Source organism: Myxocyprinus asiaticus, chromosome 46, assembly GCF_019703515.2.
Source record: "Myxocyprinus asiaticus isolate MX2 ecotype Aquarium Trade chromosome 46, UBuf_Myxa_2, whole genome shotgun sequence".
Taxonomy (NCBI): Eukaryota; Metazoa; Chordata; class Actinopteri; order Cypriniformes; family Catostomidae; genus Myxocyprinus; species Myxocyprinus asiaticus.
The window spans coordinates 29,946,367-30,090,545 of NC_059389.1; the positions used below are offsets into that span (position 1 = coordinate 29,946,367).

A 144,179-nucleotide genomic window follows, 5' to 3' on the forward strand; every position below is an offset into this window, starting at 1 on the left:
ATGGCTACTAGTAATAAAGAAGCAGTGTTTCAGATGATTCCAGTGTTTGGTAAAGAGATTAAACTAAGCCAGTTAGCTGATGATACCACACTTTTTGTTAAAAGCAATGAAGAAGAGAAGAAAGTTATTAGATGTATAAAAAAAATTCTTAGGTCTCTGGATTAAAGATGAATAAGAACCATAAGTCCATACTATTCCCTTTTAAAAACTGTGTTTTGAAAGAAATAAGTGGTATACCAATTAATGACACCGTTACATATCTCGATATAGTGGTGTGTAAAGATCTTAATCAAAGAAAAACATAAAAAAAATTGCCTATTGTAGAGAGAATTAACAACAGATTTAATACTGTATTTGGTTAATGAGATTTATCCTTATTTGGCTATGTTTTACTTTCAAAAACAGAAGGAATTTCAAGATCTGTTGATGCATCAATGTCAATGAATTTTCTGTAAAATGTTAACAAGGATTTGGATATAACTCTTTATGATTTCATTTGAAGAGAGAGCAAACAAAAAAAAAACACACTATTTGAGAAAATATATTGTATGCAACAGTTAAGAACATGGAGGCCTTGAGGTTTTAAACTTTACAGACCTAAAAAAACAAAAAACATTTTAAGATAAAATGGATAAATGAATATATGAAAAACAAAGATGGTGTATGGAACATTTTCCCCGATTTTCTGTTTAGTTCTCTGGGTGGCTCTCATGTTGTAATACAATATTTGTTGATGTTACTAATGTTGCAAAAGACAAATGCAGTAATAAATATACTGGAAATGTATTGAGGAGGAATTATGTGCCATGTTCAACAGTGTTTTGGTCATCTAAATTTGAAAAAAAAAGAAATGGAAAAAAGTCTGGACGATAACAATAAATTCTTATAAATAATAAAAGTTAGAGAAGTATCCTTTAAAATACTTCACAGAATTTATCCTGTTAAGCAATTATTTGAGCGTTTTAATTTGGATATTGAAAACTCATTATGCTTTGTACAGGATACCATTGATTAAAAGTAAACTTTTTATTTTACTTGAAAAATGTCACATCCATGTGAAGAAATTGGCTAAAGAAAAGCCCAATTTTGAACAGTTTATAAATGAGGTTAAACAATATGGCACTACTTTGGACAACATTAAAGACATCATGAGGCACTTGTTTCCTTTAATTTATTGTAATTTCAATTGTTAATTTTACCCCTGGCATAAACTGTTACTTCTTTCTTTATTTATTTAATTCACATTTGTTGTGAGTTGTATATGTTTGTATGAATCTTGTATATGTATAAGCTATTGAGAAAAAAATGAAGAAAAAATAATAATATTTTCAATAGGCTCAATCTTTCCCCTAGTGACCTCTAGTGGTGAGATGAGGGTCAATAATTGTCATCTTGTCAGAACACTGAACCCACTGCATGAACCAGAAGCTGTCGCTGCGTTAAATGTGTGACCATCAGTAAAACTGTTGAAACAGATTATATACGGAAATGTATTGAAATTGAGACGATATTAATTCCAGAGGGACTTACAGAGAGATTCATGTCGTTGCGTGATGTGGAATGGGCTCTGCACCGAGGAAACGGGTGCCACCATGTAAAATTATTTTAAAGAAGATTAACCTCATGAGAAGAACATCTTAGCATTCAAGTTAATTGTGGTGAGAAAAAAAAAAAAAATCTCCTGTAAAAACCTCAAATGTTTAATGTACTTGTCTCTTGAGCTGTCAAATTAATTAGGTTAATCTGTTTTGATTATTTTTTTCAAGTAAAGCTCACTGCAATCCAATTGAAAGGAGTGTGCACTAAATAGCACTAAAACAGTTCACAGATAAAAGTGAAAGCCATATCAGTTCTTACTGCTACACATTTGTCATTGTAATGTTTTAACGTACATTCTGGGGAAATATTCCTCTGCATTATACAGAAAAGTACAATAAAATTAATTCTGCATAATAATAAACCTGATGAATTAATGTGTATTTTTTATTTTATTTTTAATAACGAAGATTCCGAAAAATAAGTTTGGGTGGTAACTCTCAAGAAAATTGTATGTGCTGATGTGTACCTGTGTTTAATTTCTGAAGAGAGAACAATTATGCATTTTATTTCATTCTGACAGTGCAGGAGCAGTCTCTCAGCAGTGATTTCTCAACATCATTCAATAAGTATCCTGTCCCACCACTCATCATAATCACAGCGCCATCTCAAGAAAACCTCTTAGAAAAACCGACGGGTCTGAAAATAGAGGAGGCGAATAAAGAGCAGCGGCCCAGGGCAACTCCTGTGTTTGTTGGTCGAGGTGGTTTCATCACGGGTAAAGCCTGATTAACCCAAGTATGACATTAAAATGTACGTCCAAGAACACAACACAAGGTTTTTTTGGTTTGTTTTTTTACAGAAAAGAAGGTTGGTTTTAGGTTGTCTATAATGGTTTCCCTAACGTTCCCCTAACATTACCCTTCACTAAATGCAGGGAACCTTGCTGCAACCACACCACAACATCAATAATTAGTCTACAAGCAAGTAGATTCCTTTGAGACAAAGCACTATGCTTTGAGGCTCAGAAAGAGGCTATGTTATATCATGCATTTGGATATGTTATGTTCATGAAAGTACAGTCTTTTAAATCTGTTAATATCAAGGATTGCTTCCTCACATTTTATGTTTCATGCAAATGACCCTTCTGCAGCCCCAACATTATTTTATTTTTTTAAAGTAGGGTGATGTCAGCAAAAATGGGCCATCAGGTCAAATGGGCCAGATAAGGTTGGAGTGTAGAAATGTTTTAAGACCCCGTTTACACCTGGTATTAATATGTGTCTCAGGTGATCCAATCACATGTGGTCAGGCGAGACATCACTGTTTACACCTGGTCGCTAAATATGTCTCCTGTGACCTGTTGTGTTCAGATTTGGAGGGTAGGGTCTCTGATTTCATGATGACATACATAATATGCATGATATTAAAGTGCAACAAAGTCAGAAAAGATGAAGAAAGTGCAAAATAATAATAACAATAATAATCATATTAAAAATAAGATTCAATAGCTAATCACTGCAAAATATTTTAAACAGTTCCCATAATAGTATTTGACAAGTTTCAACTGATTTGGTCTGAGTTTGTTAAGGGTGGCAGGGCAAATCATGAGAGGCTACATGGAAAAACATAAAATAAGAGCACTAACGTGCTAACTGTACCTTTAAGCTTGAAAGGTTTATATATTCATAAGAAACTATTGAAAATCTAAATGTAAAGTATCATGAATTATGTCATGATGGTCTCAATAAGAAAAAAATAAGTAATTTTCAAAACAACCTAATTCCTTGATGAAAAAGTCTTTATTTGCAGGCCTATTTTAGCAAACGGCCATCAGATAACACTGGCCACTTTATAAACAGGCTAAAAAGAGATATTATGGTGGGTTCTTTCATGGAACTGCTGAAGGAATATTGAAAGAATCCAAATGAAACAAACCACCTCAAACACATTCTTACAAACACTCATGCCCATTTTATTATAACTGTTGTGAGTAAAAAAAATACAATTATACATGATTAAATTACAACCTCCATTGGTTCCCTCTGGATTTTCCTATGGGTTTTTATAATGGGGTTTTTGAACTTGTGACAAAAATACGGTCTGTGGTAAACATTATTTGATGATATGTAGATGTTTTGGTCTACCACATAAATTAAACAGTCATACTTCAAATGTGATTTTTTAAAGCCGTATTGGATTACATACTTTAAAAAAAATAAAAATGCTTGGCAGCTTCAAAATTCACATTTGAGGTATGATGGTGTGTCATTTATGTTGTAGAACAAAACATCCACATATCATCAATAATGTTTACCACAGACCTTATTTTACACACATCCAAAAACCCCATTATAAAAACCCATGGGAAAATCCAGAGGGTGAGTAGAGTTAATGGTGACATTTCCCCGATGTGCTCTTTTTGTTTGGAAGGAGGAAACTCTTCCCCCAATTTTTTGCCCTTACTCTTAATATTTTTGGTGTCACATCTCATCTTCTTTATATCTTACATTTTACCAGATGATATTTTTTTCTATCCCAAATATTCTTTTTCGTGATTATGAAACTGATAAAGAATTAGATAATGTGGTAGATTTTATTTGAATGATTGGGCAATACCAGATCCATAAAGCTATGTACCTTAAATTCAAACCCAATCCAAATTTTTTTTGCAATGGACTTAGATACATCTAAGATCTAAGATACATGAAATAGAACATCCCCTACAGTCTTTTCTTTTTTTATGTATCTCCCCCCCCACTTTATGTTTATGTTCGTAACATGCAAAAAGTTGAATAAAACAGCTTTTATAAGGTTAATAAATAAATAAACCTAAATTAAAAAAAATTTAAAATCCTGGGGGAACCAATGGAGAATTAGACTTCCGGGTTCGCCTACAAATTTTATTACATAAAAGATCCTTACAGAACAAAACAGTATTCTCTCACAAGTCCACATACACATGGCTACTACATGTTGCCACGGACGAGAACTTTTCACATCAGCTCTTAGGCATAACATTTTTTTTTTCCTTACATATTTTCAACATAAAATGAGTCTAGAAACTGTGTGTAGACGTTCTAATGCTGTTCTAATGCTGTGTAGACTTTTTAATGCTGTTCTAGATGATTTACCAAAAAGTGGCCCATTTTACCTGACATCACCCTATTTTATTATGTAAATTGTTTAATTATTTATTTTTAAATTATTATATAGATTTAAATTTGAAAATAAATAAATAAATATTACACAATTCTATTTGCTACAAGTGTGAAGCTCCTTATTTGTGGAAATAACCGTTCCACCTTAAAAAATGCTGGGTGGCATATTGGACCGCCCACTTATTTTCACTGGCTGTATTTTTAAAGGTACAGCTGCACTGAAAATCTGAGGCTGCTGTCGGCAGGTATTTGAATAGACTGCTGACATACATTTATAAAATTATTTTCACAGCGTCATTTTTAATTGAACGTTTTTATAAAAGATGCCTGTGACCATTTTTAAGCTAAGGAAGCCAGTGCCTTATATAAGACCCATCCATCCCATAATCCATGTTCATGTGAAAGTCTGTGTAAAGATGACATTAGACAAAGTTTTCCATTGAGATTTGATTTTCTTTATCACTTTTCTTATGAATCATAACAATAGTCACAAATAGTAACTAACACCAGCTTTTCCACGCTATTTTTAAAGACTTTATTAAATATGGCACCATGCTGTGATGTAGAAAAGTTGATAAAAGGTGATAATATTGACATTACACTTGCTTGTAGATGTCTTTAGTTATGAACCCAAGAGCATCATTGACATACTGGCGCAGTATATGTATACAGCTCCTATATTGTAGGCTTCCTTTTATCATATCAACTACAGAGCAATGCAATTTAATTACAGTATACGGCTTGCGGCAAAATACATATGCTCTAAAGTAAAAAATAATAATGTTCTTGGCAATCTGAGAGTGTAGTGGGAGAGAGAAAATAATAAACTTACGAAATTAAACATTACATAATCATCATATTTCCATATATAGCCTACTTACATTTTCTATTCACTTTTTATTTTTATTATATTTTATTTTTTTGTGTTTTTTCTTTTTATTTTTTATCTCTGTCTTGTTTTTGTATTGTTTGTGCACTGGAAGCTTCTGTCACACAGAAAAATTCCTTATGTGTAAGCGTACTTGGCAATAAAGCTCATTCTGATTCTGATTATGATAATTTTCTAGATTTATGAATATGAAAGAACATAATATAAAACAGGTAAAGTATATTGCCTATCCAGTATAGTATATCCAAAGCCCATAACTGTAAAACACAATTAATAATATTATCAAAATTAGGGATGCACCGATCCGATACCTGGATCGGTATCGGCTCCGATACTGTCATTTTAGATGGATCGAGTATCGGTCCTACGAGCCCGATCCAAATCTGATACTGTGTGTTAGTCATGTTTGTTACTGTCATGCTCCAAAAATGACATAAAAGAATCATAAAAACACCATTAAAGCAGTTCATATGACTCGTGCATTTTATTCAAAGCCACTTGAAGACGTGCAGTAGCTCTGTGAATCACAAAAGGCTGTGTTTAATAAGTAAATATATAAAATGCACGCGCAGCTCCAGCGCGTTATTGAATGCTGCTGCTCCGTTTACACACACACTCGCGGCTATTTTCACGCGGTGCGCAATATTTGAGCGCTACTCTAGAACAGCATCTCAGATGTAGATGCTCAATAGTTCGTTTCTCTTATAATATGCATTTAGAACGGCACCGGAGGTGCATTTTACCAGAATATGAATAAGAAGTGAAATAAACTACTGTGAACTTGCCTACAAACAGACACATACAGGACTTCCTGGAGAGTTTAGAATGTCAAAATAAAAGCGTGAGGGTTTAAAAGTTAAAGGTGCACAATTGAGATATATTACTATATATTAATATTATAATATATTATTATTATCATCATCATCATCATTTTTTTTACAAATTAAAATTGAGCTGATATCTTACAACTAAACTGAACAAAAAAAGAAATCTGATTCCTTTAAAGTCCAGTTACAAGTTGAAAAAAATGTGCAAAAAAAAAAATATATATATTTTCTACTGATGACTTCTACTGGAATTTCTGTTAATTTTGCTGCTACATTATCCAGTATACTAGTTAATAATAAAGTGTTTCTTAATAAGCTATATATTTATATTGAAATAATGTGTAGTTAGAGGTTTGTGTTTCTTTACATATTAAAGAGTACTCCCAATTAGTTCCACACAATAATGTAAAGATATTCTAAACTGATTATGCAAAAAACAACACTGATATTGGATACCATTGCCTATTTGCATGGCTATTTTATTTCAAATAATCTAAAAAAGTACACTGTGCCATGAAGGGACTCGCACACTAATGAAATGAGCAAAACCAACACATTCAGATGTGTTATATTTGAAATATGATCCTCGGAACACCGTCATCCACAGGTACAGTATATGCTGATTGTGCCAACCTGCAGAGCTCATACACTAATGAACTTATCAATTTCATCACATTCTGATGTGTCATTGTCTCAATATGATTCTCTGAACAGAGCGATACACAGGTAGCGTGTCTGCTGATTGCACCAGTCTGCAGATCTGCAATCCGCAGAGCCCATAACTAATTTTTTGGAAATATTCTCAAAAAACGAGACCGTAGTGGGCTAGATAAATACATTCACTAATAAAATCATGCATTACGTCATATTCTGATGTAACATTATTCAAAAATGACCACCAGAACACAGCCATCTGTGCCAATCTACATAGCCCACAGTGGCGGGCCATGCATTTACAGTCTAGGCCTTCAGTGTGATTCATGCCATTAAGAAAACACAGTTTCACAATGAATAAGACACCCTATGCCTTTGGGCATCATACAACCCCAATTCCGAAAAAGTTGGGACAGTATGAAAAATGCTAATAAAAACAAATTAAAAAAAAATATAAAAAAGTGTGATTTGTAAATTATATTGACCCTTTGCTATATTGACAGCACAACAACTACACATTATATGATGTTTTACCTATGATGAAGTTCATTGTTATTTTTAAATGTACAGTAATTTCAAATCAAATGATTGCAACACGCTCCAAAAAAGTTGGGACAGTTGAGTGTTTACGACTGTGAAACATCACCATTTCTTCTAATAACACTTATTATGTTTAATAATATATACAGCATTTGGGCACTGAAGACACAAGTTTGTTAAGTTTAGAAAGTGAAATTGTCCCCCAGTCATCCATTATGTAGGTCTTTAGCTACACAATAGTACGGGGTCTTCGTTGTTATATGGGGTGCTTCATAATGCACCACACATTCTCAACTGGAGACAGGTCAGGACTGCAGGGAGGCCAGTCTAGCACCCACACTCTCTGCTCACACAACCATGCACATGAAATCTGGGCAGTATGTGGTTTGAAGTTGTCCTGCTGGAAAATGCAGGGATGTCCCTGGAAAAGATGGTGCTGGATGGCAGTATATGCTGCTTCAAAATTTTTACAATTCTGTCTGTATTCAAGGTGTTGTCACTGATGTGTGAGTTACCCATGCCATGGGCACTGACACACCCCTGGCCCATACAAACATTGGCTTTTGGACCTGACGCTGATAACAGCTTGGATTATCCTTTTCCTCTTTGGCCTGGATAACACGATAGTTTTGTTTTTCAAAAACTTTTTGAAATGTTGACCCTTCGGACCAAAAAACACAGTTCCACTGTTCTACTTTCCATCTAAGATGAGACTGAGCCCAGAGAAATCGGCAGCGCTTCTGGACAGTGTTGATGTAGGGCTTCTGCTTTGCATAGTAAAGTCATAACTTTCATCTGTGGATGCAGCGGGGAGTGGTGTTGACTAACAAAGGTTTACTAAAGTTATCCCAAGCCCATGTTCATGATATCCATTACAGATGAATGACGTTTTTTAAGACAGTGACGTCTGAGGGATCAGAGATCATGCTCATTCAGAAGTGGTTTTCGTCTTGCCCTTTACGCATTGAGATTTGACCAGATTCCCTGAATCTTTTAACTATATTGTGCACTATAGAGGGTGAAATGCCCAAAATCCTTCCAATTTGTCTTTGGGGAACATTGTTCTCAAAGTGCTGGATTATTTGCTGAAGCATCTGTTGGCAAATTGACAAGTCTTGAATAATCTTTGCTCTTGAAGGACTAGACTGTTTTTGGAGGCTCCTTATACAGTATACAGTACTATGACACGATTGCCTCACCTGTTTAATATCTCCTGTTTCACATCGGCTTGTTATTTCTACTCGTCAGTTGTTACTAGTCTTAAATTCCCTTGTCTCAACTTTTTTGGAGGAGCGTGTTGCAATCAACTGATTTGAAATTACTGTACATTTTCAAAAAACAATGAAATTCACAAGGTAAAACATCATATATTGTGTAGTTGTAGTGCTTTCAATATAGCAAAGGCTGAATATAATTTACAAATCACTCCTTTTTGTTTTTATTAGCATTTGTCCCAACTTTTTCGGAATTGGGGTTGTACATTATGTGGCAGCTAACTAATAATACCAACTGACATTTTAAAAACACGTCCACGCACGAAAGCCAGAACTTGAAACGACACTTAATGCTCAAGCAAGCCTAATTTTAACTGCAGCATGACTGTTTTGTGAAATGAACAGACTGTCTCACGAACAGACATTCAAAAATCATAATTTTTCATATGAATCTACCAAGGGGGTCTATAATACCTGGACAAATCTATCTAATAATATTTGCGATTTAAATGTTGCTTGCGTTACATTTTGTTTCGTCAGGGTACACGGTTATGCTGCGTTCCATTCAAGTTGGATGTGGGATATTCCTACTTGATATCTCTGACCATAAATGCATTCCATTCCCCGATGTTCGATATTACTAATATTTTAATAATAATATTAATAGTAAACAGTGCTATTTAGACTCTCCATACACACCACTAGCGACCTAACCGCCAGCCATTGCAGCTTTACTTTGTATATCTCCCTGAGTGTCCACATGTTTGTGTGACATCATGCCCCTGCATCTCGGTGAAATCAGAGTTGAGAATTTCTGCACGAGCCTAAAAGTTGTAATTCTGACTTCAAGATGCACTTTTCCTAGTAGGAAGTTGTAAAATTCGACTTTCCGAGTTGAATGGAACGCAGCACTACTTTTCAAAATTTTATCCGACACTGAATTCTCAAACAGCCTAATTTACACTTAGAAAACTCCTGATGTTTCTATAACAATGCAAAAAGCACTTACCAATTTACTTGAAGTGAAAATCAGTCCTCCTTTCCTGTTTAATAAATTAAGCAATCACATGATCATGCAGAATATCTTGTGTTTTTAAATCCATAAGGATCTTTTTCTCAACGGCAATACCAGCAGTGATGACAGTCGACTCTCAGCAAGATCTCGCGCTCTTCGCTTTCAAATTACGTCACTTAAAGCGTGATTGTGTCACTCAAAGCCAGCTAGAAGGCCTCGACCAGGACATATCCTAAAGACCACACCCACCAAAAACAAATAAGTCAATCTTATTGGCTGATGAATCTGACAATCTGACTTTAGTTGCTCATTCATTTACACTGTTGTTGGATTCTGTGGAAATTCTGAAGGCCTGAGGGGGTGGAGCTCAGACTCACGCACTGCTTCTGCTAAGGAGCTCGGCTTTGGGCATGTGATTTGTGAAACAGTTGTCACACTTTGCTTGTAAGCATCAAGGAATAAATTCTGACTAGATAAAGTTTTCGTTCTTCTCTATTTTTTTGTAGATCAATTAAGAGTGGAAAGTGATTAAAAATACATAGACATAAAGGTGACTGAGAGTGAAAGAATGAAAAATATTTATTTATTTGGCATATTAGGCCAGCAGAGAAGGCTTTGCTGTCCCTGAGAATTAACTATTTTTTAAATATTCTCAAAAAAATTAGACCGTAGTGGCATAGAGTGACTCAACACAAACGAAATGAGCAGTTCCATCATATTCTGATGTGTCATTGTTTCAATATATATATATATATACCAAAATGGCATTAAACTGATCACAATGTATAGTCAGGACATTAATAATGTGAAAAATTACTATTACAATTTGAAAAAAATGTTCAGAACTTCTTAAACTACTTCAAAGAGTTCTCATCAAAAAATCCTCCATGTGCAGCAATGACAGCTTTGCAGATCCTTGGCATTCTAGCTGTCAGTTTGTCCAGATACTCAGGTGACATTTCACCCCACACTTCCTGTAGCACTTGCCATAGATGTGGCTGTCTTGTCGGGCACTTCTCACGCACTTTACAGTCTTGCTGATCCCACAAAAGCTCAATGGGGTTAAGATTCATAACACTCTTTTCCAATTATCTGTTGTCCAATGTCTGTGTTTCTTTCCCCACTCTAACCTTTTCTTTTTGTATTTTTGTTCCAAAAGTGGCTTTTTCTTCGCAATTCTTCCCATAAGGCCTGCACCCCTGAGTCTTCTCTTTACTGTTGTACATGAAACTGGTGTTGAGCGGGTAGAATTCAATGAAGCTGTCAGCTGAGGACATATGAGGCGTCTATTTCTCAAACTAGAGACTCTGATGTACTTATCCTCTTGTTTAGTTGCACATCTGGCCTTCCACATCTCTTTCTGTCCTTGTTAGAACCAGTTGTCCTTTGTCTTTGAAGACTGCAGTGTACACCTTTATATGAAATCTTCAGTTTTTTGGCAATTTCAAGCATTGTATAGCCTTCATTACTCAAAACAATGATTGACTGACAAGTTTCTAGAGAAAGCTGTTTCTTTTTTGCCATTTTTGACCTAATATTGATCTTAAGACATGCCAGTCTATTGCATACTGTGGCAACTCAAAAACAAACACGTGTGATTACTCAAAGATAAGGTGTTGGAGTGCTGGCTGCTGGAAATGAGGCCTGTCTAGATTTGATTAAAAATGACTTTTTTTCAAATAGCGATGGTGCATCTCACCTAGGGCACCAAGTAAGCCAGAACTGCCACTGGTCAAGAACATTCTTTATTTATTTTTTTACTTTAGAGCATATGTATTTTGGCGCAAGCCTTATACTGTAATTAAATTGCATTGCTCTGTAGTTGATATGATAAAAGGAAGCCTACAATATAGGAGCTGTATACATATACTGCGCCAGTATGTCAATGATGCTCTTGGGTTCATAACTAAAGACATCTACAAGCAAGTGTAATGTCAATATTATCACCTTTTATCAACTTTTCTACATCACAGCATGGTGCCATATTTAATAAAGCCTTTAAAAATAGCGTGGAAAAGCTGGAGTTAGTTACTGTATGTGAGTATTGTTACACATGACATGTTAGATGATTCATAAGAAAAGTGATCAAATCAAATCTCAATAGCAAACTTTGACTAATGTCATCTTTACACAGACTTTCACATGAACATGGAATATGGGATGGATGGGTCTTATATATGGCACTGGCTTCCTCAGCTTAAAAATGGTCACAGGCATATTTTATAGAAACATTAAATTAAAAATAATTTTATAAATGTATGCCAACAGTCTATTCAAATACCTTTGAATAGCCTCAGATTTTCAGTGCAGCTGTACCTTTAAAAAATACAGCCAGTGAAAATAAGTGGGAGGTCCTATAAGCCACCCACCGTTTTTAAGGTGGAATGGTTATTTCGGCGAATAGACCTTATTCACGCTAGCGCCATCTTTGATTTTTAATGGAAATGACAACCAGGCTGTGAGGGACAGTACAGTCTCTACTGCAGTTTAAAGTGTCTTTGGATCATTCCGCAGACAAAACATTGATAAAACATCTTGTCAAGAGCATTCAGTAAACATGAGTTGTGGTAAATCAAATGTGATTAAGGAGCTTTATAGCGTTCGTCCCATTGAAAAGATTGTATGTCTGTCCCTCACAGCCCCGTTGTCATTCTTATTAAAAATCAAAGATGGCGCTAGCGTGAATAAGGTCAATAAGTAGCAGGCTTCAGCCTCGTCGACTACGTTAAAGCTGACAGTCGTCCTTATGAACGACTGTAAACTTTCACGGAGTGAAAACCTCTTTCTATTTACATGATGAACATACAATAATGCAACATTAAAATGTTATGTATGTTTAATTAAACATATTTGTTGTCATTAATCGTTGCTCTAGACGGATCTGGGGTGATTGAAGATGGAGTACACAGCAGAAACAGATCTAGAGCCTTTAAAGCTGAAATCTCTAAAAACCGACAAGACGTTTATAGTTCCTCACACTGAACGGGTAAGAAACACCATAGTCTCTGGAAACACACGATCTCTCTATAGAAACTATATTCACGTATTACTATCAAACACTTACATCCGTTCAAAACATCTTTCCCTTAATTATGAACTACAGATAACAAATTGTGTAAAACGAGATCGAGCCTATGTCGTATCTGTGTTGCAGTATTTGTGTTTTGTGTCTGTGTAGTTGGGGAAATGCAGGAGTGTGAAGGAGTTTGAGAAGATGAATCGAATTGGAGAAGGAACATATGGAATAGTGTGTGAGTCTCACCAGCATAACCTACTATAGCATATATAATGATCATATACAGTGAAGACCAAAGGTCTGAGACCACCTTTAAAATCTGGGATACAAACTTTAATTTAAACATGGAAATAACCCAATTTTAGGAAGAAACTTTATGAAATAAAATGATTAGGATGTATTTCAGATTCTGTACTATTTCTGGGACATAAATTAAATATGCAAATTAGTGACATGTTAACTGTTGCACAAAAGGTCATTTATTTGCTTCCATTGAAGCACACGATCATACTGGATAACATGATCATCAGGTTTTGTTCATGTCAGCTCCAGTGCATGCTGTCATTAAAGCAAAAGAGAGACAAATCGATTTCTTTAAACATTTTAATAGTGGTTTCATACTTTTAGACTGCTGTAAAATTATCATGTCAGATATTATCTATAAATCTGTGTGCCGCTGTCTGTCAGGATTTCAATTTCTTATTTGATTCATTGATTTGTGCTTTTACAGATCGAGCACGGGACACAAGGACAAATGAAATTGTTGCGCTGAAGAAAGTGCGAATGGACAAAGAGAAGGATGGTCAGTTTAATAATTCAGCCAAAAAAACACATGTTCTGTCCAGAAAAGAATTTCTTTCTTCCACGGAACACAAAAGGAGACATGTGTGTGTTGTATCTTATTGTCATGTTGTGGCTTAATTTCATTGTGTTGTAACTTGTTTCCATTGTTGTCAGCTTTTATTTGCTTTGAGCTTAAAACAGAAACATTGTATGGTAGTTCTAGTGTTTTTCTTTGCTTATGTTTAGGGATTCCCATCAGTAGTTTGAGGGAAATTAACCTTCTGCTGCGACTGAGACACCCAAACATTGTAGAGCTGAAGGAGGTGGTGGTGGGAAGCCATTTGGAGAGGTGACTAAAGAAAATATTGATATTTATAAATAAGAACCAATCCACGCAGTCTTGTTTGGACCATATCTTACTTCATAAGACCTTTATTATTTTCCCATCAGCCTCTTTCTGGTGATGAGTTACTGTGAGCAGGATCTGGCTAGTCTGCTGGAGAACATGCAGTCGCCATTCTCTGAAGCTCAGGTGCGTTTCATGAATGAACCAGCCTGCGTCTAAAAAAGCGCACCTCTCTGCTGTACAGTACTTCAAATGAATAGAATGTCCTAAAAATATAAAGGATACACATTTTCATTTTATGAAGTGGCATTGTTTCACTAAAAGATATAGTGCCTTTACATTTTGTCTAATCCATCTGCACCTGTGACCACTACAGTGTAATTTTCTTTTTTATTTCCTCAGGTGAAGTGTATAGTTCTGCAGCTGCTTAAAGGACTGGCGTATTTACATCACAACTTCATTCTTCACAGGTCAGTGTGTGTTCATAATGTGTGACACCTCAGAATGTTTCATCGCATTTCCATTTCTTCAACTAAATATTGATTGTTGTAAAGTTACCTACATAAGGATCTGACTGAGTATAATATTGATGGTTCAGTAAGAATATTTGTGAATTTTTAGTGATGTTTTTTTTCCTTATTGCTCATATTGAAACTGGTAGTTTTCTTAAAGGGATTTGAAGGTTTCCAATCTACTGATGACAGACAAGGGCTGTGTTAAGATAGGTGAGTGATTAGAAATAAACTACAACCCAGTTCATAAAATCTAATATGGGTGAATCTCACAAGAACATGTCCAGGTCACATTTCACTCCAAAATCAAAATTGTATTAAGTATTTAGAAAATTACGTTTTTTTTTTTTTTTTTGCATTGTAATATTATTGTCATGACAATAAAGCACATTTCCCACAAATTCTAATTACTGTAATACAGTTTAAATCAGTTAAAATGTCATGTAAAGTCTATAGTCCGATTTAAAACGTACCAGTCCGATTTTTTTGCTAAGTCAGACTTATAGACCTAAATAATGTGACTGTAGCTCAGCTGCATCCAGCATTGTGTGTATGCTTTAAAAGGTTACACGTGACATGTATTTAACTTCTTTCCTTCAACCATTCTATTATGCATGTGTCATGCATACTTGGACAGACAGATGAAGACTGTAGCTCGACTATGCAAAAACCTGCTGTAGCTCAATTATAACTGCACATGTAAACATACTGAATGTTGTGTGGAGCTGTTTGGGATACTTAGTTATAGAATGCATATGAAGATGTGATAAAGTTTTTTTTTTTTTTCAATTACACCTTTCACCTTTAAAAAAATAAATACATTTAAATATATATATATTTTTTATATATTGAATTAAGAAAATTAAATTTGAGATGTCGTTATTAATACAACATGGAAAAAAAATAAAATAATGGTCCTTAAATATGACCTTTAAGAAAAAGTTTGTGTGATGGTTTCTCCTCAGCTGACTTTGGTCTGGCGCGCGTTTATGGTGTCCCAAAACAGCCCATGACTCCTCGAGTAGTGACACTGTGGTAAGCAGATGGACTTCATGCTGATTAGTCTTTTTGATCCAGTTTAATCCATCAAATCCCTCTTTCCATCACTCACACTGTTTTTATCACAGGTATCGAGCTCCAGAGCTCCTCTTAGGGACCAAGACACAGACCGCTGCCCTGGACATGTGGTGAGAACTGGACGTATAACGCTAGATTAACTAATAATACTAGTATTAGGTATGTCGTCCAACAACCGATCTCTTCAGCATGGTAAAATGAATCTCTTTTAAAACACTGCTGCCAATAATTGAAAATACCACTTGTTTTTCAAATTCACTAATAGATTTCAGAAATAGATTTCGAGACCGTTACTGTCAGACTTCAAATCATCAGCTGTGAGCAATGTTCCCGTTATTATACATAATCCAAAGGTCTCCGTTTTTTGTGAAGACTTTAAAAGTTTTGTGCAATTAAGGTAATACAGTAGGTATCCAACCAGAATGAGCCTTATTATCGTGGGGATTAATGCGGTGATAAAAATGGGGTTTTTGAACTTATGAGATAAATAAGGTCTGTGGTAAACATTACTTGACGAAACATGGATGTTTTGTTCTACAGCATAAAGTACACACAGTCATACCTCAAACGTGAATTTTAAAGCCGTATTGAATTACATAAAAAAATTATTTTTCAAACACGGCGGCTTCAAAATTCACGTTTGAGGTATGACTGTGTGTAATTTATGTTGTAGAACAAAGCGTCCTCGTATCGTCAAGTAATGTTTACCACAGACCTTATTAAAACCCATAGGAAAATCCAGAGGGAACCCATGGTGGATTAGACTTTCGGGTTCGCCTACAAATTAATATCACAGCTGAACAGCTGTACTGACAAAGACAGTGTTTTTGCATTTGTTTCGGTGGTTTGTTCGGTGGTTTGTAACAGCTCGCCTGGGCGAAGTTTTAGAAAACTTCTAACCAGCTGCTAAACACCTTCTTACTGCCATTGGTCCACGTCATTGTAGGTGTGACCCGAAGCTCAACCTACTACTTTGTTTACATTTTTCAGTCAGTATTCAACATGAACACACCGGCGTGCAGATTTATTAGCATGCAAATGTACCTCCATCAATACGATCGTTCGCATAGAGATATTTTACAAGAACATGTCATGCGATTTTTGCCCATAGTAAAGAGATGCCTCTATCATCATTCTTTTGTCTGTATTCTGAATATAAACACTCTTTTTTTAAATCCATCTTTGCAGTAGTGTCAGTGTCATCATAAATTACAATAACAGTGTGTAATCGGTGCATGTTATGGCGGCGTATAGCATGCAAGCGCATTAGTGTCATGAATTCACAATGTAAACTAGACAAATTAAACATTATCTACTACATGTATTACTTTAAATTATCGAGTGGTTAAAACAGCTTCTTTTACTGACCGTGACTTCTACTCAAAGAATGAGGCAAAAAGTCATTGATAACACATTTTCAAGGTTTTACATGTAGCGTCCTCATATTTAAATGTACTTCTAAACGCCTCCCACAGCGGTGTGGCTGGTGTCAGAATGTTCGTAAAAAGTATACCGTTTCTCAGCTGTTCAGAACTTATTTTTACCTCTGAGCAAAGAAGAACTTCTCCGGAAGTATATCGAGGCCTTTAGAGTCTTCTGATTGGCTACATAAAGAATCCTACTGTGGCCACATTTTACTTTGTGTTAGTTGTGCATAGCATTCCATACAAAATAACACTTAAAGCACCTTGAAGACTGACTTGTTGACTAAGTGTTTAGACAACCCAAAGACTACCCAATCAGGCATGACCCTCTGTAAAGCTGCTTTGAAACAATGTGTATTGTAAAAAGTGCTATATAAATAAACATGACTAGTCCATTTTTGAAAAGATAGTAGTGTTGCACATCCCTAGTTGATAAGACAGGACCCAGATCAAGATATCAAAGCTCGAAAAGATGTCTAGTTGAAATGTTATGCAGTAATATTCTCTGTTTTTCCTCTTGTAGGGCTGTTGGCTGCATCTTTGCTGAACTTCTGGCTCATAAACCTCTTCTGGCCGGAGCCTCAGAGATCCAGCAGCTGGACCTGATCATACAGCTCCTGGGAACACCGAATGAAAACATCTGGCCGGTACTGACCCTCACAATCACAGCAATATCACACATGGACAAAGACCTTTGAGAATGTACAGAAGAAAAAAGGGGGTGAGAGACACTTTGAAATGTTTTTGCTTTGTAGGGCTTCTCGCGTCTGCCGTTGGTCGGGCAATACAGTCTGAGGAAGCAGCCCTACAACAACTTAAAGAACAAGTTCACCTGGTTATCAGAAGCCGGTCTGAGACTGCTCAACCTTCTGTTCATGTACAACCCACAGCGCAGGTAAAAATAATTCACACATTTCACTTTGCATGCTGGGTTAAAGAGTTTCATTTGTCTATTTATGGTTTTCACTCCTGTTATTTATTCATTCATCCAAGAAGGTTTATCATATTTGGAGAGAGCATGATACAGTAGTTTATAGGTTTTCATTGTTTCTTACAGAGCCACAGCTACAGAATGTTTAGAAAGTTCTTACTTTAAGGAAAAACCCTTGCGTAAGTAACAGGCTCATTTAATCATATAGTGTGACACATTTTGATAGTTTTAAGCATGTTTATTCTGATGTGTTATTTTGCAGCCTGTGAACCAGAACTCATGCCCACATTTCCTCACCACCGAAACAAACGCGCTGGTCCTGCCGCTCAAAGCCAGTCCAAACGAAGCAAAATATGAGACTGTTCTGCTGCCGCAGTCACCAAAGTCATCACATGTGTGTTCTTGTACTGTAAGATATTGTACAAATTACTCATTAAACTTGAAGCCTGTAGACATTAGATAATATTGTAAATAAATAGACCAAAAATTTGTGTGAATGTTGCTTATGCTAGCTGTAGTTGAAGTGTGTACACATTTTTATACAAAGATGAAGATAAAACCTTTCTGTTGACATTTTTTTGTTGGGAATTTCCTGAAAACATTCAGAGGTAATTTCTGCACCACTAGCTCCACTGAACAGCATCCATCCTTGAAGGGCATTTCGGGAAGGTGATGCCACTAAAAGGGTTGTTCCAAGCAAAAATAATAAAATTATCTTTTCACAAAGCGCCCTTCAGTTACCATTTCAAGGGCTCTGTCCTTTGAAGTGAGTAGGGCATAGGGATGATCACTATTGTAATTCACCAACTGTTTAAAAACAGGTTTCTCAAACACTCCACCATCTGCCATTGGTTGTAAAACAGACAGTCCCATCCCAAAAATATTTTTCAATTAGTTGAGCCAATGTAATGGTTTGTGGTGGTCGGGAGGTTCAAACAAACTCTGTGTTAACACTTTTCAGGGAAATCAACTTACTGATTTCTTAAAGGTGCTGTAAGCCATTTTTTTATTTGATGGAAAGGTATGCAAACAAAATTCATGAAAAAATGTGTTGTGAGATATCTCACCTGTCTCTGTGACAGCACTAGACTCTGTAAACAGCAAACAAAAATGTGTACGTGGGCCGCGGTCTCTGATGCTTTCTGCCTGTCAATCATTTTGTGCCTTCTCATAGTGTTGTAGTTGTATTATAGAGGCTAATGCTGTGTTCCATTTAACTCAGAAAGTCTCTAAATATGCTGTGTATATGTTTGCAAAGAAATACCAGGCAGAAATATTTAAAAGATCATTTTCAATTTGAATTAAGTAGACAAAATCAAGATGAGAACTTTAGGTTATAAGTTTGCTGTTCAAATTTGTATCTACACTCACTGAGAACTTAATTAGCAACACTATGGTCCTAATAAAGTGACGAAGTGGTTTTCTGCTGTTGCCCATCCGCCTCAAGGTTCGATGTGTTGTACATTCTGAGATGCTATTCTGCTCACTACAATTGTACAGAGTGGTTATCTGAGTTACCGTAGCCTTTCTGTGAGCTCGAACCAGTCTGGCTATTCTTCGTTGACCTCTCTCATCTAAAAGGCATTTCCATTCACAGAACTGCCACTCACTGGATGTTTTTGGCACCATTCTGATTAAACTCTGTTGTTAAAGACTGTTATGCGTGAAAATCCCAGGAGATCAGCAGTTACAGAAATACTCAAACCAGCCCGACTGGCACTAACAATCATGCCACAGTCCATATCACTGAGATTAATTTTTTCCTCATTCTGATGGTTGATGTGAACATTAACTGAAGCTTCTGACCTGCATCTGCATGATTTTATGCACTGCACTGCTGCCACACGATTGGCTGATTAGATAATTGCATGAATAAGTAGGTGTACAGGTACCTAATAAAGTGTTCAGTGAGTGTATATTATACACGGTACCATTCATGAATGGACTGTCTTGTACACTAATGCATGCACATACCTGTATGTAGTGTGCCAAGATATTCTTTTAAATTGTTTTAAAAAAAAAAAACATTTGTCCATTTTAAGGAGATTGGACTGGTTGAAGTAAATACAATTGTAAAAACACACACTCATTAAAAGTCATTTTGTTTTATCAGTTCAGGTCAATGTGGTATTCTCCAGAATGTCTGTAGGAGTGGACACAACTGTCACGCTGTAGTTTCATTTCTAAAATGACAGAACTCAAATTAACAATAGAGACAAACCATGCTACATCCTTGTCATTTCAACATCCACTTTATCAGGAATTTTAGTCTTCATTTGAAATGTAGGCGGGTGAGTATCACAATAGCTGTAAAGAAATACTCAGAAATGTTATTTGAGAAATGTTGATGTAAATTTCATATTCAACCCCAAAATGAAAAGGAAAAAATACAATTTTGCATAATGAAAATGAAATCTGCTTTTAGTACCATTATTAAATTATTATTTTTATTTGTTTTGGTGCATTGTGAAATAAAATAAAAAAATTAATGCAAACAAATTTCACTCAAGCATGAAAAATATTATTTCTCTAATGCTGTAATGTAGAGTTCAAAGGGAATAAGGGAATTAAAAAATAATTTTCATTACCATAACACAAAATATTGTATAATTTTCATTCCGGTAATGCAAATATAAAGATAACAATAATACAAAACTAAATCTAATTTACATTACTGTAATCCATGAAACAAATCTCATAACTGAAATGCAAAAAAAAAAGGGGGTATAATTTCAATTGTAAATTATTTATACATCATTTTATGTTGTACTACCTTTAATTTAGGCTGATTTCAATTAAAACCAGATATTTTCATCATTATTGCGGTAATTATAATGACGTTTGTTGCATTACAGTAATGCAAAAAAAAAAATATATATATATATATATATATATATATATATATATATATATATATTACTACTGTAATGCAGAAAAATAAATAAATACATATTTAAATTGTAAACAATTTATACATGGTTTATATCTGTTGTACTGCCTTTAAAAGTTCTGGCTTTAATTGAAATCAGCCTAAATTAATTATTACATTAATGAGAACAAGAAATGTGCTTAGCTGTTATATAAATATTGTCACAATGCAAAAAAAAATACCGATGATCCCAAAAATACAATTTAGTTGTTTTTATTTTGATTTTGGGGTTAAATGTGACCTGGAAATGTTTTTGTGCCATTCACACAGACCATTAAATAAAGTGCTGCAATACTGAGCTGGACACAACAGATACAATAAAGTCACTAGAGTAACACATCTTAACAAAACCTTAACCATTCAAACGCTTTTAAGAATAAATTAAAATAAATACTGATTCTGTACTATTGATCATCAGTCAGTGTGGATACTGAGACAAACAGACAAAATTGTTTATAAAATAAAGAAATCTGATCATGTAATGTAAACAAAACAATTCACAGCAAGCTTTAGCTGTTTAGGCTCTCCAAAGCGTTCTTGTATTTCCAAACAATTAACATGAAACTGAAATGTGATGTTCTGTAGTATGGGGCGATGAGAGACATTAGATGAGATAACATGCTTGTCGAGTTCACACCTGCGGGTTAGTTTTCAGTAGATATTTCTTCTTGAGTGGGGCAGCTACATATGGATGGATGTTTGGAGTGAAAGTGTGTATGCTGGATCAGCCCTCCTGTCCAAAATCCTCTGTGAATTTCTTCACCTTCAGCAGGTCTTCTGTGTTTACGGTGGGTCGTGTGGTCGCCAGAGAGCTCAGCATATCAGACTGCACACACACACACACACACACACACACACACAATTACACAACAGCACATTGGGACAGATACACATCTGCTATGCAAAGGTAAAAAAAATAAATTAAAAAAAAATCAGTAACTACACATGGTCAAAACTGAGTTCTGACTAAAATCTGGTCTATTGTCCCTTCGCTAATTCCCGCCTTTAAAATTTATCTGACCAATCCTATCTTAGGAACTTTATCCGTCCGCCATATGTCTGAAAAGCATTTGCCGTTCATGGCAATCTCCCATTCATTCCTATGGGAAGTTCTGCAAAGCTTGTCAGAGTGAGCAACGGTAACGAAGGGGGCAGGGTTTAGCAAAGGGTCCATTAGACTCAACACTGCTCATATTCACAGAAACTAAAGTGAAAATTACAATAACTACAAAATCCACCATAAAACCATGTAACTTGTATTTAAAAAAAAATAATAATTTAAGTTTTGCCATAGTTACTGCGTTTCACCTTTGTAGAGCAGAAACTATGTCAGTGATAGCCTCATACAGCACACCAACAATCCACTCAATAACCAGGTTTTTTTAGTACTTCTGGAAACAAAGTTGTTTTAAAAGGGCACTGGGGTGCTACAATAGAGTCAATGAGGAGGAACTAGTCACTGAGTTTGCCTAGTTTGGTAAGTTTGCAAGAGTTTTGTTTGAGGGATGTAGAAGCAAGTAAACTGGATATCCAGCACTGTATATTCTGCTTGGTTTTATTTTATTTTTTTATTACATGGCTCTCTGGAACACTCGATACTGATTGGTCGACTGCAGCATTCTGCTGTCAAATATTTTTGTGTAATGACCATTAAACTGTATATATAACATTGTTCCAGACAACCAATTTTCTACACAGCTGTGCTAGTTTCATATCTCATCACTCCATGCTCTCTTTCTTAACACATAGTAAAATATTTAAAATCAAATCAATATTTTATGTTCATTATTAGAATCAAAGTCAGAATGAGCTTTATTGACAAGTATGCTTACACACACAAGGAATTTGTCATGGTGACAGAAGCTTCCAGTGCAAAGAGAATGCAACCATATATACATACATACAAACACATACATTTAAACATATATACATATAGTGACATAAAAATAAAAAATCAGATCTAACAGATAAATAGAGAAATATACAATAGAGCAATAATGTTTTTCGAACATTTTATATACAGATATTCAGTTAAGTGTAGGTGATGTGATGTATTGAAGAAGAGGTAGGATATATTAAAAAATATAAATGAAATATAGATATAAGTAGGAATGGATGGACTGAATATTGCACATGGTTGTTTTGACAAAAAGGGTAGTATTTGGGGGCAGTTTTAACTGTTCATGAGGTGGATGGCCTGAGGGAAAAAAAACTGTTCCTGTTCCTGTGATTTTACCAGCCCTTTTCGTCACTCTGGATGTGTAAAGTTATAGCAGGGTGGGTAGGGGAGCGCCAATAATCCTTTCAGCAGTCTGAACTATCCTTTGAAGTCTTTTGATGTCTGACTTAGTAGCTGAACCAAACCAGACAGTTATAGAAGTGCAGAGGACAGACTTGATGACTGCTGAGTAGAACTGTATCAGCAGCGCCTGTGGAAGGTTGAACTTCCTCAGCTGGTGAAGGAAATACAACCTCTGCTGGGCCTTTTTCAAAATTGAGTCTATGTGGATCTCCCACTTCAGGTCCTGTAAGATAGTAGTGCCCAGGAACCTGAATGACTCCACTTCAGCCACAGTGCTGTTTAGAATGGTGAGCGGGGTTAATGCTGGGGTGTTCCTCCTAAAGTCCATTATCATCTCCACTATTTTGAGCATGTTAAGCTCCAAGTTGTTTTGACTGCACCAGATGGCCAGCTGTACAACCTCTCTTCTGTATGCAGACTCATCGTCATCTTGGATGAGGCCGATGACAGTAGTGACGTCTGCGAACTTCAGGAGCTTAAAAGATGGGTCCTTGGCAGTGCAGTCATTTGTGTAGAGGGAGAAAAGTAGTGGGGAGAGTACACATCCCTAGGGGGTGCCAGTGCTGATTGTACATGTGCTGGAGGTGAATTTCCCCATTCTCACTAGCTGCTGCCTGTCTGTCAGAAAGCTGGTGATCCACTGACATACAGAGGTGGGAACAGAGAGCTGGGTTGACGGTGTAAAAGCTGAACTGCAGTCCACATATTGACTGCATCATCCACAGACCTGTTAGCTTGATAAGCAAACTGCAGGGGATCCAGAAAGGGTCCAGTGATGTCCTTCAGGTGGGCTAACACCAGTCTCTCAAATTACTTCATGACCACACATGTCAGAGCAATGGGTCTGTAGTCATTAAGCCCTGTGATTTTGGGTTTCTCTGGGACAGCGATGATGGTAGGGCGCTTGAAAAAGCAGGGAACTTCACACTGCTCCAGTGATGTGTTGAACATCTGTGTGAAGATGGGATTTTAGAGCACAGGATTTTAGACAAGTGGGTGAAAACATCTGGGCCCTGTTCTTTCCTTGTCTTCATTTTCTGGAAGACCCAGCACACATCTTCTTCACAGATCCTAAGTTTAGGTGGAGTAGCAGGTGAGGGCAGAAGGGGGGTTGCAGGAGGTGTAAATGTTTGTATGATGTGAAGGTTGGAGCAGGTGTGGGGCGTGAGACTGTTCTTTTCAAATCTACAGTAAAACACATTCAGATCGTCAGCCAGTTGTTGATTCCTTACAGAGATGGGGGATGGTGTCTTGTAGTTGGTAATGTCATTCAAGCCTCTCCACACTGATGCAGGGTCATTAGCTTAGAACTTGTTTGTCAGCTTTTCAGAATAGGTTCTTTTAGCCACTCTAATCTCCTTTGTCAGTCTGTGTTGGCCTGATTGTACAAGTTTTTATCCCCACTTCTGTAAGCATCCTCTTTGGCCTGATGAAGCTGCATGAGTCCTGCTGTAAACCATGGTTTGTCATTGTTGTTTGTTAAATAAGTCCTTGTAGGAATACACATATCCTCACAGAAACTGATGTATGATGTCACAGTATCTGTGAGCTCATCCAGGCCGGTGGCTGCAGCCTCAAAAACTCTCCAATCAGTGCAGTCAAAACAGGATTGTAGTTCCAGCTCTGCTTCATTGGTCCATCTTTTTACAGTCTTTACTACAGGTTTAGCTGATTTTAGTTTCTGCCTGTAGGTTGGAAGAAGATGAACCAGACAGCGATCAGAGAGTCCCACAACTGCTCGAGGGATAGAGCAATATGCATCCTTTAGTGTTGTATAGCAGTGATCCAGTGTATTGCTGTCTCTGGTGGGGCATGTAATGTGCTGTCTGTATTTGGGCAGTTCATGTGTGAGATTTGCCTTGTTAAAATCTCCAAGAATGAGTTCGGGTGTTGTTGCTCCGTGTCTGTGATCTGATCAGCCAGCTGTTGCAGAGCTGCGCTCACATACGCTTGTGGAGGGATAAAAACACTCACAATACATGAGAAAATTTCCCACGGCGAGTAGAAAGGTTTGCAGTTTATGAAGAGTGCCTCTAAATTAGGACAGCACATCTTCAGCATTGTTACATTAATGTAAAAACATGCTCCACCACCTCTCGTTTTCCCTGTTAACTCCGCGATGCGATCCATTCTGAACAGCTGGAAGCCCGGTAGATATAATGCGCTGTCCGGAATGGCTTCACTCATCCAGGTTTCCATGAAGCACAATGCAGCCGAATTTGCAACATACTTATTTTGTGGGTGAGGAGAAGTAATTTGATCGTTTTGTTAGGAAGAGAGCGATGATTCGCTAGATGGATGCTTGGCAGCACGGTTCGAAACCGTGCTGACAGAGCTTGACCAGCATGCCCTTGTACAGCACCACTGCTCCTCAGACTAAAATGTCCAACAGAACGTTCGAGTAATCAAAAACCGGTAAAGGATTGTCTGGCGTGTGCTGCCGAACATTTAGCAGCTCGTCTCTGGTAAAACTGATCAGAAATAAATTACTAAACACAGGACAAACCAACAAAAACAGCAAAAGAACTGGGGAGCTCCATACCGAGGCAGCCATCCGTGGCACCATCTTCTAATCTATTATTGATAAATATTCAATTTTGGTAACACTTTATTTTAAGGGTCCATAATAATACACTAGTTAAGCATGAATAAGACTAATTAATAATTAACTGAATGTAAAGTAAGGCTGTCTTAGCCATAATTTACAACTAAAATTTTGTATAGAATGTCATGTAATTAATGCTCAATTTCAGAGATCCTTCATCTATTAAGTTTACTAAACAATAACAAGCCAGTAATTAAGGCCAATTAGTATTGGCTTTATAAAGCTTTTACTAATAAATTACTCAAATCTTCTTTTAAAGACAACTTGACCCCTGTTCTAAAGTGAAGATTTAGCTTACTCAAGTTATTGGTTTGTTTTGCACTTATTAGGTGGCATTTTCAGTAATTATGACTAATTATTACTGGTTTACTAAATTGTTACTAAAGAACTGTTAAAATCTTAAAATAAAGACAGTTTTACTCCCTGTTCTAAAATGAAAAAAGTTCAGAGAGTTGTGCATAACAAACCAATAATTTGAATAGATAAAATTTTCACTTTAGAACCGGGGGTTAAGTTGTTTTAATAGACGATTAATAGAAGGTTTATTAATTACTTAATGACTGGCTGACTGTACATTATCCCTTACATGTCAAACTATCTGAAAAAACAAGACAAACTGCAAACGTACGTAAAAACAAGACAAACTGTGGTAAATACGCTAGCATATGCGTAGAGGGCAAGTGATGTAAATGTAATTACTAGCAGAGTATGCAAGCACTGTACACCTGCAGCCTGATTTTTCTAACTGCACATCTCTGTACACATAGATGTCTATAATGCAAGACAACGTATACACTGGTGAACAACATGATACGAAGATGGAAACGACAAAAGTGGAAACAACAACAGTGGATGTGCAGGTGAAGAGTGCATGTGAGGAGGCCAAGATACCTGCATTTGTAGAACTTGAGTCTGAAAGACTATAAAAGACATTGTTATGAGTCTAAACAAATCCTGAAGAGAAATAGTCCAATATCTCATAGCAGTCGTAGCACTCATGTATTGACTGCCTGTGTTCGCACACGGTCAAATGGAGTATACTTTCAAACGCTAGAGTGTTTGACAGTGATATTCCAGACTCAGCCATCGAACCCATGGGGTTCTCCGTGCACCGAGTGGACAGAGTGAAAGACCTCTCAGGTAAAAGCAGAGGTGGTGGTGTATGTTTTATGATCAACAAATCCTGGTGTGATCAGAGGAACGTACATTCTATCAAGTCTTTCTGCTCTCCTGATCTGGAATTTCTCATGCTTCTGTGTCGACCATTCTGGCTACCGAGGTAATTCACAATGGTCATGTACACAGCTGTGTACATCCCCGCACAAGCCGACACAGACCGGGCACTCAAGGAACTGTATGTGAGTATAAGCAAGCAGGAAACCACGCACCCTGAGGCCGTGTTCATTGTGACCGGGGACTTTAACAAAGCTAACTTCAAGTCAATAGCACCGAAAAACTACCAACACATCAGTTTCAACACACGAGGGGACCGGGTTTTGGACCATTGCTACTCTCCCTTCCGGGATGGCTACAAATCCCTCCCCCGCCCACCATTTGGCAAATCAGAACACTCTTCCGTTCTGCTTCTGCCGCTTACAGGCAGAAACTGAAATAGGAAGCACCCGCCCTCAGAACTATCCAATGCTAATCGGACCAATCAGATTCTACGCTACAAGACTGTTTTGAACATGTGGACTGGGAGATGTTCTGGTCCGCCTCTGATTACGACATCGAGGTCTACGCTGATACCATAATGTGTTTCATCAGGAAGTGCATAGATGATGTAGTGCCAACCAAAACAATATGGATCTACCCTAACTAGAAACCGTGGATTAATAGCGATGTTCGTGCGGCACCTAATGCGCAGATCTCCGCTTTTAATTCCGGGAATGCGGAGGAGTATAAACAATCCAGTTATGGCTTGAAACTATCAGAGCAGCCAAACGCCAGTACAGGGACAAGATTGAAGGACAGTTCAACACCACCGACTCTGGAAGCATGTGGCAGGGAATTAATATCATCACAGACTTCAAAAGGGAACAAAAACTCTGCCGTGAACACCGCTGCCTCTCTCCCGGATGAGCTTAATAATTTTTATGCTCGTTTCGAGGGAAATAACACCACCCTCGCAGACAGAGCTCTCGTGGCTGAATCTACAGAGGTTAGTTCACTCTCCGTCTCTGTAGTGGATGTAACCTGATCCTTCCGATGGGTGATTATCCATAAAGCTGCGGGTCCAGACGGCATTCCGGGTCGCGTCATCAGAGCGTGCGTGAACCAACTGGCTGGTGTTTTTATGGACATTTTCAACCTTTCCCTCTCCTTGTCTGTGGTCCCCACATGCTTTAAAACATCCACCATTGTGCCTGTACCAAAGCAATCCAAAATCACTTGCTTAAATGACTGGCATCCTGTTGCTCTGACCCCCATCATCAGCAAATGCTTTGAGAGACTAATCAGAGATTACATCTGCTCTGTGCTGCCTGCCTCACTGGACTCACTGCAGTTTGCTTACCGCAACAACCGCTCCACTGATGACATATTTATTTTTGCATATTCCAGACTTCTAACTATCAGCATAAAGTGTGGCACACTTTGCAGCTTACACTGCAAGCGCCACACTGCGTCAAAAGCAAATGGATCCCATTATAATCAATAAAGCTGTTTCTCACGTATGTGAGAATGCTGTTTGTAGACTACAGCTCAGTATTCAACACCATAGTGCCCTCCAAGTTTGATGTGAAACTCCGGGATCTGGGCTTAAACAGCTCACTGTGCGGCTGGATCCTGGACTTCCTGTCAAACAGACACCAGGTGGTTAGAATGGGCAGCAACATCTCCTCATCACTGACCCTCAACACTGGAGCCCCACAGGGCTGTGTTCTCAGCCCACTCCTGTATACCCTGTACACACATGACTGTGTGGCAACACACAGCTCCAATGCCATCATTAAGTTTGCTGATGATACGACGGTGATAGGTCTGATCACTGACAATGCATGAAACAGCCTACATAGAGGAGGTGCATACTCTGACACACTGGTGTCAGGAGCACAACCTCTCCCTCAATGACAGTAAGACCAAGGAGCTTGTGGTGGACTTCAGGAGGAAAGACAGAGAACACAGTCCCATCACCATCAATGGAGCACCAGTGGAGAGAGTCAGCAGCTTCAAGTTCCTCGGTGTCCACATCACTGAGGAGCTCACATGGTCCGTCCACACTGAGGCTGTTGTGAAGAAGGCTCACCAGTGCCTCTTCTTCCTGAGACGGCTGAATAAGTTTGGAATGAACCACCAGATCCTCACACGGTTCTACACCAGCACTGTAGAGAGCATCCTGACTGGCTGCATCACCGTCTGGTATGGCAACAGCACTGCCCTCAACCACAAAGCCCTGCAATGGTGCGAACTGCCAGACACATCATTGGAGGTGAGCTTCCCTCCCTCCAGGACATATATACCAGGCGGTGTGTGAAAAAAGCTAAGAGGATCATCAGAGACTCCAGCCACCCGAGCCATGGGCTGCTCTCACTGCTACCATCAGGCAGGCGGTATCGCAGCATCAGGACCCGCACCAGCCGACTTCATGACAGCTTCTTCCCCCAAGCAATCAGACTTTTGAACTCGATCGATCACGATACATATATCAGCACCGCACTTTATTAGCCTCAGATTGGACCCACATTTTATACTTCACTTAATAACACACTGGCAACTGACTATCAACCGACAGCTGAATGTCAACACAACACTTCATATTTCCACTGATTACATGGGGGGGGGGGGGGGGGACAGTGTATTTTTATTGTATACAGTCTGCTTATTTTGTGTATACTGTATACTGTATATTATTATTTCTTTGTATACATGTTGCTATCATGTGCTGCCACTATTCACAGTGCATCATCTCCGCTAGTGCATTCTGTGTCTTCACCAGCTTCATCCACTGGCAGAGTTCAACAGGAGTTTGAAATACTCCTTATTTCCAAGGAAGAAGCACACCGCAGAAAGAATGATGCATTTATTAAAGGATTGACATCAGGTTAGATACTTTACTCGTACTTGTTCTTGTTAAAATTTCCTGATACCTCACATCATACAACTCAGTAGAGCTGCTGTTGTGCGAGCAGTTGAACAGAGTTTATTGAGCGCACAGAGAGATGTGTGAACTGAGCATACTATTCCAGAACGTCCTCTGTAGCACTGGGAAGTATAATTAATTGGTTTGTTCTGATATTCCGTTGAAACAAGAAAAATGATTCACGGGCTTCCCAGCGCCATTTGAGTGAGGACATACTATAGGATAGAGCACTTAAAACACTTGGATATCTGTGCCTGATGCGCTCGCTCAGCTTGCACATGCACGTCTACAAATTGAAATGAAGTGTGATCATTTTGATCAAATTAAAATCGTATTTGTAATGCAAGTAACAATAGAACAGAAGATATAATTGTATAGCTATAAAGAGTAATTCCTTGCATCACTTCATAAAGTGATAAAATGTAATCTGATTCTGATTATTGTGATGGGTCACACCCAACACTCAGTAGCAGATCTATGTTCATTGCAGTGCCACTGAATTGATGTCAAAAAGATACAAATGTGAATAAATGAGTATAATATTTTGTATAAGACACATCACTGTTTCATTATATGAATTCTTTGTGAGTGAAATACCCTATCAATTATTTACATGAAGGGCCTTCACAAGCACATAGAGCACAAATTATGATTAAAACTTCCATAATATTAAGTGTATAATATAAAGATTATGCATAGTGGCAAGCTTCTAGACATTTTTTAGATTATTACAGAGATGCGGCCCGCGGCACCGTCTTTTTTTCTGCATTTGGCCCCTGACCGAAAAAGTTTGGACATCCCTGGAGTGAATTAAGTGAATATTCTAAATGACTTGCAGAAAGCATGGAACAATCACCTGTGAGCTCGAGTACACTTCAGCAACGGTTGAGTGAGTAAATAACCTTGTGATGAGGAGGAGGGCGTGGCCGGGCCGTAAGGCTGGATGCCCAGCGCTGAATGATCCCATTCAGCTGTTCCTTGGCCGCCACCTTCTGGCGTTTGACAGCGGGCTCCTCCGCCTCATGGCGGTTGGCAACGGGCTCCTCCGCCTCCTAGTGGTCAGCAGCGGGCTCCTCCGCCCCCTGGCGGACCACATCGGTAGCCCGCTGACAAACTGCTCCAGTACCACCAGATCGTGTATCCTCGGCGTCACGTTCCTGATCCAGCAGCATGGTCCTCCTCCAGTCCCAGTTTTCGGCACCAGTGTAACAGAAAGATCTCTTGCTCAAGGGAAAGGAGGAGGCGGGAACTGGATTAACAATCACAAAGACTTTAATTAAACACAACATAAAACTGACGCACACACACACACAGCTTTGTGCATCTCTCTATCTCTCGAACTGGCATTTCCGCTCCTCTTTATCCATCTCCTGGCTGATTGGGATCATTCTGCACCGGGCGTCCATCCTTACGGCCCGGCCACGCCCTCCTCCTTGTCACAAACCTGTATCCTAATTTGTTTTCAATGGAAATCCACTGGTATAAACATTTACTTTTTATGTTATTGTTGCTAAAACTGCGTATGCATGTGGTTAGAATCAAAAGATTATTTGAATTAGCAGACCAGAGACCTGAGATCTGAAACATCATGAGCTGGCTTTGATGAGCTGGTTATTTAAATATGTAAAGAATAAAATTCATGGCAGAAATGTATTTCACACATATGATATTTGGTAAGTAAAATCATTCTATTTCAGACGCATGGGATGATAAAGTGACTGGTGTAGCTCTGCAGCGCTACAGCAATGGAGTGGGGCATCAGTTTACTGTTGGTGCAATGCAACACAATGGACCTTTCCAGTGTAAACAGCTTTATTGATTATAATGGGATCCATTTGCTTTTGATGCAGTGTGGCGCACACAGTATAAGCTGCAAAGTGTGCCACACTTTATGCTGATAGTTAAAAGTCTGGAATATGCAAAAACCTGTTAAAGTGCGAGGAGGAATAATTGTTGTCAGAATCTCACCATGCACACTATAGGCTCCAGTAGTTTGTCTCCAGGAACATCCATCCAGGTCATCTCTATGGCATCAGGGTCACCAGGAGAGCACGGGGTCAGGAGGTCATCCACCACCGATGAACTATTACTGCGAGATGGTCCTCGCACCTGATGGGCAAAGAAAGTAAGATAACTTTAAACCAAACTGAATGGTTATGACAATAAATGATTTCTTGGCTGCTACAAACATAGTGATGTCCCATTCCCAAATGAATCATTTGTTTGAATCGGTTCCTCTCAATTAATTGGTTGAACTAATTTGGCAGTTCAGACTTCAGTTTGAATCAGTGTGAATTAAACTCACGAAGAGTCTGCTGAAATCTAACTGAATCAGATGGACTGCACGTTGAATTGAATCACTCTGATTAATCACTAACTGAATTGCAAGTCATTACTTCCAGGCTTTGTTTAAAAACCTACAGTCTATATAGGCAGCTACCTAACTAAAATGGGATCTCAACTCACAATTGATTTAAACAATTTATTGTTAGCATGTTGCAAAACTAACTCAATACTCTAATTAGCATAAAACAGAGTTCCCATTCTTTTTGACCAATTAAATTTCATAACTTTTCCTCGACTACAATGGACTACTTGCACAACTACTTCCACTTTTTACATAATGTGGCTCAGGCATTTCCGGTTACAGCGTTCAGTGCACCTACATGCAGAGGTTTATTCATGGCAAGGCAGATTACTTCTACTTTTTATTTTATTTTTTATTTTTATTGTCAGTTAATTAAAACAAGAAATCATGTTTTTGGTGTCAACATGACTGATCTCAAATTCATTTCATTTCCTGAAATTTGCCTCAATTTATTTTTTCCTTTACAAATGTAGTTACACTCCACTCCTGAAAAATCAAAAATGTATAACCTGCAGCAGTCTGGCCTTCTCATTAACTCATGTTTGATTCATCGATAATATTTCATACCTGTTAAGCTTTAACTATAAATTCTACCATACAACGATTGCAAATTACTTTACTTTGGTTGAATGTCCCAGATAGATTGATTTATAAATTCATTAAACATTCTCTTACTCTGACCAGGCTTTAAAAATCAATCAGAACAGAATGAAGCAGTTTTAATGTAAAATTGAATAAATACATTAACTGCGCTAAAATCAAGTATATTTACGACGCTACACATATTTAATCAATTTATAACATTATAACACATGCATTTACATTTCAACATATATTGATACACTTATCAATGTAACAATGACATAAAATAGAGATTAAAACATACATTTAATAAAAATGGGATGTTCACCAGGTCTCTTCCCTCACACATGGAGCATTGCAGTGTTTGAAGCATGTAGTTGTTTAATCTATGACTGACTTTTCTATGGTTTGCAAGCCGGTAGGGCGGTTCACATTTTTCTAGCTCAAGAATGCGTTCAGTCTGCGATATTTTTTGGAGAAAAACTAGAAAAATGTACATTCACTATAGACATTTTCATGAGTTTTCCAGGAATTTTAAGATTTGATCAATTTCCATGACTTTTCCAGGCATGGAAAACAATTTTAAAATTCTCTGTTACAGCCAGGTTTTCCATGATGGTGTGAACCCTGATAAAAATACACAGCACCCACAGAAATATTGGGTAAAATAAACATAATTTCTGGATTAAATACAAGTGAAGCTCAATTAACAGCATTTGATGCATAGGGCTCTATTTTCACGAGTGCACAAAGCGCAGCGCTACACGCTATGTCCGTGCACAATGTCTTATTACATTTTTGTGAGAGCGCTAATTCTAAGGTCATTATCAATAGCGCCACTACCAGATCAAAAATTAACTTTTCTTTTGCATGTACCTTTTGAACCATTTGTCCTAGAAACATAATTCTTTTTTTGTCTGATTACTCTCCTCCTGATGATTCAAATGGACATCCGGTTATTCCACCCTTACATTAAAACTCTGCCCATTACAGTGGCTGCCATCTTGGATTATGACGATTACAGTTTAAACTTTTCACATCCTTAAAACTGTGTCCGATTTGTCCAAATGATGGCTCAAAATTATTTCCAGACCAAGCCGCACAGAACTGACCAGAAAATATTTTAATTTGTGCTACCGTTCAGAAATTATGCCAACGCGAATTTAACGAGGTTGACGTGAAAATTGATTTGAGGCAGTATCTTGGCATTTCTTTGTCCTACAGAAACTAAATTTGGTATGCTTCATTAAGACCATGATCAAAGGTAACATGCAAAGTTTGGTGACAGCGCCACGTATGGGTCAAGAAAAGTAAAAATTGGCTATTTTTGACTGTAAATTTTGAACCGTTTGTCTTATAATTATGAGTTTGGTGTCTTTGGATTCCTTGGGTAATGAGGATTTCAACGATATACATTTTTCCAACATCAGCCATACAACCTCTCTGCCATTTTGAATTTTATGAAAAGGTAATGTATATTTAAAATGCTTTGTCTGATTTGAATGAAAATTGGAAGAGGTCTTCAACATCATGTCCTGAGGGTACCTAAGCAGTTTGGAGACTGTGCCACATAGTGGTAAAAATGCTTAGTCAATTAAAACAAAACTTTTCATGTATCATTGCTTCCTTATTCGTAGTCTTTTGAAATTGGCAGATATACATTTCTAAATGTATTTATTATATTATATTTTTAATTTAAAACCTATTGCTCTCAGCTTGGAATGTCTCTTTGGCACTTTTGAGCTGTTTCAACTGAATGGCCCTGTGGTTAATGCATTGAAATATAGGCCAAAAGGTTGTGAGTTCGAGTCCAGGGAAGAGCGGTTTAAAAATGTGCACTTCTGTTGATCTCTAAGTCTTCATATTGTGCTTACTACAACGCAGACTGTACTTTATTGCGTAATTTCTGATTCAATTAATTATTCTGTTAATTTTTCCAACATCAACCATTTAACCTCTCAGCCATTTTGAATTTGAATTTGAAGAGGTCTTCGACATCATGTCCTGAGGGTACATAAGCAGTTTAAAGACAGCGCCAGATAGTGATCAAAATGCTTAGTCAATTTAAACCAAACTTTTAATGTATCATTGCTTCCTTATTCTAAGTCTAAATAGTTGTTTACTCTCAACCAAGAAAGTTTCTTTGACGTCAGTCAGATTTGTCAATTGTGTGGTGCAGTGATTAGAGCTCTGGGCTTCAGTTCAAAGGTTTGGGTCAACCCCGGTTCGACACTGCTTCAGCTGGTATAAAAGTTGTGACTCTGTTGTGCCAGAGCTCTTTGCATTTGTAAGGAAGTTCTTGGAAAAGGAGGATGCTGGGGCCAGCTTGACAAACATGTAGACATTTATTGTTGCACTTTTCAGTCGCACACAATAAGGCCGCTTTTCAGCAGTACACAAAAGGTTTGCGTTTCAGCTTCACTACACAAAGTCCTTTGGTTTTTCAGCGCAACGCTAGACATAAACTATTTGCTTTTCAGCTTCACTACACATAAACTCAGTTGGCTTTTCAGCTAAACACTACACATAAACATCTTTAAGTCTCTCTTTCTCCATGTCTCTCCCCGACTGCAGCTCTTGCCGCGGCTTTATCTCTCGCCCGTTAATGCTGTAATCAGCCACAGCTGGGCGAGATAATCCGCTGCAGGTGTCCAACCCGGCCTGCTCCGTCACAGTCGCCGCTCGGCCCAGCCCGCTCTCCACAGCATTGTGCTTAGGGGATGGCTTTTGGGCTTGGCCCTGATCATTGCTGCTTGCAGCTATATTTTCATTTCATTTGAAGTGTCCTTTGAATTTAGAAATATTTTTGGATGAATTTTTTCATGTTTCAATAAATGAATGTATTTTTCCGGTAGAAGTGAAGTGCGTTCCGATACAATCACTGTTAATACTAGCCATGATTTGTGTGTCAGTAGATGAAAATGATTAATAATACTTACATTCTCTATAATTTAATGGAGCATACATCCTTTTCTTTAAAAAAGCAAAAATCAAGGTTACAGTGAGGCACTTACAATGGATGTGAATGGGGTCAATGAAAGTGAATGTGGCCAATTTTTGGAGGGTTTAAACAGAAATGTAAAGCTTAAAATTTTATAAAAGCACTTGCATTAATTCTTCTTTTACATCTTGTGTATTATTTGAGCTGTAAAGTTGTTTAAATCGAAATATTTAGTCATTTTAGGGTTTGCTGACATTACATCATTATGGTAACGAAGTTATAAAACTGGCTATAACTTTACACAGAAAAGGTTAGTATGAGATTTTATCACACTAAAATCATGTTTACATGTACACTCACTGGCAACTTTATTAGGTATACATGTACATCTACTTATTCATGTGAATAAGTAGTGAAATGTATAAAATCATGCAGATATGGGTCAGGAGTTAATGTTCACATCAACCATCAGAATGGGGAAAAAAATGTGATCTCAGTGATTTAGACCGCCAGATGGGCTGGTTAAAGTATTTCTGTAACTGCTGTTCTCCTGGAATTTTCACACAAAACAGTTTCTAGAGTGTATAGAGAATGGTACGAAAAACAAAACATCCAGCGAGCGGCAGTTCTGTGGGCAAAAACGGCTTGTTAATAACAGAGGTCAGAGGAGAATGGCCAGACTGGTCCAAGCTGACAGGAAAATGACAGTAGCCCAAATAAACACGCATTACAACAGTGCTATGCAGAAAAGCATTTCTGAACATCCAACACATCAGCAGAAGACCACGTTGGGTTCCACTTCTGTCAGCCAAGAACAGAAAACTGAGGCTGCAGTCAGCACAGGCTCACCAAAACTGGACAGTAGACGATTGGAAAAACATTGCCTGGTCTGACAAATCTGGATTTCTGCTGAGGTACACAAATGGTAGGCCCACTGCAGCCTCAGTTTTCTGTTTTTGGCTGACAGAAGTGGAACCCAACGTGGTCTTCTGCTGTTGTAGCCCATATGCCTCAAGGTTCGGCGTGTTGTGCATTCTGAGATGCTAATCTGCTCACTACAATTGTACAGAGCGTTTATCTGAGTTACTGTAGACTTTCTGTCAGCTCAAACCAGTCTTGCCATTCTCCGTTGACATCTCTCATCAACAAGGCCTTTCCATCCACAGAAGTTCCACTCACTGGATGTTTTTTGTTTATGGTACCATTCTAAATAAATTCTAGAGACTGTTGCACAAGAAAATCCCAGGAGATCAGCAGTTACAGAAATATACAAATCAGCCTGTCTGGCACCAACAATCATGCCACGGTCTAAATCACTGAGATCACATTTTTTTCCCCATTCTGATGGTTGATTTGAATATTAACTGAAGCTCCTGACCCATATCTGCGTTATTTTATACACTTCACTGCTGCCACACAATTGGCTGATTAGATAATCGCATGAATAAGTAGATATACAGGTGTACCTAATAAAGTAGCCGGTGAGTGTACACTACCTGTCAAAAGTTTAGGGTCACTTATTCTTTATTATTATTATTTTTCACTTTTCAGTAAAATAGTAAAGTCATCAAAACTATGGAAGAACAGAAATGGAACTATAGGAATTGTGTTGTGACAAAAAAAATCCAAAACAAATCAAAACTATGTTATATTTTAACACCTTCAAAGTAGTCACCCTTTGCATAGAATTTGCAGAAATGTACTCTTGGCATTTTCTCAACCAACTTCTCGAGGTATCACCCTGGGATGCTTTTTAAACAGTATTGGAGTTCCCATCAATACTGGGCACTTATTATCTGCTTTTCTTAATTATTCGGTCCAAGTCATCCATTTCAAAAACTTTTTTCTTTTAAATAACATTTTTGTTTTATAATGAAATAAATTAATATGGTGGCACAATTATATTTTTGTCTACAAAACTAATTTCAAACATTTAAGCATACACCTTCAAATCAAAAGGTTTTTAAGATCATGAGAACATTTCAGTCAAGTGACGCCAAACTTTTGAAAGGCAGTGTATATCCTTTATATCTTGTGGCTATACTTTTGAAACAGTGAGTATTTTAATGTTTACGGATTGCCCACTATCACTTCCATAGCAAGTGCCTAACTGTAACCCAGATTTTTGCTTTTTTTAAAGAAAAGGAGGTGTTACGTCCCGAGGGACGTATATTATATCATTGTGATGGTGATATTTAAATGTTGTTTGATGTGTGTGTTGTATCTCCCTGTGCTTTCCTTGTTGTCACTTTCGCTGTCCATTAAGCAGGATAATGAGACCCACCTGCTGATCATTAGCCATGATTGGCTCAGCCTAGGAATGGAGAGTACAAGAGGCCCACAGCTCTCTTCACCTGGGTGAGAGACACACAGAGAATATTTTCTCCTGCAAGAATTAAGAGTATTGGTCCCAGCTTTACGTTTGTTATGCTAAAGTGAGTAGTGTAACAATCTAGTCATTTGCAATGGTGTACTAATTATACTCATGCTGAAACACTTAGCAGTTGAATGTGTTATTTCTACCCTAGTTTTTATTACACCAGCTTTATTTTGTGTAACCCATTTTAAGTTGTTTATGTTGTGGGTTTCTTTAGTAGGGAAGTGGATGCCATTCACTTTGAAAGATTCAGTTTTCTCCTGTTTATTTATAGAGAGGGAGTTAGGGAAGTGATTGGTTTTTTTTTTCTTTTATTTTCAATAGGCAAGTATTTTCTAATCCCTCTAGGAAGAATGTCTTGTTTTTTTTGGCCGGTTCCACTCCTGATGTCTATGTCTGTTTATCCCACTGTCTTCTTTAATAAATTATTATTTTTGCCATATCATGTGTTTATGTAATTTGTGGTTGCTCTGGGACCTGGTGACAGGATCACTCTTGCACTCTCTCCAAAGACATTTGTTACCCACCTTCCCATACCCCTAGACCAAAGGAAGGTGTGCCATAACAGGAGGGATAGTCTAAATTAATTTTTGTGGTAATCAACATTACAAATGCTGTTGATTGCGCTCAACTTGTATTGAACCTGGAACATTCCTTTAATGCACAAAATATCGCAAGTCCTATTCTTTTAATTTATTGCATACAGTTTATTTACGCTATCAACTTCTTATGAATGTTCAGTCTTTGTTTATATCGCTTGTGCTTGAGGGAACGGGACGCAGATGGTGGAATAACCGGAGAAGAACCTCAGAATTAAATTGCACTTACCCCAGCCTATTTGCGCGTGCCTTTTCGCCAAACCCACTTGTGCCTTTTACTTGGTGCATACTTGCACGAAAATACCAAAACTTCATGGCCATGCCCACTTACTTTGCGCTTATGACTAAAAGCAAGGGTCTTCAACAGGGGGTTGGCTTTGCAATGTAAACATCATGAAGTATGTACATACAGTAATATGGTAGCCTACCAGTTTTATAGGCATAAAACGCAACACTAATTTCTATACAATATATATAACGGGGGTCCCGGCACCGAATCTCTGCCCACCAAGGGGTCCTTGACCTAAAAATGGTTTAAGACCACTGACTTAATGCATTGCGCTTTGCTTGGTGCTAATGCTCTTAAAATAGGGCTCAGTATGTTCATTACCACAAAAAATCATTTTGACTCATCCCTCTTTTTCCTTTGAAAAATGCAAAAGTCGAGGATACAGTGAGGCACTTACAATGTAAGTGAATATGGCCAATTTTTGGAGTGTTTTAAAGCACTAACATTAATTCTTCTGTTAAAATTTTTTTAGTTGTAAAGTTGTTGAAATTGTTGTTTTCTATGGCTGTTTTAGGGTTTACAGCATTACGTTGTCATGGCAGCAAATGGATATAACTTTACGCAGAAAAGGATTGTAAGTGATTTTATCACACTAAAATCATGTTAACATGCGTACTGTTTGTTTCTTGTATTTAACTTTTATGGATTGGCCCTATTCCCTTTCATTGTAATTCCCTTAATGTAACCTCGAATTTTTGCTTCAGATGGAAAAGGAGGGACGAGTCAAAATACATGTTTGTGGTAATCAATATTATGCCACAAATGCTATCAATTGAGCTTAACTTGACCCCAGAAAATTCCTTTATTTTACTAGATACTAGATAAGTGTAGTTACCTTCTTGAAGTGTGTAGCAGACTGAACTTTCCTGACAGGCTGCATGAGTGCATCTCGTACTATGATGTTGATGTCAGCACCTGAATATCCGTCAGTCTTGCGGGCGAGTTGACGCAGGTCTGTCTCCGTCAGGTTGTGAGGCGTGTTACCCAGATGCAAGCGGAATATGGCTGTTCGCGCCGGCTCCTCTGGCAGCGGGATGTAAATGCGCTTCTCAAACCTGCAGCAGATGCAGGGAGAGTTCAATCACATGTGCACTTCATTCACATTAAACAAACAGTTATTTGATTTAAATTCTACCATCATTTACTCACTCTCATGTCATTCCAAACCCTTATGGCTTTCATATTTCTGTAGAACACAAAAGAAGAAATTCTGAAGAATGTCCTGGTCATTTTTGCCATGCCTTTACACTGCATAGGGACAACAGTTTTCAAGCTTTAAAAATGATGCAAAAGCACCATAAAAGTGTGATAAAAATAGTACATATGACTCGAGGGTTACATTCATGTCTTAAGTCATACAATAGCTTTGTTTGAGAAAAAGACTCAAATTAAAGTTGTTATTAATTGATAATCTTCCTTTCCAGTGAGCTGTTAATCGCTGCAACAGGATGATTAAATCAGTGATCATGAATCATTTAGTCTGAATTTGTGAGCCGGAACAACTGATTCATTGAAGAGATCTGACTCAAAATAATTATTCGTTCATGAATTGGACATTACTACTTCTCCATGAAATCACCAAGGGGAGCTAGAGCGGATGTCAGGATCGTCAGTGAAAAGAGAAGTACATTTCGGTCTTTTCCTCAAACAAAGTTATCGTATGCCTTCAGAAGCCTTCCAAGATCACTCAACCCAGTCCTATTATTGCACTGTCTTTAAAAAACAAACAAACAAAAAACATTTCTCACTCCTTTCACCAATGTCTCTAACCTTCCTCCTAACTTGTCATATAAATAATGTCATATAAGTCATATAAACTACATTTTTAATATTTGTTTGGACGTTTTCCTCCATTTTGATGCTTGGAAGCTTCAGTCATCATTCATAGATAAAAACAAGTACATTCTTCAAAATTTCTCCTTTTGTGTTCCACGGAACTAAGTCATGGATTTGAAACAACACGAGAGTAAATTATGACAGAATTTTCATTTTTGGGTGAACTATTGCTTTAAAAACAAGATCATATTTCACACTGACCTTCTGCGAATAGCAGCATCGAGTACCCAGGGAATGTTAGTAGCACCCAGAACTAATACTCCATCATTATTATTACCAACACCTGCCAATGACAGATCAGAATAAACCATTAGAAACACACAATCACATTGCACATACACACACAAGCTAATGGCTATTAATGAAGCTAGTCTGCATGGGGGTCAGTGACAAATAAGTGTGTAATGATGCTTGTAATGATAACGACATGAAACTTATAAATCTTACAAGCTTATATACAAATCTAGTTTAGTTTAAAAATGCATGTGGACCTCATTCCACCCCCTGTACCTCATCCATTTTTTGGAGTTGTGCCCACACCTTTACTATTCCTCAATCTCTCTCTTATGAATAGTTTTTGCACTTCCATAAATTATATTTTTATTATTATTTCATTTCTAGAAAAGTATGTAAACCCTTTGGAATTGGCTGCATTTATGTATACATTTGTCTTAAAATCTTCATCTAAGTTAAAATAATGCTTAAATCCAATCTGTTTTAACACAAAATTATTGTATTGTTTTTGTATATACTGAATACATCATTCAAACATTCACAGTGTAGGTTGTAAAAAGTATGTGAACCCCAAGGCTAATGACATCAACAAAAGCTAATAAGAGTCAGGAGTTGGCAGACCTGGCATCCACTTAATGAAACGAGACTGGAGGTGTGGGTTAGAGCTACTTTGACTTATAAAAAGCACTTAAATATTTTGAGTTTGCTATTCAAAAGAAGCATCTGCTGATGTGGACCATGCCTTGTAAAAGAGATCTCATCATTTGTGATCATTGTTTGAAAGCTTAGAAGCTCTGCTTTATAATGCATGTAGGCATTATGACCAAAACTGAACAAGTGCTTTGAAATTTTCTGACAAATCAGAAGTGTTTCGTTTTGATAATTTATTAAAAACAAAAACATAAAAATAAATAAAAATAAATTGCACTGTACATATTATTGCAATCAGTAAAAACATCAAACTCATCAAATAGCCATGTGCAGGGGTGGAAAGAATACTGAAAAATCATACTCAAGTAAAAGTACTGTTACTTCCCAAAAATTGTAGTGTGAGTAGAGCAAAAGTACCAGTCCTAAAAACTAAAGTAAGAGTAAAAAAGTAGCTCATTTAAAAGTATTCATGAGTAGTGAGTATTGAGTACCTGTTATAATAAACATTGTATGTTGCAATTTCAAAATGTAGCAACATACCATAATTTACAAACCCTTCTAATACCCCATATAGGTATTTTATAGGTATTTTTGACTGCCAACTTTTAAAATACATCACTTATCTAAGAAAAACACTACATGAATCTGATTCCAAAAAAATAAAAGGGCAACATGATTACAGGATTTAAAAGATGAAAAAGTTATATTCAATACACTGATCACCACTTTAAATCGTAATATATGAAAAAATTACATTTAAATCAATTTATGTGTAGGGTCTAAAATGCCCTTAATGGCGAAAAAGCAAGTTATTGTTGTGCATAAAACATGTTCAAACAATGCAAGGAATGCAAAAAAATGCTAAATAAGCAGGATCACTTGGCACGTCATGTTCCGCACAATAGAGATAGAGCAGGGGTGGGAAAAGTTGTTTGGTACAGGGGCCACATCGTGCTTTAAAGGAATAGTTCACCCAAAAATGAAAATTCTCTCATCATTTACTCACCCTTATGCCATCCCTGATGTGTATGACTTTCTTTCTTCAGCAGAACATAAATTAAGATTTTAGAAGAATATCTCAGCTCAGATCAATATTTAAGTCCATTTTTACTATAAATTCTCCTCCCTGGGGCCTGGGTAGCTCAGTGGTAAAAGACGCTGGCTACCACCCCTGGAGTTCGCTAGTTCGAATCCCAGGGTGTGCTGAGTGACTCCAGCCAGGTCTCCAAAGCATCCAAATTGACCCGGTTGCTAGGGAGGGGGTACAGTCACATGGGGTAACCTGCTCGTGGTCGCTATAATGTGGTTTGTTCTCGGTGGGGCGCGTGGTGAGTTGAGCGTGGATGCCGCGGTGGATGGCGTGAAGCCTCCACACACGCTATGTCTCCGTGGCAACGCGCTCAACAAGCCACATAAGATGTGCGGGTTGATGGTCTCAGACACGGAGGCAACTGGGATTCGTTCTCCGCCACCCGGATTGAGGCAAATCACTACGCGACCACGAGGACTTAAAAAAGCGCACTGGGAATTGGGCATTCCAAATTGGGTGAAAATGGGAAAAAAATCCCCCCCCAAAAAATTTCTCCTCCCTGCTCAGTCAGTCTCCACTTTAACTTTCACATTCTTCTTCTTGTGTTTTTGGTGATTCATATTCTTCATGCATATCACCCCCTACTGGGCAGGGAGAAGAATTTCTAACAAAAATGGACTTAAAAATGTATCTGTTTCACACCCACACCTATCATATCTCTTCTGAAGATATGGATTTAACCATTGGAGTTGTGTGGATTACTTTTACACAACCTATATGTGCTTTTTGGAGCGTCAACATTTTGTCACCCATTCACTTGTATTATATGGACCTACAGAGCTGAAATATTCTTCTAAAAATCTTAATTTGTGTTCAGCGGATGAAAGAAAGTTATACACATCTGGGATGGCATGAGGGTGAGTAAATAAGGTAATTTTCATTTTTGGTGAACTATTCCTTTAAGTAGTACATGGGGGGCCACATTGTCCTCCTTTTGAGATACAATGTTCCACATTGATTTAATTATTGTATCTTTAAGCCCAGAAATAGTTGTGTTCTCATTCAAATGCATGATGCATAATTTTCTGAAGTATATTTGTGACTGATGGACTATTCTGCCTGAAGTATTGCTCTATAAAGGTTTTTATCAGGCATTAGAAAAAAACTTGATAAAGGCTAAGCATAATTATAAATTATTTTATCATCTCTACTTTCCTGGTAATTATACAAATTTACAAACTCTCTACATCAGGGGTCAGCATTAAAATAGCTATTATTATTATTATTAAAAGATATTATTAATATTAAAAATTAATTAATTATTATATTAAATTAATACTTTTAAAACTACTGAAGTTATTCAGCCAAACGTAGTGAGGGTGCTGATTGCCGATAAACAACAAGATCATTTTTAACACCCAGCCCTGTTGATAACATTGCATTAATCTCTCACAGCAACCCAATAATCTCAATGATAGATAGCTAAATTACAGACTATGTTATAGACACAGAATTTAGTAAGCAGAAATATGAAATTTACCTCGATATGTTTCTTCAAATTAGAGTCAGAATTAATGCTTATATCCGGCTTGAGCAAGCTAAACTCACAACACAATCAAGCAATTGGCCTTTTTCACTGCGAAAAGCCCTTTCAGCAGTGTTGCCAATTCTCGCAAGACAAATAAGCAACCGCAGCTTCAAACAAAACCAAAAAACAAGCCCAATATAATTATAGCCTGTAACGCAGTGGTGGGAAAAAGTACTGATTTTTTTTTACTTAAGTAAAAGTACTGCTACTGAAGAAATAATTCACTTTAGTACAAGTAGAAGTACTCAGAAATTTTATGACTCAAGTAAGAGTAAATAAGTAGTTTGCCGAAAAACTACTCAAGTAATTACAAGTTACTTTATTAAAATTATATTTAGTTCAATTCAAATTTATTTATAAAGCACACATTAAAACAACAGATGTTGACCAAAGTGCTGTACAATACAAAAGGGTAAAAATAGCAATATAATTCACATAGAACACACAAATAATACAATTATTATATTATATACAGTATATACGCTTCCATTTTTAGAACACAGACATTTTTGTTCTTGAAAGAAATTGATCCTTACTTTCACAAAGGATGCATTAAACTGATCAAAAATACTGCCAAAATCATTAATTGCAAATTATTACGGTTTGAAATAAAATTTTAAGTGGTATTTATTCCATTTTTTCTTTACCCGTGATGGCACACTGTGTCACCTATTCCCTACAAAAGCATTCTAAAGTGATAATTTGGTATTCAAGAAAATTTTCTTATTATTAGAACAGTTGGAAATGGTTGCCATTTACCATACGGAAATCACAATACAGTGGGTTTTCCCCCATTTGCTGAGGTATTGAGTTCTTACAAGTTGCTTTACACTTGCAAGTAAAATTTTGGTTTTAAAAATAGGCAAAAAGAAACACATTTCTCCTGAAATTCTATATTCTCTTATAGTCTATTGTTTTAGAGAGATAAAGGCTATTCCATGCATTACTGTTTTGAGGATCTCTAACCAGGATAGAGAAGGAAGTGGACGGCCAGATGCACAACAAACAGACAAGTAAATCACAGTCACTACAGGGCTCCAGACTAAAAAAAAATGACGTAGGAGCCATTGGCTCCTAAACTGAAACATTAAGGAGCCAAATGGCTGTTTTTAGTCGCCAAATCACAGAATTGCTCGATTTAAGATTGCTGTTCAGAAACAAGATAGAAAGCAGAAGAAAAGGAAGACAGTTGATAACCCATTAATCGGAGGTTTAATAAACAGTATATATAGTTGAGAAGATAAGTTTGCATTCCCTTTTGTCTCAAATGTTCACACCCCTAAAAATACAAGAGAATTTTTTCACCTTGTGAAGGTGAAACTCCGCATCGCGGAGTTAACGGGGAAAACGAGAGGCGGTGGAACATGCTTTTACCTCAGTGAAAGTTGGTGTACAGATGTAACAACATTAAAGAAGATGTGCTGTCTTAATTTGGAAGCGCTCTTTATTAACTGTAAGCCTCTCTACTCACCGCAGTAATTTTCCTCGTTTATTCTGGTGTGTATATCGCGCCAAACGCGTGTTTGAATGCCGAGCTGCAACAGCTGGCTGATCAAATCACAGACATGGAACAACAATACCCGGGCTCAGTTATTATTATTCTTGGGGATTTTAACAAGCAAACCTCACACGTGAACTGCCCAAATACAAACAGCACATTACTTGCCCAACCAGAGACAGAAATATACTGGATCATTGCTATACAACAATAAAGGATGCATATCGCTCTGTTCCTAGAGCAGCTTTGGGACTATCTGATCACTGTCTGGTTCACCTTCTTCCAACCTACAGATAGAAATTAAAATCTGCTAAACCTGTAGTAAGGACTGTAAAGAGATGGACCAATGAAGCAGAGCTGGAACTACAAGTGCTTTGACTGCACTGATTGGAGTGTTTTTGAAGCTGCAGACACCAATCTGGATGAGCTCACAGATACTGTAACATCATATATCAGTTTCTGTGAGGATATGTGCATTCCTACTAGAACTTATTTAACATTTAACAACGACAAACCATGGTTTACAGCAGAACTCAGGCAGCTTCGTCAGGCCAAAGAGGATGCTTACAGAGTTGGGGATGAAGTCTTGTACAATCAGGCCAGGAACACACTGAATAAGGGAATCAGAGTGGCTAAAAGAAGATACTCTGAGAAGCTGAAAAACAAGTTTACAGCTAACAACCCTGCATCAGTGTGGAGTGGCATGAAACAACTTACGAATTACAGGACTCCTACCCCCAACCCTGTTGTGGACCAACAACTGGCTGACGACCTGAATGTGTTCTACTGTAGATTTGAAAGGCCCAATCTCACACCACACACCCACTCTGACCTTCACTTCACACAAACACCAACACCTCCTGCAACCCCCCTCCTCCCCCCTCCTGCTACTCAACCTGCACTTAAGATTTGTGAAGATGATGTGTGCCGTGACTTTCGAAAACAAAGGATAAGGAAAGCACAGGGCCCAGATAGCGTTTCACCTGCATGTCTTAGATTCTGTGCTAACCAGCTGGCCTCCATCTTCACACAGATCTTCAATAGATCACTGGAGCAGTGTGAAGTCCCATGCTGCTTCAAACGTTCCACTATCATCCCCATCCCAAAGAAACCAAAAATCACAGGACTTAATGACTACAGACCTGTCGCCCTGACGTCTGTGGTCATGAAGTCATTTGAGAGACTGGTGTTGGCCCACCTGAAGGACATCACTGGACCCTTTCTTGATCCCCTCTTGAATCACTCTGGACCCCACTCACCCTGCCCACTACCTTTTTGAACTGTTGCCTTCTGGCCAATGCTTCAGAGCTCTGAGCACCAGAACCGTCAGGCACAGGAACAGTTTTTTCCCCCAGGCTATCCATCTCATGAACAGTTAAAACTGCCCCTTTGAGCAATAATTAATGTGCAATACACAGCTTAGTGTTTTTATATTATCCAACACATCCTACCTCTTCTGCCATTACATTCTCTTGCACTGTATATAACCGATTTGTATTTAGATTTGCACTACGCATGTGTATGTGTGTAAGTATGTATGTATGTATGTATATGTATGTATATATGTGTGTATGTATGTATGTATACAGTTGTGCTCAAAAGTTTGCATACCCTGGCAGAAATGGTTAAATTTTGGCATTGATTTTGAAAAAATGTGTGTGTATGTGTGTATATATATATATATATATATATACACACTATATTGCCAAAAGTATTCGCTCACCCATCCAAATAATTGAATTCAGGTGTTCCAATCACTTCCATGGCCACAGGTGTATAAAATGAAGCACCTAGGCATGCAGACTGCTTCTACAAACATTTGTGAAAGAATGGGCCACTCTCAGGAGCTCAGTGAATTCCAGCGTGGTACTGTGATAGGATGCCACCTGTGCAACAAGTCCAGTCGTGAAATTTCCTCTCTACTAAATATTCCACAGTCAACTGTCAGTGGTATTATAACAAAGTGGAAGCAATTGGGAATGACAGCAACTCAGCCACGAAGTGGTAGGCCACGTAAAATGACAGAGCGGGGTCAGCGGATACTGAGGCGCATAGTGCACAGAGGTCGCCAACTTTCTGCAGAGTCAATCGCTACAGACCTCCAAAGTTCACGTGGCCTTCAGATTAGCTCAAGAACAGTGTGTAGAGAGCTTCATGGAATGGGTTTCCATGGCCGAGCAGCTGCATCCAAGCCATACATCACCAAGTGCAATGCAAAGCGTTGGATGCTAGTGGTGTAAAGCACGCCGCCACTGGACTCTAGAGCAGTGGAGACGCGTTCTCTGGAGTGACGAATCACGCTTCTCCATCTGGCAATCTGATGGACGAGTCTGGGTTTGGCGGTTGCCAGGAGAACGGTACTTGTCTGACTGCATTTTGCCAACTGTGAAGTTTGGTGGAGAGGGGATTATGGTGTGGGGTTGTTTTTCAGGAGCTGGGCTTGGCCCCTTAGTTCTAGTGAAAGGAACTCTGAATGCTTCAGCATACCAAGAGATTTTGGACAATTCCATGCTCCCAACTTTGTGGGAACAGTTTGGGGATGGCCCCTTCCTGTTCCAACATGACTGCGCACCAGTGCACAAAGCAAGGTCCATAAAGACATGGATGAGCGAGTTTGGTGTGGGAGAACTTGATTGGCCTGCACAGAGTCCTGACCTCAACCCAATAGAGCACCTTTGGGATGAATTAGAGCGAAGACTGTGAGCCAGGCCTTCTCGTCCAACATCAGTGTCTGACCTCACAAATGCGCTTCTGGAAGAATGGTCAAAAATTCCCATAAACACACTCCTAAACCTTGTGGAAAGCCTTCCCAGAAGAGTTGAAGCTGTTATAGCTGCAAAGGGTGGGCCGACGTCATATTAAACCCTATGGATTAAGAATGGGATGTCACTTAAGTTCATATGCGTCTAAAGGCAGATGAGTGAATACTTTTGGCAATATAGTATATATATATATATATATATATATATATATATATATATATATATATATATATATATAGTCTATTGTGTATTCTATATATACTTTTTTCTTTTCAATATTTATCTATTTTTTATTCAATTTTAATTATTTTTTAAAAGTCTTGTTGCTGTTTTTGTATTGTTGTGTACTGGAAGCTCCTGTCACCAAGACAAATTCCTTGTGTGTGTAAGCATACTTTGCAATAAAGCTCATTCTGATTCTGATTCTGATTGTGTAATAGTTGTGTACAAGTTCCTCAATTGTCCTAAGTGTCAAAAGCTTGATCTCATATTAATATATACGGTACTGTGCAGAAGTCTTAGGCACATTATATTTTTCACAAAAACATATGTCTTAAAACGGTTATTTGATATATTCTGCCTTTAGTTTATCAGTAGGAAATATCAATTTCAGATTTCAACATTGCCTTTGCAAACAGAACTGAATTGAAGAAGAACAAGAAGTCCTACAACAGATGTTATGGCCTCCACAGAGCCCGGATCTCAACATCATTGAGTCAGTCTGGGATTACATGAAGAGACAGCCAAATAGATAGAAGAACTGTGGCAATTCTCCAAGAAGCTTGGAACATCCTATCTGCCAACAACCAAGAAAAAGGTGTCCAGGTGTACCTAGGAGAACCGGTGCTTTATTAAAGGCAAAGGTTGTCACACCAAATATTGATTTAGCTCTTTTTTATGTTGACTGGACTCTTTATGATGTTAATTGATAAGTGAAAATTGTTTATGGCATTATTTTTGAAGACATCCTCATTATGCAACATTTTTTTTTTTTTTACAAGTGCCTAAAACTTTTTTGCACAGTAAAATATATACACAGTATATAATATATATATATATATATATATACTGTGTATATATTTTACTGTGCAATTAATTATATATATTTATATTATAGAATTTTTTTTATTATATATATATATATATATAATAAAAAAAATTCTATAATATAAATATATATAATTAATTTTTATTTAAATATTGCCTTAGTCTTTCTTTACAGATACCTGATGGCCCAGACACAAAGACTACAAGAGTGCAAATTGAAAGAAATTCCAGATGCAGTTTATTGTGCTACTCCAATCCCAATCAATAATTAACAGAAGGAGAAAAAATGTGGTACACAATACGGGACTTTTAATTATAAACAAGTCCGATATACACATGGGACTCTTATTTTGAAATGTCTGCACACCCAGTTGTGAGTTCACTGACGGCTGATTCGCTGAGAAAGTGAATCTGATTCAAACTGCTAACTTGAGCTCCTGATTTCAAACCATCAGTTCTTTTCGGGTGGTTCATGAAAAAGACCCGGTTCAAAAGAGTCATTTGGTCATGACTCTAGTGCTGGGGTTGTCGTTGCGTGCGGTTCAGCGAGCTCTTCAGGAACAGAACTGGTGAAAAGCAGCGTGAGACACACTGGTGGTGCGCGCTCTGAAGATGTATTCAATAACTCACAAGATGATATCTGATGAAACCGCATATGAACGCACACAACCCGACTGTCGCCAATGGCGACTAGATGTTAAATAATTGTCGCAATCAATTATTTTTGGTCGCATTTGCGACCGTTTTAGTCTGGAGCCCTGCAGACTCCTCACAGGTCCTAAACTAGCAGCTTCTAAATGCCAAAGACCTGCATTGCTGCAAGAGAATTCTTGGACAACAGAAAATTTTAAGAATGCAACATTTATTTAAATAGAGACATTTAGAATGTTACACATGGCTATTTCTAAATAATCTCTAAGCTACAGAATGTTCATTGTAACTGAAACACATTCCTCTTTCAGGATTATTCTCATTCACGTATGTCCAAGTATTTTGGCTTTTAAGTTAACATACTGTATAAAACTAATATAATGCAATATCATAGAGGAGGAAATTTATCCTCTATGATATTGCAGCAATTATCCAGATATGGAATGAGATTATTAAGCAAACTGTTATCAACTCCTACATGCCAACTGAATAAAATAAGGCAAAAATAAAAATAAACATTTCACACAGTGTTTAGTGAGAGATACGATTGATTCAAACACTAAAAGTGGTTGTTCTGTATATGTATTATTGTATTACAGTTGTAATAATAAAGTCTTAATTAACATTATGATTATTTAACATATTGAGATATTATTATTAAGTAAACTGCAGAATTTGTTTACATTATGTTTTGTGATTTCTCATACCTTCTTTATATAACATCCATCCCTTGCACACTTTTGGCCTCTAGTGGGTGAGACAGTGCAGGGAAGTACAGTACAGCACCATGAGTGAGAGTTACCCAATAGGTCAGTTTATTTTGAACAAGAGGGGCGAACGGTTATGGAATTTAACAGAAACATAAATCAAAACTGTGTTATATTTTAGCATCTTCAAAGTGGCCACACTTTGCCTAGAATTTGCAGGCATGTACTCTTGACATTTTCTCAACCAACTTCTTGAGGTATCACCCTGGGATGTTTTTTAAACAGTATTGAAGGAGTTCCCATCTATGTTGGGCACTTATTGGCTGCTTTTCTTTATTATTTGGTCTGAGTCATCAATTTCAAACACTTTTATTTTTTTTATTAAATTTTAGTTTTATAATGAAATAAATTAATATGGTGTCACAATTATATTTTTGTCTACAAAACTAATTTCAAACATTTAAGCATGCACCTTCAGATCAAAAGATTTTTAAGATCATGAGAAACATTTCAGGCAAGTGACCCCAAACTTTTGAACAGTAGTGTATGTAATTGTAACTTTATCAGATATTATTAATAAAACATGGGAACTCGTTGCATGGGCATTTTTTGTCCCCATATTTTGAATTTCGGGGATATTTTTGTCAATTTCTGTGGCATTTTTGCCCCGAGTCCCCATTAATTTCCGACACTATTAGCATTGTATCTTTCTAAAGTATATAAAAAGTTTGTTTTAGATATATAGTAGCAAGTAAACAAGATATCCCCACATTTGTCAAGCTACATTGTGTTAATGTTTGACACAGTTAAAACACTGCCTACCTTAAAAACAAGTGAAGTTTGATTAGTGGTTAAACGTGTTCAGATGGTTCCCTCGTACCTGAATGAATGGCTCCTTTCCAGAATTAAATAAAATATGCAGAAAATCACAGTATTACAGTTCTTGTATAGACCCGTTTGTATATGGCCCGTTTCTTTCATGACTTGAAACAGAGTAGCAACGACAACAGCAGCGCCATGTACATCAATGCTTGTTTACATCTGTCATGTGTCTCCTAGAATGGGGGCGTGTGTTTCCAAGTAAGTTTGTGATCAGACTGACTTGACAGCCGGAGTGATCCTCCGTCATTTGGTGTGTGTTGCCAAGTTTTTGTCTGTAGCCATTTACACAGTTGGTAAATGTGTGATAGCGAGTATTTTTGTAGATTCTGGTCAGATTTTAGAAGTTGTGTAGTGTAATCCAGCTTTAAAGCATTTCTCACATTTTAGAGTTTAATGGCATTTTGGTACTGATGTGTGAAAGGCAGCAAAACTGAAAAACAGACAAAGTAGGGATGCACAGAAATTTCGGCCACTGACAGTTTTTGGCAGAAAATGGCATAAATAGCTGTTTTTGCCAAAAGAGAAAAAAGGCCAAAAATCTGAACAGAAACTGTTCATTAAAATTCGATAACAGAACGATAAGGTTACGACTGTAACCCTGTAACTGTAACCCTGGTTCGCTGAAAAGAGGGAATGAGACTGCGTCATAGCTGACGCTATTGGGATTATCTCCGCAGGTATAACCTATCTCTGAAACTCTTTAAAATCACAGCAATTTGAATTGCCAGATAACGCTATCTAGTCAGAATATTCGACTGAAAGGTATAGAGCGATACTCAGCACTTATAGCAAAGATTCAGTAGCACGGCCAGCGTATGCAGCGTCTCATTCCCTCCTTTCAGGGAACCAGGGTTACAGTCGTAACCTTAACATTCCCTTTCAAGTCGGTCATTACGACGCTGCGTCATAGTTGACGCTATGGGGAATGCATACCATCATGCCATGCTACCGATTCGCACACGTTACATTGCCTTCTAGCCGATAGGGTAGTAAAAAACACAGACAGAGTTTCCTCTTTGTATCATAAGGGAGGAGCAAAATGATGAATGGATATACATGTTGATGACGCTAACAGTTTTGGTTAGCGCAACATCGCAGGATGCTTTAAATCACATGTGTGAATATGGATTTAAGGCCACTAGCCAGATAGGCAGTGAAAACTTGATATAAAGTGACCGCTGACTGTGGCTTATGGGATGACTATTTATAAAAAAAAACTGGCAGTAAGCAGCGGAACACACAGATTACCTCTACTTCAAATTAAGCACTTGGGAAGAGAGAGAGGTGACATCCAGGTTATATAACCTAGCAAAAGTGCTAGGGAAAGCTAGGCAGATGTCTTCTAGGAAAATACCATTAGACCAAGCCCATGAAGAGGCCATGCTGCTAGTGGAGTGAGCTTTAAGGCCAACAGGGCACTGTATGCGTTGAGAGTCAAATGCGAGCACAATGCCATCTATGATCCAATTTGGAAAAGGCTAAACCTTAAAGCGACCTGTGATGCACACAAAGAGCCAAACTGACAGCGTTATTTGTCTTGTATGATCAACATATGCACATAACGCCCTTATGAGACAAAGTGTGCGCAGCCTCTCCGCCTCGTCGAATAGGGCTTTAGCCACACTTGACTGATGTTGAAATCATCAAACTCGTGCTTACCACGGCAGCAGTAAAAAGTCGCTTTTGTCTTTTTTGCCTAATTAATTGCAATCACATGCAATTTTGCCTATTTTGAAAATATAAAATAGCACAAGGCCCGAAGTTCACAACCTAAGGGTGAACCGTGGTGCTCATAAGTGAAAGCAATCAGGTTTCTTGTATGAAAGTGGCTAATAAATTAAACCCAGACAGGATATTTAACAAAAGTAAAGTCATTTGCATTTTTTATATTGTGAAACATAATCATCATTGAAGGTCAACATGTGAAATATCACTCTCAAGTCATTCATAGAAGTGTTAGGGCAAACACCAGCAGAAGACTAATCCTGAAGTTAGCAGCAAAAACAACTTTACACATGTGAGACTAAGCCCATTAAGTGTGTGGGAAGTTGCTTTGTCATTTGATACAGTTTGAGAAATACAGAATCTGCGAGTGTGACGTGTAAAGACCTCTGCTGCATAGATTTATGCATAAATCTGAGCATCATCCGCAAAAATTGCAGAAACAAATAATTACACAAAGGCATATAATTTAGTTTTTTTTTTTTTTTTTTGCTTAAAAAGGAACTGAACGCATTAACATGTTAACTACAAAATAATATGAGTCTACTTATGATTAAATACTTTAATCTATTAACGGTACTACTTTAATCACATATGTAGATGCATTAACTTTGACAGCCCTAATTTTATCATTGTTTGAAACCCATGTGTGAAATACTGACTTCTAAGCAACAAATGTCAAATATTTTATATAGGCGCTTTGCCATGATCAGGCCGAACTTTCACCACTGCCAAACCGTGCCGTTCCGTACCGATCAGTACTTGTTGACATGGTTATGATTTATTTTACTATTGTGGTGCTGTGAAATCAGGATTGGAATGGACTGATGGAGCAAGTGACCAATCGTGATTCGCCACGTCACTACAGGCGTTCCACCAGCATGGTTCTCTGTCCTGAGTACAGTTAGCTAACCATGCAGAGGGCCAGAAATGGTTTGTAATTGTACCGATCTGAACCGTGCTTAAGTTAATCTGCTATTGGAACCGTTACTCAGTCTGATGGTGGAAACATGCCTGAAATTGCTGTTTGACTGAATCACCTAAATTAAACTACGCATAATTTCCTGTTTTCCACAGCAGATCTGTTCTTACCCTGCATCTGCACCAGGAACTCAGTCTTGATCCTCCGAGCAGCTTCACTTTCATTCTCATTTCTGGAACTGCAGAGTGAATCCACCTCATCTATGAAGATGATGGATGGCTTGTGCTGACGGGCCAGATCAAACAGATTCTTCACCAGTCTACAAGAAAACAAATCGTTCAAAGAGTGTTGCACCTCATGCAGACCATTTAAACAGAGAGCAAAGTCTGAAATGCTCACTTCTCACTCTCGCCAAGCCACTTGGACATGAGGTCAGATGAGGACACAGAGAAGAAGGTGGAGTTACTGGCTTCGGTGGCCACAGCTTTGGCCAGGTAAGATTTTCCTGTGCCGGGAGGGCCAAACAGAAGAATGCCCCTCCATGGAGTACGCTTGCCTACATAAAAAAATATACAGTGCATTCAGAAAGTATTCAGACCCCTTCATTTTTTCACATTTTGTTATGTTGCAGCCTTATGCTAAAATGCTTTCAAATATTGTTTTTTTTTTCACATCAATCTACACTCCATACCCCATAATGACAAGGCAAAACCAGATTTTTGATAATTTTACAAATTTATTAAAAAGAAAAAACTGAAATATCACATTGACAAGTTTTTAAACCCTTAACTCAGTGCTTAGTTGAAGCACCTTTGGCAGCGATTACAGCCTAAAGTGTTTTGGGTATGATGCAACAATCTTTGCACACCTGGATTAGAGGATTTTCTGCCATTCTTCTCTACAAATCCTCTCAAGCTCTGTCAGGTTGGATGGGGACCGTCAGTGGACAGCCATTTTCAGGTCTCTCCAGAGATGTTCAATTGGGTTCAAGTCCGGGCTCTGGCTGGGCCACTCAAGGACATTCACAGAGTTGTCCCTAAGCCACTCTTGCATTGTCTTGGCTGTGTGCTTTGGGTCATTGCCCTGTTGGAAGGTGAACCTTCTGCCCTGTCTGAGGTCCTGAGCGCTCTGGACCAGGTTTTCATTATGGATATCTCTGTATTTTGCTGCGTTCAGCTTTCCTTCAACCCCGACCAGTCCCCCAGTCCCTGCCGCTGAAAAACACCCTCACAGCATGATGCTACCACCACCATGCTTCACTGTTGGGATGGTATTGCGCAGGTGATGTGCGGTGCCTGGTTTCCTCCAGACATGATGCTTGGAATTGAGACCAAACAGTTCAATCTTTGTTTCATCAGACCAGAGAATCTTATTTCTCACAGTCCTTTAGGTGATTTTTTGCATGTCTTGCACAGAGGAGAGGCTTCTGTCTGGCTACTCTGCCATAAAGCCCAGATCGTCCTTCTGCAAGTTTCTCCTATCTCCACTCATGATCTCTGGAGCTCAACCAGAGTGACCATTGGGTTCTTGGTCACCTCTCTTACCAAGGCCCTTCTCCCCCAATTGCTCAGTTTGGCCAGACGGCCAGCTCTAGGAACAGTCCTGGTTGTTCCAAACTTCTTCCATTTAAGAATTATGGAGGCCATTGTCCTCTTGGGAACCTTCAATGCAGCCACATTTTTTGTAGCCTTTCCCAGATCTGTGCCTCGACACAATCCAATCTCTGAGCTCTGCAGGCAGTTCCTTTGACCTCATGGCTTGGTTTTTGCTCTGATTTGCATTTTCAGCTGTGAGTCCTTATATAGACAGGTGTGTGCCTTTCCAAATCATGTCCAATCAACTGAATTTGCCATAGGTGGACTCCAATCAAAGTGTAGAAACATCTCAAGGATGATCCAGAGAAATAGGATGCACCTGATCTAAATTTTATGTGCCATAGCAAAGGGTCTGCATACTTATGTCAGTGTGATATTTCAGTTTTTTCTTTTTAATAAATTTTCTAAATTATCAAAAATATGTTTTTTGCTTTGTCATTATGGGGTATGGAGTGTAGATTGATATGAAATTATATATATATTAAGCATTCTAGCATAAGGCTGCAACATAACAAAATATGAAAAAACAATGAAGGGGTCTGAATACTTTCTGAATGCACTGTATTGTCCGAAAACAAATTATGCAAAAAACAAAAACAACACAAGACTTATTGGAAACACTTTCTATGAAGCCCATATTTAAAATGCTTTATATAGATTATAAAGTTTTTCTTAAAGTACCATTCCTTTACTGAACGTTTATATACAGTGTAAACTACTTCAAAGAGTTCTCATCAAAAAATCCTCCACGGGCAGCAATGACAGCTTTGCAGATCCTTGACATTCTAGCTGTCAGTTTGTCCAGATACTCAGGTGACATTTCACCCCACACTTCCTGTAGCACTTGCCATAGATGTGGCTGTCTTGTCGGGCACTTCTCATGCACCTTACAGTCTAGCTGATCCCACAAAAGCTCAATGGGGTTAAGATCCATAACACTCTTTTCCAATTATCTGTTGTCCAATGTCTGTGTTTCTTTGCCCACTCTAACCTTTTCTTTTTGTTTTTCTGTTTCAAAAGTGGCTTTTCTTTGCAATTCTTCCCATAAGGCCTGCACCCCTGAGTCTTCTTTTTACTGTTGTACATGAAACTGGTGTTGAGCGGGTAGAATTCAATGAAGCTGTCAGCTGAGGACATGTGAGGTGTCTATTTCTCAAACTAGAGACTCTGATGTACTTATCCTCTTGTTTAGTTGTACATCTGGCTTTCCACATCTCTTTCTGTCCTTGTTAGAGCCAGTTGTCCTTTGTATTTGAAGACCGTAGTGTACACCTCTGTATGAAATCTTCATTTATTTATTTATTTATTTTTTTTGGCAATTTCAAGCATTGTATAGCCTTCATTCCTCAAAACAATGATTGACTGATGAGTTTCTAGAGAAAGCTGTTTCTTTTTTGCCATTTTTGACCTAATATTGACCTTAAGACATGCCAGTCTATTGCATACTGTGGCAACTCAAAAACAAACACAATGTTAAGCTTCATTTAATAAACCAAATAGCTTTCAACTGTGTTTGATATAATGGAAAGTGATTTTCTACTACCATTTTAGCAATTTAGCATGATTACTCAAGGATTAGGTGTTGGAGTGATGGGTACTGGAAATGAGACCTGTTTAGATTTGATCAAAAATGACTTTTTTCAAATAGTGATGGTGCTGTTTTTTACATCAGTAATGTCCTGACTATACTTTGTGATCAGTTGAATGCCACTTTGGTGAATTAAGTTCAAATTTCCTCCCGAAACAGCAAAATCTGTACATTATCCCAAACTTTTGGCCAGTGTGTGTGTGTATATATATATATATATATATATATATATATATATATATAGAGAGAGAGAGAGAGAGAGAGAGAGAGAGAGAGAGAGAGAGAGAGAGAGAGAAAGAGAAATACACCGATCAGCCACAACATTAAATGCACCTGCCTAATATTGTGTAGGTCCCCCTCATGCCGCCAAAACAGCGCCAACCTGCAGAATGCTATTCTGAGATTATATTCTTCTCACCACAATTGTACAGAGCGGTTATCTGAGTTACTGTAGACTTTGTCAGTTCGAACCAGTCTGGCCATTCTCTGTTGAAATCTCTCATCAACAAGGTGTTTCCATCCACAGAACTGCCGCTCACTGGATGTTTTTTGTTTTTGGCACCATTCTGAGTAAACTCTAGAGCAGGGATGGGCAGCTTCGAAGGGGGCGAGGGCCAACATTTTTTCTCTTTTCTATCAAGGGGCCGGATAACAAATCCGCACTCTAACAATGTTCACCCCCTTACTCAATTTCCTCAGTGTAGGTTATCTATGCACAACTAATGCAATGTTCTTTTAAAGATTTTGTTACTTATATTAACATTTTAATTTAACATTTATAAATAAAATCATATAATTATTTTGTAACTTGTATTTTTACTAAAACATGTACAAATTCATGTTCAACCGACAAGCAATATACTTCAGACTTACATTTACAAGAACATTTTCTCATTTGCATTGTCTACATTTGCAACAGACAAACACACAAATGAACAGACAACATTTTCAACCCCCAACAGTTAAAATCGAAATATTATCATCAATAACAATACTGGATACAAGAACATAACATTTCAGTGCATTAATACAAAACATTTCAGCACCACAACATCCACGCACGGACCGAACAGTCCCATGCGTCAGAGAACATTCTCTCTATTTGCAAGACTTTTCAACAATCAGTCAGGCAACTATTCGAAGTTTCTCCCTCTTATAACAACTTTTTCGTTTTTCGCAAGCACAGGCGAAACAGCATTAGATGTCTTTGGTGATTCCCGCACTGTCACGGATTTCGTAAAAACTTTTGATGCCTTTTACCCTTGTATTTTATTTACCCTTTACATCTGTGAGGAGAGCAGCTCTGATGTATGTATCTCTCATACTGTACGCCTCTTTGACCACTCGATCAATGGTGTATTTGCGAATCAAATTGAAATCTTTAATGACAGATTTCGTATCCAGGCAAACAAAAGACATGGGTTTCACCTGCGTACATTAACAATAGCGCGCACTATGTGGCTGACAAGCTGAGGTAAAATGTAACTCAATTGACCTTATAAATGATGAGCAACTGTAAGATGTTGCATCTGGTCAATAGTTGTAATAACATCATAAACTGAATGCAATCTTTACATAATCCCTTTTTCAAAGAAATAAAATCAATCCTCAGTCTCGTCTGACGGGCCGTATTCAACGATACAGAGGGCTGTATATGGCCCGTGGGCCACCAGTTGCCCATCCCTGCTCTAGAGACTGTTGTGTGTGAAAATCCCAGGAGATCAGCAGTTACAGAAATACTCAAACCAGCCCATCTGGCACCAACAATCATCCATGCGATTATCTAATCAGCCAATCGTGTGGCAGCAGTGCAGTGCATAAAATCATGCAGATACGGGTCCAGAGTTTCAATTAATGTTCACATCAACCATCAGAATGTGGAAAAAAAAGTCATTTTTATTTGTATAGCTCTTTTCACAACACACATCGTTTCAAAGCAGCTTTACAGAAAATCATGCATTAACAGAAAATTAAACTGTAATATATATATAAAGTCTTATAGTCATCATTGTGTAGTTTGATTAAATATGATTGTAAATTGTCTATAAAAATAAATAATTAAATACTTTAATAATTGTAATTAAATGATGGCATGATGGTGAGTAAATGAGAATTTTTGGGTGAACTATCCCTTTTATGGAAACAAACTTCCTGAAAATCATTCAGTTTTGGTATTTAAAAAAAAAAAAAAAAAAAAAAAAATAAAAATATATATATATATATATATATATATATATATATATATATATATATATACATACATACATACATACTCTCACTGAGCATTATGTTAGGAACACCTGTACACCTACTTATCAAGGTGATTATCTAATCAGCCAATCATGTGGCAACAGTGCAATGTATAAAATCAATCAGACTACTGTATACTCAACTAGACTCAATAGTCTATAGAATTTACTCAGAATGGTGCCAAAAAAAAAAAACATCCAGTGAGCGGAAATGCCTTGTTGCTGAGATCAGACAGGTCAACAGTATGTTGGGGTGTAACGGTTTATCGTGGCATGATGCATCGCGGTTCAAAACTGTGACTATGCACATCATGGAAATGGGACCGTTTTTTACATTTAAAAAAAAATATTTTAGTGTCTATTCTATCCAATACACGCGACGTCCTATGCCTATGTAACGTGCTCTAAAATACGACTGCACACTAGAAGCCACAGGTCCGTTTGAAGAGGTCTTTTCAGCGTGAGGGATTGAATGTCCGTTTGAAGCACGAGACTAATCTGCTCTGACAGCACGAGTGAAAACGAAAGTTCGCAGAGGTATTAATCTACTATTTATAATGCTGAATATTATGTATAAAAATGCTATGTGGGAATATAATCCTAATGTCAAATGTCATGTCTGATTTGATTTCATCAGTAAATTATTATTATTTAACTGGATAAGCATGCACTTCCTTTAAATATGTATTTTTGAAAAGAATATAAAAGGCCTATTTACACTTGACCACTTCATGCATTTTTACTGATCGGATTGCTATACGTTTGAAAAAGCTCATTCCATTTACACTTGGCCACATCAATGTGTCTCCACCAAACATATATAAATCCGATCTTCAGTTCCCGTGCAAGATGCAAATAAAACAGAGTTCACTATGGAGGTAAATTCATGACAAAAGTCTTTGAAGCATAAAAGCATGTTGAATCGCTCTAATCGAAAGATAAATGCATTGTATTATCAGTGCTTGCATTTAAGTGCGTTGAATTTACAGTGCTTCCATTTTGGGAGGCTGAAATTTAACATGGTGGTATTTTTAAGCATTGAATATTTCATTTGGAAAACTTCACAACTAATTTCATTATTAAAAAATCAACAATAAATAGTCACCTTCCAAAGTTAATTTCCAAAATATTCAGTTCATTTGAAAATACTATCTAAATTTTTCGACAGGTAAACTTCAGCCCGTTCTATTTCGCTTAACCAAATTTGCTTCCTCAAATTCAGTGGTCCAAATTCGGTTAGAAATTCAACCTTCCACATCTGGGAACTGCAGGAAAAACAGCAGATCACGATGCACAATCTCTATCTGGTGCTATTCGTTCTCACCAGTAGGTGGTGCAATGCAATCGGGTGTTGACTACTGAAAACCAAAGCTACAGGTAGAGAGAACAGCTGTGTATGTTTTGATAGTTTGTTTTTCTATTTGAAAAGAAATGAGCAGAAAGAATAAAATGAGAAAATGAAATATAATAATATTACAATACAAATATTAAATGAACAAAAAATTAATTAGGCCTAAATCAATAAACAATATGCCTAACTTTGTGCATGAGTTGGTACAAAGTGGCCGCATGATATAGTATTAAATTCAGAAGGAATGATGTCGATGTTATACTGTATCTACGGGGAAACTGTCCATCTTGGCACATCTTCCCACATTCCTTCTCTTTACAAACTCTCATCTTCCTCTCCGACAATGAAGGACGCCGTCACGCGCACATTGTTAAGCACTGATGATCAGTTTGGGCGCAAAGTGCAGATCTCCACTTAATCAGTTAATGTTTGTACATTTACCCTATGTTAGTGCTTCCACCGTTCAACTTTATAACGAGCGATCTATGTGCTGGTTTGGGAAACAGGAATTACTCTATCGTAAATAACGAGCTACATCAGTTAAGATGATCATTAAAACTTAAGCTGCAACGTTATCGGGAAACCCAGCCCTTGTCTATTAAGATGCTCTTAGCTCTGTAGGATTACTCCAGAGCACTCGTAAATCTACGAGCATTTTCAAGTACTACTTAAGTTATGGCTTTGGGAAACAGGAGACAAAACTAAGATGAATCATAAGATGTATTCTACGATCTGGCTTACGATGCTTTTGGGAAACGAGGCCCAGAGCTGTGCAGTGTGCTCACATCTGCAGTTAAAAACTTGTGATTAGAAATTTGAACCTATTCACATGTGAGCGATAAGCTTTGTTTCTATTTTGTAAAATCCACAAATGTAGCATATTTACTTGTAAAATGCATCTGACGTCTACTTTGCTATCGCAAAATCTCAGACACGTCTTCTGGGTGGAGGTAATGTTCCCTCTGCGCTGTATCATGCAGCCGCGCTCAAGATACGTAATGTATAATTAATATAATAACATTATAATGACTATAATGTATAATGAATGTTGATAAAAATATTTATTAAAATGGTTGTATTTATTCTTGTAGTGTTTACTACAAAGCAGGGAACAGGAAAATGCATATTCTTTGGTGTGTTGGAGTTTAAGAAATGGCTAGATTTATCTGAACATGAATATTAATATAAGTATGTCATTATTATTTCAAAATGTGGTATTTATATGTGATTGTTTTTTTTGTTTTGTTTTTTGCACTCTATATTTTAGTTTCTGTACTTGTAAAACACTAAACAGTTAAGTCAAGAATGTTTGAAGGTGAATTTAATTTGGTCAATGCTAAGGGTTAGTCTCAGACAGCAGGAAATGGCCACATACCATTCACAGAAAGCATGATGTAAATTGCAGCATAAATTGCAAGAGCTGTCAGAAAATCCATTCTGATTGGCTGGCAGCTCTTATGAGGTGCACAGGTTTTTATCACTTTATCAGCTAACAAAGTGTTGTTTAGAAGTTACCAGGGTACATCAATGAGCACCTCTGTAGAAGAACTATAGTGGAAAACTACTTGACTTTTCACACTAAGTTTGGCTGGGTTAAAAATAACCCAACTGGCAACCCAGCACTGGGTAAATATTGGACAGAACACACGTTGGGTTAAACTAGCCCAGCAAATTGGGTTACACATTTTAGCCCAGCAAACTGGGTTGTACATTTAACCCAACATGTCAGCTCATATTGATAATATACTGGGTTAATTTTACCTCATAAATCTGTATATAGAGATTTTGCTAGAAGATAAAATGAATTTTTTATTTTATATATATATATATATATATATATATATATATATATATATATATATATATATTACACACAGTTGAAGTCAGAAGTTTACATACACTTAGGTTGAAGGCATTAAAACTCATTTTTTTTAACCACTGCAAAGATTTAATATTAGCAAACTATAGTTTTGGCAAGTTGTTTAGGACATCTACTTTGTGCATGACACAAGTCATTTTTCCAACAATTGTTTACAGACAGATTCACTTTTAATTGACTATATCACAATTCCAGTGGGTCAGAAGTTTACACACACTTTACTTTTCGTTTGGTGCAAAAAGTGCAAATCAATCCCAGAACAGCAAAGGACCTTGTGAAGATGCTGGAGGAAACAGGTAGACAAGTATCTATATCCACAGTAAAACGAGTCCTATATCGACATAACCTGAAAGGCTGCTCAGCAAGGAAGAAGCCACTTCTCTAAAACCGCCATAAAAAAGCCAGACTACAGATTGCAAGTGCACATTGGACAAAGGAGAAATGTCCTTTAAGTGTTTGGCCATAATGATCATCGTTATGTTTGTAGGAAAAAGGGTGAGGCTTGCAAGCCGAAGAACACCATCCCAACCATGAAGCATGGGGGTGGCAACATCATGTTGTGGGGGTGCTTTGCTGCAGGAGGGACTGGTGCACTTCACAAAATAGATGGCATCATGAGGAAGGAAAATTATGTGGATATATTGAAGCAAAATCTGAAGACATCAGCAAGGAAGCTAAAGCTCGGTCGCAAATGGGTCTTCCAAATGGACAATGACCCCAAGCATACCTCCAAAGTTTCTACAATTAAATGTCAGGAATTGTGAAAAACTGAGTTAAAACGTATTTGTCTAAGGTGAATGTAAACAAATGTATATAGGATGCAACTTAAACTTTAATGATCTTAATTAACGCCACTCATTATTTTACATAGAGAACACCTATTTCCCAAAACAGCACTTAGATTGCTCGTTATAAAGTAGAACTTAAATGCTTTGTTACAAAAAATCTTGGCCAATATGTCCAGGAGATTATCTTCTCAACATGACAATAATGCGGAAATACCGAAAAGTGTGGAAATTATATGTAACCTTGTCGAGATGCTGAAAGTTAATGACCATCACAGCATTTAATTAAAGAAATAATGATGACTTTGGTAAGATGGGGTTTCAGATTGATGCTCAGATTTGTAGAGATTAATGATCGAAATGCATGTATGTGAATGCACACAATGTGAATCGTAATAAGGGTCTCTAATGTTGCCAAAAGATTGTTTCTTTTGCTGGAAACTGAATGCACACGGTATTATCATTTTTCTATTTCATAAAATGCATCACACATTTATTTATTTTTCTAAGTTAAGTTTTTGAATCAGTGAATGTAAAACCTGGTGTAGTACTTTTTGTAAGTTAGTGCAAATTTTTCCTTCATTTACCTGTGCATTTGTCTTCTGGATTTTGGGAAATGATTATGTAACATTCTAAAATAATGTAATCATATAACAGAATTTTAAGCCTATTTGGATATATTAACAGTCATTAATTTGTTTAGGCTAATAAATTCATTATAATGTAACATGGGGCTATATAGAAAACAAATTTAGGGCTAAAAACAGTTACATTTGTGAATGGCAATTGTTGTTAACGTTACAAAAAATGTCACCTTTTTTGGGCTTCAGTTCTTGAACACAATTTTCCCTTGGCACACCCAAAGCCTTGTTTCTGGCTATGGCTTTCCAATGATCCAAATATATCAATACAAGTTATTAAACATTCCTTATTCTCTGATAAACTGTGAAAATGCGAGAAAGATATATTTAAGTTGCACTTATGACTTTAGAGCGGTTCAAAGCCATCGTTAATTTATGAAGTTTTTACTTTACTACTTTGATGCTTTTTGGGAAACACGCTGTAGAGATTAAGTACTACTTTAGTGATACTAACTTTCTACTTAGTGCCACGGGTAATCCAGCCATGGACAAATAAATTAAATGAGACAAAAAAAAGTTTCCAATTCAGGACTGGTCACCCTACTACATTATATGTAATGCTTACCTACACAGCAATCAGCGCTTCAAACACCTGAGTTATGTAATAACCTGGACAATGTATCAGCAATCTTTTAATAGACATTTTTTAAAGCCAATGCATTCCACATACTGGTCTGTGCTTCACTACAACGTAAATGCTCTGCGTGGTCCAATGGGTTGCGCTGTGCGCAGCTTCGCCACGCCTTTTGATAGAGATTTTGATAGCTGACAGCTAAATAAAACAGGCTGTGTGTCAAAGTAGGCTAAGTAATTTTGAGTGCAGATGCGAGGGACATCAATAGGCTATTTCTAAAACAGACAACTAGTATTTCTCTGGCACCCGTAGGTTGCAGAACCCATGCATATGCAGAAGAAACTAATATAGACAGGGCTTTGTGTCTATAAACCCTTCCCCGACTAGTACGGTTTGTGTCACAGGCATTCCTTAGTTCGGTTGCTTAATGAGAGAGAGATAATATGCAGTTGCAATAAAAGTTTTTGCAGCGGTGGATAATTATTTTGTTGCACGGCACTGAGGAACTGATGATGAAGCAGGCTGACCAATCAGTGGAAAGGTGCGTTTCATGCCCACCCACGTGTGCAAATAAAATATTTAGCTATTTTCTACCCAAGAACAATTTTGAAAAACAAACTATCAAAATGTACATGGCTGTTCTCTCTACCTGTAGCTTTGGTCTTCAGCAGTCAACACCCGACTGCTTTGCACCACCTACTGGTGAGAACTAATAGCACCACGTTGAGATTGTGCATTGGCTTTTCCTGCAGTTCCCGGATGTAGAAGGTTGAATTTCCAACCGAATTTGAACCACTGAATTTGAGGAAGCAAATTTTGTTAAGCAACATATAATGGGCTGAAATTTACCTGTAAAAAAATCTAGATATTATTTTCAATTGAGCTAAATATTTTGGAAATAACTTTTGAATTTTAATAATGAAATTAATTGTGAAATGTTTCCAAATTAAATATTCAATGCTTAAAAATATAACCATGTTAAATTTCAGTCTCCCAAAATGCAAGCACTGTAAATGCAACGCATTTAAATGCAAGCACTGATAATACAATGCATTTATTTTTTTGATTAGAACAATTAAACATGCTTTTATGCTTCAAAGACTTTAGTCATGAATTTACTTCCATAGATATCTCCCTAATCAAACACACCTGATTCAACTTTCAGCTGGTTAGTGGCCACTACAAGACCTGAATTGGGTGTGTCAGAATAGGGAGACATATAAAATGTGCAGTGTTTGGGGGGCCTCCAGGAACAGGGTTGGGAACCACTGTAATACTGTATCTATATTATACATCAGTGACAGTAACCATAGTTTAACTATGGTATTTGTAGTAAAACCACAGTAACTACAAAATTAACCATTGTTTCTACAGTCATGGTTACTACAATATTACTATAGTTAAACCATATTTACTATATGGACATTACAGTATTACTGTAGTAAATGCATTGTTAATTGTATCGCAACCATGGTTTCTGCCAAAAAAAACATGTTTACTACAGTCGTGGTTACTAAAAAGAAACATGGTTTACAGTCATGGATAGTACTGTCATGGTAACTACAATATTACTATAGTAAAACCATAGTTTCCAACATAAAACTGTGGTAAATACAGTCCTGGTTACTACAATATAACTAGAGTAAGCATGGTTAATTTTCATCAGGGTTTCATTTATTAACAACAATTACAGAACATTAGAAATTTTTTACCAACTTTAAAATAAGAAATTTAAACAAACCCTTCATAATAAATTTAACATTTAGATTTGTCCTTTAGTGTAAATTAACTTCAGATCCTTGTTTTTCTGCTATCACCTCAGCCTCTGTCTGAATGAGCACTGAGCGGCACGAGCGCTTTCTGTGACTGCTTGTGTCTTTCAGTTCTCGCGTTAAGATGAGCAGAACAAATAGTTCCTATCCTATGCAATCATTTGCTGATATATACTTCTTTATTTTTTCCACTTTGAAAATTATGATATGCATTCATTGTAACAAAATTATAATATCACTAGTTTAAAAAAACTTTAAAATTGATATTTTTATGTGAGGATCGATATTCTCGATACAACATCAGTACCAGACGTATCGATATTTTAGGATCGATCCACCCATCTCTAGAATTTGCCAAGCGTGCGTGTGTCTGTGTATGGACACGCTGTATGTTTTTCCCCTCTTGGCTGGTCGTAGATTAGACGCGTCATGCACACCAGCTTTGCTCTTTGTCAGTATTTAGTTTCAGTTTCATGAGCGCTCTGCATCAAATAAATGAGGAAAAAGGTTCTCTCTCCTACAACACGCATTTATCCATTTCTTTGTTATTATTTCCTGCATGACGCAAGACCTGCAAATATTCAGTGACAGATGTTACATTTAGCATTTTTCCTGTGCTGACGTCGCGCTGTTTGGGCAGGGTAAAGTTATATGTGTAACTTGAACAGCCAGATGCATTTAGACTTGACCAGTTTCGTCCGAAATTCATCTCAAATGCGTTTCGGAGGGCATTTACACCTGGTCTTTTCATGATCGGATAGCTATCCAATCACTGAAAACGAATGAAGTGGCCAAGTGTAAACAGGCTCTTAATGTAACAGAGATAATACTATTTTCGAAAAATAAATTTTTTATTTAAAATATTTTAAATGTTTTTAATCAGTGACTGTGTGTAAGCAGCATATGTATCTAACATAATTCTGTATTTTCAGTAAGAAGAATTATTAGCTAATATTTCCATTTGGTGTTACCATTGCCCTGTTCTGGGCTGATTTTTAGTCCCAGTACATCTCTGATGGATAATTTAGCACTTTTAAGAACAGTACTTTAGCTAAATGTTTAATGAAACAAACTGTTTTTCATATGTCTGTAAAGTAATAATAATAATAAAAAAATAAAAAACTTTCAATCTTAACTCTCTTGATTTAGGCTTAGTTTAAAGAATCATGAAACGAACCACACTGTGAGTTCAGTATCGTGAACCGAACTGAATCGTGTGATGTGTGAACCGTTACACCCCTAGTTAACGGAGAATGGCCAGACTGGTTCGAGCTGACAGAAAGGCTATGGTAACTCAGATAACCCTTCTGTACAATTGTAGTGAGCAGAATAGCATCTCAGAATGCACAGCATGTCGAACCTTGAGGCGGATGTGCAGAAGACCACGTCGGGTTCAACTTATGTCTTCCAAGAACAGAAAGCTGAGGCTGCAGTGGGCACAGGCACAACTGGACAGTTGAAGACTGGAAAAACGTTGCCTGGTCTGATGAATCTCGATTTCTGCTGAGGCTCACAGATGGTAGTGTCAGAATTTGGCACCAACAGCATGAATCCATGGACCCAACCTGCCTTGTGTCAATAGTCCAGGCTGGTGGTGGTGGTTTAATGATGTGGGGAAAGTTTTATTGGCACACTTTGGGCCTGTTAATCCAAATCAATCATCGCTTGAATGCCACAGCCTATTTGAGTATTGTTGATGATCATGTGCATCCCTTCATGGCCACAATTTACCCATCTTATAATGGCTACTCCCAGCATGCTAATGCATCATGTCACAAAGCAAAAGTCGTCTCAAACTGGTTTCATGAAAACGACAATGAGTTCACTGTTTTTCAGACCCCTTCCTAGTCACCAGATCTGAATGCAATAGAACCTTTGGGATGTGGTAGAACAGGAGATTCGCAGCATGAATGTGCAGCTGACAAAAGTACCAGAAGTAATGTTTCCAACATCTTGTGGAATCCATGCCATGAAGAATTGAGAGCAAAGGGAGACCCTACCCAGTTTTAGGATAGTGTTCCTAATAAAGTACTCAGTGAGTGTATGAAGCGATCACTTTTTCGTTTTTTTAGGGATCCAATCAATTCTCAATGAATAAAATTAAGTCCCGCCATACCTTTTATCCTCATTGAATATCCCGTTTCACATTACAATACGGAAGTAAAACAGGTTGCCAATGAAATATCATGTTGATTTTAAGACCATGCTAAGAAGAAAAGAGCATTATAGTCTTCAATTACTTAATGCATTAAAAAAATACTTTGTCATCACCTCTGGCCAAACATACAGTAAATGTTTATTTAACGATTATTAATAATGACTAGGAGGGCTGTGCCAGTACAATCATATCATCAATATATTGCAATACTTTTTTTTAATGATATTGTATAGATCCCTCTATTGATATTTTTATTCATCTTTTTGTGTATTCACACCATGTCTAAGAGTTCAATAATAACACAGCAGATCGTCTAAATGAGCGCAAACTCTGAGACAGCGTTTCGCAGTTCGGTCAGAATCGCTTCTATGATGCAAAGATTCAGTCTTGCTCTCACACACTGGGTCTCTCTTAAGCATTTGGGGTAGTTGCAATCACTTTCCAATTATGATATTGATATTTTGCAACATATTGAATCGTGACGCAATATGAATCATATCTTAAGGTAACTGCCGATAACCAGTCCTAATAATGACAAACTAATGAAGGCTACATCATTGATTTGTATGAGATGAGATGAACCTGTGAACAAGTGTGGGAATTTGATAGGCAGAATAACAGCCTCTTTCAGGGCTTCTTTAGCTCCCTCCAGCCCGGCAACATCATTCCAGCTGACGTTGGGTTTCTCCATCACAATCGCACCTGAAAACATAAACCAGGATCATAAGCAACTGCAGTTGAGTATGTTTCCTTTACATGAACACAAATGAATGACACAGTACTGTACAGGCGATATGACCAAAAATCATACATCTCTGTTTGAGTATTTTTATATCATAGTAAAGATATATATATAATGATATAGTTATTTTTGATGAACAATAATAAAAAATAATTTACAAATGAAATCGTATTATTATTTTCTCTTTGTTATTTGGAACTTGATGGACTCTGGGAATGATTCAGGCCACGTCCATACTAATATGATTTAGTTTGAAAACAGATCTTTTTCTCTGTGTTTTGGCCTTCTGTCCACACTGAGGCGGTGTTTTCGACAGCAAAAACAGAGCTTTACAAAAATCCTCTCCCAAGTGGATAAATTTGAAAATGTTGTCTTCGTGTTGCAGTGTGGACAGGGAATGCTAAAGTTAAATTAAAGATAAATGTTACTTTGTACAACCTTCACAAAGCATTCCTTCAAAGGCGATGCGAAATTAACTCGGAATTGCTATCCGGCAATGAAACACGAGAACAATTGCATTTCCCACAGTTAACAGTGCATGTCAGAGCACAAACCAAGCCATGAAGTCCAAGGAATTGTCTGTAGACCTCTGAGACAGGATTGTATCGAAGTTCAGATCTGGGGAAGGGTACAGAAAACTTTCTGCAGCATTGAAGGTCCCAATGAGCACAGTGGCCTCCATCATCCGTAAATGGAAGAAGTTTGGAACCACCAGGACTCTTCCTAGAGCTGGCCGCCTGGCCAAACTGAGCGATCGGGGGAGAAGGGCCTTAGTCAGGGAGGTGACCAAGAACCCGATGGTCACTCTGACAGAGCTCCAGCGTTTCTCTTTGGTGAGAGGAGAACCTTCCAGAAGAACAACCATCTCTGCAGCACTCCACCAATCAGGCCTGTATGGTAGAGTGGCCAGACGGAAGCCACTCCTCAGTAAAAGGCACATGACAGCCCGCCTGGAGTTTGCCAAAAGGCACCTGAAGCGCTCAGGACCTCAGACTGGGGCGAAGGTTCATCTTCCAACAGGACAACGACCCTAAGCACACAGCCAAGATAACAAAGGAGTGGCTCCGGGACAACTCTGTGAATGTCTTTGAGTGGCCCAGCCAGAGCCCAGACTTGAACCCGATTGAACATCTCTGGAGAGATCTGAAAATGGCTGTGCACCGACGCTCCCCATCCAACCTGATGGAGCTGGAGAGGTCCTGCAAAGAAGAATGGGAGAAACTGCCCAAAAATAGGTGTGCCAAGCTTGTAGCATCATACTCAAAAAGACTTGAGGCTGTAATTGGTGCCAAAGGTGCTTCAACAAAGTATTGAGCAAAGGCTGTGAATACTTATGGACATGTGATTTTTTTTCCCGTTTTTTATTTTTAATAAATTTGCAAAGATTTCAAACAAACTTCTTTCACGTTGTCATTATGGGGTATTGTTTGTAGAATTTTGAGGAAAATAATGAATTTAATCCATTTTGGAATAAGGCTGTAACATAACAAAATGTGGAAAAAGTGAAGCGCTGTGAATACTTTCCGGATGCACTGTATATATATATTTAAATATATATATATATATATATATATATATATATACACACTATATTGCCAAAAGTATTCGCTCACCCATCCAAATAATTGAATTCAGGTGTTCCAATCACTTCCATGGCCATATGTGTATAAAATGAAGCACCAAGGCATGCAGACTGCTTCTACAAACATTTGTGAAAGAATGGGCCACTCTCAGGAGCTCAGTGAATTCCAGCGTGGTACTGTGATAGGATGCCACCTGTGCAACAAGTCCAGTCATGAAATTTCCTCGCTACTAAATATTCCACAGTCAACTGTCAGTGGTATTATAACAAAGTGGAAGCAATTGGGAATGACAGCAACTCAGCCACGAAGTGGTAGGCCACGTAAAATGACAGAGCGGGGTCAGCGGATGCTGAGGCGCATAGTGCACAGAGGTCGCCAACTTTCTGCAGAGTCAATCGCTACAGACCTCCAAAGTTCATGTGGCCTTCAGATTAGCTCAAGAACAGTGCGTAGAGAGCTTCATGGAATGGGTTTCCATGGCCGAGCAGCTGCATCCAAGCCATACATCACCAAGTGCAATGCAAAGCGTCGGATGCAGTGGTGTAAAGCACGCCGCCACTGGACTCTAGAGCAGTGGAGACGCGTTCTCTGGAGTGACGAATCACGCTTCTCCATCTGGCAATCTGATGGACGAGTCTGGGTTTGGCGGTTGCCAGGAGAACGGTACTTGTCTGACTGCATTGTGCCAACTGTGAAGTTTAGTGGAGGGGGGATTATGGTGTGGGGTTGTTTTTCAGGAGCTGGGCTTGGCCCCTTAGTTCCAGCGAAAGGAACTCTGAATGCTTCAGCATACCAAGAGATTTTGGACAATTCCATGCTTCCAACTTTGTGGGAACAGTTTGGGGATGGCCCCTTCCTGTTCCAACATGACTGCGCACCAGTGCACAAAGCAAGGTCCATAAAGACATGGATGAGCGAGTTTGGTGTGGAAGAACTTGACTGGCCTGCACAGAGTCCTGACCTCATGAATTAGAGCGAAGACTGCGAGCCAGGCCTTCTCGTCCAACATCAGTGTCTGACCTCACAAATGCGCTTCTGGAAGAATGGTCAAAAATTCCCATAAACACACTCCTAAACCTTGTGGAAAGCCTTCCCAGAAGAGTTGAAGCTCTTATAGCTGCAAAGGGTGGGCCAACGTCATATTAAACCCTATGGATTAAGAATGGGATGTCACTTAAGTTCATATGCGTCTAAAGGCAGATGAGCAAATACTTTTGGCAATATAGTGTATATATATATATATATTGTCTACTCACTTTCCTGCAACAATAAAACATGCAGCTTTAAAATATGTTTTCTTTGTATTGAGCCAAGAGGTCAGTGTGTAAAGTTTCAATTTTCTATTGGTCATGTGTCCTCTCGTCATACGAATTCACGGTTCAGATTTCACCAAGCTTGAACTTTGGTACGCAGCGTAGTATGAAATTTCTTTGCCTGAGCTTATGTTTCCGGTCTGCTGCATTCGGATGCATTTGAATGGGAGTGAATGGAGCGCGAAGTGTAGTGTGACCACCCCTTAAGGGGATTTAAGCATTTTTGTACGTTTTAGTGTGGACGAGCAACTCGTGGAAATTGCTTGAAAATGGCAGTGTGGACGGAGAGCGTTTCGAAAATGAAAACGCCGCTTTCAGATGTATCTGGATTAATGTGGTCATAGACTCACTCACCCATCAGATGCTCCTGCAGTTTCTTCTTCTCTGGATTTTCACCTTCACTGTCACTGTCACTTCTACACAACAGAAATAATTTAATAGTAATAAAATGGAACAATAATGGATTATACTCAACCTATCAAACATCCAGCAGAACTGATCAAAGCATACTTGTCATTGCTCTGTTTTTCCTTCACGGGTTTCTTGCCCTGTTTGCCCTTATTCTTCAGGTAGTCCTTCAGTTTCTCAGCTCTGTCCAGATACTGCATACATTTCCCACGTATGCTTTCCTTCGCCTTGTCACTGTGTGCTTCATCTGAGATACAAAAGATAAAAATATATGCTTTTAAAATCTTGTATACAACATGTATTAGCATTTAAGCATGTGGAATATTGTGCAAATTTTGATTTTGAAAAAATCACCCCTTCATAAATGACTGAAAGAGATGCATTTTATTAGTTATTTCCTTTTATTACAATTTTTTCTTTGGAAAAACATGCCCTGATAAATCACTCACAATAAGTGTATTGTGGAAAGTACATAATGAAAACATGCTTAGATTTGATTGGCATGTTGACTTTAATAACATCCAGTAGATAGATCACTCACACTTGATAGTGTGCAGGAAATACTCCACAGCATGCTGATAGAGTCTCAGTGCCTCCTCATAGTTCTTAGCTTTGTCCTCCTCTGTTGCTTTAGTGACCAGCTCAATCGCTTTCTGCACATCACAGAATAAAGAGTGTGCTGTTAGCTCTGATCTGTGTTTTAAAGTAGTGATAGATCCATGAGGGTAAGTAAATGAATAATAAACATTGAGCAAATATTGTTTAACTGCTCATTTAATTTCAGCATGTGTAATGTACATTTTTTCTACCAGTCTTTCAACTATATGCATTCTGCAGCAGCGCCGCTATTAAATTTCACAAGTTACATTTAATATTCTTGACGCAACATAACACTTGCCAGCCCCAGTCTGCTGTGCGCTTTCTACACTGTGAAAGAGACCCCAACACTACACATACAAATACATGCATGTACTCAGTTACGTCACTGCATAACACACGTGTCAAACTCACTTCATTTCATGTGGCCTGCGAGCTAATTTCTGAAACGTAGTATGGCAGGGGACTGCAATGTTTCACTACCAGTTAGCGCTTTCCTTGTGAATATGAATGAGCCTTCCCCTGTTATCTTAGCCGTATGTTTTGGAGCCCATTTTGCTCGCATCAAAAGTGGAACGACAGCACTACACGGACAATTTATCAACACAGCTCAATGGACAGAGCACCACAAGCGCAGAGCAGGTGCGTTAAAGGAATAGTTATGCCATCCCTGATGTGTATGACTTTCTTTCTTCAGTAGAACACAAATGAAGATTTTAAGAAGAATTTCTCAGCACTGTAGGTCCATACAATGCAAGTGAATGGGTGCCAAACTTTTGAAGCACCAAAAATCACATAAGTCAGCATAAAAGTAATTCATAAGACTCCAGTGCTTAAATCAATATCTTCAGAAGCTATATGATAGGTGTGGGTGAGAAACAGATCAATATTTTAGTCAATTTTTACTATAAATTCTTCTCCCTGCTCAGTCAATCTCCATTTTAACTTTCACATTCTTCTTCTTGTATTTTTGGTGATTCATATTCTTCATGCATACGCCCTCTAATGGCAGGAAGAAGAATTTTCTAAGAAAAAGTTTCTAAATGCATTTAGACTACTGTTTTTCATTACAAAAATGCCATAGTTCTTTATATAGAAACCATAGTAACTAACCATGGTACTGAGGAGAACTTAGTCACACTGCCAGAACATTTCAATTTATAAAAATTAGGTGTTCATTTTTTTTCACAGATGTTACTGTTGTTAATATCATTATTTTCATCTGCATCCCAACCTCAAAATCAACGCTTTACTGTCAAATGTGCATCTCAATGCACAAAATAAGCAATATTATTGATAACTGCATGAGTGCTACCAAAGCAGGTGCTGGTGCCACATTTTCAACCGGCCTGATGTGACCCCGGCGTTGCGGGCTTGTGGACGCGCGCATAACAGCACCGCTGCTGAAATAAATTCCTTAGGGAAACACTGCTACCACTATACTGTCTGTAGGCAGGTGGGTGGATGGATAGATGTCGCTTTTGCGTTTGCCAAATGCATACATGTAGTGTCTGTCAATGAAAACAACAGAAACGTACGTATATTGTAGTATGAATCCATAAAAGCATTATAAACCTAAACTTTTCGCGTGGTAGTCATTCAAATTGGAGTTCAGTTTCACATTCAATAATTTATATTAAAAATGAATATGAAGCGCAAAGAAGTTTGTTTACATGTTTAAGTTACTGTCAGTGACTCATAACCAATTTACCCAGCAGCGGAATATATAACATACAGTAAAGCTGTTCAGAGCTCCCGTTATGTGTGTGATTATTGAGTGTTCAATGATTAAATGTAATTATTATTGTAATGAAATGATCGAGCTCCAGCTAACATCTGTCACCTGTAGTGTTGACGTTGTCATTTCATCTCACGCGCCTGCGGGTTCACTCGTGTCCTGATGTCAGTATTTATAATATTCAAACAGCTCGTTGATGAACGAGCATAATAATCAGTTTATTAAATGACATTTCATTGTATGTGATATCTCTGAACAAACGGACTGTTACGAATATCACAGGATGCGGAAGCTGCTGCCCTCTAGTGTTCCCTTCTGTACTGTCCTCCAGAAACAAAGCACTAACATATCAGTTCCATGTTATGCTGTTTATTTTGTAAACTAAGGTTAATAGTTGGTCTCTATGGATGTTGTGAAGTGATCAGTAGCGGCACGTGACCACAGATATATATTTATTTACTGAATGGTCAATTTGTTTTGAATCTGCAGTAGAAACGACATACTGTTACACACATGTTCATCGATAGCGCTCGCCATGTTCGCAATCTGTCACACTAATACTTATGTTAATTTTGGTTTGGCGCTACGTATGGGCAGATTAATTTCTGCCCCAATGGGTCTCAATGAGGGCACGTTGTAGTACCATATTTGACCACAGATTTACATTGGGAAAACTCAGGGGCGCTGTGGAGTTCGGGAGGGCAGCACACTTGAGGTCTGACGCAGCGCAAACAATGAAACAGAGCGCAGGTGTCTCAACATGTATTTTTGACAATTTGAAGTTCTTTTTAACTTGACATGGTGTTAAAAATGTGCCGGTCCCTCACGAGACGCTGCAGAAAAAGCAAGGCGTGGTGTAAATGTCAAAGACATTAATCCAACATGTGTTTACACTGGAACACAATGGGAAAACAGAACAGATGCACGCAAAAATACGTTCGGTGTGAAAGGCCCCTAACTTGTCCGTTCGCGTGTGTCTGTGAGTGAGAGTGTGTGCGTTTTTCATTCATACAAACCCCAACCCGACATCCTACTTGAAAAACTGGCCCGAACTCCACCCGAAACCCATTGGGTTCTCGGTCCCGTTGGGCACGGGTGGGGTTGCAGACCTCTAGCACACTTTCTAGCCCACATGCTTGAATCTTTATCAAACACTGTGTAACGGAGCTTTCAGCAACTTTACAACTTAAAAATAGTATAAAAACGTATACTTGGCCTGCTTTTGAACACATTTAAGGGCAAACAAATTACATTACTGGCAGTTTATATTTAGGCACAGCTCTGCCCTACCTGCCCATATAGACCAGCCACACCTGGCAGTGATATACAGAACACAGTAACTAGATGGCCAAGTGTTTCACGTCATGCTGTTCCTATATTTGTGTATATTAGCTCAACTAGAATTCTTTATAATATTTAAGCAATAAAGTACGGAAGGCTTTCTGTATTGTGAATAGTCATGGCTGAAGGGAGATGTTAGGCACAACCAAGGAGCTCTAAAATAACTGGAGAGAGCTATCAGTTAGCTTTCCCAATCATCTGGTCCCCCGACTCCACTGTGTAATGTTTCTTGGCTCAGTGAAGAAACAGTTTCAATTCACTTGTGTTTTATTCCAACTTAGGTCTGTGCATGACAACTGACAACAACTCCTCTTTAGCTGTCTAGTATGCTGTGACTGACACAGAGTTGTCAGACTAAAATATACTCTATCATGATATCCCCTTTTCTTTAGATATTAACAAACAAGTTATTCCACTAATTGTACAAATTGTTTCTACTGGCACTGTCTCTTGTATTTGCAGGGGACTCCTCCGATTCCTCCTCAGGATTTGACCATCCTCAGTTCTGACGGTGTAAGATCTTGGGTTTACTTCCTCCAAGGCTGTGGCCTTCCTGCTCCAGGTGTTGTAATCCTCAAGTCTCACTGTGTCATTACTAGAAAGAGATTTAAATCTTTTGGATGTCCTGCCATAGTTTGCTTTTTGTCTCCTGTTTAGATGCTGTTGTTTCAGGGATTTGTTGAATACTGCAGGGTGGTGTGTAATTTGCATCCCGTCAAGATCTCAGCAGGAGACAAACCATGCTCGAGTGGAGAAGCTTGGTAGTTCAACATAGATAAATAGGGATTTTTCATTTGACTGGGGATATAGCAGGCTGGAAGTTACATGTTGAAAATCATACTCCTCTGCAAAGTTTTGGAATTCTTTGCAACTGCAGCATGGTCCATTGTCACTGCAGACAACCTGTCTTGCAAAAAATATATTTTATATGTTTGATAACACAGGCAGCAGATGCGTTGGGGAGCAGTGCCATCTCTGGATAACTGGATAGATAATCTATCACAAGCAGATAATTCTCTCCATCCTTTGGCTGCTTATCCTGATGCTTTACACGTCTCACAGACTGACACCATCCTGTCAATTTCTGCATTGATTCCTGGCAAATAAATAGCAGTTCTGGTCCTTCTTTTACACTTTTCTACTCCCAGGTCCACATCATGTAGTCTTTTCAGCATGTCTCATCACAGTGTTTGAGGAATAATAATCCTGTTCTGCCTCAGTAAAAGTCCATTAACAACACAACTCTGTTCTTAAGTTGTAATACTGTGGATATACCCCTCTAGGCCAGCCCCCATTCAAATGTGTGATGATCATTTGTAGACTTTTGTCTTTTGTCATGTCTGAGACTGGAAGAGCTGCAGCAACCGTTCACATGAAGATTCACATCAGCCTCGATGGAACTATCATTGCATGCTTCACTATGTGTTGTAGCCCTGGCCAGCACAATCTGCTTTCCTGGTGTTTAAATCAGTTCAAAATAGTATCACTGAAGCTTCATCATCAGCCGTTGAATTCTTGGAGACAATTCAATCAAGTTCTTTTTTTTATTAACAATATAATTATTGATTCCAATCATAAAACATACAAACGCAACATAAAATATGGAACCAGTTATTCACATTAAACCCCTCCCCCTGAACATTCCCCCCCCCACCTGACACAAACACGCACTACTGTGGTCACCAACAACTAGATCATAAAAAATAAAAAACTTAAAAAATAGATACACTTCCAAATAACATCAATACACATAACCCCCACCCCCCCACCAACAAACACACCCCATTTCCCCAGCCGTCTAAAAATCACCTCTTCAAAAAATCACCTCTTCAAACACCGCCACCCCGCCCATCTCCCCGCACCACTCCCTAAACAAAGGTGCCCCAGCCGACTTCCATCCCCTGAAGATGACTTTCCTGCCAATCATGACTCCCTCTAGGACCCAATTTTTTAAAAATCTATCCCCAATGTTGACCACCGTCCCATCACCCAGGATACAGAGTCTAGGGCAAAATGAAAATTGAGTGTCCAATACCTCACACATAAAGCTCTGAACCCTCAACCAAAATTCTTAAACACATCCCCAAAAAACATGTGTTGTGTCCCCGTCTTCTGATTGGTACTGCCAGCAGGTGGGTGTGTCTTTAAGACCCAACCTATACAATCTAGTGGGTGTCCAATAGAATCGATGCAAAATCTTAGATTGCATCAGACGGACCCTTGCATCTCTAGATGTAGACTTGATGCTTTTTAGAATCCTAGCCCACACTCCCTCCTCCAATACCAAATTTATGTCTTTCCCCCTGTGGCAGCGGGGGCGTGGTAAGGGCGCTTGCACATGAGCTAGATTATGTTTAACACCTGTCTCAAATTCCAGTGAGCATGGGGAGAGCGGCATATAAACAGCCACACCACCAGCAGCAGAGTGAGAGAGTCTGGCACAAGGAAGGCCACGGTGCTACAGAAGCTGTTGTGCTTAATCTATTGTGTTTGTGAAGCTGATGTGTTTAAGTAACTACGTGCCTGTGAAACTGATGAGTTTGTGAAACTGTAAAGCACTGAGGTGGCCGATTAAAACTCTTACCTGAACCTGGAAACCCCGCTTCCCTGTGTTCTCCTTCCCTTCTGCCTGTGAAGCAGTGTCACACCCCCATAATCTCTTGAGAGAAGACGAAGCTCTGTCCCTCAAACTCTGAATTAATAGGGAGTAATACACCGATGCCTCATAACCTTTTCCAAAAGCAGTAATCACCACTTCCAGAGCATCTACTGCTTTAGGGGGGTGTATACTACTCCCAAAAATAGTACAGAACAGGTGGCGCAGCTGTAAATACCTAAAGAACTGAGATCTAGGAATCTTAAAATGTTGAACCAAATTTTCTAACGATCTCAACACTCCACTCTCATATACACTACTGGTCAAAAGTTTTGAAACACTTGACTGAAATGTTTCACATGATCTTAAAAACCTTTTGATCTGAAGGCGTATGCTTAATGTTTAAAATTAGTTTTGAAGACAAAAATATAATTGTGCCACCATATTAATCTATTTCATTATAAAACTAAAATGTTATACAAAAAAAAAAAAAAACAAAGTTTTTGAAATTGATGAATTGGACCAAATAATAAAGAAAAGCAGCCAATAAGTGCCCAACATAGATGGGAACTCCTTCAATACTGTTTAAAAAGCATCCCAGGGTGATACCTCGAGAAAATGTCAAGAGTACATGTCTGCAAATTCTGGGCAAAGGGTGACTACTTTGAAGATGCTAAAATATAACACAGTTTTGATTTATTTTGGATTTTGTTTAGTCACAACATAATTCCCATAGTTCCATTTATGTTATTCCATAGTTTTGATGACTTTACTATTATTCTAAAATGTGAAGAAAAATTATAATAAAGAATGAGTGTTTCAAAACTTTTGACCGGTAGTGTAGGTCACCGAGTGTAGTAACCCCCCTCACAATCCACTTTGACCAACAGAAAGGGGACTTATTAATGCATAATTTTGGGTTCATCCATATGCTCGAGGCTACATTTAAATAAATGTCCGAATTAAACACTCTGGACACTTTTGTCCAAACCACGTGCAAATGCGAGATTACGGGGTGCGATTTAACTTCTCAGGTTAATAGAAAGGCTTTGCAATGTCGAAATAGGGGCAAGGACTTCCTGTTCAATACAAAACCAGGGAGGGGCTCTCTCAGGTGGAAGCGACCAGTGAGCCAAATATCTGAGATGGAATATATAATAGTAAAACAAAATCTTGGATAGGCCTAGCCCACCTTTGTCAATCGGCCTATGTAACTTGTTGAAATCAATCAAGTTCTTTTTAATGATGGCTATCAATGGCTTGTGGTCAGTCTCTGCCACAAATGTTGGTAGGCCATACACATAGCTGTGGAAATTTTTCCACTCCATTGTAAGAAAAATAAAACACACACATGACCAGGCATCAATCTTGAGTTGAAAATGTTGAAGTCTGTATTCCAGTGTAGTAGTGACAAAGTACATGTAGCACCTTGGATTCAGCAGAGTCAGACTGAACCACAAACATTCTAAAACCTAATCTTTTAACTAGCTAATCTTTTAACTAGCTTGTAAAATAACATGCTGCTCATCATGTAAATGAGGCTGTGCTCTTCATGTAATTAAAGAATAACAACCTCACGGTCTGGTTGCCCAATGTTGTTCTAGGTGTGAGCACCCAAATGGTGTGGTGATATCAATTGTTTAGACAAATACCCGACCAAATGATAACTAAGGTCACGTCTCGCTTTATCAGAGACGGTTCTGGGTGTCCCACTGCTGTTCCCATGCTACAATCATTTAAAGTCACTCAGGGTGTTTTTACCCAGATGTTACAGTGTCAAAGTTGAATCTGTTACTATGATTATTAAGTCCTTTTGGGCAAAATCAGGTCAAGTGGGACTCACATTTTATGGCAGAATACTGTCATTCTTACACCATACACCAGACTCTGGCAATCTTTTTCGATCATAGAATGTCAGTACAGGCTCTGTACACTGTTAAAGATTTTCTTGTCAAAAAACAGTAAAGAACTGGCAGCAGGGTTGCCAGCTTGTTACCTTGAAATTAACAGTGTCTTTCTGTTGCTGAAATGAACAGCTAGATACTGTTTTTTACAGCTACAGTATACAACTGTAATTTAGCAGCATATATCTGTCAAATTACATACCATCTACTGTTGTTGAAATTAACAGCTATGTTCCCAGCATGCACTGTGGCATGAAGAAATTACTTTGATTTTTTTTTACTATTTACTACTATTTACTATTTTCTCAGTTACTTGTATTTTAATGTTCAGCTTTTACTTTTTTACGTAAAAGCATGTTTGTTAATTGTCACCATTGTTGCGTTTCGTATGCTGAAAGTTTATATCTGTATGTCTTGATAATAACTCGAGTTATGCTGTAAGTTCATCAGACACTCAATTTGCTGATATAATTTTGCTGAAATATCCTTTACTGTTTTTGCTTCTATGTTTTTGTGTAATGCATCACTATTGCCACATATAATGCCATTTGCAAGGTAGGATCAGATATTCAGTCTTTAGGTTTTGTCTTCCAAGTAGCACAGTGCAACAACTTGTGTTTTACTTAAACATAAATTGACTGGCAGGAAGAACATAATATAATAATAAAGATGGTCCAAGGTGCCAGCTCAAGAGAACACTAATCACCATAATGGTGACTCCAAACAAAACATTAATCTCAATCAAAAATCTCATTAGACAGATGAGTGAAGGCTGATGTGAGATGATAAAGAACAGAGGAGTTGGTCAGAAACATCATGAACATTAACCATGTGCCACAAATATATGTAAAATCTAAGTTTCAAAATGTCACTATAGCTTTCACCAAGATGATATAACAATTTTAAATGATCATATTCCCTTAATGCCTTGCATAGAACAGCTATTTACCGTAAAACTAGTCACTTCACAGTGAGTCTGCTCTCGATCTCCCAGAATGCAACATTTTTAACAGCAAACTACTGTATTTAAGAATCACAGTAGATTGCTGTAGGAATTTGGGCATAAATTTACAGCAATTTTTTACAGTGTAGTCAGGAGAGTTTTCAGTCTTCCCCATTCTTGTTGATGGTTGTCAGTCCACTTGAACTCACACTGGTCACTCAACAGCTCTCTCAGGAAGACAAGTTTGGTATGAACTTTCCGATGGAATTTATCATCCCCATCACTCTTAATACAGCCTTTTTGTCTGTTGGTTTGGGCATTTTGAGAATTGTTTGAATCTCACTCTTTTCTGATTCCATATATCCTGCTGACAGCTTATATCCAAGGTATGTGATTTCCTTCACCCCAAAATAGACATTTATCCTTATTTAATTTCAGTCATATTCTTGCACTCTCTGTAGCACTTCATGGTGCCTTTTATTGTGCTGTTCCATTGAGGATCCCCATAGCACAATATTGTCCACATAAACACTCACTCCTATGCCTTCAATAATGTGCTCCATATCTCTGTGGAACACTTCAGGAGCTGAAGAAATTCCGAAGGGCATCCTTAAGGAGTATCGTCCATAAGGTGTGTTGAATGTACAGAACGGTGTGCTATCCTCATGACGTTTCAGCTGCCAAAAGCCCTGGGAATGGGTCACAATTTGTAAAGAATTGATAATGTTTCCTCTTAATATTTGCATTTAAGTCCTATGGGTCCATACAAACACGTAGATCACTATTTGCTTTTTTTCACACCCAACATGCCTTGTCACCCAACACTGAGTCATGGCTACCTGGAACTACTACAAACAGAAGGTAATGTTCTCTGTTTTTTTTTACTTTAAGTCAACATGTCCCTTTTGTTTCAATGTGTTGTCCATTGTAGGCTTTGAGCTGAACAGTTCTCTGTTTAATGTGTGGCTTTATTTTCATTGCTCTGATATCATACTCACAGATCAAATTGGCTTTTGCTCCTGTGTCCAGCTTGAGTGAGACTATTGCTCCAGAGCTGTCATCCACTTGTCCTGTGCAACACTATTTACATTAGACAGTTCTGTCTTACCTTGATTGGACTCGACCTGCTCCACCATGCCTACAAGAATGCGTCACTGAGATCAGTTTCTTCCACTGTATGGACGTTCACTTTGGGTTTGCCTGCCCTTGGAAATGCATTGTTTGGCAAAATTATTCTGTCAGCATTTCGCACAGACTTTGCCATGGGCTGGGCAATGTTTTGGCAAGTGCCTTTCGCCACATCTCTTGCATTTGAATATTTCACTCTCCTTTAGCTTACTTGCCCTGTGTTTCTCAGTCACTGCAGCTACAGATGTACTGTCACACCCAACTGTCCTTGTGCTCTCACTGAACATCTTGGCATGCTAAAGAGCCAACTCACTAGCATGGCATATCCTCACTGCTTCAGTTAAGGTAAGCTCTGTCTCCCGCAGCAACCTCTCCTCACTTTTTTGTCATATATTTCAAACACAATTTGGTCACGGACCATTGAATCCTGTAGCAATCCAAAGTTTATCCAATGTTCTAGCTTTCAACTTTAAGTCCGTTAATAAACTATCAAAAATCTCTTACTGTTGCTGCAGATGAGAACAAAAAAACATACCTCTCGAAGGTCTTGTTCTTTTTTGTCAAACAGTGCGCATCGAACTTTTCCACGCAATCTTGGCACCAGAGGCCTATGCCAGAGATCTTCAATACAACAGTATTGTTACGACAGTAAGTCACCACTTGCAGATACCATACAAAGGAATGTGGTCTCTCTGACACCTACCTGTCACAAAATTGTACGTGTCCTCTTATAAAACAGCAATTTTATCGTAGTAAACTCCACATGTACTTCATAATCTGATGTGTTGTTTATTGACTAACATTAGTATACACACATTAAATATATACTATATATTCACATTATAGTGCTTTTTTATTTATTAAAATGTGTTACAATTATCACATACCTTTATACAGTCTGGGTGTTATGAATAACATCATCCTATGTACATTCCCAGTTTAATTGGATCCGAATCGATTATGTTATAAATATAATTAACACATATACAGATAACTGTCATGTCTGAATAAATGAGCAAAGACCCACAAGTGTTTTATTCGTGGTCTCCCCCTTCATCGCTGCTTGTCTTGGCAAAATTAAGCCATGTCACTTTTTCACAAAATTACATTTTGGCTCTGGTAATTAAACAGCAGTATCACCTTTTCAAGCTTTATAAATAGAAACAAAATTTTGCCAACTGTAACAATAACTCCAAGTTCAGGTATGGGAAAGAGGTGACGGGGAGCAGTGACACACTTTAGGTAAGTTTTATTCCTCTGAATGTGCAGCAGATGCACTCTTTTCAGGTTCTTTTACTCAGTTCAATAATTCACTCTCAGAAAAAAAAAAAAAAAAAAACTTTTTACAAACACAACAGTTTCAGTACACATGTCAACAGTTTGGCAATGCTGCCGTACTCATTCTTTCTCTCCCTTCTCTGGCATGCTCTGCTGTTTTAAGGCATCTCTCCATTATCACTGTAATGAGAAACAGCTGTTAGAAAACATGTCAACCAGTTTGAGGAACCACACCACTCCCTCTCTCCCGCAGACGGACACACGACCATGCCCCCATCACCACGCCGACTTTTGCCACGTCTTACTGTGCAACACAATGAAGGTAAATGGAATTTTGGTCACAAACATGGCGGCGCGGTCATACTATGACGTCACATGAAACAGGTCCCCAGTTCATGTGTCTTGCAGAAAAATGATGGTCCTCACACTGCTCATAATAACTCTACTGTAATGTGTGTGTCCTGGGCTAACAAATTAGTCAAACAATTAATTAACTATAAATAAATTACCTATTGAATTTTACACCAGAGCCTGAAGAGTGGTGATTAGAACAATTAAAAGTCTTTAAAATGGCATCATTCCAGATTAATGTGTCATGAATTATACATTACAAATTAACTCAATATGTTTAACACATTGCTATAATCAATATTGTTTAAATAACCATAAAACAAGACTGCAAAATCAAAAGTTTGATTAAGACATTTAAAATACATCATGAAAATACCAAAATAAAACATGGCCAAATTACAACGTTTGTGGGACGTTTTAGTTAGATGTTAAAATAACATACTTTGTACATTTGAATAAGACGTTTAAAATACAGGAGCGTACACGAGACATATCCATTTGCAGTGCCATACATCAGCTTCAGGACAGTTTTTGAGTTGTGCCTGTCCTGTGAAATTCTTGAATTAATTTAGTGTTACAGGTATGTGAATCCCAATTTTGTCTTTCCTTACAGAAACGTCAATTTTGTTTTTCCTGTATATGGAAAAAAAAGGAATGCCTTTTTAATATAAAATTAGTTTTTTTGAAAGGGAAATACCACAGGCCTATTTTTACATTAAATTTCTCATAAGCAAACCACTCCTTTTAATCTTTAAACATGAAACTAAATGTACTTTTGAGTCTATCGTACAATAAAAAAAATAAAAAAATTGAAACTGTGGGAACTTAGGCCTTATATTAGGCCTCATGATGATGGGACAGACTTAAGTGCATTGAAAATGTAATATATACAGGTGCTGGTCATATAATTAGAATATCATCAAAAAGTTGATTTATTTCACTAATTCCATTCAAAAAGTGAAACTTGTATATTATATTCATTCATTACACACAGACTGATATATTTCAAATGTTTATTTCTTTTAATTTTGATGATTATAACTGACAACTAAGGAAAATCCCAAATTCAGTATCTCAGAAAATTAGAATATTGTGAAAAGGTTCAATATTGAAGACACCTGGTGCCACACTCTAATCAGCTAATTAACTCAAAACACCTGCAAAGGCCTTTAAATGGTCTCTCAGTCTAGTTCTGTACGCTACACAATCATGGGGAAGACTGCTGACTGGACAGTTGTCCAAAAGACGACCATTGACACGTTGCACAAGGAGGGCAAGACACAAAAGGTCATTGCAAAAGAGGCTGGCTGTTCACAGAGCTCTGTGTCCAAGCACAAAGATGTGGTAGAAAAAAGTGTACAAGCAATAGGGATAACCGCACCCTGGAGAGGATTGTGAAACAAAACCCATTCAAAAATGTGGGGGAGAACCACTACGCACAGACGTATGCAAGACATGGGTTTCAGCTGTCGCATTCCTTGTGTCAAGCCACTCTTGAACAACAGACAGCGTCTGAAGCGTCTCGCCTGGGCTAAACAAAAAGGACTGGACTGCTGCTGAGTGGTCCAAAGTTATGTTCTCTGATGAAAGTAAATTTTGCATTTCCTTTGGAAATCAGGGTCCCAGAGTCTGGAGGAAGAGAGGAGAGGTACACAATCCACGTTGCTTGAGGTCCAGTGTAAAGTTTCCACAGTCAGTGATGGTTTGGGGTGCCATGTCATCTGCTGGTGTTGGTCCACTGTGTTTTCTGAGGTCCAAGGTCAACGCAGCCGTATACCAGGAAGTTTTAGAGCACTTCATGCTTCCTGCTGCTGACCAACTTTATGGAGATGCAGATTTCATTTTCCAACAGGACTTGGCACCTGCACACAGTGCCAAAGCAACCAGTATCTGGTTTAAGGACCATGGTATCCCTGTTCTTAATTGGCCAGCAAACTCGCCTGACCTTAACCCCATAGAAAATCTATGGGGTATTGTGAAGAGGAAGATGCGATATGCCAGACCCAACAATGCAGAAGAGCTGAAGGCCACTATCAGAGCAACCTGGCCTCTCATAACACCTGAGCAGTGCCACAGACTGATCGACTCCATGCCACGCCGCATTGCTGCAGTAATTCAGGCAAAAGGAGCCCCAACTAAGTATTGAGTGCTGTACATGCTCATACTTTTCATGTTCATACTTTTCAGTTGGCCAAAATTTCTAAAAATCCTTTCTTTGTATTGGTCTTAAGTAATATTCTAATTTTCTGAGATACTGAATTTGGGATTTTCCTTAGTTGTCAGTTATAATCATCAAAATTAAAAGAAATAAACATTTGAAAAATATCAGTCTGTGTGTAATGAATGAATATAATATACAAGTTTCACTTTTTGAATGGAATTAGTGAAATAAATCAACTTTTTGATGATATTCTAATTATATGACCAGCACCTGTATGTATATATATATATATATAAGCCTGTATGTATCAATCTATGGCAGAAATAAGAGTAGCATGGTAGTTTGCAATTACCAAGGTGTTTATTCTGACACCTATTGTTCCGCTAAACTCCAACAAATCCGTGTTCTTATAACAGATCATGTTTATGATCAACAGATTATGTTGATCAAAGTAATATGTTTATTCATTAAAAAAAACATACAAAATTACTAAAAAATACCAACTCCTTTTTTGTTATTAAAATAATATAGGATTTTACTGGACTATCTTCTGGTATACACAGCAGGAACTGTATTAAGCAGCACATAACCCTTTCAAATGAACAATAGTTGTTAGTATAACCTGGCAAATGACAAAAATAGATTGATGGATGAGAAAAGATTAATTGATTGATTGATAAGTGTGTTTGGTTGATAAAGTTTGATCGTTAGTGGTTGGCAGATGTTTTGGCTAAAAGTTTGACGATTGACAGATGTTTTGACTGATAAATGTTTGACCATTAGCCATTAGGATGTGTTTTTGATTAATAGTTGGTGTAACAAGTTCAAAGGAATTAGGAAGCAGAAGACGGCAAATCCAACTCAAAGGTAAATTTACACACACAAACTCATTCGCTCTTCTGCGTATCGGTGAAGCTTCATATATACACACTCAAACGGAATGGCAGCGCCAACACACACAAAGCTTGTCAGCTGGGGCTCTCTCTCCCTCACTCTGAGGTCTGGCCCCTTTTATTTCCCTCATCTCTCACTGTGAACAAAGAAACAGCAATTAATCTCAGTTTAAAACCCTTACCGCTTCCTCTCTCCCCAGACAAACGCTCGACCTGCCCACTCCCCACCCCCACCCTTTATGGAAAGGAAATCTGTGACAGCCATCTGCGCCCCCGGCCTGTGGACCACCTCGAACTTAAACAGCTGGAGTGCCAGTTCCCAATGGGTGATCCAGGCGTTGGCATCCTTCAAGCGGTGGAGCCATTGGAGCGGGGCATGATTCGAACAGAGGGTGAATGCTCGTTCCAACAAATAATAGCGGAGAGTGAGGACCGCCCACTTGATGGCCAAGCACTCCTCCTCTATGGTGCTGTACTTAGTCTCTCTCATAGAGAGCTTCCGACTAAGGTACAGCATTGGGCGCTACTCCCCCTCAACCACTTGGGACATTACCGCACCCAGCCCCCTGTCCTATGCATCCATCTGTAAAACAAAAGGGAGAGAGGGGTCAGGGGAATGCAGAAGCAGCCCACCACAAAGTGCAGCTTTTACCTGTGTGAATGCTTGTTGGCACAGCTCCATCCACTGGACTGGGTCTGGAGCTCCCTTTTTATTGAAATCAATCAGTGGGCTGGTGACTTCTGAATAATTAGGCACAAACCTTTGATAATAGCTAGCCATCTCACCACCTTTTTGGTCTTGGGTCTCGGGCAGGTCACGATCGTTGCGGTTTTATCAATTTGGGGCAGCACCTAACCATGACCCTAGTGGAATCCCAGATACCATACCTCCACCCGTCCAACTGCGCACTTCTTCAGGTTTGCTGTGAGACCCGCTCATCGCAGCGATCTCAGAACGGCCCCCAGATGCTGCATGTGCCACTGCCAATCATTACTATAAATAATGATATCATTCAAATAGGCAGCGGAATACGCAGCGTGCAGTCTGAGGACCCTGTCCATAAGATGCTGAAACGTAGCTGGGCCCCAAACAAACCGAACGGTCACAAATTGGTGTAAACCAAACGGTGTGGAGAAGGCCATTTTTTTCACGGGACATCTGCCAATATCCCTTTGTTAAATCCAATGTTGAATAAAAGCGAGCTGTGCCCAACCGATCGAGCAGTTCGTCAACATGAGGCATTGGATAAGCATCAAATTTCAATACAGCGTTAACTTTCCTATAATCCACACAGAATCGGACCGAGCCATCACTCTTAGGAACCAGAACCACCGGGCTGGCCCAATCACTGTGGGATTCTTCTATTACCCCCATATCGAGCATGGAATTTAATTCTTCCCGTACTACCTGTTTCTTGTGTTCGGGTAGGGATGACTTCGTACCACTACTCCTGGTGATGTCTCAATGTGGTGTTTTAGAACTCGTCAGAGATATTTTTTTGCAACCTGGCAACCTCCGTACGTTGTGACAGCGAGAGGTGGTCTCCACAAGGGACTGGGGTGAACTGATTGGCTTTTAGATTCACCTCCGGTCCGAGCTCCTCCCTCTCTGGAACAACCGTCGCTAAGGATACGGGTACAACCTCTCTCCATGGTTTTAGTAGGTTGAGGTGGTAAATCTGACTGCCCCACCCCTATTCGTACACACTACCTCCCCAACTCGTCGTGTGACCTCAAAGGGCCCTTGTCACTTTGCGAGTAATTTCAAGCTCGATGTGGGCAGCAATACAAGTTATCTCCCTGTGTAAACTCACGTAGCTGAGCTCCACTGTTATCCAAGCGGGACTGACCTTCTTGCGCCTGTAGCAAATTCTCCTGTGATAGTCACCCCAGTATATGGAATTTTGCTCTCAGGTCAAGAACGTATTGAATTTAATTTTTGCTCTGTGAAGTTCCCTCCTCCCAATTTTCCTTCATGACGTCTAACACACCACCGGGCTTATGCCCATAACAGTTCAAATAAGGAAAACCCTGTGGAGGCTTGCGGGACCTCTCGCACTGCAAATAACTTGGGTTCGAGCCACTTATCCCATTTCCGAGCATCTTCTTGCACAAACGTACGAATCATATTCTTTAAGGTCTTATTAAATCGTTCGACCAAGCCGTCCATTTGTGGATGGTACACGCTTGTCCGACTTGATTTAATACCCAATAATTCGTAAGCTCACGTAGTGTATGTGACATAAAAGCTGTGCCCTGATCAGTGAGGATTTCTTTTGGAATCCCCACTCTGGAGGTCATTTTGAAGAGTGCCTCCGCAACACAATGTGAAATGTTGTGCAGCGGCACTGCTTCTGGATATCCCATTGCGTAATTCACCAGGACTAATGCAAAGCGATGTCTGCGTGCCGTCCATTCTAATGGCCCGACAAGGTCCATGCCAATTTGTTCAAAAGGAACCTCGATTAACGGAAGAGGGCGCAATGGCACTTTTGGAGCGGCCAGCGAATTCACCAGCTGACATTCACTGCATGAATTGGACGTGCGTTACACGTCCTTAGGCTTGAGAATGGCTTTTGACCATACCAGTTGAAGCAAGAATAATTTACCGATAAGGCCTGAAGGTCCCCAATACGCTTGAATAAAGCCAAAGCGAGTAACAGCGTGGTCTTCAGAAAGAGTACGCGCAAGTTTACCGGCGAACATCGCCGTGAATGCCCGGCCAATAGATACGGGCCATGAGATGGCTTAGTGTTTTCCCGTCCCAAGTGACCTGCCATCGGATTATGATGAGACGCCTGGAATAACATTTCCCGACGGCTCTTTGGTATCAACAACTGGGTTGTATTTTCATTTGTCTGAGTGTCCTGTGTCACTCTATACAACCAATCTTTTATAATTGAAAAATATGGATATGTGAGTGCGATGCCTGGCTGGAGACATTGGCCATCAATCACTTTCACTTGGTCAAACACGTGGTTCAGGGTTTTGTCTCGCGACTGCTCTATTGGGAATTCCTCTACCGGGAATTTCCTAAGGGCGGGGGAGGATAACACCTCCCCTTCCCCAGCGTCATCCTGATGTGGAGCAGCCACAGACAGCCCAGGCCACAGCTCCCCAGCCAGCGCTTCGCACATCCCACACCAGTTTACTTTCTCACAAGACCCATCCACACACAACCCTTTCAATAATGAGTTAATTCCCAAAATTAGTAGAAAGGTGAGACGAGGATTAACCACCGCCTCAATATTATGCCTTTGTCCCCAGAATATTACCGTGATGGTCATTACAGGATAATCATGAATATCCCCATGCACACACCTCACCTTCACCTGATTATTTGCCTCCAATGCACCTTTATGAACCAAGCATTGATGAATGGAGGTTTGATTACAAGCTGAATCCACCAAGGCTTGGTATGTACCCCCCTTAATACTCATGGGTATTTGGTATGTCCCTGCTCGCTTGGGGGCGGTCTCTGGGGTGTCGGGGATCCTGATCAAGGCCCCCACCTCCATTACCAGGCACTGCTCTCAAATATGACCCGGCTCCCCACAACTCCAGCAGACAGGCCCAAGCCTTTCGCCAACACTTGTGGCAGCGAACTCCTTCACCTGGGACACACCGGCCCCAAGATACGCTGCCAGATGGTCTTCCACCAGCTGGATTGCTTCATCCAGCTACGCCGGCCGGTGGCACTGGACCCACTCGGCCATCCCCTTCGGCAACCGGGAGGTGAACTGCTCCAGCACCACCAGGTTGATGACATCCTCGTCCTCCTTGGCCAGCACCAGCAGGCATCACAGAGCTGCTGGACGAATGCAAACGGGCAGCCGACCTTGCTCAGCGTTATGGAGCGTAAACGCTGCTGGTGTTCTTCTGGGCTGCACTTCCACAGTTGGTTGACCGTTGACAGATGTGTCGAGTGATATTTTTAAAAGGTGTGTGTTTTCCTGAATGTGGATAAGTTTTCACATTTAGAAAATATCCAGAACACTGGTGACCATGGCTGTTTCTCCGGTGCGGGCTCACGTTGAGATTTCAGAAAAGGTGACTTTTGCCCCAAAGCGAAAGAATGGACAGAGTCTGCCAAAGTTTACATTGAAGATTGTGAAGCGTGAGTTTCCCATATCTGGTAACTATATTTTCAGATTTGAGTTTGATAAAATGGCATGCAGTGTCAAAATCTACACTAGGGAAGTTGATGATGACTTGTTCTGGTGTATGTTCAGCACACGACGGAAGTGCAAAGTGTCCGGCTTGATGGCTTTCTTTTCAACCCCTCCCCCACCTGCAACAGGCAAATCTCGCTGAACGGTAAATTGAGGTACAGTTCAAGATGAACACATCTGTTTACTTGCTAACTGCAGCTTAGATATGATTTATGTTAAGGTTGTTGAAGTTTATGTTGGCTGCTGTGCTTTATTGAACTGAATATTTCTCAGGGGATATTGTGTTTATAACAAAAATATGAGAAATACTTTGGAACGTAGAATTAACAAAAATATTTAGATTCAGGAGGATTTGGAACAGGGTGTTTGAAACTAACATTCTGGAGAAAACACATTTGTGCATTTGGACAAATCATATAATTACTTATAGTATTGAGATACAGCCACAGTGACAACTTCCCCATGGTACAACTAGCCCTGATCTCTCCTACATAGAGTTATCAGTGCACAAGTGTTTAGGCAAATTTCCCTTTCTATATGTTGTGAAAAATACAATGAGTAAATAAATGTTTCACCTAAACACATAAAAACATTTTTGATGACTGAATGTGTAATATCAGGTTGGACGTGGTAAGTACATTCCTGTAACACGTTGCAAGGAGATGTGCTGATGTGATAAAACGTCTTGACGACGTTTCTGAAAAAAAAAAAAAAGCATTTATAATGTAAAAAAACCCGACATCTGTTTAAGTATGTCGGGGGAAAAAACTTTATTGCAACGTGGGGTAAAAAACATTTTTACAACGTAGTTTTCTGGGATGTTATTGGTAAACCATTTGCTTTGGAAGACAACATTGTAGAAAAAAAAACATTTTGAAAACAGCATGTGAAGTACTACTAGGTTGAACATGGTAAAAAGGTTCCTAAACCTCACAAGAGATTTGCCGATGTTAAAAATTGTCATAATATTTCTGAAACATTGGGAGAAAAAAAATGTATAACGTGAAAAAACCTGACATTTGTCGTATTAAGTACGTCTGATAAAAACTTTATCACGACCTGTTCACAACATGAAAAAAAATTAAAAAAAAGTTTCTGGGATGTGAGAGTTAAATTTGTTTCCAACCTCACACGAGTGCTCGCTCAAGCCCCTTGCTGTCGCTTGGCCGCACCGCTTACGTGCGTTACACGTCCTTAGGCTTGAGAATGGCTTTTGACCATACCAGTTGAAGCAAGAATAATTTACCAATAAGGCCTGAAGGTCCCCGATACACTTGAATAAAGCCAAAGCGAGTAACAGCGCGGTCTTCAGAAAGAGTACGCGCAAGTTTACTCGTGTGGCTCGAATGTGGAATCCATAAGCACATTTAGTGTAGTTCAAGTGCTAAGTCCCACACTGGGACAGTAGCGGGGCTAGAAGGCCTTAGCCATCATCCAACAGCTCTGCCAGCACCGGGAACCAGGGGTGGTTGGGTCACTCTAGCGCAACCAACAGTCTTCCCATTCGTAATAAACGTCAGTGGGGTGACTGCAGCCATGGTGGACATCAAACCCAAGGCCTGCTTAAAAATGTTCTGCTGTACAGCTCTTCCTAGCTTGTAGCTCATCAAGCATCAGATAAAAAAACAGCATTCATAGGTCAGACACACTGACATGGTAACTGAGTCGAGTTTTATTCCAAGAGGGAAACGACTGGACACCAAACACTCTTTGCCCACTTTACATTACGTTTACATTTAGTCATTAAGCAGACGCTTTTAACCAAAGTGACTAACAAATGAGGAACATTGCAAACAATTTGTCATACAATATCAACAATATTTGCAGTATCACACTGCAACTCTCCAATTGTTACCCTGAGAACTTGGCAAAGTCAATTTGACTGAGACCCACTGCTCAAAATGTGCGAGCAACAGTCCCCTGCGCTTGCACGCTTTTACCTCTGACTGTGCTAAAGCAACCAGTTGTCAAGGTAAATAAGATCACAGGCGCAGCTTAGACTCGGCGGAGGGAGTGCCGCATAGACACATTTCGTGAATGTGTGAGGAGCTAGGGACAAGCTGAAGGGCAGGACATTGAACTGATATGCAGTGCCCTCAAAGGTGATATCTCAAGAATGGCCTGTGATGAGGGACTATCTGCACATGAAAGTATGCATCTTTCAGGCTGATCAACACAAATCAGTCCAGAAGACAGATGAGACAAAATCTGTCTCGAGTAACCATCTTGAAAGGAGACTTTGCAAGTGTCTGGGCCAAGCATCTCAAGTCCAGAATGGGCCTCAGCCCACCGTCATTTTTTGCAACCAGAAAACAGTGTCTGAAGAAGTCTTTCTGTGTGTCACACACCGGCACTGTCTCCATCACATCATTGGCAAGGAGACTACATTCCTCCGAGTGCAAGACCGGTGCATCCCGCACCTTCACGGTGGAGGACAAAACACTGTTGATGCGAAGCGGCTGTTGACACGAGGCGGCTGTTGATGGGAGGCGAACTGAAGCACGTAGCAAAGTTTGATTGTTCGCAGTACCCAATTTCTGCCTTGGCCCTCTCAAGGGTCAGGAAAAAAACAATGCGTATGTCCTAAGTCATGTTGTGACCTGGCAGTCTTGGGGCACGTCAGCAAGCAACAGCAAGACAGGCAATGAAGTGACCAGTGTTACACCGCAAACACTCCTCCGGCTCGCGGCAGTGGGGAAAGAAAGAGGGCTGCTAGGCGACACGGAGGCGCCATAAATCTCCCATGTTGCGACATGACAGTTTCCCGGCTCTGTGCTGAGCACATGTGAGGCGGTTCTGTGCCGCTCCACGAATGTCGTCACGTGCACAGAATAACAGATGTGTTGCATTGGTTTCGGTTTGGTAACGTGAGCTGATATTTACAATGCTCCAAATTCACTTTCATTGTTCACTACAAGTTCATATACAAACCTTCAACAACCCTATGACACCATGTTTTGTAGACATAAGGAGGTGAGATCATCTCGATGGTTTAACCAGATCCCATAGCAATGCCACGTTTATTAAATTATTAGAGAACTATTAATTGGGTATAATAATAATAATAATATAGTTATTATAATAAAATTTTAGGCCTAATATATTTCTGTAATTTCTTAATGTAGTTATAACCGTTATTATTTTTATTATTATTATTATCAGAGCCTGAAATTTGGTGCGGGATATTTATCCCGCATCTTCCACGTTCATAATGCGGGTCATTTCCACACTATTTTATTCATTTTAACATGTAGCTGAGAACTGGTAAACCAATCCATAAACATGAACAAATCAAATCAATAATCTTGTATTTGTATCAAACTGTAATTCCACAATCTGGACGAATTCAGCTCTTCTGCATCTCTCTCTCCCTCTCTCACATGTGCAGCTTTCGGCAGCACATTAAAGGCATGTTGAGTTTAGTGTGAGCGTGCACCGTGATGAAGTGCATATTTACTTGTTACAGATCTATAAACCTGTTCATACGACATGAGAATGCCATTGTATCACCTTTCTCTGTAGGCGAGCGACATGTTAAAACTATCGCTCCTGTTTTTTTAATCAAAAAAGCTGTCAACACTGCAAGCACATGTCGTTGGGGTGATCTAGTTTTGCCGGCTTTAATATCGTGGTGCTCCATCATAGAAATACAGCACAAAGAAAGGCAGAAATAGTGCAACAAATAAATAAATAAATGTCTTGTATGCAACTGGAACTGCTTAGCTGCAGGGTGAAGAGAAACTGTTAAACAGCTATTAGGCTACATCTCTCATCTCTCTAGAGCAGTTTTAATAAACATGAAATGTACATAAACAATAATAATATAGTAATATTAATACTATAATATTAATAATATAGGCTACATAATAAGAACATATTATCAATCTGTCTTTAACATACATATTATATAAGCAAGGTTCTCAATTTTACTGGATACAATTTTAATTCATTTTGTCAACATTAATATTTCACTCAAAAATGAAAATTCTGTTCACACTTACGACTTTGTATGACTTTCTTCCACTGAACTTAAAAGGAGATGTTAGGGAAAATTTTAGTTTCAGTTCAGACTGAGACATACTGCCCAAATTCAAGCAGACTTGAGGGTGAATAATGTCAGAAATCAAATTTTGGGGTGAACTGCTCTGCTAAAGTATTTGTTAAAGGTATCTGCCAAGAACAAGAACATAATTCAGCACACGATTTGCATCACGTCTTGCTGGGAAACAAGTGACTGAAGAGAAAGGCCATCATGTAGACTGTATACTTATAAATAAATAAAATGTATATATATTCTATCTGAATAAAATAGAGGTAAGCAGTGAGAAAAGTAGCCTCTGTGTGATACTTAGGTGAGATTGTAAAATTTCAGATGTTTTAGTATTACAAATTGTATTTCACCCAAAGCACCCAAAGATTTGTCTGTCCATCTGAGCACAAGAGGGAGGTAGAAAATCCACTCGCTGTGAAGGTGTGCAGTATCAATGATGAACAGAAGATTCGGGCGATCAGAGCATGAGAGATGAAATCGCGACCCTGAAGAAGAAAATTAAATGGTGCCATGCATCTTCCAATAAATTGGTGTGATTTTGAAGGGGTTCAGAGATAGTCACTCCTGGGATGAGTTTCCCATAGCATCTACAATTGACGCAGTGTCGAAGTGACAGAATTGAAAGGGAACTGAACCAGTCAAAGCAGACTCACTAAGGCATTTAATGAACATATGTGTTTATTTATATGAGACATTTACATATAGACATATTGCATAGCTTTAGGTTATAGGCTGTGAGCGTATCATACATGTATAGATTTGCATTTGATTGTTTACTGCAAGCTGCCACAAGTGAACTTTGGACTTTAAAAGAAAGCTTTATATCAAGTACATTCATAGTCTGAAGCATTGGTCATGTTAAATATCCGACTGACAGGTTCAAACATCTGACTTATGCAAGTGCAATTTATTATCCTGGGCAATCGTTCATTTGTTAACAATTTCATAAATAAGAGAACGCACAGTACAATCTTCAGTAAGAGGCTTGACCTAATCACGTACATGGAAAACATGCAACATCACTTCATATGTCCAAAAATTTTCCAGATCAGTAATAGAATAACCATAGAATGCCAGTCTAAAGCATAACATCTTCTATTTTAATGGAGACTTAAGAGCCACTAAAGCCCACCATGTGGGTAAAAAAAAAAACTGTTTGTCTCTCTGATTGTGAAATATTTCTGGGGTTAATATGTACAATAGACTATAAATGGTTAAGGTCACTTAAAAGTCATCACAGATTTTGCATGTGTGGTCCTTATACACTGTAACGCATTCAATGGAAAGGAGGCAAGAACCGGCTTGACAATATAAAGAATATTTGAATAATAAACTGAACCAAACACACACAAGTGTCGGACAGTTGTCCGTAACTCTCTCTCTGTCGCACTGCCGTCTCCGGTCGGCCTTATGCCTCTCAGGCTTAATCAGCCTAGATAGGGGCCGGGTGTTCAGAATCACGACCCGGCCCCACCCTCCGCCCTGCCACATTCACACATAGTGCATTTTAACTTTTTCATTTTTAATGGACCCAACCAACTCACTTGTTATAGTCCCAATAAACATAGAAATACTGTGCAAGTTGCCTAATGCAATTAAACTAGCAAAATTGCATAGGATTGTATCTGCATTGCATGCATTAAATAAAATGCTAAAATCTTAAAGGATATACTGTATAATGATGCTATAATTGCTGTATATAATCCTCAGGCCAAGTGAATTTACTTCAACATACTTCAAACACTACAGATTACATGCTGTTAAATGTAATTTGTAACATATTCCGTTAGATTACTCAAGGTCAGTAATGTATTCTAAATACTTTGGATTACTTCTTCAGCACTGGTAGATTTTTTGACTATTAAAACTCTGCCAGTACAGTATGACAAAATACACATTAAAAATACATTCTCTGCAAAACCTAAATATCTTATGCAGTGTTGTTTCTAAAACAAGATAAATCAAATTGATCTTGTTTTAAGGATTTTTAGATATTTTTACAGGAAAACAAAAAAATTATCATCAAGAATATGATTTTCCTCTAATATCAACTAGAAAAAAAATTAATTATGATCTAACGGGAATTTTCTTGATAAAAAATATGATCGTGCCTGGTAACGTGCATATAAAATGGCTAGAAATAGCATTTTAGCTTAGCATAAAGCTGACAATTTACACAAGGTTTATTTCTATTTCTTCTGCTCCAGACTTACTTCAAACTTACTTCTCTGTCTGCTCATATGAATGTAACACATCATAAGAAAGTGTTTCACCACTGTTCAAATTTACTTTGGATCACATCATTTATATGTATAAATGTTTTTCATCTGAAAGGACTAAATATTAAATGAAACAAATGACAATAAAATGCAAAGTAATCTCTTCAGTAATCAAAATACTTTTTGAATGTAACTGTATTCTGATTACCAATGATTTAAATTGTAACTGTAGTGGAATACAGTTACTAATATTTTGCATTTTAAATATGTAATCCTGTTACATGTATTCAGTTACTCCCCAACCCTGCACATATCAGTGCTAATACAGGCTAAATGCTCATCTAAAGCACAAGCCGTACATTGAAGGTGCACTCATCAGTTGAGTTTGCAAATAGCTAAACTTTTAAACAAAAATAAATCAAAATCATAGAATAGTGTTTTTGAAAAATATGTTTAAAAGGAGTTGGAAACTCGTCATATCAGTCTTAGAGAAAAGCTGCTTTATTCTACATGTGGTGCTGGGTGCAAATTCATGAGAACTGATAGGCAGTGCCCTCAAAGGTGATATCTCAAGAATGGCCTGTGATGAGGGACTATCTACACATGAAAGTATGCATCTTTCAGGCTGATCAACACAAATCAGTCCAGAAGACAGATGAGACAAAATCTGTCTCGAGTAACCATCTTGAAAGGAGACTTTCAAACTACTGTATTTAGCAAGGGAGGGCAAACTACTTCTCAATGGAGCCAAACTATTTTGCAATGTGTTATATAATATTTGCTGAGGTAATTTACTCAGTGTGATCACTTCTCTGTGCTTTGTGGCAAAACAGATGCCGACAGGAAAGCTTGAAGGTGTCAGTAACTAAGGGAAGTGGGGCTTTTGTATATCTCATCTCTATGCCTTTCCTATGCCACGTACACACTGCAGCCACCAAGTAAACACAGCAGAAAATGCGGATCTGCTAGTGATTATCTGCTTCACTTTCTGCTATGTGCCTCCAATGAAACTCTACATATCTTTAAAAGATTTGATGTCACTAACCTGTCAAACTTGGGCAAATTCTGTTATTATTTCATCCTCAAAAGTGCTCATTCTATCAATGTAGAACATTGTGAACACAACTCAGCTTCCAGGTGGACTGATGAAACATCCTGTGTGCGTCTACTGTCGGAAGTTCCATCGAACCAGCCAATCAGATTTGTGCTGATTAATCGAGAAAGCGTTTTCCAGTTTTGTGTGTTAAAACTATCCCTCTCCCGGCACACTGTGCTTGGTCGCGGGTGCGTGCGAGAGAGTGGAGCACTATCATCCAAGGCCGTGAGAAATGCAAAAATAAAGCACAAGTACAGTAAAATAAAGCAAAAGACTGATAAAAATAATATGATAATTACAATATAATTATTTTTTGGAACATGCATTCTTTGTCATGCGGTGGGATTTTGCATGACCGCTATACTTGAACATTTCAAGCAGTTAACACGTTTATACTAGCATATCGTCCACCCCGACGCAGAGCCCTGCAGCCATTTGATGATCTCATTATAAAGCGTTAAACATGTCATGGGGGGTATGGCCTCCAAGTAGGAATTTGCTTAGGGCCCCCATATGCTCAGAAATGGCAATGGTAAAGAAGCTCTAGTTGGTAGAGTGACATTTCAAGAAGTTTTGCTAAAGTTGCCAAGGTGGTTAGGTCTTTGCAGGTTTTTTTTATGTTGAGTTTTTGCTTAGATTTAATGTTGAGTTAGACGAGGAAGCTTACGGGGGCTCTGTACACTTCAATAATGACATCGATAACAGAGAAGTTCTGTTTTTGCATGATGCTGTATTTATGCCGCTAGGTGGCATTGAAAAACACCTTCAAGGAGTGCACGTTCAATGTACAATTAATCATTTTAAGGCCTGGTGCTGGTTTGGTCATAAATGAGCCAAAAACATATGAACAGATATAAAATACATTATTTCTAAATATGCTGAGAAATGAATTATTCCAATTAAAAAAAGCAAAACCTTAGGGTACAACAGGGCTAAAGGCCCCATGGGGTAAAAGGCTCCTTGATTTTATTTTCTTCCAAAACACTAAATGGCAACAAAACTACCACAGCACTTACCTAAACACATGTTTGTCAACAATGCACTAAAAATTGTAAGTGAAAGGATAGTATTTAGGGTAAAAGCCCCCCTGTTGCAGGGGCTAAAGGCCCCTATAAAACATCTTATCCAATTTTCGTGAAAGTGCTAATTCTAAGTGCAATTTTCGTGACTGCGCAAAGTGCAAGTGGCCATGGGTGGGTGCGTTGACAATCACTGTCTTAGCAGTTTTAATAAAAAAAAAAAAAAAATGAGATTGTTTTAAAATTATCTACATATCATGGATTATTTTTTAATTATTATTATTGTTTATATTTACAATTTTGTTTATGATCTGATTTATATTGGTATTTTTCCTCCCATTGTCGTAGAGTGATTTTAAGTCACTGCAAAATGGGCCGGTGTAAGAAGTTGGAGAGAGTTAAATGTTTGGATTTGGTATTATTTGTTTGACCACTTCCTTATTTTGATTATATTTGTTTTCGTTGAAGTGTAATTTGAATTTAGAAATATTTCGCCAAACCCACTTGCGCCTAGACTTAGCACATGCTTGCATGAAAATACCAAAACTTCATGGCCATGCCCATTAGCTTTGTGCTTATGACTTAAGGCATTGTGCTGCCCTTAACGCTTGCGCTCTTTAAATAGGGCCCATTTTTTTTCTTAAGTGGGGGAAATTGATTTGAAATGTTATTAAAGCTTAAATTCTCTACATATCTGCATAAACAGCTGGTGTACATTACAATGATGCATATTTATAGTCATATTACATTTATAAAATATACTGTTAGACGTAACAGCCATTGCCATGCAAAACATATAAACATATATATATATATATATATATATATATATATATATACACACATACACACACACACACACACACACGAAATACATATAAAACAAACATAAATAAATACAAGAATAATAGATGGATTTGGGTTATCCTGCAATGCTTAACTGTGACCTTAAAGCCTGGAAAAATATTTGTAAAAGCTTGACTCTAGATGAGAAGGCACAACTAGTTTTCTTGATATGAGGAAAATGGGATTGTGTTTTGCATTAAAAAAAAAAGTCACACACACACACCAATCATTCAGCAATGTGTTTGGCTACTCCGCTAACAAAGAAGCAGAATTCTGAAAAACTGATTGAGCAAAAAAAAAAACACTAGCTATAAATCAAAATAACCGGCATTTTTTTCTTTTGGTTTTACGTAAGCAGTCCCAAACGTGCCAGTTTGGCAGAGAGAAATGAATGAAGCACAAACACCAACGGCTTCGGCCCAGAGTGAAGCTCAAACACCTACAGTGAGAGAAAGATAAATTATTGTGAAAACATTTCAAAGAACAAACAGTTTGTCAACAAGTGTCAATAGCAGGTGAATCTCACAAAAACATGTACGGTTCATATTTCACATCAAATTCAAAAGAAAAAATTCTTTTTTTTGAATTTATATTTTATATTAAGAAAATTAAGCTCAGGACCATAAAGATTTTTTGCATTGTGACAATTTCAATATTTCTTAATGAACAACCGATTGTAGTATTTTTTACTAAAATCAGTTGATTTCAGCACCCATTGTTTCATTATATGCCAATGGTGTTAGTCCAAAAATGTGACCCACATTTGGTTTAACAATTCATTCATAGAGCCACATTGATAGCCCCATATCTCTGAAATGTAACCATAAAAAGAATATCTAAATATTCTAAATATTCTAAATATTCTAATATTCTAAATATTTCTGAAAACTAAGACTTGAGTTATTGGCACTCCAGCTTTGGAAAACCAAAACGTTTTGGACTCATAACACACAATGCAACAAGGGGTGTTGAACTGACTTTAGTAAAAATAATATTTTTTTTTTACCTGTGGTTTTACTCCAAAATCAAAAGGCAAAAACTGACATTTTGCTCTTAAAAAAAGCAAGAGGCAGAGTAACAAACAGAATAGAGCACAAGTGTCTTGATACATGTTTTTAAAAGCTGAAATTCTTTTTAACCTGACACAGCATTTAAAAAAAACGCTGCATTCCGTACACCTTAGCCAAATACATTTAATTACTCGGTTTTTCACAATTCCTGACATTTAATCGTAGAAAACATTCACTGTCTTAGGTCAGTTAGGATCACTACTTTATTTTAAGAATGTGAAATGTCAGAATAATAGTAAAGAGAATTATTTATTTCAGCTTGTATTTCTTTCATCACATTCCCAGTGGATCAGAAGTTTACAGACACTTTGTTAGTATTTGGTAGCATTGCCTTTAAATTGTTTAACTTGGGTCAGATGTTTTGGGTAGCCTTCCACAGACTTCTAACAATAAGTTTCTGGAATTTTGGCCCATTCCTCCAGACAAAACTGATGTAACAGAGTCAGGTTTGTAGGCCTCCTTGCTCTCACACACTTTTTCAGTTCTGCCCACAAATTTCTATCAGATTGAGGTCAGGGCTTTGTGATGGCCACTCCAATACCTTGACTTTTTGTCCTTAAGCTTTGGAGGTATTTTGGGGTCATTGTCCATTTGGAAGACCCATTTGTGACCAAGCTTTAACTTCCTGGCTGAGGTCTTGAGATGTTGCTTCAATATATCCACATAATTTTACTTCAAGTTGCCATCTATTTTGTGAAGTGCACCAGTCCCTCCTGCAGCAAAGCACCCCCACAACATGATGCTGCTACCTTCATGCTTCATGTTGGGATGGTGTTCTTCGGCTTGCAAGCCTCATCTTTTTCCTCCAAACATAACGATGGTCAAAATGGCCAAACAGTTACATTTTTGTTTTATCAGACAAGGAAATGTCTCCAAAAAGTAAGATCTTTGTCCCCATGTGCACTTGCAAACTGTAGTCTGGCTTTTTTATGGCAGTTTTGGAGCAGTGGCTTCTTCCTCGCTGAGCAGCCTTTCAAGTTATGTTGATATAGGACTCATTTTACTGTGGATATAGATACTTGTCTACCTATTTCCTCCAGCATCTTCACAAGGTCCTTTGCTGTTGTTCTGGGATTGATTTGCACTTTTCGCACCAAACTACGTTCATCTCTAGGAGACAGAATGCATCTCCTTCCTGAGTGGTGTAATGGCTACGTGGTCCCATGGTGTTTATACTTGCGTACTATTGTTTGTACAGATGAATGTGGTACCTTCAGGTGTTTGGAAATTGCTCCCAAGGATGGAGGAGGACTTGTGGAGGTCCACAATTTTTTTTCTGATATCTTGGCTGATTTCTTTTGATTTTTACATGATTTCAAGCAAAGGGGCACTGAGTTTGAAGGTAGGCCTTAAAACACATCACAGGTACACCTCCAATTGACTCCAATTAGCCTATCAGAAGCTAATTGGCTAATTGCCTAAAGGCTTGACATCCTTTTCTGGAATTTTCCAAGCTGCTTAAAGGCACAGTTAACTTAGTGTATGTAAATTTCTGACCTACTGGAATTGTGATAACTTACCAATATAATAATTTGCCAAAACTATAGTTTGCTAATATGAAATCTGTGGAGTGGATAAAAAATGAGTTTGTAAAGTGTATGTAAACATATGGCTTAAACTGTGTGTGTGTGTGTATATATCTATATATATATATATATAAAATCATTGACCACTTTATTAGGTACACCTGTACACCTACGTATTCATGCAATTATCTAAGCCAATCTTGTGGCAGCAGTGCTATGCATGAATTCAAGCAGATATGGGTCAGGAGCTTCAGTTAATGTTCACATCAACCATCAGAATGAGAAAAAAATTTGATCTCACCGATTTTGATCGTGGCATGTTTGTTGGTACCAGATGGGCTGGTTTGAGTATTTCTGTAACTGCTGATCTCCTGGGATTTTCATGCACAACAGTCTCTAGTGTTTCCTCAGAATGGTGCCAAAAACAAAAGACATCCAGTGAGTGGCAGTTCTGTGGACGGATACGCCTTGTTGATGAGAGAGGTCAACGGAGAATGGCCAGACTGGACGAGCTGACAGAAAGGCTACGGTAACTCAGATAACCCCTCTGTACAATTGAAGTAAGCAGAATACAGTGGTTATCCAAGCAGATTGAACCTTACTATCGTGGAGATTAATGCAGCAGTAAAATGTTTAAATATATTTGTTCCATGATTTACCTCCGTACACCAGTGCTGTGCCGAAATTTAACTTCCTGCCATATTCTGACTCCCTGCCACCTAATTGGCCCTTATCCATAAAGCCCACCCCTAACCGTCATTGGTCCCTACCGCTAAAGCCCATTACTACACCTACCCCTAAACATAAGGATATAAAGTGTCAAAATTCGGTACGGTACATCAGCGTAAGCATCTCTCATTCAGAAGTTACAAATGTTTGTGTTGTTTTCCGCTTTGATTTGGTCACAATACTACAAAAGTTCTGTGATGATCCCATCTGTAATGTAAGAGCTGCTTTTAAAAGGGTCATGAAATGCTCTTATATATATATATATATATATATATATATATTAGTTCTATTATCTTCCCTGAGGTCCTCTTATAATGTAGGTAAAGTTTTTTTTTTTTTTTTTTGCATTACAACTGTAATATTGTCAACGTAAACGCCCACAGTTCTGACTGGCTAACAGCGTGCAGCCCATCGAATAGAGCCATTTTTGAGACCTCAATGAGAAGAAACTGAATAAACACCAAAACATAAAACTAAATGTCAGGGTTTACATATAACGCACATCCAACACATTGTATCCGAATATATTAAACTGTTCATCTCTAGTACAACTGTTAACACTCATACCATCAACACCGGACACCAGAGTCGCGTCAAAAGCAATAGAACCCATTATAATCAATAGACCTTTTTCCACAGACAGTGATGACGTGTTTCCGCTTTATTTAGCAGCGTAAATTTAGCAAACTTTTTTATGATAATGTTTTTAAATATTGAGTGTAATTTTATAACATCACGCTTTGTGTTAAATTACCCCAGAATTTGTTTTAAAAACGGAATTACCACAGCTGTTAGGGTTTTTTTATTACAGCTGCTGAGAGAGTGACAGTAAATTTGGCATCTTCTCCTGTCTGTCTTAATACACCACTCTCTACTTTTCCTCTTCTAGAAAATCATTCAAACGTAATAGTGGATTTATTTTTTTGGTCTTGGAACAAATGGGTAAGTGAAAATAATATTTGCTGTGGTCTCCCATTCAGGTCGAAGTTTACCCTGCAATCGTTTACTTCCACGTTCCAAATCCCGGAGTGTGGAAAAAGGTCTATAATGCTGTCTACCATAGAAGCGTCTGTTACTGCACATCATGCAGACAGTAAACAGATGTCCCGTTCCATTTTGCCCTACACGCGGTGGCAATACTACGGCCAACAACTCAAATAAACGTTTTAGAAAGTTTAGACATTTTCAGCATTATTAATTTGGTTTGCACCACGGCTGGTGTCCTTTAATGTTTGGTATTATGTGTCTTATACTTTTATGCGTTTAAATAAGTTTCACATGTATCTACACAAAATCCTTCCAAATATTTGATGTTAATGTTTATTAAAGGAAAGAATCTGTCTCGCTGCTGACATGAGATGGGAAGAAAAAGGGTTTTGGTAACAGGTGGTTTCGACCCCGCGTCAAAAGCAGAATCAATATCACAGACTGATGCGCTAATGAACACGCCTTTTTTCCTCCAGTGATTTCCAGGATTCACCGAGACGCCTCACTGGAGGAAACGCCCACCTCACACCCAGCCTCTAATCACCACGAGAACACCACGAGAACAACTTTCAGTAAACACCGGTTGGTCACTCCCTTTAGACATTTTATTTCCATATTTCAAACACTTTGTGAACGTTTAGTAAAATAAAGTGCGTATCTTCGATGGGGAAATGGGGATGAAAAAACGATAGGAACACAGATCTGTCCTGACGTCCTCTACAGATTACCATAGTATTTTGTAGTAAAATTATTGTAACCACACAATTAAACATGGTTAACATATTAACACTATAGTACTGCAGCAAACTATGGTAAATTGCATCATATCTAGGTTTTCCACCAAAACAAACATGTTTGCAACAATATTACTATAGTAAAACTACATTTATATTCATTTTTATGTATTATTATAAATACTATTAAAGAAAATATTAAAAGTGGAGACAGGAAACTGAATGGGAAAATTTAAGTGACAAACGCAGAATCGAACTCGGGCTGACAAGGTACAAGCAAACCTGCATAATACCCTACACCAATGGAGTGACACTCTCAATGCAGTTTGTCGTGTACATATTTCTATGTTGCCAATAGACTATTGGGGTTTCGAACAACAGCGCTGTTTGAAGATGTTATTTACACTTGGGTGCAAACAGTCACTCCGAAAAATAATCAATGTTATCGAGCTCTGTGGCAACATTGGTTAAGAGGAAATATTAACTACTAATAAAATACTAAGACAGACAACGAATAATAACCTACAGTTTTGAACTGCATAGCGTTTCTGGTTAAATGTAGTGTAAATGCATGTATTGAGACAAATATTATACAAATAATGAGGTCAAAATACTTCCAGCCTAATTCATGTAATGGAAAATTGCGATTCTTATTAAAATATTTTACAATATTTCATTTGATGCTTCCATGAAGAATAATTCTGTTAAATTTTTCTTTCATTTTTATTGCCAGGAGAATATTATGGGATCAAAATCCCGTCAAAAGTATTACGATCACAGATCTAAAAATAATAAGTGTGAATCAAAATAGGCGTGAATCAAAGAATAATAAGTGCAGATAAAAAAATAAGCACAAAAATAAAACGTGCAGATCAAAAAATAAGCGTGAATCAGAAATATAGAACCATTTCAAATATGCTGCAAAAAAAAAAAAAAAAAAAAAAAAAAGAAAATTAAAGTCATCTGGATTGCAAACAAAATCATGTTTTCCTTGGTTATATTACTGTTTGTGCTCTCTGACAATTTTGCATATATTTTCATTTTTTGTACGCTTACGCTGTATTTTTCTTTGCGTTTGTTTCCAAGTTCTGCCCTTGGTTTTCCAAAACTTGTGAGTAGAGTTTCATGTAAATCAGGGGGTGTTTTGCGTCCACTAGTTCTTGATCGACAGCTCCTCCTCTAGCCATCATTCGAAGTGGGGAGGTGACGTCACTAGTGATGTCCAGTTCGTGAACGAATCGTTCTTTTGAACCGGTTCTTTTTAGTGAACGAGTTGAACTAGTTCACCAAATCGGACTGAATCGTTTGAAACAGTTCGCATCTTGAGTCAACACTGATCCACAAGTTACTCTATCTTGACCTGTCTCTCGGATGTGCCTGACATTACCTTTTCCAATTCCCTGTTTCCATCTTTTTCCCAAACAGTTCACTGCAGCAAATGTTAATGAGCAAATGGTGGCACAGAAGTGCACCAGGAGTGCATTTGTTTAATTCTTGCTCATTTCCTGACCAATGATTTGCTGTGTAGACCATTGAAAGCTTAATGTTTACCATTTTGGGCTTGGTCCATTTTTTTTTGCCCGGGAGTGTATGTATTTCATTTTAGGAAAGTGTAGTCCATCCTTTAACCAAGATGATGTAGGCAGAGGTCAGTGATGGGCATCGCAGTCCGGCTGGAAGCTTGGGCAGTTCATTTCCAGTAAAGTCCATCTTAAGTCCAAGGTTCAGGCAGTGGCCAGTGAAGTATCCCATGTCTTATGGTTGGAGTTGGCAGCAGATCATCCTCTGTGAAGTCCATCATAGTAGACTGAAGTGCTGTCTGGCTGGCATAGGCTGCAGTTAGTCATCATCACTCAGTGACGCCTATCAGTGGGACATCAGGCAGGATCGGAGCTGGATCTGGCAGGCTTTGGTAACCTCAGGATATGTATCACGAGGTTGAGACAGGGAAACAAATATAATAATATTAGCGTAGATGCCATTCACTTTAATGTAGATTTATAGAATATGAGAAGTGTTTCCGGTTTCGGCAGACCTGACTAATGCAGTGTAACTATGAGTTGAGGGATAAATTAGGTGTATGCCTGGATGAAAACATGAGTCTTTAGTCTAAACTTAAACTGAGTGTGTGTGTGTGTGTGTCTGAATCCTGAACAATGCTAGGAAGACTATTCCATAGTTTAGGAGCCAAACTAGAAAATAATCTACCTCCTTATTTGGATTATTATTAACAGGCTGCAATTTTGCAACTGCAGTGAACGTGATGGATTATAGCATGATAGAAGGTTGCTTAAATACTGTGTAGCTAGACCATTCAAAGCTTTGTAAGTAGTTAACATAATTAATACAATATTTAACAGGTAGCCAATGCACTGATGATAAAATAGGGCTAATATGATCATATTACTTGGTTCTAGTCAGCACTCTAGCTGCAGCATTTTGAACCAATAGAAGTTTATTTACTGAACCTACAAGACATCCTCCCAGTTATGCATTACAATTATCTAGTCTTGAGGTCATGAACACATTAATTAATTTTTCAGCATCAGAAACAGAGAGCATGTGTCATTGCATATCAATATTTCTGAGGTGGAAGAATGCTATTCTACAAACTTTGGAAATATGATTTTCAAAGGACAGATTGCTATCAAATATAACACCCATTTTCTTTGCTTTAGAAGACAATGTAACAGTACATCTATCGAGAGTGTAATGGAATCAGCTTGTGCTTATTATCTGCTTTACTCTCTGGCTTGCGCGCACAACAACCGGGTTTCCCTCAATAGTGCGGCACCAGACCTCAAAACTGATGTTACCCATTCGAATTCTAATGAGAGTTTTCTAGTTTAAAGCGCTTTGGAGGAAGTCAAGTAAAACCTCATTTTTATTCAGCATTATTATAATTATTATTTAAGACTATCTACACTGACCTAACCATGGTAATGAGGAGCATCCATGGTCTTACCTGTGCTTATTTGGCATTACACTGTAAATATAAGGGAAAGTACATAAAGGGCTTTAAAGTCTGGACTTCCAAGTCTTGGTGACAAATTATTAAGATTTCCTCTTGTGTAATATATGTAAATATAAATATATATAAATACAGTTTACTTTTTTACTATGGTGGGTCACCACTTGATGTTCAATGTAAAATCTGGGTCCCGAAGCAAAACCAGTTGAGAACCACTGGTCTATATACTGTAGCAAAAGCTACATCATTATATCAGACAATGTCACATTAAGCACTATCACTTCAAAAGAACTGAACTTGTATCTTGACCCCAGTGAGCAAGCCGAAGATGACTGTGGCAAGGAACACAAAACTCCATAAGATGTTGGTTAATGGAGAAAAATAATCTTGGGAGAAACCAGGCTCACTGTGGGGGCCAGTTCCCCTCTGGCTGACATCATGAATATATTGCCAATATTAGTTATTTGTGTGCAGTGCAAGTCATGGTTTAAAATTAGTAAACTAAGTAAGTGTTAAGGGCCAGTGTTTAAACTAAGATTTTGTATGAACTGTAAGATTAATGACCAATGTCTTTGAAGTTCATCCTGGATTACCTGCAGAAGTTCACATAGATGCATTGTCCTTTGTTAGTTGGTCGATGAAGGCTTTTGTTCACTGTAAATCGCTGTAAATCGAAGCAACACCCTTTCCTCAACCATTCAGACGAGGCTCATGTTTATAACAACAACCTGGGGGAGTAGACTAGCTTAAACTAATATATTCATCTGGTTTAAGCCAGGTTTCAATGTCTTCTGAAGCGATCCAGTTGGATTTGTGTGATAAGACCAAAATGAAAAAAATCCTTTTTCACTGTACATCTTGACAGCAGTCTCCTTGGTGATCGTAATTTCAAGCTCGATTACACTTCCAACGTTGCCATCTAGACCGTCAATGAGGGTTTTGTGTTTGGTAGTTCAGGGAACAAACATAGTCTCTCTATGATATCTAGGTGATACAGTTTCTATGTGTTGTAGTTTATGTGACCTGTGTGACGTCTCAAGGCAGCTAGCAGATGGTTGGTTAAGTTACAGAAGAACTTACAGAAGAAAGTAATACACATCTGGGATGGCATGAGGGTGAGTAAATGAGAGAATTTTCATTTTTGGGTGAACTATTCCTTTAAGACTATGAGTTTAATTACTAGAGAGTAGAGTGGCACTTTCCCTGGAGGGATGGAGTTCGTCTCTCTTTAGCCGGTCAGGTCTACCCCAAAAACTCATCCAAATGTCTATAAATCCTATGCTATTCTCCGGACACCACTCAGACATCCAGCCATTCAGTAACACTAATCTACCATAAACCTCATCACCACATTGAGCTGGACATTGTTAGTGCTGGCTTGAATAACAATCTTAGAAAATCTACATTTAGCATTAGCCAGTACTTGAAAATCTGATCTGATGTCAGACACTCTCGCCCCCAGCAAGCATTTAATAATGGTGGCAGGTGTCTCTATTTCCACGTTCCTTACAATAGAATCTCCTATAACCAGGGTGCTTCCAACAGGCTTCTCAGTGGGTGCATCACTGAATAAGGAGAATCTGTTGGAAATCCTAACAGGAATGAGAGAGTGGGGTCACTATGCTAAATGAGTATGCCACCAAGACGTCACCCAAACATCCTGCTGCGATGTTCTACTGCCGGAACCGAAGTGTGTGTTGCTTGCTGTACTACACGGAAACAAAGTGTGTGTTGCTCGCTGTACTACCCGTATCCCAAACAATATCTACCAACTTCTCTTTCTTACTGACCTCCACTAGCGTTCAGATGCTTGTCTCTTACTCATTAATCTTCTCCGTCAGCCTTACTAATTCCTTATATTTATCATATACGGATGAAGCTATCATAAACATGTGGCATGCAGTGCAAGTAGCAATAACGTGTGCTGATGCCATGACTTACCGCAGTTGTTTGTTGTTGTGGTTGTTCCTGAGCAGCAGGTGTTTAAGATCGATGTGAATCCCTAACACAGCTGTTTGTTGGTATTATGGTAGTTCCTGAGCAGCAGTGGTTTGATATTGATACAATAAACCGTGTAAAAACAGAGGAAAAAACAGATGCACACAGTAGAATCACGATAAAAGTAGAAAAGTGGAAAAACAGATGCATGCAGTAAAAGGCCAAGATTAAAGATATTTCATAAAAAAAAAGAAAGAAAAAAATAAACAATGGTACGCAGAAAACAGAAGAATAAACAATGCTAAGCAGGTGAGCTGGCTACAAACACAGACTCGAGCTATGTGCCAGCAGCAACAGGAAATGCAAAAGCAGGTGTAATACTGGGTGTAATTGCTCCTGTCTAGCACTTTTACATTTGAAAAACAACTGAAAAACAGCGTCAGGTGTCTTGAAAACGTGGCGTTCCTGCGCGAGACAGACAAAACAGCAAGACACGGTGCAGCTGTCAAAGACATCTGTCTAGCGCATGTTTACATATAAAAACTACTGAAAAACAGAGCGGACGGACGCAATTACACATTCATGTGAACGGCCTCTTAGGCCTCCGCAAATTATACATGTTTTCATGACATTATGACAGGTAAATATAATGTGTTAGGGTCATCATACCATCTCGCCCTCTGGAGCACCGAAGTCCAGGTAGAGATTTTTGACCCCATCATCTGCAGACATTTTAAGCCGCTCGTACGGGAGGTGAAGGAGCACTGACTCCCCAGACTCCTGCGTGACAGTGAAACCCCTGTCGTAATGCAAGACTAGACGCACTTCCTGTCTGTTTAGCACACAGCCTGTTGAGCACACACACAACAACCATGAGAGAGGAAATGTGATTGTTTCCTGTGTTGGCTGGAACTAGATCTCCTTAGGAAGGAAAACACTGAACATTTTCAACATTTTCATCATTCATGCAAGCCAACTATAGTTCTACAGGGAAAACAAACAAAAATATTTGTCAAACTGTTTTTTAACTCCATTCTTTTCTTCAAGATTTCTGTAAATATAGTGCAACAGCCCATTTCCAGAAGTAAAAATTTACATTTATTTTCGTCATAAAGAAATATTTTTCAATATCATAAACCTTTCAAGACATACCTATCATGAGATTAAGTGATGATATATGATTATGTAGAAGCCAAAAGTGTGATTTCAACTTCATTTACAAATTCCCAATGAAGAACTTCGCTACCCATAATCCTAAAGACAGATCCACTTGTAGGTTCTACTGGTTGTTTAGATCAGTGTTACTATCAGAAATAATTAATAATTATTTCTTTAGTTATTAATTCATATTTAAATTAAATAATAGAATCTAACTCATTAAAACCTCATACGGGGCACCAGTAAATGTAGTGCGCCACGTTCAGGAGCAGGTTTGGTTATTAGCAATAATTAATAATTATCAAAGATAATTATTAATTATTAAAATCAATAGAACATTGATGAGAATCAATGTTAGCTTTTTTAATCCTTTAAATCAACAATTATCAAAGATAATCATTAATTATTAACATCGATGAAACATTGATTAAAATGAACACTAGCTTATTGATCCGTCAAATTCAACAATCAAAGATAATAATCAATTATCAAAAATCAATAGAATATTAATAAGGATTAATATTGACAGGGCACCACCCTGGAATCAGGGACTAATAACCAGATAGTATAACAGTCTCAATATTAGATTGTTCTCTTAGGAAAAATCGGCATTTTAGGAATATCGACTTTCGAAATGTAACAATAAAGGCTTGAATCCGAGCACTGACATCCCCTGTCAGCATTTGACACAGGTGTATGCAAAACAAAGCAAAACACTTCTCTTTGATATATAACAAAGTTTATTGATGCAGTAATATCAATTAATAATCAATACAATGCAGTCAATAAATTTCCGACTTACAACTACAAACTAAACAGTGACATGATTAGATATGGTAACCAAAATAATCCTATAACACATGAGAGGAAGGTGTGTGTGTGTGTGTGTGTGTGTGTGTGTGTGTGTAGTGAGAGAGAGAGAGAGAGAGAATGTGTGTGTGTGTGTGTGTGTGTAAGGAGGGACGCGCACAAAATGGCGGACGTGACTCTCGTGGAGAGTACGTCACGCCTGATTTCCGGCCAGAGAATATGGCCGCGAATGTGGGTGGAGAGAAGCCGGTCAATGGCATCTGCCCGTTTATCGCGTGTCTCTGCTTGTACGATAACTTGGGGACAAAGCTGAGCTTTACCACGAAGTTATCTACTAGCCAAAAGTGTGTGCGAGAATGTCTGTGAGGGGTCACGTGTGTGTAGTTAGTACGAGAGAGAGAGAGAATAAAGTGGCGGCACCAAAGCTGGTTTCGCGATCGTAGGAGAGAAAGCAGCTGTTAGTTTATCACTCAGGTGGACGGCTCGTAAACCATCCCGTGGTCTTTGATTCTTTAATGGATAAACTCAGTGTCGGTCTCATCCGTGATGGCGGAAATACACAACAGTCCAATGTGGTTGGACTACAACACAGCAGATCTCATTCGTGATAACAGTACATTACAGTAATACCTTGAGTATTATTAGCAGCAATGAGTGGACTCGGCGGTCCATAAACTGTACAAGCAATAACCTTGATACACAAGAATAACACACTATAATATTCTATCTCTGCCCAGACGTAAACCTCTTACTTAAATCGTATGAGGACGCAGACGAATGTGTGTTCATCCGTCCTTTAACTCTGACTTGGTTCCTCGAGGCTCGGGTGATGGCGGGAGGCCGTTTCCTCGCTCTGTCGGCGGGCGGTATGGTTGCTGATTCTCGGCGGGCTGGCGGAGAAATCAGCGACATCGACTTGATTGAAGATGGAAGAGAAATCTTTTATCTCTTCACTTCTGCAGACAAACGGATGAAGATGCAGATTGCTTGGCGATCTCCTTCGGATCCGTTAGAGTGTTTGGTGGAACACAGAGTAATCTCAACTCGTCCAGCGAGATGGCGATTGTATGGCCACAGTTTCAAGTCGTCCGTTACTTGTGCCATGAGGCTACACCTGACAGCAGCGATGAGCTGCGTCTACGCACGGCGAGCAAAGTTGCTGGAAGCAAATCCCGGAAGCATCTCAGAGGTATTTCTACTCCTGATGAAGTCATGGTTGAAGGGCGTTCTGTCGTGTGCCTCATCCAATAGGAGTTGAGAGTTTGATCCTTTAGTGAGCAAGGCTTCATGGGATTTACAATCTGTTTTGGACTCCATTTGTTTGATTTTTATCAGTAAGATTTATGACTGTGGGCCTCAGCCAGGCTTTTACAACTGTTAGGCCTGCCTCTGTCTTCTTTCTGAATACATGAGGCCCAACACACTAATCAGAGAAGATGCTGTTACCATGGAAACAAAATTAGTGGCAAAAGAGCTCAGAAGCGACCGCCCACTCCCATGCAGCTGTCAGTCTCCTTACACACTTGAAACTACTTATATATGTTTATATCTGAATATTTGCAAGAACTTGATATAAAGTACATTGTTTTTTTAGTCTCCATATAAAGACAAATTATTATATAAAAATTCATACTTTGAATGTTAGCTTTTCATTTAAAAAAAATTGGCAAAAACTAGAAAACGGCTTGCTGTTTGATTATTCTTTTGTTTTAAAAAAAACTGAAAATGGGAAATCAGCTCGGTTTCTCATGTTCATTGCTAGTGGATATAAAATTATTATTTTAATATTAGAAGCAAGCCATTTTCTTGAGTTTGCCTGTTTCTTTTGGAACGATTAAAAACCACAAACCATAATTTGTTTTGTTTTTTCAATTTAACAAATGAACCTTTTCTACTTCAATCAATAACTTGTCAATAGTTTTACATTGTACCATCATTTTTTAATCTATTACATCATTTGCAGTTATTTCATAGGAAGAGAATTCCTGTGAAATGCGAGTTCTTGCGTGAATACACAAGCCACTGCAAATGATCTTCTCTTATAGTGTCAGGAATGCCCAATGGATGTCAATTTCCACTGAAAAATTATTTCTTTCTTTTCAAAACCTATTGTATGCCTTCACAAGTCTTGGAATATGACACACGAGTCACATGGACTACTTTTAATATACTGTTGGGGGCATTTTAAGCCTTAAACTGAGTCACTATCAACTGCCATTATATTGAAAAGACGGACCTTAATTTTTAGCATAAGAAAGTCATATGGGTCTGGAACGACATGAGGGCATTGAGAATTTTAATTTTTGGATATTTCTGGAAAAGTGGAGTCACTGTTGCACTCTGTATTCACACATACCTACAGAAACTTCTTTGATGAGCTCCGCAGCTGAATGTCCTCCCTGCACCAGCGCTCGCATCCACGTGGACAGGTCCCAGTGAGTTTCCACGCGAAACACGTGAGACTCGACTCCTTGACCTGTGCCTGTACGAGTGGTGAATACCAGATCTCCACCAAGAGCCGGAGAGCTGAGGACGCTGCCCGAGTGAACCAACCTAAACACAATCAGATACTCTTCATTATACAGCAAAGAACATGATCTGTCATACAGCATAAAATCTGAACTAGGGCTTAATAAATGGCTTAATTCCGTGGGCTGGGCCAGGAGTATATAATACGTTTACGCTTAGAATTTAAAACTCCCTTTATACATAAATAGTCAAATGTGGTACCATTTGAAAACTTCTGAACTTCTGACAGAACTCAATCACTTTTGCATTTATGTTACATAACAAGAAGTATAAGTGGAGTTCTTGGATAAAAGTAGTAGTGTTGTCAAAAGTACCGGTACTTCGGTACCAAGTCGGTACTAAAATAAAAAAGATGTAACGATACCAGTGTTTCTCCAGTAGTACCGACTCTATCTGGTACCAGCACGCAGTATGACTTGACACAAGACAGCTTTAAAATTCTCACAGGCTTATTTTGCACGCGTGCTCTGTTACTCCTTTTACACTGAAATGGACAATTAATCCAAGTGACATGTCCCAGTGTGATTTATTAAACCGCTGAAGGCTGCAATCTTAGCGTGGATGAGATGTGTATTTTAAATGAATGTATAAATCCGACCGCTCATATTCTGGAAACTCCAGACATTAAGAATCACTCACGTTGTATATGATGACAGAGCAGAGCACTAATCCACTGAGAGTTGTCCAAAGTGTTTCACAGTAATACAATTTAAAACATAACATTTCACAATTATCACATACACAAACACTAGTAATCTAAAATACAAACACACCAAAACTGTATCCTAAATTTCATTTGTCAGACTCAAAAGCCAGTGTAAACAGATGAGATTTCAGATGTGATTTAAGTCTTCAATGATCACACTGGGCCTTGTCCTGAACAATTTATCTGGTAAAGTGAAGCTTCCGGCAAAAAACACACATCATAATAAAAGCACAATTCAAAATAAAAGCTAGATGCTTGAAATTGAAGAAATTGAATGAAAATATATATTACAACTGTATAGTAAAATTTTATATTCACTGTAATAATAATAATAATCAAAATATCACAAGCAAGACTTTTATTTTTGTTGAAAAGTTATATTTTCACTTGTTAAAAGTTTTAGAATTTATTGATTAGACACCATTCTGATAAATTAAACTTTAAAACATGTTAACATTATTAAACTATAATTATTAAAATAATTCTTAAAAATAACTAAACTTGTGTTCAATATCATATTAGAATATTTTTGCTGTGATATCGAAATTGGTATCAAGAACAGTGAAATTTCACTGGTATCGGTACAGACTATTGAAATTCTGGTACAGTGACAACACTAAAAATTAGTAGTAAAAATATATTCCTAAAGTGTACAATATGAGTTTTACCGTGTATCGAGTATAGGGTGTGTGAGGAGAGGGGCGGTCCAGCTCTTGTACGTCCAAGGCACTGACTGGAAGAGCAGGATGTCTTTCTCTGTTAGCGCCATGACGATGCGTCTGTATTGATGTCGCTGGCCGTCCAACTCCAACTTAACACAAACATCCATCAGACAATACACATGAAGAGTATGTTTGCAAAGTCATTCTATGAAAATGCCATTTCCAATTCGAAAAGGTGATTTTTAAAACAAGTTGTGGTTTTAAACTTTCCATCAGACAAAGTATGTCTGATTATAAATCACATTGTGCCATCTCAAGCTAGATTAATGTACGGTGCGGTTCAAAAGTCCACCTGTGAACATGCTTCTATTTTTCATTTTTCTAATTGAATAGTTTTTTTTATTACCAATTATATCAGCATAGCAATTTGAGTGAAAAAATTAATAAAACAAAATTAAGAAATATACAAATGAACAAATTATAAAAAAAATATTAAATATAAAATGTAGAATTTCAGAATGTCAAAAAATATTTTGGACAAACCAAATACTAGTTTTGACTTAATAGTGAAATATTTGTGAACTTGCAGAATCTTAAACATTTCTTATTACACTGCTTTGATTCATATTTTTCAAAATACTAAAACATTGTTTATTTCCAGATTTAAATTAGATTTTGAATTCAAGATGTCCAATGCAGACTCAGATTTTTGAACCCCACCGTACAGCACAAATTATGATGACTCTTTCACTGCTGGTGCATCAGCATTTCACTGTAGATGCTACAGATGTCCCACCCCTTAATGAAATGGAAAATATGATTGGTTAACAAATACCAGTGGTTGAAACAAATGTTCTGATTGGTTGCTCAGCTGAGTCAGACTGTCTATCTTGCCTGGCCTTTAGTTCAGCTTTATCACCTACCTCTGCTCTGTGAGATTTTAGAGAGAATCTCTGTACGCTTTAAAAAAATAAATAAAATAAAATCACAATTCACTGAATGGTGCTGCAACATCGCATTAGCAGACTGAAAAGTTGTGGGTCAAAGCCTACTCATTCTGGCGGCCGTACATATCATAACACTTTTAAGGTGAGCATATGCAAAATCCCTAGAAAGATGGGTGGTCATATGGTGTTTGCTTCCTTACATCCTAGACTACACTACTGTGCATATTATTAAGGTACAAAAAAGGTTATTTTTTCAGTTTTGTATAATGAGTCATTTACTTTATGGGTTAATCTTGATTTTTTGGTTGTGTATAATGAAGGACCACAGAGTACAAGAAAGTCATCAAACCTCCAATTCTAGTGCCCACACAATAGTACACACAAACAAGACTGAATGTAGTGTCTGTTACCTGCTCTGCCAGCCAGCCGATGTGTTTGAGCGTGCAATGTGTGTTGGTGTTGTTCAGGTAGGTGTTGATGAGGCCAAGTGTTTGAGGCAGCAGGGCAGTGATGTTGGTGTGAATGGCTGTGAACCAGGAGTGAGCAATTGCTCCGTCTTTACACTGCAACACCACAGTGTGCTGACCATCCGGAGAGTGAAGCTCCAACAACCTGAACCACAACATTACTACATTACATTCTGTTTATTTCATTCACAAGCATTCTTTTATTTTATCATCATACACTAGGGCTGGGTAAAAAAACAAAAACAAATTTGGATTAATCGTGAGCTTAATTTGAACGATCCAGATATCAATTCTTAAAATCACAAGATCGATCTATTACTCTATAGCCCCTTTCACACATGCAACCAGGTAACTTACAGGAAAATTGTTGGGTTGCCTTTACTGGTAAATGTACAACATGTACTATTCACACATGCAACAACTTTCTATCTTTTTTCTGTTTTTCTAATACCATTCACACATCAGCACCAAATGCTGTTAAAGTGTGATGTCATTTGCCAGAAATGACATCTACACGGCTGAACCAAAAATTTAGGCTTCTTGTATAAAACATGGTATATCTGAACATATATGGTCGGTAATGTTGGTGATGTTTTAAAATGTTGTCAAACGTTTACATTTATGCAGTTGCTTGAGACTCAATGACACTGGATGCTATGACTTCAAATAAGACTGCTGAACTACAGAGAACAAAGTGTCGCTAGCATCTGAAGGCGGAGACACTATCTGCAGCTGAAAAGCACAGTAATGTGTACGTATATCACTACAAAGAGGTCTGCGCATTCCCGAAGTAGGCTGGTGATTTTATTGTACATAATGGAATTGCTTAAAGGATTAGTGCACCCCAAAATTAAAATGTAGTCGTTTACACACCCCTATGTTGTTATAACCCTATATGACTTTCTTTTTCTTAACACAAAGGGAGAAACTGTGAAAACATTTTGTGCTCAGTGATGTCATAAAATGGCAGATTATGGTGACTAACTCTTCAAGCTTTAAAAAGAATGTGAAAGTATAATTCAGAAGTCTAATAAATTATTCCATGAGGCTCATAATTGTTATGGAATCATACGAAGGTTTGGTGAGAAACAAACCGAATTCTAATGTATTTAGTAAAAATGTTCATTGACAATTGATCTCCTGTGCGCATTCATGACAGGGCAAGAGAGCAACAGTTCAGGTACCCCCCTCGCAACATTGGGGATTTCAAGTGAAAACGTATTTTGTTTATCTAAAAATGGGTCAGCCACAGCGAGTGACAACAGAACACAACACAGCTGCATATAAAAAAAATATTTAAAAAAATGTACGAAACATGTCTGAAGAGTTTCTAGTGAAAGAATTTATGCATTTCTATGCCCAGCCTTTTTTTTTTTTTTTAAAGGAGTACTCGAAAATCAAACAGAAACATAGAGGCGGCTACAGACAGCCACAGTCACACCGTGTCCGTATATTTTCTATGGTAATCGGAGTTTTTGTCCTAAGCAGCAGTGACGAGCAAAGGTACATTCTATTGATCCGGCACCACGCAGGTACATCCGTCCACTGTGAACTGGCACCGGTCCAAAAACTTAAAAAAAAAAATAAGACTGGGCATAGAATGCATCAATTCTTCCACTATAAACTCTTTATTGTCCCTTTAATGTTCCTTTAAGCTGTCAGCAAGTTTTTTTTCATCCGCTTGGATAAACAGAAGCTCTCTAGTTTCACTGTCTGAACAATTTGTTGACATTTTTCTTACTTTTGATTCACCGGTGTTATGGCACGGAGTAAATTTGTCATCAACTTTCTTACATCAGCGAGTCCTGACCTCATAGAACTGAAACCGGTAATCTGATGGCTTGTTCAATCATACCATCAATATGGAAATGTATAGGTAATGATACAACTTCTCATTAAAGGAAATTGCCAGAGCAAAATTAACCAATATTTTCATTTTAAAATAGAGCTGCACTGGTTACTATGGTTACGGATTGTGTCCACTTGGTGCTTGGAGAAGTATTGCGGACTGAACATGAGCTTTTATTCCATGTGAAACTGTGGCTACACTCGAACTCCAAATTATAACAGAGGAATTTGATCTACCATATGCACTAAAAAAATGACTTAAATCAGCTGTTTGGAAGCATCTGAATGACTGAGGATTGCTGAAGACGATGGATGTAAAACACACAGACAGAAGTGATATAAAAGGTACACATAATACAAATGGAACAGGATGTTCCAATAGTCATCCAACAACAAACTAGTAGTGAGTTTAATATTTTTTTAGCTGTGGTGCTTTTAAAGGAATTAATTGAGAGATAAAACTTATTTGCGTGTAGTGCTTTTGGGTGTAGTTACTATCAGCGTGGTAAACTTTGAGAATTTGCATCTCAATTAATCCTTTTTATTTAAAGGGTCATGTCATGCATTTTTTTTATTTCCTTGAGGTGCATTTATAATGTTAAAGTTTTTTTTGTTATAAAACAAAAAAAGTCATAATGTAGTATTAAATGACCTTTTTTCACCCTGGTTCTGGCCCTCTGTCTGAAACACACTGTTTCTGTGTACCACTGCTTTAAGACAAGTGTACAAGTGTGGAACTTTATTTTCCAAGAATGAAAACAAGAAAACTTGCAAGTGATTAACAAATTACCCAAAAGCACTCAAGCAATCATTAATAGCTATATATTCTAATTTATGTGAAGCACACAATAAAACTACAACAGTTGTTTGACTAAAATAACAATAGAAAACTGAACAAAATAATCACACTGTTTCTCCACAATAATTATCAGGCATACGAGATTTAGTGATAAAAATAACACTATATACTGTAAACGGCGAAAATAGTCCAGACAAACACAAGCTGTGAATGTGAAGGGTTAATAAATGTGCATCCATCTGTAGCTAGATTGTTATAAGGGATGATAGGCCCAGGGATCCCCTGACTAGTCTGGCTTCAATATGCATCCTGTGTCAGGAAATACAGGACATTTGCCGTGTGGGAAATCTCACTTGATAAATTTGCTGTCTATATACAGGGAAATGGACGTCCTGATGCCTTCATTTCGGCCAAAATACGGAACATTGTGGCTAATACGAGAAAGATGAGAAAGCAGGCAGCCTTACTATCATATACTTCACCATTGTTTTTTGTTGCACTTTGCCATCTACCCTATTTAAAATAATTCCATCTCAAATCAATGTTTTCTGAGAAATTCTTTGGTAAACATGTAATGAGCACGATCAGCTCCCCATGATCATGGTTTACTTTGCGCTAAAAATGGCAGACTATACAATTACTTACATATTAAACAAACACAGGCAGAAGAAACATAAGAATTACACTTGTTACTCAACGGCATTACTGCCGTTTCCAATACCGTTACCACCGCTACATCTTTCAATACAAGAATACTTGGTTCTCAAAAGAATTCATCCATTAATCTAACATATAAACATATAATCCCACATTGACGCGTTCGGAAATTTCATTTGAATTAGGCACTCATTCCTAAAGTTGGGATCCTTCAGAAGGCTACTCAGAGATGCAGTTTTTCCATGATCAGGAATACAACATCATCTGGGGACCTTACTTGACTCTTTTCGCTGGTTAAAAGCAAACTACAGTAACAAAATAACCGCGTTCAGTGCTGCAGTACCCCAGCTACTCTCTTTGTCAATGCAACGATTTTGTATGTTGTGGAAGCGGGGCTATTCAAATGACACTGCACTGTGATGTCACAATGTAGCTGATTCCAAAACAAGTCCTTTTTGTGAAAACAATAAATGCTCTGTTTGGACTGGAGAGGAAGCTTTGAGTTCTGAAACATACAGCATGTTTTTATAGTACAATGACCCCTTAAATGTCAAAATATCAAGGAACATTTTATTTCTCATAACATGACCCCTTTAAAGTACTGCTTGTGTACCAGTTCACCACATTCAATAATACATTTCAATTTTAGTCATTATCAGACTGCTATAAGAAACGTTCCCCTTTATTATACATATAGGTTTATTTGTGAGATGTTGTGGGCAGAATAAAGGAGTCTGTTGCTGATTCTTTATGGCAGGGAGTCTGACAGACAATGGATTACTTTAATAAACTGTTGCAGAAGAAAAAACAGTCATGAAATACTTTTGAATGCAGAATGAGGATCGCTCTGTGACACCAAGCACTCTGGTTACACTGAATTGCATCATTCTGTGCCCGGGATGCGTGCAAGCAGTGTTGTGCCCTTTATTGGAACATCTCTTATTAAATACCTCCTATTTATGTGTTATATATTTATCAGTTTTCCTATTGTAGGGCTGTGCTAAGCATCCATATATCCCTAAGAAAGGTGTCCACTAACACGTTCAATTGTGAAATTACATGACATTTTGCCCCAGTGTTGTTGCATAAGAAGAAAATGTGCAAATAATCGTTAAACTGGTTAAACACAATTTTTTCCTCAGATGGTATTCTAACCATCAAAAACTCACACCATGCCATCCCTTGTGTGCTCTGAGAGTGCTCGCGGAGTTGCAGTGATGCAGATTCACGCATAAATGGTAATATACACTGGCTGTCTTTAAGTATTACGGCTCTATTTTCGTGATAGCCCATAATCGCAGTATATGCGCAATGACCGTGTGCTGATTCGGTGCACAATTTTCGTGCCAATGCAAAATGCAAGTTGCCATGGGTGGGAGTGTTTGCGCAGTCTGTGGGTGTATTGTATGTAAATGAAGTGCTGTAAATCGTAATTTGCTAATTTCCAGAGAAATAGGGCATTGTGCCAAGATGTTTCAAAAGCAGGTCTTTTTGCAGCACGAAGTCTAAACGCAGTTCCTGCATTTGCAGTTTGGAGATTCCACCAGCAGGTGGTAATAACCATAATTAGTTACATTTTGTTCTTGATGTTTTAGTGTTGTGCTTACTGAATAGTTGCAGGGCTTATCCCTGATAACTTCTGCTTGCAGGTATTCTTATTGCTCTTTTTTTCCCTCCACAATGGAAGTTTAAAGTGGCACAATGAAGCATAACTTTTGAAATGTATGTCCTAAAATTATGAGCTATGTTGAAATCATATTAAGTCATATGTCGTTGCGTATTGCACTATTGAACATTTCGGCCTGGATGAAGGAACGCCACCTTCAGCTTAACCTTGCCAAGACAGAACTACTCGTTATCCCAGCCAAGTTAAATTCAAGGCTTTGACTCTGGCATTCAAGGCAGCCAATGGAACCGCAACCACTTATTTCAGTTCACTTCTACAAGTCTATGCTCCAACTCGCTCTCGGTGGTCTATGAACGAGCGGCACCATCACTAGTTGTCTCATCACAAAGAGGCTCAAATTCTATTTCACGATCGTTCACTTTCTCATCAGTGCTCTGCATGCGTAATTTCACCAAACCCACTTGTGCCTAAACTTAGTGCATGATTAGCACATGTGAAAATACCAAAACTTCCTGGCCTTGCCCATGGACTTTGCATGTATGACTTATGGCATAGCGCTGCACTTAGCAATATCGCTCTTAAAATAAGGACCTTAATGTAAACACAGTAATTTATATCTGAAGTGAACGTAAACAGCAGGACAAAAAAGCAGATTTGTATCAAAATATCAGAACTGAGGTGTAAAGGTAGCCTACTAGGACCTACCACTGTCTAGTATGCAATCAATATTAATCAATCAACAATAATGAGAAAACCACTTCTCTTGGCTTGATAACTTTAGTGGAATTTAAAAGTATTCCTGTTTTATAATTATACAGTAATTTAAGAAGTTTTATGTGACATTAAATTACGTTTTTCAATTTCTGAATGTTTACTATAAAACTGGATACTGCTGTTAAAATATTAAAGTACTGTTTTTTATTTATATTTGTAACTTTGTTCTATTGTACCATCTACCATCTATAATAATACTGTAAATGGTTGTGTTGTATTAAAATTGTATTATATGAATTATTTACTATTTAAGGTTGTATTTGTTTACATTTGTAAACTACATTAGGTAACATGAACTAACAATGAAAACTAACAACAGAAAACCTTTACAAGACTTAATCTTGGTAAATGTTAATTTCAATATTGTGAGCACAAGTATTTACATTAAGAGTCGTATATGTTAATATTAATGCATTATGAACAAACATGAATAAACAATTGCAACTTTATAAACTAACATAAACCAAGATTAATAAATGCTGTAAAAAATATTGTTCATGCTATCTGCAGTGTTTCCTCTATATGCATTCTGCAGCAGTACACCACCACTGCTGAAATTTCACATGGTTTAATATTCTTGATGCAACCTAATGCTTGCTAGCCCCAGTCAGCTGTGTGCTTTCCACACTGTGAAAGAGACCCCACGACATACACACAAATACACGAACGTACTCAGTAATCAATAATTGATAACTGTACCATTAAAAAGACCATTTTAAATGCGCTTGTAAACCAGTGCTATTCGTTACGGGAATTGCGAAACAGAATTGTCCGTTGCAAAACACCAAATATCTCGGTGATTAAACTAGTTTAAAGGTGCTGTAAGCGATTTTTTCATGGAAAGGTATGCAAAAAATAAATAAATGACCAACTCCCTGAAAGATATTAATTAAATAACTGTCGTGAGATCTAACCTGTCTCTGTGACAGCACTATTACAGAGTCTGCAGACCCGGAGATCCCGGGTTACTCCAGAAGGTGGTTGCACCAACTCCAAAAGGGGGCGTCACTTCCACTCAAAGTTAGGGTTAGGGAAAGGGTTAGGGGCTCCCCTATATCTTGGAGCTCTGCCTGCAACTATATTGTTCTCAATTATTGAGGCTTAAAGCCATTTTTATGCCATGTTGCTCATAACAGTTGTCAGTTGAGGGTGCCATTTTTTCTGCTGTTGTTTTAAACAACTGCTTCTGGTCTCAAAGTTTATTTGGTATCATTGAAGTACGGGTTTTGGAAAGAGGGGGCATGGCTAATCCAACGGCTCAGCTTGTGGAAATTCTAGAATGGCTAAAATTGACCCGTCGCTAAGCTTCACCCACCCCCCGGTTACCGTTGCTTGCTCTGACAAGCTCTGCAGAACTCCCCATAGGAATGAATGAGAGATTGCAGTGAACGCTGCGGTTTTTGGCAAAATATTCTCATAAATGGAATGGATTTTATTAATACGTGTGCTGAAATGAAGAGTGGCATTGTAAAGCATTTTTATCTGATGTTTATTGTTTTTTATAAATTGTTAAATTGCACAGTAATTTGATTGAAAACTGTACAGACTGTGAATCAGAATTTAGGCAAACGTTCATCACAGTCACGTAAAAAGAAAAGCGTCACTTGATAGTGATAACAAACCTCATAACTTTAGTGTAAGTGAAAAGAGCTGCTTATAATGTCTCATAACACTCATTTTGATGCTGTTAGCTCTTTACTTACTATCACCTTTACTAAGACCTGAATCAATACCTAAATCAATACATTTTAAGCTGTTAGCTTTAATTTACGTTGGAGCAAATGTAGGTGTCCTTGCTGATGTCATACATGTTCACATGGGAATGAGGAATGACACACTTTAATCCATATCATGCTCTTCTCAATATTTATTCAAAGATTTTATTAAAAGGAAAGAAAAATCACTGTGTGAATCCTCTAGGTATCTCATGGCATTATTACAAGTGGCCCAGCAACAATGCTTTTCCTTTTTTTGGACCATTTAGATAAAATCCTGCTTAAAACTATTCAAAAACACATTACTCCCGTAGGCTCTCATTGTAAAAAGGCAAACGCTTGTCAGAGAAATGGTGGCAGGGCAACAGTTGCTAAGATAGGATTGGTCAGAAACACTTTTAAGGTGCGGCTTAGCAAAGGGTCAGTTGCTTACAGCACCTTTCAAACAAACAGCCCCCACATTCTAAACGGCAATGACAAAGAAAACATAAATTAGAAGGCTTTTCAATCCTCACATCACAATGCTGACAAAAAATGTCCATGGATTTACTGTAGTAACACTAACTGTATTGAACAATAGTAATTTTTCATAATTATTATGGACCAAGCTATCAGTTTTCCATCTGTATAAAATGTGTTCTCTCGTAATGCTCTCTGATTGTTGGAAAATGACTGTAGTTTAATCAGTAAGAGCCTGATGAAAGGAATCTATAAAGGAGAACTTAGTCACGCTGTCAGAATATTTAAATGTACAAAAATTAGGTGTTCATTTATTTCACAGATGTTACTGTCATTAATATCATAATTTTCATCTGCATCCCAACCTCAAAATCAAAGCTTTACTGTCAAATGTGCATCTCAATGCACAAAATATGCAATATTATTGATAATTGCATGAGTGCTACCAAAGCAGGTGCTGGTGCCACATTTTCAACCGGCCTTTTGAAGGCGCACATAATGCTGATGAGGCCCAGGCTACAATTGAGTTTGATACCCCTGTTTTAAGCTGTTCCTCCAATGACCCGCGTTAATATGGGTCCTGCATTGCGGGCTCGTGGACGTGCGCACAACAGCACCGGTGCTGAAAAAAATCCTAGGGGAAACACTATCTAATGCATTAACTTATGTTAACAACAAGAAACTTTGTAATGTTTTACCAAAAGCTCAAAAGTAAAATGTCATTTCAGTAAACAGAATCTGGGGGTTAATTGTGCCTAAAATAATGCAAAAAGCCTTAAATGATCCTAAAAATAAGCTTCATTTTCTTTATGCAAAATACTATTTTGGATACTGGGGTGAATTAAATACGATTCAGACATGGTTTCATGACATTCACCCAAAATGGAGCTACAGTCCTCATATGAACAGTTAAAAAAAAAAAAAAAGTTACCTAAAACACAAAATAATTCCTAAAGTTCATTTCTGAAATCACACACCTGTTCTCAAGGTCAGCCATGGTGAGGTTGCGGCTGATGAAAGACATTTTCAGTGGGATGATCTTCCTGTCGCGGAACGTGCTGCTCTTGGGAGAATCGTCGCTGCTGCAACTGACGTTTGGAGACTGAAGATGGCTGTCCCACGACAGCTCTGCGCTCATGGAGGACTTCCTTAAGAGAGGAGACACCTCCCTGATGTACTTCACTGCACACAACACACACACACACACACACACACACACACACACACACACACAATCAGTATTAAACATCACACTGCAAGGAAAAACTGCATTAACTGCAATGTTGTCTCACTCCAATGCCCAGTTCCTTATGTCATAAATCAGTATATTGTGAACTTAAGACATGACAACATTTCCAGAAACTGAATATAGTTAGCAGTAGGGGTGGGCATAGTGTTGAACAATTAATTTAAATAAAATCAGAATCTTGATATGGCGAAGTGTGATTATCAAACCGCAAAGGCAGAGACTATAAATAAATAGTTTGCACGTGCTGCTCACTGTGCTTACTGTATTTGCGCAGCTCTGTTCTCTGTAGGGCTGTCAAATACAAATTTGAAATTCGAATATTCGTCAAATTTAAGAAAAAAAAAAAAATGCACATTTGAATGCCAAAACTGTGCATTCGAATTTTGGATGTGTGCCAAGAACTGACGATTACTTCAGATCGATCCCATTCTTGTGCTAAAACAGGCTAGACAAAGCGCAACAAATACAGTTTAACAGAAAGCAGGTGTCTTTTTATTTTTAATTAGACACATCATCTAAAAAAAAACTTTGAATAAACAAAAACACAGACGTTCGTCTAGTGCGCATTTACATAGAAAAACAAATGGATGTTTTCTGATTTCTCAGATTAAGCAATGAGTTTTTTTTAAACGCTTTGTCAGGAAAGATGTTCAACTTGGAAATGTGTGTCTCGAGATCTTTGCATTCAGTTCCAGTCTGTTGTGTTCAGTCTGTTTGAACAGCTCCTGGCCAGGGCTCATAGTCTAAGCCAATTCACCACAGAGTTCAACAGAATACCACTACTATCTGGGAATATTGCTACCCTACATACAACTGTAATGAATAAAAAACAATGTGCTATTTCACTGTTATTATGAAGCTCGAGTCTGGAGTAATATACTATGGCGTGAGTGTAAGTGTAACACCATGTGACCTGTCAATTGAAGCATCCCCACTCTTTAACTTTTGACTTAACAAACCGACTAAAAAGTTATTTATTTTATGCACATTAGTTGAAAATGAAATGCTCTTTTTTAACAGCCGGGAATGTTCTTTGCAATAATATAACGGTGCTGTATGGTTTAAGTATTTATTGCACCCTCTTGTGGACCAAGGAAACAACGTGAGTTTAAGAATCAGCCGACTTCAAAATTTGAATTTAGTTTCTCTGCTCAATTGACAGCCCTAGTTCTCTGTACCGTATTTACACTAGAGGTCGACCGATAGTTGGTTTTGCCGATACCGATAACTAAGGTGGGAAAACAGGCAATCGGCGATAGCCGATTAATCGGCCAATAGTTTTTAAAATTTAGAATATGAATGAAAACGTTTCACTCAATGTAAAATAAGTAGCACTTTCAGTGGTGGTACTTTAATACATTTCTCTCACACTGGTGTATTCTTCAAAGCCTTTTCCATCTGAAATTAATGAAAATATTACAGGTCATAAAACACTGCCTTACAAAGTCAAATAGCGAATCTATGCTTCATCACCACTGACAACATTTATTTATTTATTATCAGTGTTTGCCCTATATGCATTTTGCTATGGTGCAGCGCCGCTATTAAATTTCACAAGGTTAATTTAATATTCTTGAGGCAACGTAACGCTTGCCAGCCCCAGTCAGCTGTGTGCTTTCTACACTACCAAAGAGACCTCACAACATATACACATACATGCACGTACTCAGTGAGTGACGTCACCGCATAACACACGTCAAACTCACTTCATGTTGCCCACGGGCTACATTCTGAAACGTAGGATGGCAGGGGATTGGAACATCTCACGACCAATCAGTTAGCGCTTTCCTCGTGAATATTAATGAGCCTTCCCCTGTCATCTTAACCATATGTTTTCTACCAGGTGTGGTAGTAAGTGTCTTTGCTTGCTGAGCTACCCAGGCCCTGCATTTTGCTCACTTTAAAAGCAGAATGAAACCACGCTACACGGACCATTTATTAACACAACTCAATAGATAGAGCACCACGAGCGCAGAGCAGGTGCGGTAATTCGCGGACTGGTTTCAACAGCACAGACTATTATAAATGCACTTGTGAAACAGTGAGATGCGCAGCGGGGATTGCAAAATCTGTTTGAATGCATTACAGAATTTTCTGTTGCTAAACTCTTATGTCTCAGTGATGAAACTAGTTTAAAACAAACAGCCCCCACATTCTAAACAGCACTGACAGAGAAAACAGGAGAAAACGTAAATTAGAAGGCTTTTCAATCCTCACATCACAATGCTCACAAACATTTACCATGGATTTACTGTAGTAACACTAACTGTATTAACTATGATAGGTCTGGCAGAAAAAGTTTCTAAATGTATTTAGGCTACTGTTTTTCATTACAAAAATGCCATAGTTCTTTATACAGAAACCATAGTAACTAACCACTGTAGTGAGGTTGGTTTTACCTATGGTTACCATGGTCATATTACAAATATCATTGTTAAAACTTTGGATATTATGGAGGAAATATGGTATATTTTCATAATTATTATGGACCAAGCTATCAGTTTTCCATCTGTATAAAATGTGTTCTCTCGTAATGCTCTCTGATTTTAGGAAAATGAAAGTGGTTTTGTTTGCCTTCAGAAATTCCAAGAGATGACTGTAGTTTAATCACTAAGAGCCTGATTAAAGGAATCTATAAACGAGAACTTAATCACACTGTCAGAATATTTCAATTTAGCCCTTTAAAAATATCATAATTTTCATCTGCATCCCAACCTCAAAATCTAAAGTATTAAGGGTATGGTAAGGAGTAATGGTGTTTTTACAAGGGGGATGCTTTTTGGTATTTCTTGCAAACAAGGGGGATGCCATCCCCTCGCATCCCCCCTCAACTTGAGCCCTGAGAATAGGGATGCACTGATATGAAATTTAAGCCGATTAAAAAAAAAACATTTTGCAACTTAGCTTTTTTTTGTCATCAGATCATTGTTTTGCTTAGGAATTATGCTTTAAAAACAATTTACTTAAAAAAAAAAAAATAAATAAAAAAAAATAGAGGAACAAACGCTATTTTTTTTTAAAGAGCCACAATGAAAAATAAATACAATATGACGACAAACATGACGATTAATCTGGGGAAAATAATTTTTTCACTTCGAAAACATTTTTGGACTTCTGTTGTACACTTCTAAACATTAGAACTCAAATTTCACTAGAGCTGGGATTTTCCACAGACCTCCCGATTCGATATTACAATGATATTTAGTCACCGATTGGATATATATTTTAATTCTACAAGTCTTTCGATTTTTTATTATATATAGCTGTGTTAACCAACAAAAGAAATGTTTATTGAACAACAGTTGTGTCTGACATGACAATTTTTGGTAACACTTTACAATAAGGTTCCATTTGTTAACATTAGTAAATGCATTAGGTATCATGAACAAACAATTAACAATATTAAATTACGTCAATAAGTTTTTGTTACATCATTCATTAATCTTTGTTAATGCTAGTTAATAAAAATAGTTGTTCATTGTTAGTTAACGTTAGTTCATAGTGCATTACCTAATGTTAACTAATACAATTTTTGATTTTAAAGATGTATTAGTATATGTTGACATTAACATGAACTAAGATTAATAAATGCTTACGTATTGCTCATTGTTAGTTCATGATAACTAATTTAATTTAATTAATTTTAATTAATTAATTTTAATTTTAATGTTAACTAATGTTGTTAACTAATATTAACAAATGAAACTTTATTATAACTTTGTAATACAGTAATTTCAGGTAAAAATAGGGATGTGCAAAACTACCAATAATCATTAACGATTAGTCGATGGTTACAAAATTTAGTTTTTTCTAAAAAAAAAAAAAAGACTACGTATCTTATGCCATTTTGTTTGTCAAGTAAATATCTTGTTTTAATAATGTTTCGATTTTTTTTTTACTGGAAAACAAGACACAATACTCATTAAGAAAATTAGAGTAAGGGTTAGATTAGGCTTAAAATAAATTTAGGGTTAGGTTTAATTTTTTTTGCATTGGCTGCATTATGTCCATGTGACCCAATTGGACACGTTTCAAATAGATATATGGAAGCTAAGCTCCCTTTAACAGGGTAAATAATGGATATTCAACAAACAAATAACAATAACAATTAACATAATTAAAATAACAATAACGTCTTATCGCACAAAACTATCAAAGTAAGAAAAGTAAGAAACAAGAAAAACTTCAATATAGAATGTTACAAAATCGCTTATGCGCATTCCGGACGCAGAATGATGCGCTTCAATGTAACCAGAGCCCTTGGAGTCACAGGCGATTCTCGCTCCACATTCAAAGCACATAGCTGTTACATTATAAATATTGCAGGACTGCAACATGTAGTTCATGGCATCCAAAAGTTTGATGAGCCTCTTGTACTGCTAAACTATTTTTTAAGGCAGTGTTAGAATCTGCAGAACGACTCCTGAAAACTACTCTACACACCACCTCACACATAAACCTGTGGATTATGCTTAATAACAGTAACATTATTCAAAGCAGAGGATTTCACGTCTGACAGTGAACAAGCAACGCTTTGATGGCTGTAGCAGCAGAGCATTAAAGGACTAAACTTTAAGAATTAGAGAGATGTAACTTCTCTGAGAGAATACCTGTTTGTGTGGAAGAAATATAGCTTACAATATCAATCTATCATAAGATTAGCATATTAAGCCAAAAGTGTAATTTTTTTTATTACATAAATAAAAAAGACAATTTTAAAATAGTCTGTCTCAGGAATAGCGATTTATAACAAAATATTTCTTTTTTCCCACCCCTATATTTTACATATTATGATAGAAAAGTACTAATTAATATTATGCATATTTAACATGCTTTACTTTTTTGGATTTCATTTATTTTGGTAGGTGTTTCTTTATATTACACACAGAAAAAATTCTTAAAAACTTGGTAACACTTACAATAAGGTTGCATATTTAAACATTAGCTAATGCCTTAGTTAACATTAGTTAATACATTAGTTAACATGAACTAACAATGAACACGTACAGTATTTACAGCATTTTTTAATCTTTGTATATACATTTCTTAACATTAAAGGATTAGTTCACCCAAATGATAATTCTCTCATGATTTACTCATCCCAGATGTGTATGTCTTTACTTCTTCAGCAGAACTGAAATTAAGATTTTTATAAGCACATTTCAGCTCTGTATGTCCATACAATAAAAGCGATTGGGTGACATGATGCTGCTGGCTGTTTGACGGTCCAAACGTCATATTTAGGCAGCATAAAAGTAATCCACACGACTCCAGTCGATCAATGAATGTCTTCTGAAGCGAACCGACAGGTTTGTGTAAAAAAATAAATCAATAATTAAAACATTATTAGCCTTTTAAAAAACGCTTCCTGCTACCAGTCGACCGATCATGGAGCTGTCATGTGACGCAAGCGCAATGGCGTGTTCACACGAGAAGCTGGAAGTACGCGCTTTGTTTACAACAGAGGAATGGACGTCACGCGGGAGTTAGGTAATTTCAAACAGCAATACAGCGGAGGGCGGAAGTAACGATTTAAAGTTAAAAAAAATTAATTATCGATTTGTTTCTTACACAAACCTATCGATTTGCTTCAGAAGACATTCATTGATCAATTGGAGTTGTGTAGATTACTTTTATGCTGCCTAAATATGCATTTTGGACCATCAAACAGCCAGCAGACTGATGGCACCCATTCACTTTCATTGTCTGGACAAACAGAGCTAAAATGTGCTTATAAAAATCTTAATTTCAGTTCTGCTGAAGGAGGAAAGACATACGCATCTAGGATGGCTTTAAGGTGAGTAAATCATGAGAGAATTATCAATTTTGGGTCAACTAATCCTTTAAAAAGGTGTACAAGTAAACATTACTTAATGCATTAGCTAATGACAAGTAACAATGAACAACACTCTTTTACAGCATTTACTAATCTTGGTTTATTTTTATTTATAGATATACATTTAATGTGACCTGACAAGGAACAGCGCTTCTTTAAAATGTTTATTAATGTTAATTATACGAAAGTCTATAATAATAAATTTCTTAACATTTAAAAGGTGTTTAAGGTAACATTACTAAATGCATTAGTTAATGTCAACTAACACTTAACCATAAACAATTAATGAACATGCACCTGTGGAACGGTCATTAAGACACTAAAGCTGTTAACATATATATATATATATATATATATTGTATATTACACACACACATACATACACACACATATATATTTATTTTAGGGCTGTCAGTCAACTACAATTTTTTATTTTGTAGTTAATTGCAGATTTAGAAAAAGGTGAAATTTGACACCATATATATTTTATATTCCTGTGAAAATGCAATTATTTCCATAACATAACAACAATGCTTTATTAGCATTTTCCAAACAAAGCCTTCCACAATATAAAGATCGAAATGCGCTGAAATATCACCTATTCAAGTAACATTAAACGTTTCCTAAAGTCTAAGTGGGAGGTTGACATTTTGAAAGAATAAGTCCCCATTGGTTAAGTACTCATTCATATATTTCTATATTCATAATTTTACATTTAAAATTTTCATCTCATAACATTATCCATTTGCAACATTTGTAAATGCATTTATTCCTGCTTTGTGAAAATACATCTAATTGCCACTTCAGATGCAGCTTCTGCCACCTATGCTGTAGCCCTCTTAGGTTTAGTATTTATTGCAATGGGCATTAAATCTCTTTAACTCCTCTCTTAAATCCTCCACAATATTAATCTGCCGGTAGACTGCGACTATCCGCTTTGTTACAGCAATCGTGAAGCTGCGTTCATTATTCGCATTAGTGTAAACACCAGTGTCCAGCGGCGCTTTAAACTCCACGGGAAAAGCGGATTGATAGTTAAGACTTGCCCTGCTTCAGTGGTAATTAAAATGTGCTGAAAATACTTGATTTATATCACAAGTCCCATCTGGGCTTGTTTTGTACATAATAGCGCTAAGAGGTCCTTTCTCCATCATTTTATCACTGACAGGGAAGCACTGTTGTGAGTGTTTGTGGTGTGTGCGTCAGTGTGATTATTCCGGGTGGACACATTACAAAGGTTACGCCCTCCTAACAAGTGTTTATGCTGCGATTAAGAAAAATTAACATGTTAATTAACGCGTTGCTTATTAAATTAACCGCATGTGATTAACGTGTTCATTCTGACAGCTCTAATATATATATATATATATAATAAATGTTAAGCAAGTACACAGCTTAAGTTTGCTGTTCACAATAAAGGGGCTCAAGCGGGGCTTTTCCCTTTGATATATAGTAGCAGCTTGGAAACAGCTGGTTCCATGATTCAGCTGTCGAATTCATGGTAAAGAATAAAATTACCCACAATGCCAAAGTGTGTTACCATGGAAACGGGAGGCTTGCAGAAACTCCCATTCAGCATTGACTGCTCTGATTGGAGGATCGCTTCACGAATCCGGATTTCTGTCAAACGCAGCATTACGAATGGACCCAACGTGGAGAAAACGACACAGTTCCAAATTAAGGACTAAACTTTAAAACATTTTAAGGAAACCTAAACGGAGTTCTCAATTTTCCCATTCTTGTGTATGTTGCTAAGATTTTAATTCTTAAATTACTTTTCTTCTGCACAGTGTAGTGCAGAAAAATGTTCTCAGAACTACACTCGGAATAATGTACAGATTTTGCTCTTATGGAAAGAAATTGGTACTTTTATTCACCAAAGTGGCATTCAACTGATCACAATGTATAGTCAGGACATTAATAATGTGAAAAATTACTATTACAATTTGAAAAAAATTTCAGAACTTCCTAAACTACTTCAAAGAGTTCTCATCAAAACATCCTCCACGTGCAGCAATGACAGCTTTGCAGATCCTTGACATTCTAGCTGTCAGTTTGTCCAGATACTCAGATGACATTTCACCCCACGCTTCCTGTAGCACTTGCCATAGATGTGGCTGTCTTGTCGGGCACTTCTCATGCACCTTACAGTCTAGCTGATCCCACAAAAGCTCAATGGGGTTAAGATCCATAACACTCTTTTCCAATTATCTGTTGTCCAATGTCTGTGTTTCTTTGCCCACTCTAACCTTTTCTTTTTGTTTTTCTGTTTCAAAAGTGGCTTTTTCTTTGCAATTCTTCCCATAAGGCCTGCACCCCTGAGTCTTCTCTTTACTGTTGTACATGAAACTGGTGTTGAGCGGGTAGAATTCAATGAAGCTGTCAGCTGAGGACATGTGAGGCGTCTATTTCTCAAACTAGAGACTCTGATGTACTTATCCTCTTGTTTAGTTGTACATCTGGCCTTCCACATCTCTTTCTGTCCTTGTTAGAACCAGTTGTCCTTTGTCTTTGAAGACTGTAGTGTACACCTCTGTATGAAATCTTTCAAGCATTGTGTAGCCTTCATTCCTCAAAACAATGATTAACTGACGAGTTTCTAGAGAAAGCCGTTTCTTTTTCCATTTTTGACCTAATATTGACCTCAAGACATGCCAGTCTATTGCATACTGTGGCAACTCAAAAACAAACACAAAGACAATGTTCAGCTTCATTTAATGAACCAAATAGCTTTCAACTGTGTTTGATATAATGACAAGTGATTTTCTAGTACTAAATTAGCAATTTATCATGATTACTCAAGGATACGGTGTTGGAGTGATGGCTGCTGGAAATGATCAAAAATGACTTTTTTCAAACAGTGATGGTCCTGTTTTTTTTACATCAGTAATGTCCTGACTATGCTTTGTGATCAGTTGAATGCCACTTTGGTGAATTAAAGTAACAATTTCCTTCCAAAACAGCAGAATCTGTACATTGTTCCAAACTTTCAGCCACCAGTGTATATATAGCTGTCTTTCCACCATCGGGCCGAACTGTACCGTTCTGTGCCAATATGGGCCAGCTGACGTAGTTAAGGTTTCTTTTCCCACTGTGGTACGTAACAGATCCGTCTACTGGTGACGGCGTGAGAGGTAAACATTGGAGTGAGTGCAGCACACTATGGCGGATGACCACATATTCCAGTTTTTAGGATTGCTTTATTCCCTGGTTTTACTCTGCTGACAAACAGCACATGGACCATGTTGCAAAAAGGAAAGTAAAGAGAAAAAGACGAGAGGTTTACCATCATTTTCTGAGGGCTTGTGTTTGCAGAAAAACAGTAAATCATTACTTACTCTCAAGCCTGTATGAATTTCTCTCTTCTGAGGAACACAAAATTAGATTTTTGACAGAATGTTAGTTCACAGTCACTATTCACTGTCACTGCATCTTTTCTTTACTCTCCCATAAAATAAAAGTGGATTGAGACTGAAACTCACATTCTCCCTAACATCTTTTGAGTTCCACGGAAGATAGAAAGTCAGACGGGTTTGGAACAACATGAAGGCGAGTAATAATGACAGAATTTTTGTTACACTTTACAATAAGGTTCATTAACATTAGATAATGCATTAGATATCATGAACTAACAATGAACAATATTTTACAGCATTTATCAATCTTAGTTAATGTTAGTTACTAAAAAATACAACTGTTCATTGTTAGTTCACAATGCATGAACTAATGTTAACATACAACTTTTTATTTTAATGTATGAAAATGTATTCATATACTGTATGTTGGAATTAACATTAACCAAGATTAATAAATTATATAAAAATGTTTATTGTTAGTTCATGTTAACTGATGTAGTTAACTATCGTTAACAAATTGAATCTTTTTGTAAAGTGTTACCAAATTTTCATTTTTGTTTAAATCATCTCTTTGAGAGTCAGTTCTAATCACGGCTGTTTAATATTGACAAAATGCATTAAAAAAAGTTAACAGATAAAATTCTGAGAGAACCTTGCTCCTAAATCAGTTATGTTGTATATTCAAAACAGATATGCCTATTAAAGATAGACTAGATAGATACATTTCCTGAAGAAAATGTGAGTGGTGCTTGCCGTGGTCAAATTCATCACCACAATGTCCCACCAACTGCCCCAAGTTGCTTCTGGTGCAGAGATATGTGTTTTGTTACTTGGTTGCTAGGGTAACCCCCATCTGGTTGCTAGGCAGATACCAGGGTGATACTTAACAAGGCTCCTTGCTATCCTAAGTGAAAAAGTCAAACCGTAAGTCTCTACGATGTTCTGGTGCAGAGATATGCGTTTTGTTACTTGGTTGCTAGGGTAACCCCATCTGGTTGCTAGGCGGTTACCAGGGTGATACTCAAAAGGCTCCTTGCCAGCCCGAGTCAAATGAGCCAACCCGGAAGTTTCTACGATGTTCTGGTGCAGAGATATGTGTTTTGATACTTGGTTGCTAGGGTAAGCCCATGTGGTTGCTAGGCAGTTGCCAGGGTGATACTAAGAATGCTGCTTGCTGTCCTGAGTCATACAAGCCAACAATGAAGTCTCTGTGACATTCTGATCCTGAGATACCCATCCAAGCGATTTTGAATGGAAGTCAATGGGGTTTGGTTGCTAGGGTGCTCTAAATGGTTGCTAGGGCATGGATAAGTAGTTTCCATTATGATACTTGAAGACTGATTGCTCACCCAAGTGAAACAAGCCAAATCTCATGTCAGTAGTACATTCTGATCCAAAGATATCCCTCTCAGCCATTTTTAATGGAAGTCAACAGGGCTGGTTGCTAGGGTGCTCTTAAATGGTTGATAGGGCATGGCTAGCCAGTGACCAGAGTGATTCTTATTGGCTGCTTACTTTCCTGACTCAAGAGCCAATCCCCAAGTGTCTACAACATTCTGTTCTAAAGATATCCTTCGGAGTCATTTTGAATGGAAGTCTATGGGGGCGGTTGCTAGGGTGCCGAAAATGGTTGCTAGTGCATGGCTACACCATTTCCAAGATGATACTTAAAGACTGATTGATAGTCTGAGCGAAATGAGCCTGTCCCCATGTCTCTACAATATTCTGATTGGAAGATATGATCCCACAAAATTGTCATAGTAGGAAAAAAATTGTTTTCATGGGCGTGGTACAACACCATTCGCATGTCCAATTAACAGGTTTATACCCGTTTATACACTACCGTTCAAAAGTTTGGGGTCACTTGACTGAAATGTTTCTCATGATCTTAAAAATCTTTTGATCTGAAGGCATATGCTTAAATGTTTGAAATTAGTTTTGTAGACAAAAATATAATTGTGCCACCATATTAATTTATTTCATTACAAAACTAATATTTTTAAAATGTAAAAAAAAAAAAAGTTTTTGAAATGGATGACTTGGACCGAATAATTAAGAAAAGCAGCCACTAAGTGCCCAGCATATAGATGGGAACTCCTTCAATACTGTTTAAAAAGCATCCCAGGGTGATACCTCAAGAAGTTGGTTGAGAAAATGTCAAGAGTACATTTCTGCAAAATCTAGGGAATGTGTTTGAAGATGCTAAAATATAACACAGTTTTGATTTATTTTGGATATTTTTAGTCACTACATAATTCCCATATTTCCATTTTCTGTTCTTCCATAGTTTTGATGACTTTACTATTATTCTAAAATGTGAAAAAAATAAAAACAATTAAGAATGCGTAAGTGACCCTAAACTTTTGAACGGTAGTTTATATGTAAAATCTAAAGTTCAGTAGATATGCGCACTACTCGCACGCACAAGCTGCTGAACACTGCACCACGAGTGAAGGTGAGAGGGAGAGAAGGAATTTCCCTCATTTTGAAAGTGAAACGTGGGAATTATTAAAATTGTGCTCAATCCCGCGCTATTTAGCCAACATTCGTTATTGAGATTTTAATCGGGCTACTTGTCCGGCCAGGCAAGTAAAATTCTCGTTAACTTGCCCGTTCAAAATTTCCACTTGTCCCAGACAAGCGTTAATGTCGAGCCCTGTAAATATATATATATATATATATATATATATATATATATATAATGTGAGAGCCAACTTTTGACACTTAAGACAATTGAGGGACTATTACACAAGGTGAAAACATTCTTTGACACTCAAGAAGGCAATAAACTACTATATGCATACTATGCTTTATGTAAATATTTGTTTATGAAGATTCTGAAGGGCAGTACTAAATAAAAAAAATGTATCTCTTATATTTGTATAAATTATGAAAGGGGTGTGAACATTAATGAACATATACTGTTTATTAAACCTCAGATTAATGGGTTATCAGCTGTCTTCCTTTTCTTCACTTTCAATCTTGTTTCTGAACAACAGAGCAATTATATTATTTGGCAACTAAAAACAGCCATTTGGCTCCTTAAAGGTGCAGTATGTAAGATTCCGAAACCCTTGTTATTAATGACACCTGTGGCCGTTAAGTGAACTGCAGCCAGCTACCTGTTGCTTGTGCTCCTGCACACACTCCATAGGGACGTGAGCGAGCGATCATCAGCCAAAACAATGATGTAACGTACAAAGAGACTGAACGTGATCCACCGGCATCATGCTGACAAATGAGGTAGCATAATTAAAATTACACAGTTATGATTGTTTTACTACAAACTTTGAGACTAAACTAAAACTACTTATCAGCTAACATAGCGTACTGATACACACATACAGCTACATACTACCGAACTAAACCAGACATTTTACTGTTCCACTGTTATGTTGCACTATTGTATGTTTTGTATGTCATATTTTGTACTACGATCAAGAAACCAGTGTATTTGCTTAAATTTATCCTGTATACCTGACTTTTATTATAAAGAGAAGATCGGTGAAATTATTTGAAAGTTAATTCGTCAGCGTTAGTAGGCAAGATCAAGTTAGCTAAAATGACACAGATCAATCCTTATGGCACTATATTTCACATTCTTTGCAGTTATGTAAGCTTTCCAATAAGAAGAATGCCAATTCAGGGTTGGTTTTGATCGACAAAACTGAACGAAGTTCCCTCCAGGAATCAAATGTCCTGCCAATGTTCACTCTAGTTTTCGCTCGACCACGATCATGTCCCCGCTTAGCCCGGCGGGATTCATTTTTTTTTTTTTTGGCTTACTCTGAGTTTGTGTTGGAGTTGGTGTTGTGCTGGGAGCCGGACATTTGCTGGATTCCATCTCTAAGATAACGTTACCTAGTGTTGCAGTTTGTTGTTGTTGTTGAATAGCGGAAGAGAAACACTGAGGCAAGGCTCTCAGGAGCGCGCATAAACGTCACATCCTTTGGATTAACTGACCCACTCCCTTCATGAAAATCAGTCTACAGGCTTTAATAGGGAACCTAGGAAGTCCGGGAAGGGCTCATTTTTTACGTTTTTTTAAGGTAACATACTGCACCTTTAATGTTTCAGTTAAGGAGCCAATGGCTCCTAAATCATTTTTTTTAGTCTGGAGCCCTGTATATATGAAGAATTTCAGTAAGGATTTACACCCCGTCATAGCAGTGGCGGATTTAGGCATGGGCGACATGGGCAGCATCTAGCAGGGGGGCAGAATGAGGCGCCCACACAGACAAGTGTACGCCCTGAACTCCAACAGCCATCTCATTCAATCGTTCTTTTGAACTGGTTCTTTTCAGGGAATGAGTTGAACAGATTCACCACATCAGACTGAATCGTTTGAAACAGTTCACGTAGAGTCAACACTGATCCATAAGTTACTCTATCTTAATCTGTCTCTCGGATGTGCCTGACACTCCGAATCAAATTTAGCAGATAACCGGGAGTAATATGAACCTAGAACTGGTGATATCTGCTTTTGCCAACTCTTCTTTGCAATGAACCGTTCCAACTAGTTCACAAATCAGACTGAACACTCCAGTTGCAACAGTTCTCGTGTCACCAGTACAATGAGTCACTCCTAGCCATTCTCGAGTGAACAGTACACTGAACTGAGAATCGCCTCTTTCGGAGGTATCCGACATATTGAGAACTGCTGAGTTGCTGATACTGAGCATGCATGTGCTGTGTGATTAAGGGGGACAAAATGTCTGTTTCTGATGTATTTTTCTGAACAGCAGAAAGTGTAACAAATAAAACATACTGGAAATATGTTTACGACTTGATTGTATTACAGTTTTATCAACGTATGATGATGATCTGGTCGCAACAGTTCTCGAGATAAAAGTACACTGATCCGGGGACAGCAGCTCTCGAGTAAACAGTACACTGAACTGAGAATCGATTATTTCAATTTGAAATACTCAGAACTGATCAGTGAGCAGCTGATGAGCATGCGTGAACCAAGGACTTGAATGAGTGGGGCGAAACTTTCAGTCGAGAGATGAAAATCAATTTGACTATTGAGTATTGGGCATGCAGATTATATCTGAAGTTGTTATGAGCTGGATCATGGTTTCTGTAAAAAGGGTGAGTTGATTAAAACTAGTTTATTTGGGGCCTGGGTAACTCAGCGAGTAAAGACGCTGACTATCACACCGGGAGTCACGAGTTCGAATCCAGGGCATGCTGAGTGACTTCAGCCAGGTCTTCCAAGCAACCAAATTGGCCCGGATGCTAGGGAGGGTAGAGTCACATGGGGTAACCTCCTCGTGGTCGCTATAATGTGGTTCTCGCTCTCGGTGGGGTGCGTGGTGAGTTGTGCGTGGATGCCGCGGAGAATAGTGTGAAGCCTCCACGTGCGCTACGTCTCCACGGTAACGCGCTCAACAAGCCACGTGATAAGATGTGCGAATTGGCTGTCTCAGACGCGGAGGCAACTGAGATTCGTCCTCCGCCACCCGGATTGAGGCGAGTCACTATGCCACCACGAGGACTTAAGAGTGCATTGCGAATTGGGCATTCCAAATTGGGGAGAAAAGGGGAGAGGAAAAAAAAAGACTTGTTTATTCACTTTATGTGCTTTAGACATGTAGAACATTCGCGTTTGTATATCATTGTCAGTATTGGCTGCTTTAGGTGTAAAACTTTAATAGACGAGACTATCCAAGATGTAAGATCACTCAATGAAACACTATTGACAATAAACACATTATTTTAACTTAATTGAATAAAATTTAATAATCAGAAATATGTGCTTACATATGGCTTTACTGGATGAGTTTGAGCGTGTATTCCGTGACGTTGGGGTATTATCATTATGTACAGTGACATTATGCGATGACCTAATATAACTTTTTGTGAGCCCAACCAGAGATTATTTAGCAGAGAGGGGCCACTTCTATTAAAATGAATGGGAGAAATTGGAACGCCCAAACAGCGGCTCTAGCGCCCAACCGATGTAGAAAGGATGTCCCGCCTTACAGGTAAAAGAGCCAATCCCCTTTTAGATACAGACACCGCCTGTCAATTATCTCTGGAAAGTGCATGTGCATTAGCTATACAAGCCGAGAACATTCTGTTTTTTTGTGTAATCTGAGGTAAGGAAGCAAAATGTATTATACCATCATTGTCAGATTTTACTGCGGATTTGAAATATGTTCTTTGATCATAATCTTGACCAGCCGTTTTTGAGATTTCGGTGTTTCCCCATTCAAGTAGATAGGAGCTGCACTGGCATGACTGTAAATAACCTCCCGAGAGCGTTCCAAAGATGGCTGACAGTGGACTGACTTGCTAGAAAGACTTTGGCCCAACTAAAGACATATAGCTTAGACAGCTGCAGAGTGAGTGTGAACTCGTGCCACTCTACCCTGAATGCATTGTAAATTTAACAATTTACAGAGTGAGAGCAAAATGATATACCTCATGATTCATGTAACTGTTAAAATTACTGTAAACCTGAATTTTATACCATCATTATGTGCAATGTATTTTCAAATGTTAATGTAATTCACACCTGAATCTGAGATTAAAATCAGGATTTTGAATGCCAAATGAACTCATGTTTAGTGCATGAAAACCGACTAAACAATACTTTAAAACTTAATCTAATTATTAATTATCATAACTTAATTAATCTAATCTTAATATTATGCTCAACATGCAAACTTTGATCTTTGTGTCATTATCAATTATTTAAAACATTGTTAATCGTTTGCTTTGAATAAGAATCAGAGCTCCGTGCGGGCCCGACTGAATCCTCGCGACTCGAGTGATCGTCTTACCTTCCATCGTCACCTCCTTCCCGGCCTTCTTCAGCGCCTGCACCGCCGCGTCGTGCGTGGCGTCACGGAGGTCGCTGCCGTTGACGGACAGGATCGCGTCGCCGACGCGCAGAGCTCTACTGTGATCGGCTGCTAAACCGGGGAAGATTTTCGAGATGATGATGGGCATGCGGTTCTCCCGTCCGCCTTTAATACTGATCCCAAGCCCGCCGGACTCCTGTTTGACTATCAGAACCCTCCGGACCCCTTCCGGCCCCACCGGGTCACAGTACCCGCTGGAGTCCGAGTCTGAGCCGGTCCCGTTGAGCCGATCTGGGCTCGGATAAAGCTCTCGA

General features: G+C 38.1%; 3 protein-coding genes across 11 annotated transcripts in view; 1 reads left to right on the forward strand and 2 right to left on the reverse strand.

The window, feature by feature from the left end:
* Nucleotides 1-2,330: 2,330 nt before the first annotated feature.
* On the forward strand, nt 2,331-18,416 carry LOC127435776 (cyclin-dependent kinase 10-like). 2 transcript variants are annotated; one of them, XM_051689472.1, is made up of 14 exons: nt 2,331-2,349; nt 12,712-12,822; nt 13,015-13,087; nt 13,583-13,654; nt 13,882-13,984; nt 14,086-14,167; nt 14,384-14,451; nt 14,654-14,706; nt 15,459-15,528; nt 15,621-15,680; nt 17,518-17,641; nt 17,750-17,889; nt 18,052-18,104; nt 18,188-18,416. In XM_051689472.1, exons 2-14 carry the CDS (start codon nt 12,733-12,735, stop codon nt 18,280-18,282), a joined length of 1,083 nt encoding a protein of 360 aa, XP_051545432.1. In that variant the 5' UTR covers nt 2,331-2,349; nt 12,712-12,732; the 3' UTR covers nt 18,283-18,416. The 2 variants fall into 2 exon arrangements, with proteins under 2 accessions (XP_051545432.1, XP_051545430.1); XM_051689470.1 differs by lacking the exon at nt 2,331-2,349 and adding an exon at nt 12,574-12,592.
* Nucleotides 18,417-18,654: 238 nt separating this feature from the next.
* Nucleotides 18,655-75,809, reverse strand: LOC127435775 (vacuolar protein sorting-associated protein 4A-like). Of its 2 annotated transcripts, XR_007896286.1 has the most exons (12): nt 75,607-75,809; nt 73,708-73,819; nt 73,269-73,413; nt 73,113-73,174; nt 69,703-69,822; nt 54,928-55,084; nt 54,699-54,847; nt 41,036-41,117; nt 39,834-40,053; nt 31,811-31,951; nt 30,699-31,091; nt 18,655-21,680 (listed from the first exon to the last, which is right to left on the reverse strand). XR_007896286.1 is itself a non-coding variant. In XM_051689469.1 (11 exons), exons 1-11 carry the CDS (start codon nt 75,625-75,627, stop codon nt 21,579-21,581), a joined length of 1,311 nt encoding a protein of 436 aa, XP_051545429.1. In that variant the 5' UTR covers nt 75,628-75,809; the 3' UTR covers nt 18,655-21,578. The 2 variants fall into 2 exon arrangements, 1 of the variants encoding a protein (XP_051545429.1); XM_051689469.1 differs by lacking the exon at nt 30,699-31,091.
* A 21,170-nt stretch (nt 75,810-96,979) lies between these two features.
* The window catches only part of LOC127435770 (beta-2-syntrophin-like), a 47,611-nt gene continuing 411 nt past the window's right edge, over nt 96,980-144,179 (reverse strand). The window contains exons 1-9 of one of the 7 annotated variants that reach the window (XM_051689454.1): nt 143,845-144,179; nt 127,590-127,794; nt 118,677-118,878; nt 117,326-117,468; nt 115,779-115,975; nt 112,124-112,302; nt 111,458-111,919; nt 104,397-104,642; nt 96,980-101,938 (exon numbers count right to left, since the gene is read on the reverse strand). The exon at nt 143,845-144,179 is cut by the window's right edge and continues 411 nt beyond it. In XM_051689454.1, coding sequence (XP_051545414.1) covers nt 111,773-111,919; nt 112,124-112,302; nt 115,779-115,975; nt 117,326-117,468; nt 118,677-118,878; nt 127,590-127,794; nt 143,845-144,179 — 1,408 coding nt within the window. In that variant the 3' untranslated portion in view covers nt 96,980-101,938; nt 104,397-104,642; nt 111,458-111,772. Of the gene's footprint in view, nt 101,939-104,396; nt 104,643-107,601; nt 111,920-112,123; nt 112,303-115,778; nt 115,976-117,325; nt 117,469-118,676; nt 118,879-127,589; nt 127,795-143,844 lie in introns of those variants that run through there. The other 6 variants (XM_051689453.1, XM_051689451.1, XM_051689456.1 and 3 more) reach the window with 6 other exon arrangements.

Coding starts and splice junctions, on each gene's coding strand:
- LOC127435776 (XM_051689472.1), top strand. CDS start 12,733: ATGGAGTACACAGCAGAAACAGATCTAGAGCCTTTAAAGCTGAAATCT. Junction 13,655..13,881: donor AATGGACAAAGAGAAGGATG/GTCAGTTTAATA, acceptor GCTTATGTTTAG/GGATTCCCATCAGTAGTTTG. Junction 13,985..14,085: donor GTGGGAAGCCATTTGGAGAG/GTGACTAAAGAA, acceptor TTTTCCCATCAG/CCTCTTTCTGGTGATGAGTT.
- LOC127435775 (XM_051689469.1), bottom strand. CDS start 75,627: ATGACAACGTCAACACTACAG. Junction 69,823..73,112: donor ACTGCAGGAGCATCTGATGG/GTGAGTGAGTCT, acceptor TTATGTTTTCAG/GTGCGATTGTGATGGAGAAA. Junction 31,952..39,833: donor CTGCTACACACTTCAAGAAG/GTAACTACACTT, acceptor TTTGCCCATCAG/GTGCGAGGACCATCTCGCAG.